General features: G+C 41.8%; 3 protein-coding genes and 1 long non-coding RNA gene across 8 annotated transcripts; 2 read left to right on the top strand and 2 right to left on the bottom strand.

The window, feature by feature from the left end:
- Window positions 1-36,924: 36,924 nt before the first annotated feature.
- PPM1A (protein phosphatase, Mg2+/Mn2+ dependent 1A) lies at window positions 36,925-66,788 on the bottom strand. Of its 3 annotated transcripts, none has more exons than XM_088539372.1 (6): window positions 66,772-66,788; window positions 50,367-51,218; window positions 48,579-48,696; window positions 43,731-43,839; window positions 41,089-41,146; window positions 36,925-38,927 (listed from the first exon to the last, which is right to left on the bottom strand). In XM_088539372.1, exons 2-6 carry the CDS (start codon window positions 51,198-51,200, stop codon window positions 38,898-38,900), a joined length of 1,149 nt encoding a protein of 382 aa, XP_088395498.1. In that variant the 5' UTR covers window positions 51,201-51,218; window positions 66,772-66,788; the 3' UTR covers window positions 36,925-38,897. The 3 variants fall into 3 exon arrangements, with proteins under 3 accessions (XP_088395498.1, XP_088395492.1, XP_088395504.1); XM_088539366.1 differs by lacking the exon at window positions 66,772-66,788 and adding an exon at window positions 65,729-65,838; XM_088539378.1 differs by lacking the exons at window positions 36,925-38,927; window positions 41,089-41,146; window positions 66,772-66,788 and adding an exon at window positions 65,729-65,838 and having other exon boundaries at window positions 43,832-43,884.
- LOC148595907 (uncharacterized) lies at window positions 56,713-56,880 on the top strand. Its single transcript, XR_015914271.1, has 2 exons — window positions 56,713-56,759; window positions 56,798-56,880. It is a non-coding gene; the product is annotated as an uncharacterized LOC148595907 (long non-coding RNA).
- A 14,631-nt stretch (window positions 66,789-81,419) lies between the features above and the next one.
- On the top strand, window positions 81,420-97,820 carry DHRS7 (dehydrogenase/reductase 7). The gene is made up of 7 exons (XM_088539361.1): window positions 81,420-81,546; window positions 86,072-86,224; window positions 90,895-91,001; window positions 91,913-92,152; window positions 95,305-95,427; window positions 96,799-97,014; window positions 97,619-97,820. The coding sequence occupies exons 1-7, from the start codon at window positions 81,420-81,422 to the stop codon at window positions 97,652-97,654; spliced, it is 1,002 nt and encodes a 333-aa protein (XP_088395487.1). The 3' UTR covers window positions 97,655-97,820.
- A 2,073-nt stretch (window positions 97,821-99,893) lies between these two features.
- PCNX4 (pecanex 4) lies at window positions 99,894-111,063 on the bottom strand. 3 transcript variants are annotated; one of them, XM_088539340.1, is made up of 11 exons: window positions 111,008-111,063; window positions 109,574-110,300; window positions 107,786-107,965; window positions 107,180-107,694; window positions 106,278-106,378; window positions 106,000-106,122; window positions 105,383-105,746; window positions 103,404-103,507; window positions 101,911-102,947; window positions 101,158-101,344; window positions 99,894-100,677 (listed from the first exon to the last, which is right to left on the bottom strand). In XM_088539340.1, the coding sequence occupies exons 2-11, from the start codon at window positions 110,260-110,262 to the stop codon at window positions 100,426-100,428; spliced, it is 3,552 nt and encodes a 1,183-aa protein (XP_088395466.1). In that variant the 5' UTR covers window positions 110,263-110,300; window positions 111,008-111,063; the 3' UTR covers window positions 99,894-100,425. The 3 variants fall into 3 exon arrangements, with proteins under 3 accessions (XP_088395466.1, XP_088395472.1, XP_088395479.1); XM_088539346.1 differs by lacking the exon at window positions 111,008-111,063 and having other exon boundaries at window positions 109,574-110,500; XM_088539353.1 differs by lacking the exons at window positions 107,180-107,694; window positions 109,574-110,300; window positions 111,008-111,063 and having other exon boundaries at window positions 107,786-107,888.
- Between the last annotated feature and the right edge of the window lie 26,944 nt (window positions 111,064-138,007).

Below are 138,007 nucleotides of genomic sequence, written 5' to 3'. Positions count from 1 at the left end.
ATGGGTGCGAAATGGAAAATTTAGGTGGAGTTTAAAATAAACAGTAATACTTGAATCGATGAATGAAGAGGCAAGAGTGAACAGAAGGCAAAAGCAAAGATTTTGGTATATTTATCCTACAGAGGGATGCATAGATACAAGCATGGGACAAATAATTCAAAAGGGCTGCCCATTCCCCCAAAATACACCCGTGCAATTTGGTCCCTGAGTTGAATTGTGAATTGATACCATGTAGCCAGCCGGCCAGGTAGGGATTATTGGCTTATGTCGAGGAGTCCTGGGATTCCTCTATCAGGATGTGGTGCTTCTTATCCTGTCAGTCACAGGAAAGTAGTCGCAGAGCATAATGAAATACCAAAGCCCAAAACCAAGCAGGTGAGAAAGGCTTTCCATGGCTTTGTATGGTTACTACAACCAGTGGGTGCAGGTCTTAGCGGAGTAGGGCATATCCTAACAGAGCAAGTCAATGAAGGTGGCAGCTCTGGGATGCTTCTTACTTAACTTTGCAACAGGTCTGACCTCCTCAATTCTTGTCCCTGCCCTGTTTCCCCACTACAGGCTTAAGAAAACTCTTCACTACTCGCATCTCCAGACACTGGGGACAAAACTTTCCTCTGCAGCTTTTATCACATCTCGCAATCTCTTATTCACAGGTGCAGAAGTCACTGTATAATCCACCCCCACGCAGCTCAAAGATCAGTCTTTGACATCTGAGGAAAAGTTAATGTATGAAAAAATGGAAGAATATGCAATTGAGAGTGCTCCAGTGCAGAAAACAGTAGAAAAATCTGCCATCACGTATCATGTATCACGCTAGCAGATACATATTCATTCTGCTTAAATGTATTCTGGTAGTTCCTATGTGTTCCTTGTAGTTCCTAACAATTATCTGTGATCTCTTTGTTAGGGACAGCAAATGTAGACTTAATAAGATGTCAACAGACAAGGAGTATAAAGTAATTGCCCATTACACTATAAATGTGTTATAGTCATTTGCCGGGGGAAAAGAAGTCTAATTGAATGAAAACTCTTGATGGTTTCATTATGCTTCTATTAAGAGGCAGTCAGGCCTCCTGATCCAAATAAAAGGCTTGATGCTTCTTGCATTTACACCCGCAGAAAATCTGGGGCAACTGCGCTGTTAGCAGCGGCTTTGCAGCAGTGTGGAGCTGGACTAGGAGAGTTCGGAATGGGTTCTCAGCACTTCTGAGTCCGGATGAAATGAAGACATTTACCACGCATGTGGCTGAGGAAGAAATATTCAATAGCAATGACAGCAAAACTGAATAAAATGCCAGAGCTCTTTCCAGCCCTGGTGGGAGTCAAGCAGAACCTGCGCTTGGGGAATGTGCAAAGAAAGGGCTAAACCCTGCCTCCCAAACCACCCTGCTAAAAGTTATTACTCCAGAATAATTATTTCCTTATTAATTATTGAATAAAACTTCCTTTTCCCCTGCCTCTCTGCTGCCCGGGCGCTGCACAGCCGCTGAAATCGCTCTCTGGCTTTGCCAAGAGGAGCCCAGGCTTTTTCAATCCCTCCTCCGCGTCTCGTGCAGGCTCCTTGTCCTTGCCTCCGTGCCCCGCATAATTCGAGTTCCTCTCCAGCTCTCCTGCCGCCCCCCTCGCCTTGCCCATGCCCCGGGTACCATCTCGAGCAGCCCGAGCGCCGCCTCCTCCGCAAACCTCTTGGCGCTTCCCTCGCTGCCGCCGCGATGCGCAGCCTCCCCGCGCGCCTCCTCACCCTCACCTGCGCTCAAGACATTCTGAAGGACCTGTTCTCCCATGACCTCAGGCGGATGCAACTCCTGGTGGCTCCATCCGCTTGTGGAGACAGGAATCCACCACCTCCGTGTCAGCCCCGTGGAGTCCGTAGCCTCCGTGCTGGTGTATTTACCCGCGCTTCCCGATGTATCCTGCTAAGCAGGACCATCAAAAGTCCCCAAAACTGTGTGACTGCCCGCTAAGCTGTCCCTCCTTCTTGCCCATCCCCATGGTCTGTAGCCATAGGGAGACATCTAACCTAGGGTGGCTGTTGCACAGACACTCTCATTTTGTGCATGGAGTTATCCCATCTCCTTGTTTGAGTTGGTTTTAAGGCACTCATGCTGTGTCTCCCCAGACTTCTAAGCCCCCTGGGCACCTTCCATCCCAGCTGAGGGATTCCCAGTTTCTCCTGAGTTCCATGAAAACCAATGGCTGAGTAGGGTTGAGACACAGTCCATGGGCTGAATTTAACCAGCAGAGAAATCAGGGGGCAGAGGACATGCGTCCATTGCAACCAGGACTTCACCGCTGTGTCTTGCAGTTCTCCATCACTTCACATCACCATGTGGCTTCCCTTTAATTGGCCAGTACCTTTAAATGAACAAATGGTTGCATAATTCTGTAATCACGAACGTTTAATTTTTTGTCTTTTTTTTTTGTGTTGGGGAAAAGATATCCATTTATCCCATCTCCTTGGAGATGGATATGGCAGTACCTGGTGAAGGGGCTCAGTGCCACCCACCCACGCTTGCAGCATCTTCTCCCTGCAGCACCAGTTTGCCCTCATTGGCACCAATATCCCGAGCTCCTAGTGGGCTGCTGTTAGGCACTTCCAAAATATTTAATGGGAAATAACCCTCTTACCTGCCATGTGCTCGCCTCTGCTTCAATGTTAAACCTATTTCTTGTTCATCGGATTGAGACTCAGAAGAAAACTGCTCCTGGAGCCGTATCAGAAAGCGGAGATGTTTCCCTTGGATAGCGTCTGCTCCAAAGTTACCTGGACCTAATGATTTATTTTCCCTCAGAGCACTGTGGATTAGATGTAATTGCAAAGATCCTCTTTATAAATAGAGGAATCCCCTCTATTTATAGAGCAGCTTTCCCTGAGCAACCAATGGTGTTGGTAATAAGCACCCAGTTCCTTGGGCACAGCGGTGGCATTATGTATTGCTGCTCTTTTACATGAAAAGACAAATATTCTTCTTTCAGGGAAAAAAAAAATCGGTATTAGACATGCCACAAAAATACTGGATTGTATGCAGCTGTACACCTAGTTTTATTTCACATTAAACGTTTGGGATGAAAATAAAATAGACTGGAATGATGAACAAGAACTGGCTTTTATGTAAAAGATAAATGAGGATCACTGAAACCATGTCATTTAAAATTAAATATTGCAGTTAGTTTTAACATTATAAAATCTAGTCAGTTCCAAAATACCAGAAGCATTTTATCACTTTTGGCCTCTAACTAAAATGGAGTACTTTAAACTTTCCTTTTAGTGTAACACAGCTGCATTCAAAGCAAGGCACGTAGAAGTGTTCTCATAAACAGGGATAATTATGCTGAAGTATTTAGTAAAAATTTTCAGACAGATATTTTGGGGACAGGAAGATCTGATCATCACCATCGTCATCATCAAATCCTCATCTTTCCCACTTTCCTGCTTTATCCTGTACTTCAGATATGATTCTTCTATTTTCTTTGAATTTCAGCTATTCTGAGAGGAGATAACCCAACCACACTTAGGAGGCATAGCACAGCATATATTTAGGAGACTGATTTCAGGCACTCAGGTTTGAAGCGATAACCAATGGGATTACGCTGGTATAAACAACAGCAAAGCCCCAAATCTAGGAGAAATATCAAGGCAGAAAGATCTTCTGAAAGGAGGATGGCCCAGCCCCTGCAAAAGCTGCCAGGGATTACTGTAAGGCAATAATTAATGACCATCACTGCTGGGTCTCTAACTGATGCAGAGGGAATATTGATATAATCCTATTAGTGAGTTGCTCTCATTAATGTACTTATGTCAATTAGCCAAGCATTTTAGCAGAAAGGTGAATTTATGAAATGCCTTTTTTTTTTTTTTAATCCAACATGGATTTCCAGTGCAAAAATCAATTCCAAACAACCACCAAAGATCAAGGTCCATTAATGAATCTTATCTGACACTAATGTTGTCTAATTACATTAAAATGTCACAACTAATTTAATGGTATCAGAGCTCCCTGCTCCATAAATAAACACAAGTTTTGGTTACATTTCTAAAGAATTTCATTTTCAAACAGGAAAAGGTGACTGGAAATTCCAGTTTTGATCATTTCTGTCATTCTTTCTATTTTGAAATAAAGCAGAGAAAGCCCCTGGGCTCAGCAGCACATTTGCCAACACCTCGCTAATAAAAATGCTAGAGCTCTTGGAGGAGCATTTCAAAGAATTGAATTATCTTTGCCCTTTTTCTTCATTAAATAGCCCTAGAAAAGTGCTCGGATAAATCCAGGATGGTGTTGGAAAACCTAATTTGTGGCAGTGGGAGGAGAAGAGGCACAGAAAAGGAGAAAAAAAAGGCACTTGCCAGTCCCCACTCTGAATCTTGCTATAACTGGGCAGAAAAGAAGGTTCAGGGATGAAGTGAAGACATAGCCCAAGATTTCGTCACTCCAACCCACCTGGGCCTCAAGGAGAAGCTAAAACTGACTCTGAATCCACAACCTATGATAGTTTGAAGGCACCAGCTCCACTCCACGCTCTTCCTTAGCAGCATTTGTGCCCAGGGAATACTGCTGGCTGACCCAGTGCTGCAAGCATACCAAGGAGAAACTGAAGCCTGTGGAGAAAGAATGCTGTGTAAGGTGGTTTATTTATTTATTTTTAATCCCATCCCCCTCCCTTGTGCTTAATAAATCATTAATTCCTGTTATCTGCAAGCTCAGTTCCATTTTCACACAAATGCGCTTTCAACTCCAATGATATAAGAAAGAGATTTTTTTTTTTGTTGACTCTTTTCCAGTGCGGGCCTGGAGCTATAAGCCAAATTGACTGCTAAATTTAGACATGAATACAGTGTGGCCACGTCATCGTAGAGTCCATAAATGTATTAATAAGAGAGATCGAGACAAGCCAGCAAAGAATCCCTGCGATGCACAACTGCTGCTGCCGAGCCGGAGGATTATTTAGGCTGTGAAACACGTATTGTATCATTCAATTTACACTCCTAAGTCTAGGTTTACACTCTGAACTGCAACTAACCCTGCACTGAGGATAGGTTTATGTTCAGCAACTGGCAGAACAACCCTGAAGATCTTCCCAGGCTGAAGCAGCTTGTTCCACCTCAGTGGGACTTCTCCTGGATGCCAGCTCCTTTCCCTACTTCCCACTTCCAAATTCTCCTTGAACTCCTTCCTAAGAGATGCCCCAAACATGACATGATCGTCCTGTCTAGGGCTTTTTCTTGCTCCCTTGTGTTGGGCATCTCTTTGGGAGCAGAAACGATCCAGGAAAGGAGCACCAAGGATACACGTAGGACCAGTCCTCGGGATCCACTGCAGTGAAAACATGGAAAATAAGAGACATTTAACAAGGATCAATCAGCACTGCATCTGCAGCAGAGATAACTGGCAGTTCGTACGCTGGGACTATTTATGCTTTATTAACACTAACTTGTTCTTATTTTTTTCTTCCAGTATATTCATTTCATCCTCCTTTTCAAGAATCCTAACCCGAATGCTTTCCTGTTTTGACTGCAACCACCAAGCTGCACATCAATTCGCTTGCTGCTGTTCCAGCCACAGGGCTCCCGACTTTGCTGGCGCTTTGTGGGCAACGTTGTTTTATAAGCAGCAGTTTCCATGTGTCCTTCTAGCAAAGCGCTCCCTGGGAGGCTATTCTGAGCCTTCACCGGTACCTGCAGAGAGTCTGCAAAGCAGGTGCTGGTGTTCAGTCATATTCTCCATACAGGAAATCATTTTTTATCATTTATTATTTTATGAAGATGTACAAGTATTTTACAGCCATTTCATGGAGAGGAAATCTAAGCCAGAGCAAAACCTGTCCTCTGTGTTGCACAAGCGAAGAGTGCATCTGAGTGCATGGCAAGGTGAGGAACCAGAGGGATAGGTTTGGAACTGGGAATTGATCTGCTTCCCTGAAGGAATGGAGTGAATCTCACCATCCCGGGGATGGAGAGCAGGCAGGTAACTGTCGCCTCTTAGCAGCTAATGGTTTGGTAAAATGTATTGCCCCTTTTCATGTCCCCATACTTCATGGGCACGGTGAGGGAGAGAGGGAGCTCCTCCAGGTGTTAGACTGGCCTTGAGAGACTTGTCTCCAGCTCCTCATGATCTTCCTGCTCCGTGCAATACATCGCTCCTGCAAGGCATCAGAGGCACAGCTGCTGGAATCACCTCCATAGGTGCAATGCTGGGGAAAACAGCCCTGGCCAGAGCTGAGCCTGTGTTCAGGGGGGCTTGGGCACTGTTGGATGAGGGACTTGGGCCTTTGCTTAGAGTATCCACTATCTGCTGCCTTCTCCTCCTAGTCCATTCTGTCTCCTCCTCTCCCACCAGCTCCTTTACCTTCCTGAATCTGAATCTGGCAAGAGCTGCAACAGGGAGCAGATTGAAACTGAAAAAGCCAAGAAGGAGCTTCCAAAGCAAGGATGTGGGAGAGGAGATGCATCGGAGGAGCAGGGACATGGTGCTTATGACCTTTTCTTTGCAGGAGAGTCTGTTTCCCCAGGGTAATGCATCTCTGCAGGACTTGGTGAGGACACCCACGAATGGTCTGTGTGATGCTGCAGTTGCTTCCTTTGGGGTAAGACCTTCTGCTCAGGAAAATAAGAGCCTCTCTGTTCTTTAGTAGGAAGATCCCACCTTAGCCTGCTGTGGCATGTGTGCCCATCACTCGCACAATCTGAGGAAAGAAGGACAAGAACCTGCTTCTGTGCTTGGAGCACAAGCCTGAGGCCAGGGAGTCTGCTAAGGACTTGCTCATGTCCCTAATAACATGTAATGGTATCATCAAGCTTTCAATATCAGTCAGTGACTATGAAGATCACAAGTCAGGATAACTACTGTAGCTACCTGAATTCACAGCCAATCCATCAAGCGATGCAGAAATCCAACCCACCTTCTCCAGGCAGCTCCAAAGAGACTTCTGCCTCAGTGAAAAGAGCAGATGACGACCCTTAAAAATCACAAAAAAAGGATCTGCATTTATTTTCCTTGACCAAAATTCCTGCAGAACATGTCAGCACAGTGCAGGAGGGTAAACCATGGTGGACAAATTAGGACCTGCTGAACATCACTGTGCAAAGCAATGCCACCACAATGCACCGTATGCAGCATCCTGCCCTTTAGACTATGATGTCTGAGGCCTGCCTTAGATGATAAGGTCTTTACCTCCTTTCTGTGGCTTCCAAGAAGCTAAGATGAACACAAATGGGTTTATGCCACCTTGTTTGGGTCGGAAAGCCTCAGGTTCAAAATATTTGATCAAGGTAGTCATTTATGTGTGTGCATCTCCAACCAGCCCCTGACGGTGATTCCATATCCCACGTTTCCAGACGAGGATGCGTCCATGATCGCATGCTGGTGTCTACTTGTGGCTTGCCCTCTCCTGGCCCTCTCTATTAGTGTGTGTGATGCCAGCAGAGTGTGCAAAATGTCCTGTCCTTCTCCTCCGCTTTGAGGCAGGTTTATAGTCCCTTCACCCACAGTGCCTGGATTCAAACCTGGAAATCCTGGGTTTTGGGAAGACCAAGTCGGCATTTGGCTAGGCCAAGAGAGTAGTCCCCAAGGAGCACCGACTTTGCTGCTTGTTTTTCCAGCAGCATTTCCCAGATTTTCTTGGTTATTCATCTTAAATTGCCATCTAACATTTGATATAAAGACTATCTAAGGTCCACGCTCATCACGTCGGCTGCTTTTTTTACAAGCCTGCAAGAAAAATCCAGGGCTTCCATTGATGTTTTAACACCCCGAGCGTATGAATGCAGGTAACATGCATGGAACAGGTAACTCAAAAAAAAGTTGTTTTAAAGGGTACTCAGTACAAAGACTGACACATACATTTCATGCCATTTGGTGATTAAAACAAACAAACAGACTTATTCTTGCAAATAGGTCATTTGCTAGCTAGTAGGCATTTTGCAACAGTTTTTGGAGTGAAAACTGAAGGTAAAGTAAACACATTTTCCTTTGTGGGGTAAAGCAGAGGTGTAATTCTTAGATGCAGATCCATCTCTGGAACAACACAGTTTCACAAATGCAACCAACAGTTGATTTGTGGATGAAGGAAAAAAGGCATTAACAATACGCCGGGTAAACTGTGTTGTTTAATTGACTTCTGCCCTGGCAAATCTCGGCCAGACGCAGCCCTGGCTTTCCTGTCAGCTAAGAGTGTCATACAAAGAAAAACCTATTTTGCAAAAACCAACACAAGTGAAAGAGCTTGGAAGGTCCCCAAGCCGAAAGGGCAAAAAGTGCCACCAATTCAGTCGCGGAGCTGAAACAAGCGGCTTTAGAAATGCTGGGAAAATTTAGGAATTGCACCGTTTCACGGAGCCGCATGGTGCTCGGAGCCCACGGAGCCCAGATGCTCCAAACTCCGGCTTTCCCCCCAAACCATGGGAAGTACCAAAACGACCCAGTTGTGCCCCGGCTTGACGGCCCAAGCACGGCCGATGGGAGCCTCGTGGCTGTGCCGTGTTAGCAGGGTTAATTAGAGATGCAGATTAAAAGGCAAGACTGGGAAGGGGAAGAAAAGGGAAGAACAACCTCCGGCGCAGAGATAGGGACATGCAGCAGTTGTCAGTCACCTAGCAACAAGTTTCCTATCCCTGCTGTGCTCTTTAATTCAGCAAATCTGCTCAGGATGTTGGGCTGTTCTCCTGACAAAATGCATTATGTAGTAGACTAAAGGATACAAAAATCCACTGTACACAACACTCTGCTCCCTATTGACCACTGATCCTTTCTCTCAACCCACAAAAGAGCCTTGCATAATGCCCTGAAAAGAGAAAAGTCTCCACAGAGAAAACATTTGCTTGTAATTGAGATTGACTACATAATGAAAATGATGTTCTTTTTTAAATTCAGCTTGTTGAGGCCATGCTTTTTTTGTCTCCCGGCTCTCAAAACCCATCCCTGCTGGGAAAAGGGGCAAACATTGTACAAACTCAAACCTGTGGGCTTTGCTTGTCCCCCCCGTGCCTTCCCCGGAGGCGCACACGCATGCATGCACGCACACGCGTTTTGCAACTAAATGGGCAAGGCCAGCTCCTCAAGACTTAAATAAGTTTGGAAAGAAAAGAGAAGGCGAAGAAGAAAATTGCGCTGTGCTTCTGGCTTATGCCAGAAGGAAAGCTGGCGGTGGAGAGGATGGAGTTTATCTTAGAATTTATTTGACCGACTGATGGCTACGTGTGGCTGAGAGTTTTATTGCTGAGACACATGCAGTAAATTATAGGCAAATCCAGGAACGACCTGTGCGTGCATGTGCACACACATATGCCTTCCTCTGCGCCGCAGTGAGGACTGGGCATTCAGGTGTTATTATCTCAGTACAAGGAATATCTCCCTATTATCTTCATACAACGGATGAACGGGGAACTGTGATTAAAAGACCAGTTGACCCGGCCAACTCCTCTGGGTCCCTGGAGGTGGCCTGAGCAAGAACATCTTCAGAGGAACCTGCCACCACTCCTGGGCATCCTGATCTGTGGCTTAACCATTGGCAGGTGTTTTCTTGCCTCTAAAAATTAGTAAGAGGAGGCAAGAAAGAAATCGGGGGTCGCTCTTGCAATGAGCCTAATCCGTAGGTCATTATGGAGCACATCATCACACTGAAAACTGGATGCAGAGAACTGAACCCAACCTGTCCCATCTTCACCATGTGCGTGGCACAGCTTGGGGACAAGTGTCCATAGACCTCACTATGGTCCCCTGCTGATGGGCAACCCTCCCATCTTGGCTTCTGGGCTTCTCGGCCTCATCCAATGGAACAGGGATAATAGCAGAATAGAGCCTCGTTAATGAGCAACGGGAATTGCTGAATTAATTTAGTGAAACATGTTTAACAATTGCTCTTCCATTTCAATGCTTTTGCCAGCCTAGAGTTTATTCTCGGTTTGCATTCTTCCTTTTGGATTGAATAGCAAGTTGGGTGCTCTGTATCCTTTATTTTAAGCACCACGACTCTGGAGATAGAAAGGGTTAGTGCAAGAAGGATTCACTCCAGCGCATGTTAAAAAATAAAGGATAGGGAAAGGCTGCCATGAACATGAGAAGCACAACTAAGAAAAAACTGTGCTTTATTTTTAAAGGTTTTTCTCCTTTGAAGGATTGTTTCTCTGACAATTATCACTTTTTTTTTTCTTACTTTTTTTTCACTTCTTCATTTTAAAACCAGAATCTCTTTTCAAGTAGAAGATAAGAACAGTAAATAATATGAAGATAATTTCAATATGGTAAAAATGAACTTAAGAGGCAGGTTCACAAAGCTGGGGAAAATCAGAGGCTAGGGTGAAACAGAAGAAATGGGTTGAAGAGTGAAGTCCTCAGAGAGATGCTGAAAAGATGAAATGCTAAAATGTTTATAGGAATGTAATGGGGGAAAAAAACTTCAAGACATAAATAATTGCGATACTGGTGAAATACGTATTGGAAGCAGGGTAGGGCTGTCACTTAGAGGGTGCTGTCAGCTTTCATAGGACTTGCAACGAAAAAATCCTAGGAAGGAATCGTATCCATCACAGAGTTTGCAGGAGTCCAGACTGCTGGACCAAAAAAGTAAATCCAAATATTTAACCTGGGGAGGACACATGTGTGGGAGAACACATGAAAGTATTGACAGCCATTGCTGGAGTTTTGCAAGTATCATCAATAGGGTCATTCCTTTTAAATCTCCCTGCAATAACAAACAGTGTAAATCCTGCCCTGCCTTGAATCCATGCAGCTCCATCCCTGCTGAGCCAGTGCACAGCAGCCGAGGAAGCATCTTTGCATTATAAGAGGAGAATTTCTGCTTAGAATGATATTAATTTCCAGCTATAATTTTTGGAGAAGTTTCATCTCAGAAAAGATAAAAATCAAAGCAGGCACCAGAGTTAACACAGAATATTTGGCTCGCATCCCACCTGAAGTAGTAACGGCGAGGGATTCTCCTGTTGCTTTTCCTAAACTTTTGTCCGTGGAAGTTTTAATCAATTAAAATGCATTATCTCCCCTCTTAACTTTCTCAGAGAGGATTATCTGACATTTACTATTCACCAGTTTTGCTGAAAAGGTTAATAGTTCACGGGCTGAAGTTAGAAGTAAACAGAATTGATCATTCCTAGCGCTTTGGCTGAAACGCGGGGCTTTGTGTTGACAGCCTGGGGGATGTAATGAGCCTCTAGTACATTCTTAAGGCTCGTTTCATTTGCTCTCTGAATGGGGAAAGTAAAATTATAGTCTATAGGTGTTTTCCATGGGTCTTTCATAAGCGGGCCTCCTGACACCAATTAAAGAGATTATGTCATCAACTGAAAAGAAAGCTATAACCTTGCATGTTAATGCCGTGATTACTTAAGACAGGGTCACCGGACCCCATAGAGCAGTGAATGACCTTGGTGAAATTAACTTCAGAGCTCAATTCCTAATTAACTGTTTTCAATGAAAGAATGTGTGATTTCAGGCTAGTGGTCAAAATATTCACTTTTTTCTGTACAAGGACTTTGCCATCAGAAGTTAGTCTCCAATGGCATTAAAAAAAAAACCTAAAACAAAACAGGAATAAGATTAGGAAATGGCAAACAGCATGCCCATGGCTTCACGAATATTATGCCCTGGATATTGTGCCCTGGATATTTTGTCTGAAAGGTCCTTACTCTCTGCAGATTTCTTTTCCCACAGTGTAAAAATTACAGTCCCCAGGAGGAAACGCCGTATTTGAGCAGATATCCAAGACAGAACAAATGGGGAAAAAAATGCAGCAAAATACTAATAAGAAACTAAACACATTTTTCACTACTAAATCTTATGAAGTAATCAGCTCTTTTTAATGGGACTGCAGCACAAGCAAAATCCTGTCAGGGAATCTATTTTGCAGCAGCAGAGGAGTCTAAAATGCAGACTGAGATTCCTTTGTATCCATTTTTCCCCATTATGTCTCAAATAGGGTGGTGAGGGGGGCTCCAAAGGGTCCAGGGTTGCCAGCATCCCTGTTTGCTTGGTCTGCCAGGTGCCACAGGCCCAGCCGGTGCCACTCGTGCCCTTGCTCCACTTCCACTCTAATATTCCCTAGATCCACTGCTCTGCTCTCCACCCGCCTGGGGTCTCTGGTTGGCTCTGCTGAAGTCACACTTGCACATGCTTCACTTTAGCAGGGAGAAATACATGTTTGAAAATACATTTCTGACAATAATGAACAACCGATCAGGTCATAAAATGTCAATTTAACTTGTCAGTCTTTCTTCCCCTTTCCTAAATAATTCTTTAGAACGTGGTCCGAGTCCTTGCTGAGCCAATGGTGCAAGCCCAGAGGACATTGTGAAGCCAATACTCCAGCAAATGGCCCTTTAAAATTACCATGAAGTTGATGGCAACTTGCTTGAGTGCAGAAAGAAAACCCAAGCTCTGTTTACGATTGAATTCTACTTTCATAGGGCTGTATTTGCAGGATTAAAAGTTGCATTTAGGGCTTATTGAGGACTTAGATAAATTTAGATAAAGAGACTGCAAAGGGAAGAGACTGATATAACATGGGGTTTCTTTAACATACTTTTTTCCTGCCACATTTCGGGTGATGAGGGGAGACAACTCCTGCTGACCCAGCAAGCCTCTCCTGATGGTGTTTTCTGCCTGGAGTTGTCCCTACGTCCCCTTGTCCCGTCTCTGTTCCGGCCGATGTGCCCTAGCCTAGACAGAATGGAGCCCATCTCGGAGCAGCTGGGCAGGTGTCCATCCCACGGCCCGTCCGAGGTGGTGGCAAACCAGGCCCTGCACCTCTGTAGCGGCCCTGGCCCCTCCGTCTGCCTGCTGTGACGGGGTGACATAAATGAGCACCAAAGCAGCTCAAGCAGAGGAAGCAGGACCCTCTCCCATCTGCCTCCATCTGATCTCCAGAAGAGATTAGCTGAGGTAATGCCCGGAGAAATCCCACAGCAGCCGGTGCTTGGACACAGCGGAGGCATCTACGTGCCATACACAGAAGCCCAAAGGAAGCCCGCGGCGGAGCCGAGGAGCGCGGCGGCTTCCCGAGAACCCGTCTCCGCTCACGCACCGCTGTGGTGCCAACCACGCAGCACCGCTGGTCGGACACCAGGCCAGCTGCTCCGTCCTCACGTGCGAGGAGAGCCAGCCTGGCCCGGGACACAGGTGCTCCCTCGTCATGGGAACGCTGCGGAATGAATGGAGCGCTTTCCCACGGCCACCGGGATGGGAAACAGCAAGTCACAGAGGGGACAACGTGCAGCCCTAGGGGACAGCTGGAGGGGATGCGCTGGAGATTAAACTGCCGCGGTCTGGATAACGGCGCTGATTCCTGTCTGGAGCTAAGGCACGTGGGTGGGAAGGTCTTAGCGTCGAGATCCGGGAGAGCCGCGGGCGCGTAATGCGGGCGGCACAGGATGTGGGTACGTGCAATTCCCCCCGAATTCAGCCAAATACGAGCAGCTGCTTTCTCCAAGAAAAAAACAAGACAGAACAAAAACACAACAAAAATAACACAGCGCTTTGTGACTTTATTTTTATTGCAGATCCAAAATATGTCTTTAAGACTGGACCTGGATGCAATCAAACAAGCCACAGGGCAGGATATGGCCCCCTTTCCCCAAGGCAGGTTCTGCCTTGCAGATACCCACTTCTCACCTGCCGTCCCCTGGCTAGTAAATGGCAGAGGAGCAGTTAGTAAATCCACTGAAAGGTGCAATTAAGAGCAATAGGGACATCCTGCCTGCTGAAAGCAATGTATTCTTTATTGTTTGTTTGTGGAGGATGGAAAAAAAAAAAAGAGATTTCTCCCTGCCCCATGGACCACCCGTGAAACTTTTTGTCTCCTAATTCTGATGCCATAAAGAAAAGAGATACTTGGTGTTTCCAGCAAAGCCTTGGGCTCGCATGTGCATTTCTCCCCATAGAGGGTGGCTTTGGGAAGCTAATTGCCTCAACGTGTTGGCAGAGTGAAAACAGGTGTTGCGGCACCTGCGTTTTCTAAAGCTGAGTTTCATTAGGAGCCTTTGCGTTTTAGGAGGGTCAGGGCACATGGTTTGTACAGCCGTGATATGTGAGCGGCTGCACAGAGCCACCAAGCAGGCAAGGTTAATAACTCGAGCCATGAAACCTCCCGAATTACTGGCTACTGGAGCCCTCGCTAGCGCTGAGACATTTGAGGGATTCAGCAAGGGAGTGATGCCATTTCCAGGGGCAGGTTTTGGTGTACAGAAAAGAGACCTGCATGAGGCTAACTGCCAAATACTGTGGGTGAGAAGTGAAGGAACTCTGAGAGCCTATGGGAGTCCAGTGCAAGGGGGCTTTCTTGCTCACGCAACCCATCCAAGGCTGGGAAATTACCCAGATTCAGAGAGTAAAATATTGCTACGAATCTGAGCTTCTAAGAGGGCCAGTGAGGAGTCCTCATGCGCACCCTGGCTGTGTTTCATGCAGTGCTGCACTGTGAGGATTCCCCGTCCTGTTCCCTCCTTCATCGCCATCATCACCCTGGATAGCACCTGCTTTTTTTTTGTGTGTGTGTGTGAAAATCAAATTCCACCTGTGTTCCCAGCACCACAACAGTGCAAATACATAGTGTGCTTCTCTCTGGTGGATCTCCACGACCACCAGCAGATCTTCAAGCACTTAACAAGCACCGTAGCACTCTCTACTTCTTGCTGTCGGTTTGTCCAGGCATTTCAGAGGCTGAAGAGCCCCTGGTTCCCTGCCCCAGCTCCAGCCATGGGCCCGCATAGACAGGCCTTCTCCTTCATGTTGTGGAGCCAGACCTACATAGGCAGAGCTTCATCAGAGGATGGAGAAACACAGAGGAGCTGCTCGACTGCCGCAGCGCGAGGAACACATCGTGGCAGCTCAATGTGCCAGTGCAAGCTCTGCTCGCATGAGACGGGGTGCTAAGGAGGACTGAGGGGGGCTGCAATTACTGCAGCACTCCGGGCTATGGGTTTTCATTCATTTTGCAGGTACCTGGAGGCTGTGACTGCCCTGGGTTCCTCAGTTCCCACTGCCTGGGAAGGCCAGGCCAGACGAGGCATCTCCTGCCAGCAGGTCCCTGCTGCTCTTTGTCCCTGGGAGCGAACTGCTCCGCTCTGCTCTTTTCATCAGCGGTGACTTTTCCTGCCAAAAGGAACTGGAGCCCTCTTGTGTCGAGTTTTTGCAAAAATCCCTTTAGAAATCTAGCTGCCTGGCAGGGATTGAAGCATCCCGGCTTCACCTGGCTGGTGTTCTGAGCCGCTGGGAGCAGGAACCAGCTCTCCTGGCGCTGCCTTTGCATTAGCGATCAGCATCGATGCTCTGAAAGAGGTTTCAGCTTCCAAAGCCCCACACTTTGCAGAATGAGAAGCAAATAATTCTTACGATAAAAGGTAACCCACTCCAACCTCAGCTACTGAAAACAGTGGAAGTTTTAATTACTGAAGGGTAATTACAGGACAAGCCAGCTATGCACTCCTGTGTCAGAGAGAGAGAGAGAAAAAGAGCAGCAGTGAGCATAGGATTAGCAATTTTACTTGCATTTCAAAGCCCTGCAGAATAAACAAATCCTCCTCACACCTGCCACACGGAGCTGTGCAAAATGACTGCTTTCCTCTTAGGAAAACGTGGTGTTTCAATATTTTGTTTCAATCTTTGGATGTGGTGGAACTGTGCTTCGGTAGAGGTGGTATTTTAACTGCTGCAAATTCCTGAGATTATTTCAAGCTCATATAAATTTAGTGTTGTTTTGCACTATTCCGTTTAAAATCTGTGTTTTTTTCCTGCCCTTTTGGGTGAGGTCACCTTAACAATGAAAGCTGGTGTTGAATTTCCTTCAGATACAAGTGCTGGTGTTTTCTTTGGCTAAATCAAAACATTTATTATGCAGACAAAGTGATTTCACTTTTCCGAATTTGGCATCATATCAAAGAAAATCGCGTCTGTTCTTTTTTGTATGGACAGGGATTCTGTTGTAATCTCTGATAAGCGTTGCTATAAAAACCCATTCAAAGTCATTTAACATTGTTCCTGCTGCTTATTTAAACTCTCCTAAAAAGAAAAACAAACAACCATTGTTATCCACGCTATTAAACCCCATAAATCGGCTTCAGACATCGCTTAGACAGTGATCCTAATTCTGTGTTTTATCTTCTAGGGCCATTTTTTGTAGAGGTTATTAGTATTGTTGCTTCCTGCAAATTGCCGTGGTGTTTTACAGACATGTGAGATGACAAGGTCCTTGCCCTGCCACGCTCCCGGTCTAACGCGGGGAGACACGATCCATTGAATAACACCGCATAGCGCATGGACGCGCTCCTGGAGGAAGCCAGCCCGAAGCATCCCACAAACGAAGGGGATTCGAGGGAGGATTTTGAAGGTGGGAATAAAAGAGGGCATGTTATTAATGTGTGACCCGCTCTGCCAGCTCTTGAGAAAGAAAAAAAATAAAGCAAGCACCTGGCTACTTGAAATTGCTTAGAAATTACTGCCTGTGCTTTGTTTGTGGTGGAGATATTTTCGCTGGAGGTGGGATTCATGTTGGGTCTTGCTCCGTTTTGCTCCCAGGCGCTCGCCCGATGTCAAAGATCACGATTAGGATCTGACACCAACGCTGCTTCAGCAAGCGGAGCGTTTCCTCTGCTTGCGGCCAAATACAGCTCCTGAGGGCAAGATCACACCGCGTGTTTCAGTCGGCGGTCACAACAGTCGGCAGAGACCACGTGTGGGTATTTCGGCTTTTACTGCCCGGATTGCGCACCCGAGATGGGAAAACACGGAGCAGTTGCTGACTTTCAGCGCTGCTGAAATGGAAATAACTGATGCCAAAAGCACCTTTTTCCCAGGTGCCAAAAGCACCTTTTCCAGGATGGGGTTCCTAACACCTGCTGCGAACGGAGAGCCACAGAGCTCTAGTGAGGCAGAGGAGGAAGAGCGTGGCAGATTACAGCAATGTTCTGTAAGGACACTTGCTGATTCGAATAAAGTAGCATGTTAAACACTCCACAGTCTCTTTGCCGTGTGCCATGGCCCTATTTACAATGCTATATTTAAGATACTTGCACTTAATACGGTTTCAGACAAGCCAGCACATCCAGGTTACAGTATTTTTCCATTTATTTTGTTTTAAAAAATGTATAAAGGAGGTTTGTCCCCTGGTGGGAACCTGACAGTGATGCACAAGCTTTGCGGCAGCGTTAGCGTCGTTTACCTCTCGGATGCATCTTTTGAAATGAAACATTTGTCCCAAGCCCAAGGTCAGCATGAAGTCACCTGTCACTTGTAGAAATGTCAGCAGCCTTGGAAAGCAGCTAACGCTTGTTTTTGTAGTCATTAGAGCAATAAATATGCTTTATTACCCATTCATAATTTAAAAAAAAGCAAACATTAATAAACTTACCTCCTAATAGCTGCAGAGCACCATAACCCGTGTTGTGAGCATGGTATTTTGTGCCTCATTCAGATTTTGGTTTAGTACACATGATCCTTTTAGCTGTGTGGAATACAGACTGCAATAAAAATGTATGACTATGCCCATTAAATGATCTTATTCTACTCCTCCTCCTAAACCTCAGCATCTCTGCTCTTCACCCATCATTTGCAAATTGTCCTCTCTTTCTAGATCCATATGAAAACGTGGGTGTCTCCTTGATTCCTGCACGCTCTCCACCAGAGTTTAACTGTCAGACCGAGGGTATCCGGCAGGTTTTCCTGTCAGAAAGTTCTCCTGCTGTGGAGACAGGCAGGGAAGCTCTGGAAAAAGGAAGGAGCAAGGAGCAGAGGGTGGGAGCAAGGTGGGAATCATCCAGCTGGGGCACATCAGCTCTGCTCATCCTCATGAAGGATGCGAATGAAGCTGATGGAGCTGTTCCCACTCATCTCACCGGGCAGCTAAAAGAGACAGGTTAGACCCCAGGGACCCAGCCCTGGTCTCTGAGTTGGGGTTCTGGAAGAAACAGCTCTGACGCTGGCAGCAGAGCCCGTCCTAGAGCGGCTCTGAGGGCTTAAACCTGTTGAGAACATGGTGGCTCCACCAGAATTTGATGGCTGAGGCTTGAGACGATGGCACCAAAACTTACTGACCGTGGCCAGCCAGGAGGAGCAGCTTGTGCAGTTTTGTGAAGGGCTGGATATGAGCCCGAGCAGCCGCCCTCCACCACAGGAAACCAGGACACGCGGCGCAAAGCCGAAGAAAATCTCCCGGTGCGGCATGACTCGTGCGGCCGAGACACGGGACAGGACCCCACGGGATGCTCGGGAAGTCCTCTGCCGCGTTCACCATGGAAAAACGTGTCCACATTGTCTGCCATGGAGTGGAGAAAGGTGGGAAGTGGGAGAGCGCTGTGGCTCTGTGCTGCAGTGTCACGAGCTGCTACTGCTCGTGGGCCTCGGAGATTACATGAGACTTGACAGTGAGGTCAGGGAGATAATATGAAGGAGCTAAAGCAGCTGGAAACCTGGAGAGAAAATGACAAGTTCTTTTGCACTTTTTGAAGCTGAACCTTATTTACTTCTGGGGACAGATGATCTGAAGGAGAGATAGAGACCAAGGGATAAGTTGGAAATTCCAAGGGACTAAGGGAACATTTCCACAGAAACATGTGGGTTATTGAGTATTGGAGGAAAAAGAGGCAAGAGTAATTTTGGCTCTAAAATTAAGGAGGAAAATTCCTAATAGAATTACTCATTTTTATTCAGAAGAATAAGGAGAAAATAAAAACAATCAAAGGGTATTCATGTATGACCAGGTCCAAATTCTCGTTCTTCCAGTGACATCATGTTTACCCTGGTTTTTGTTAGTGTATGTGGGCATGAGGCGGGTGAGAAACGGGCCAGGGGTTCTCCAGGAATGCAGATGTTGCCCATGGGATGGTTCTTCCATCTTTCATACACCTGCCTCGCCTCCCTTCTTGCCGCAGGACACTGACCACCGGGTTTACAGTGACCTGTGAGCAGGACAAGGGCAGGAGAGAGGCACGTGGGCCAGGGCAGGGCCAGGGAAGGGAAAACTTGCTGAGCATCCCAGGTGGAAGGGCCTCGTGCTCCAGTTCTGCACAGGGAGCAGGACAAAGTGGCCTGCAAACTTTTGTGAACTGGACCATGAGTCATGATTAATTTAACAAGCTGCTCTAAATGCATCAACTAAAATAATGGAAATATAAACAAAAGTTATGCAATTTGTCCTTGCCTATGCCTGCGCCCTGGTTGTGAGGGCCGAAATATAAACTGAACTAGAGCGTATAAAAAGATCTCCAAGAAAAAGCCTTTGTTTAATGTTTCCTTTGCATCAGATATTCCACTTGCCTCCCAGATGCATATATTCTAAACCATGTTTCTGCTGTCCACAGAAAATTCCTCTATCTATTTATACTTTCAAATCTATGGTCTTATACATAATAATAAATACTAATGAAGTCCTGAAGTAAATATCAAAGTTACAGATCTGGCTGACATTTATGAATATCCACAGCTTTCATGGTTCAGGACCCTGGCAGAGCTTACAGAGTCTGTTAGACTTTATCATGTAATTGTATTGGTCTCTTCTTTACAAGTAATTTTCATGGTTTTCATGGATTTCTGCTAGGCACCACTCAGTGCGTGTTATGTAGGTTTTTTGGGAAAATATCTTTGCTGACCTACTAAACCCACCAGTTTTCATCTTAACTGACACCAGGCAGTATACAGTGTCTAGACTTTTCTACAAGCTATGAAAACATCACTATTTTGTGATTATTCACTATTCTACGTCATCCGTTTTTATGTCTGTCCATTTATATGCCAGGAGATAATCCAAAAGACTAACAGCCGTTCCACTTCTCGTCCATCTCTTTGTCTATCAATGGGGCTTCAGGACTTGGTTTCCCGTGGTGGAAAGTTTAGCTCAGTGACCTGAGAAATGCCTTCCAGTTGAACACCGTTGGGTTGCCCTGCACAGGGTAAGAGCAAGGACTCTCACAGCACAGCTAGCGAACCAACCTGGACCAGGGATAGCGAGTAATAAAAACAAGTGCAGGAGAAACATCAGCAATTGCTTTGGGTCTGGCTTTTCCCAGGGAAGCTTAAATGACAAAGAGCAAAGGATTTGGGATGGAAATTCTTTGCAGTCTTGACTTCAGGGCAGCAGTGTCACACTGCAAAGATCTCTGAGCCAGGTTCCTGCTGATCCCTTCCCAGCCATGAAATACTGGCTAACACTGTGTAGGAAGAAAGATGCCACAAAGTTTGTGGCAACAATCCCATATTATCTCCTTGTCCTAGAGACATCATAATTGGGATCGCTGCTGCTACGGCTGGTGGTGTGACTTCCAAAAGAAGAACGAAGGCTCCGGAAGGGCTCCAGAGGCACATGCCAGATCTCAGAACCAAACGGGATTTTGTCTGTAGGCTCTAACATGGCAGCTCTGAGCACACAGAGTAACAACAGCTTTTTAAAAGAATTCATGAAGGACCTTTAGACTCTCTTCTCTCCAGATTTCTAGAGATGCATTTATACCAGCCTGAAAGAAATGTAACATAGAAGGAGGGAGAAAAAGGCTTGCTGCATATGCCACAATACAGATCAAGTCAAGTGAAAAAGCCAGTGTTGGTGGCACATGAAAAATTAGCTCCCCGAAGCAAAGTAGGCAAAGACTTATCTATGCTGGCTGGAGAAACTTCACTTGTGCTAAACACTTGTTCTTCGCCTGCCTACAGCTCTTCCCAGGAAAGGCTGCCCAGCCTGGTAGTGCTGTGCACCAGATTTTTTATTTGGTGCAGCGTAGACGCTGGGTAACGTTACCTGTGTGTGAGCTGCTTGGCAGGGAACCACAGGCTTAGACAAGTACCACCATGCCCAGAGATCCTCTTTGTACTAAGGGGAGGAAGAGCGGGGTGCCTAAAAACAAGGCTGCAAGGTCGTGTTCTGATCTGTAGATAGCAGCGTTCAGCTGCAAAATAGCACAGTGGAATCCACTTATATTCAACAGAAAACCGGGGAAAAAAAGGGTATATTTGCCCTTCTGGCCAATCTCAGGGATCCAGGAGAGGTTGCAAAGGGGAGGATGAAGAGCTTGGTCCTTGAGGAGCAGGATGAGAAAAGATTTGAGATTGGGAGTAAGGAAACTAAACTGCTTTCAGTGTATACATTGAATTTGGTTAAAGATCCATGGAGAAGGTAAGAATTTTGCTGTCTCTGCTTTGCCTTCTCCATGGCTGTAGACTGCCCAAGAGCCCACGCGCGTTGCAGCTTCGCATGGGCTCCCCAAGTGAGCGCACGGCAGGTTGCATTGGTGAGCACATCTCGCTGCTAACCACATCATTTCTGCAGCTATTTTCTCCCTAATGTGTATAATTACAGCCAGTTCAGATAGGGCCAAAGGTAACAAAACAACACCCTTTCCACATTTTTTTATTTTGCTTCTGAAAGGATGAGGTCCTTTAAAGGTCATATCTTGTTAGAATTCCTTTTTTTTTTTTCCCCTGTTGTGTTAAAATAGATCAGTATTATTGACCTTGACAACAATGCCTGAAAGGTTTAGTGACAATCTATTCTGTATCAATGAGCACATCAAACTGCTTTTATGGGCTGGGGCGCTCTCGGTGCATTTGATAGCAGGCAGATTGGCTTTTTTGACAAGGCATAGGGTAAGAAGATTTAATGCATCCATCCCAATGTGAATTGGATCGTACCCTCCTGACATGAGATCCCCAGCCCTGGGGAGAGCCACGCTCGGTGCTGTGTCTCTGCATTAGCCACTTGCAATGGCTACATGAAGAAACAGAGCATGACAAGAGCTAAATAATATTGTGAGTGTGGGGCTGCCCAGGTTTCACCAGCCTCGCTGCTCTCCTGGGCTTGTTTGACATGGAAAGCAATAAAATGCTTTTAAAGAAAAAAGCAAGGGGGGGATTTTGTTTGTATTTTGGGAGGCTTCTTTTCAAAGAGCATCTTGCAGATCCAGTGCAATGAATAAGAAACCGGGGGGGTTCTGCTGAGGATCATGCAAGGTCTTTACGTTGCCTCTGTCAAGTGGCTTCAGATTTGGGCTGGAGGAGCAGCTGATGGGCCAATATTTAGCTGTCCAAGTGTTGTGATCTCTGGTTGCATGGGGGCCAGGCTCATCCTACTCTTGCCGGGGCACGATTTCTTCTGTGCTTGCATTTTCCCTTGCTTCCAGATTCCTTTCCCTACCCGTGGCTGCACCAAAATAACTGACAAAAATGCAGTTTTAACTCCGTATTTGGTGAAAAATCCAGTCCAAGAGAAGTCAGTGCAAAGGTGCTGGTAGCGTCAGTGGGGGCAGGATTTCACTTGTTTAGCTAGAAACAGGTTTTGCCAGAATCCTGGCTCTTTCCCCTCGAGTTACGGTGATCACTGGGGGAGAGGGGAAAGGGGGAGGGAGAGGGAAGAACTGTAATAGATGAAGAGACAAATAAAATAACACATGGGGGAAGTATACAATAACTATTGTTCTACTCTTTCATATTAAAACCCGGAAAACAAAGGCAGTGGTTGAAAAGAAGCTGGGATGAAAATTCAGATCTGCGTTTCAAAATTCACATTTCCCTGGTTTACAGCAGTATATATAATCCTGGCTAATGGGCTGAGCTACCTCCCGTCATTAGCATTATCTACGGGAGGCCTGTTCCGGCACGCTGGTCCTTTCAGGGTCAAAAAACCCATCATCAGGAAGAGCAGCAACACACATCGTCCTGCATCGAGTCCAGGCACGGAGCGCTCTTAACCAGCCCCTTGGCCTAGGCCACAGCATGACGTGAAGCCCCTCGGTGCTGGGTTTGTGGCCTCCCCAAGGCCGCTGTGTCTAGGGGATTTGTCCCCTCTAACGTCCTGTTGCACAAGCTTTCCTGAATAAGAGAGGAGAGACGGTGTTTACTTGTCGCTGTGGTCTGCACAGTTTTATTATTTACATCCACGTGTGCTCTGTGGCTGGATAATTTTCCTGGGAGGGAAGGATGGACCCTGATTTGGGCTGGCGAGGGGGCAGTGCTGCAGGTGTCCCCCCCATGTGGTGGCCACAGCTACTGCAAAACCTAGGGCTGATAAGGGGAGAGGAATCAGATTCCCTTTGTCCCCTGCTTCATCCTTACCTGAACTTGCTAGGACATCAACCCCGCCAAAGAACAGGAGCAGCAAACCCGGAGCCATCCCCTTCTGCACTTTCCCCCATTGCTGCCGCCACCGTTTGCTGTTCTGCAGCCATGCTGGGGAAGTCTTTTTTGTGCATCCTGCACTCCCTCCCCTTTTTTGTTCTCATTCCCAGATCAACACCTGGAGGTAGGGCCTGTCATAGGAAAGGAACCCCACTGTGCCTTATTCCAACCAAGATTGTATTTCAAATAACCTGAGCCTTTTTTTTTCCAACTCCCCTTTGATCTCCTTTTAAAGTGCAGTGATTTTGCTTTATCAGCATCTGAGTCGGATTTCTGAGACCCACCGCATTGCGCTGCGCGCGATGGTGGTGGTCCCCGACGCGTGCAGAGATGTGCAACGCAGCTGAGCTCAACGTGATCACAGCTTTTTATCTGGCAGTTCTCTGTGCCTTCCGACACTGCAGGAACCAAATGGGCTCATGAGGGGGAAATATGAAGTAGGGAAACACATCCATTCTTGGGAGAATAACCCAAGACAGAAAGTCAGGCTGCAGCTGTCCAAGGGCCACCAGCTCCCGTATCAGCCCAACAGCAATCAGTATTACTGAAAATAATGTTTGGAGAGGAAAAGATGTGGCTCACTGCAGGATGACCCCATGGACTGGAGATGCAATGAGTGCGGGTACCTCATGCTTCCTATCTGTGTCCGTCACAGTGAGGCTGGAGATGGGAAGCTGGACCACACTGCGGCAGCCGTGCAGTTCAGCAAGAGCTTGGGATGAGTCCATGAGCACCCACAGCATCACTGAGCACCAGGTCTCATGCAGAGGGCCCTGCAAATCCGGTTCCACATTATCTCTAACACAAGTGATTCTCCCATTCCAGCAACGGCACCTATCCTAATGGTGCCTTCTTCTACCTTCTACCGGTCCTGCGGGATAAGATCATTCATAGCATTGAACTTATACTTGTTTTTTGGGGCTTTGTGATGTCCTCCTTTACATCCCTTTCTTCTTCCACTGAGTCCTAATCCTGTCATTCAAACTGTGTAGGTGGACCTTCACCTGTAAGTGTTAAGTTTAGGGTATGGGATACTCCACCATAGACCAGGAGGAGTGCTGGGGCCTTTGCAGGGTGCTCTTGGCATCTGCAGGAGGAGGCGTTAAGTCTGACCTGGTCTTACAGCCATCACTGGAACAGAGCTCCTCAGCAGGGAACGGGAAGGTCTGGGTATGTGTGAGCCAGGGAAATCGGGACGGGAAAGTGCCTGAGGTCATCAAAGAAGTTTTCTTTGAAATATCATTGGATTTAAAAGGACGTGGCTTGCCCAACAGTTAATTTTTTTTTTTTTTAAAAAGAAGCTTCAGTGCCATCCTACTTCTGTATAGTTTTTTTTTTTTTCTTTTGCTTCCTAAACTGCTGCCAAATGTACAAGGCAATTTCAGGGGAGGGCAGCCGTGCACAAGTGGCTTCCTCTGAAAACCCCTCGAGCTGCAGCAGTGCAAGAGGCTGAGGGAGCTGCGCGCTGCTGCCCGCACCGGCACGCGGCTCCGCCAAAACCGGGGCTCCCGCGAACACCGCGGATGCTGCCCGACGTGCCAGGGCTCCAGCACTGCTCCCGCCGAGAGGAACCTGCCCGTCGCCTGCTTGCAAAACCACGAGGGAGGCACCGTCCTGCTCTTCCTGCAGGTGCTGCCGACTCACAAAGATGTGGGCGTCCCGCTTTGGAAGTGCCCTGAAACACGTGCTTTAAAACAAAGTGCATTAATTGAAGCAACATTGGTTGGAGCCCTACCAGGGTGGAAATCAGAGGCAAAGGGAATGTCCTTGGGCTGTTTCTTTCATAGTTTCCTCTGACTTTGCAGGGCGGAGGGGGAAGTGGGCAGATGTTTCAAATGGAGACATTGCATCACTTTGCATTTTAAACTGATTTTCGGGTTCACTGGAAACCATAACTTGGGACCCAGGTATGAAAAGAGCATGTGCTACATCCCACCCTATCTAAGCACCTCTCACTCTTGGACTTGCTTAACCTTCCAGAAGAGGAAATGCTGTTTTAGAGCTGCAGAACGGCATCAGCATCGTACTGCCCTTGCAGTGGCTCCAACACACCTAGATGAAGGTTTTTGCTTAGGAAGAGCCATTGCAGGGCACTGGCATGTGAATACCAGGTTGCAGCAGCCTGATTTTGGAGCTTGCTGCAACTGCATGATGATCAATAACTATCGAATCAATTCCTAAGTCATTACGGGACCATTAGCTCTTGATTTTTTATTAGCTTTTCTGTTTCCTCTGCTATTTTTTCCCCACTCTGCATTATAATTGGTTGACAGGAACTGACAGCTTTGTTTTTTTCCATTTTCTTACATGGGATTGGTTCGTACTGGTTTGGATCTGGCAAGTCTATCCTCTTTCAGAGAGGGAAAGAAAGCAAGAGCAGAAATTTGACCATCAAAGTTTTGTCCAAAGTTTTACCAGCAGCACAGAGAAAGGGCACTGATGGTGATGAGGTATCTGGACCTTGTCTTCATATCATCTTCATTCCTCTGACTCTTCTTTGTACACAGTCAGGACCTGGTCTGAAATTCAAATTAAGTTTCATATTCTGCCTTCAATTCTATTTTGTGCCCCAAAGCAAAATTTCCTGCATAATTGTGCGTATTTAGGTCAGTTCTCCATTGTTCAGCTCTGTAAATAAAATAGCTGATTTGCTAGTGGAGAGAATTGCTAATACAGTCTTCAAAGGCATTTTTTTTGCAATTAAAGAAATAAACTGGAATGCAGGCATGTGTTTGCCTTGGTGCTGTTTTGAGACTTTTCACATGTCTCTTTTTGACAGCAGAGCGACTGCATTTAAACACAGACCATGTTTGACATTTACATGCGAACAAGCTGGTTTGCCAAACTGAGCATTTAAAAAAACAGTCGTCCCCTTTCCATACTTCTCTCAGATGTTCATCAATATTCTGTAGTATGCACGAATATTGATCTCATCAACTAACATTTAATCCAGAAAATTAACACGCCTCATCTTTTCCTGTTCTTTTCACTGCAATTTCCCCCTATTCTTAATTTCTGGGAAATCCCTTTTGTTTCTAAATTGAATTTCCACTGTGATGTGAACTGGTTTAGTATCTTCCATTCAAGTCTGACTGCGAAGCTCCAGCAACATGTATATGGGTCTCTGTAAGTATTTTAACACACTCAGGCACAGAATTAAAACATAATATTCTGATCTGAGTGTGATTAATAAGAAAGCTCTCTTAAGCGCTCAGTTCACTTGCTTAGACCAGAGGTCTAGACAAAGCAGTGTATAGAGCTGTTTATTTTACTACAAAGCAAATAACATTACTCAGAATGCTTATTTATTTACTCTTTAATGCTCAGAAACTCAAGGTCTGGTTTTGTGGCTCCAGAAATATTTCTGTGAAGGCACCATCCGGACAGGTCCAACAATTTGAGACCATCGTGCGAAGGCCCCGTCAGGGCTGCAATTTGGGTCAACGACACCAAGGGTTGGGTGGCAGCAGGACAAAAAAGCAGATTCTATGTGGTGGCTTCTATGAATTAATTAAAAAATAAAACCAAATTGCCACCGTCCCTCCTTCCCCCCCGGCCGCTCGCAAAGGACGACACGGCTGAGCAGATCCACCTCGGGATGTGGGGAGAGGGGAGGCAGGAATCAGGTCAGAGCACAGCACATGCACATCCTTGGGATGCCTCGGGGCGCAGACGGCCGCGGCCTCGGCCTGCCCGGGAAATCGATTACGGAAAGCTCAGCTAACGGAGCCAACGACCCTCTGCGGGGGCACCAACGAGGAAACAGCCCTGTCTTCTCCGAGTTGATAAATATGAGGTTTTCCAGGCCCAAGACCTGCGCTGTGATCTAGTGAGGGCTCGTGAGGCCCTGCAGCGTGAGCCCCTTCCAGCCACTCAGCCTCATGTGCGACTGGGATAAACACTGGGTTTCTTTTGGTAAAGATGTGATTTCCAGCAGATCAGAAGAAATGCTTCCTGTCCTTCCTCCTCCCCTGTGAAAACACCCACCCCAAACTACCACCAGCTGTGCTGGGGGTCACACTATGAGACAGGGAACGCGTGCGATTCCCGAACCGCAGCTGCCTACTGAAATATATGTCAAAGGAGCCGTCTGCCTCGAGGGCCAGGCTGCCCTGCATCTCTGTCTTAAGGTTTTCCTCTAGCTAGAAGCACGGGGGGGTGAAATGGGGCTACCTTCATCTGGTAATAAGATAAAATTGCCCACATGTCATTGCTTTGCACCTCAGCATTTCTAACTACCGTCCAGCTAACTGCTCTCTTCAGAAAGCAAATCCAAAACCCCAAGAGTGTTTTGCTCCCTCCAAACATAGGCTCCTACTGCTGGAGAGAACCTGGGAGTGTGATTTTGAGAGCCAAAGGAACAGCTGGACTTGGATTTATCTGCCATGGGGGCACTTTGCATTCTCCAGGAAGCATGTGTGCATTAAGGGTCATGATGCTCCTGCAGATGTGGAAAGATCAGTTGTCCCCTGCTACAGAAACCGTCTCCAACAGAGATGCCCTCAGCAGAGCAGGACTTGCATTGGGTCCGCTCTCTCCATCAGGGCTTGAAAGCCTGACGAGATATTCACGCTAAGCACCTTCCTACAAACTGTTTTTTAAAGGGAGAGAGGTAAAGGAACTGGCAATAAGGTTTGAGCCTACTACTTAAAAAAAAATTACAAGATCAGGACATAGCTATTACCTGTATTCTTAGAAATGGAGAACATAGCTCAATGGTCTGAACACGTCCCAAACAGGCAGCAATGTCAAACCTTTGGAAATTAAGCAATACCGAAGAGTATTCTGAAAAGGAGCTCCATTAATTTGCTTTGCCTCAGCCAACACAGGCAGTACAATTGCATTTAGATTTGTTTCTTTTTTTTTATAAAGACCAATAGCAACAGCAGAGGAAATGAACTGTGGGCTAAGTGCCACAAAACCATATGAGATGACTTACTTTTAAGCACATGGGAATCTCAGTGGCTTCAGCTGGGACTTAATGCGGGACTTTGCCAGCACAAGACCTACTGAGTGGAAGTGAAGAAAATATCTGCACACTCTCAGATAAGCTGAGACAAAGTATTGACATTTCAGCACAAACTGCCTGCTGGTAAAGCCAATACAAAGACTTCAGCTTTTTTGGCAATATCTCTGTTGAAAATGTGTGTTGTAGCAAGAAAGCATCAATAATTCTTAACATCTAAAAAAGGTAGAAAATGCACATAGAGAATCCAGGCAGGGATACTATAATACTTAGGGAAATTGTAGACTTTTCCAGAATTTCCAGGCTTTTGAGATCTGGAGACTCCAGGTTAGGGAAGAAGAACCAAAGTCATCAGGTGTATGCAGAAGGTGGCAGAAGAAAAGTGCTTTTTACATGCAAAGCAAGAACTGACCACAGAACAAGAATCTACTCTGTTGTTTAACTTAGAAATATAAAAATTAGGCTAAAATTTAGAGTTTATCTAGACACAAGACAATAAATTGAGTACAGTCCCTTATTCAAACTTTAATATGGAAGCTTTATATAAGCTGTTAAATAATAAAGTGTGGCCTGGATCAACTTCTAGCCCTGAAGTCGTAATGGGGGCTTTAAGCGTCCAAAACTGAGGCAAAATTCAGCCCTAATAAGCTGGCCACCTATTAATGCTGTTTTAATGGCAGACTAAAAAATCTTGATAATGAAATCTCGGTAAGTTTTAAGATAATTAAAATCATCACACTAACATACTTCTGTAATTACATATTACACTACTTTGATTCATTCTGTACATTCCATTGCTATTATTGTCGGTAAAAGTCCTCTGAAAAGAGCATCCGGGGCTCTTTCCCTTGAAACTGCTTCTTCAAATCCTGGCAGTCCCCAAGCAACTAGAGGGCGATTAACTCACTTTATTATTCCTGTTGCATTTAGTCACCTAAGTCACCTGAAGGTGAACATTAATATTCCCAAAGTAAACAAAACATAGCAATGACAGCAAAAAAATCTCTGAAGGGCATTCTTAGGGATAATTATAACACAGGGTAAAACCTATTAGGATTAAGACTGATTTAGATTAATTGTGTCATTTTCTATTCTTCAAGTGATCAATTCTCACTACAACCATGTTGGGCATTAGACACTACAAAAACAATTTATTGCTCTTTTAAAAAACTGCTGAAATACTTCTGGCCTTTTAGAAAAAGTAGTTTTGTTAAGTAGGAAATACAGAAGAGAAAAAGAATAAAAAAGCACAGTTGCAAAAGTCATGGAGGTTCGCCATGCCAAAACCCTATTTCTACTTAGGTTAGGGATACCGTAGGTTATTTTAAAAACAGACCAAAAAGAGATTTTGTTTCCTTAAATGCTTTCTGTGCATGCTTGTCACATACCTTATTTTGCTGAAATAAACTGGACACAGTTGTTTCATCCCATCTCTTTGTAGCTTACGGGACAGAATTTAAACGTCAGAGGAAGGTGACTGCTCACACCAAGTTATACTCGGCAGCAAACTCTGTGATACCACTTTGGAGTAAGGAGGAAGAGCCAGGATGCAGCCTCAATCCTTCCTAAAGAGAAGGAGCTCTGCAGGGCACGGACTCTTCTACTACACTAAAGAGTAGAAAAGCAAGAAAACACATAGAGCTACTTATGCTTAATTCATATCCCTGCTGTAAAAGCTCATTGGTTTAAATGTGCATTTGTCAATTTTTTAATGTTAAAAACAAGTAGATCATAGCAAAGGTTTGAGTCCTGTTTAATAGGATTAAAAACTTGGTCATCAAATCTACTCTTAGAGGATGGACATGAGAAAATGCTGCTAATGGGGGAAGAAAATACACCCTTCCCACAACAGATGTGAGTTGCAAGTAAGGCAAGTAGGATCTTGAAAGGTTGGAGATAATTTTATGTTCTATTTCTAGCAAAAATATTGCAAAGTTTGCAAACAAATTGATGATTCAATTACAAATTAATATCAATATATAAATTTGAGTCATACTGATGAGCTTCCAGTACTGCAAGTTCACAGATACAAGTTCACTTCACTCACACTCTTGTGTCAGCAAGAGTGGACTCACTCTCATGCTCTTATCTTCTCATGACTGCAGCAATAATAATCTTAATTATTTGTATCATTAAGAGTAAACAATACTTTTCACTTCTCTGGAAAATTCACTTTCATTCCTTCAGAACTTCATGGCATTAGATTGATCACTTTTATTCTTTAAAATTGCTAAAATCCAGACTTGAAAACAGAGTTACGTGACTTGAGTATCTTGCTGCTTTTAAATTAGCCCACCTAAAGGGCTGTCCAACTGAATCTGGCCACACTGAACATCTTGTCAGCTGAATGCCTCCACCAAAACACCTAGGATGGCATTCAAATTTATTGCTACATGTTAAGCATAAAATATGTATGCATATATATTTTTGAAATGAACTAGCAGTGGTAGCCACCAATGTATTATTCTTCAGATTTGAGGTCAAAACCATTAAAACATACACTTACAGATAAAGGGGATAAAACATTCTTATAAGTCTTGAGCTCTAAAACCAAGGGATAGATTTTGCTTCCTGGGTTTGCTCCACATGAAGTGTGAACCAAGGCCAAGTCATTTGTATATTCCACAGAAATCAGCAATTTAATTACGTCCCCCCTCCCCGCCCAAAAAAGAAAAAAAAAAGGAAAAAAAAAAAAACCACCCTCATTTTGCTACTTAGTATTTTCAGCTTTTAATCCCTAAAAGGATTGGGCTGACAAATTTGCTCCAGGTAACTGGTGGGGACAGATCCTTCTCCCTTTCCCTTGCCTGGGTTGACCTGTACAGCAAGAGTCACAGATCTACCAGCTCTGTCCAGCACCGGGGCTAAAACCAGAGCTAATACCATGTCAACCTTAAATTCCATGAATTATACTATAGAAGTGAGCCCTGTCTTTTAAAGTATTGAATTGGGTATCCTAATAACTAACTCTCTTGAAAGTCCCAGCACAGGCTGTCCCTTGGGAATGGCACGGCTGTAGCCAGGTGGATACTGATTTGTCCCGGAATTTCTGCACATAAGATGAAAAAAAGAGGGGGATTCTGGGGGGATGACCAACATACAATCAAACTCAGCACTAAACATACCACTTTGATAAAGCGAGCTTGAACGGGAAACCTGAATGAGGTCTAATAAAGTGTTTAGTGACACTGAAAGAGAAGATGTGGAAATGGTTTATCGCACACCACTCAAATACACACAATGTGATGCAATGCCTGTTTTATTCAGTGGAATCACTTTTGTAGACTAGAAATATTCCCAATTCCCACTTACTCCAATGCAATCCTCCACCATTAACAGGCATAATGCAGTTTGTTCAACTGAGTCCAAACCAAAAAAAAAAAAAAAAAAAGGAAGAAAGAAAGAAAGAAGGAAAAAAGGAAAGAAAAAAAGAAGGAAAGAAAGAAAGAGGTACAATCTCAAAAGTTAAGTTAGAAACTAAGTTCACACATTTTCTTTGGGACCAGGAATCTGTACATAGTACAAAATATACATTTATTGAATTTTCTGTAAACACACAGTTTGAATTGTGTAAAACTGTAAAGAGTGGGTGAACTACGTGGAGAATAATTTATTATATATTGTTATACATTCTACTTAAGGAAAATAGTTATGCTCTTGTATATTACTCTGTTAAATTTATAAATTCCATAATGAAGCTGTGTATTCTGCAAACATGCTTTTCAAGCTTAAATCTCTCCATTCGTAACACACATTTATACAGGTTGTCAATGAAAAAGTTACACTTTCCACAAAATAGATATAAAGAGGTCAAGAATTTTCTAAAAAGACAGGCACAGCATGTCACTACAAATGAGATTTGTCTGATGATACCATGTGGAGTCAATTTTGTGAGAAGACAGGTGAAAACTCTCTAATTCAGCATGTTCATACACGGTCTCAGTAACAAGACAGATGCTAAAACCCCAAATCTCTGCTTTGAAAGATTTCTAAAGCAGCCAGTTCTGGAAATCACACCCAACTTCACACTTTTCACATACCAGTACTGATTAAGATAATTTTGGCTTTTGTCACTTATTAACCCTTTGTCACTGGTGGTTTAGTTTCTCATCCACTGACCTATCTGACACTACTTGACATAAATATTTGAACAATTTAGTGCTTCCCCTGGAAATGCGATTCCTGGCACCAAAGAGTTAGATCTGGTTAAAAAATGCAACTGAACTCTTGGTATTTGAGGTTATGGTGAATTGCAGTATCAGTGCTAAAATGTATGCTCGGGAATCCCAACTTCCAGCAACAAATGGTTACATGGCATTTGCCAAAAGGAGGTTTGGGATGGGGTATGGCAGCATTCCAGGTACCAGGGACCCTACTGTATAATGCCCAGTTTCCCATTTAAAAGTCTGAAAGCTGCAAAATGCTGCAAACTTGACGGTGTAGCACTAAATACTTAACATGAATAGAGGTTCTCTGAAAGATACAGGTCTTTCCCAGAGGTCCATGACTGGACATGGAAACAATGCTACATAAATTCAGTATATTATTCTTAAGGTTTTAGGGCTGCATTACTTCCCCATCCAGGCAACTTAGCTGGAGTTCCATCTTTGTATTAATTTAAAAGCACCACGTGAGAGAATGAAATTCATAACTGTGTTCAATGTTTTCAAATAAAAATAATGCTGAATTACATATTTAAAGAATTAGGAATTTTTTATTTTTCATTAAGCTAACATTTTGCTTTAGCAATACCACTTTCTACCCCTACAGCCACCCAAAAAGTCTTTTTCAAAGCCAAAACTGAGTAGATCACAAAAATAGCACAGATAAGTCTCCAACTATACGTGTATAAACTGTGTACAAACATATTGCAAGTGAAGCTCCATCAGCTCCAGTAGGATGTGAAGCTAAATATAAACCTGAGTTTCTCAAGATCGTCTTATTTTAGTTTTCTCCTCTGAGCACAAATACTATGATCTGGTCCAAAATCCCAACAGGGAAAATGAAATTGGCTGCTCACACTTCCAATGGTCGAATTGAGGTGGCTTCAGCAATGTAAGGGAAATTAAGGCCTGAAGATCTTACTGACATAAGTAAGATTATGTTTTGTGATTTCCAGGCCCAGTTTTATCCGTTTTCTTTACAAGATGGGGCTTCTCAAAAGAAATAGTGGCAACTCCTTCACTTTGGAGCTCACTCACAGTAAATATCGAGAGTGTTGTGTATTTTAGCTGTAAAAATCAACAAGTTTGAGTGATATGACCAATGGAAGCAAAAATTAGTTTCAGTTTTGGCTCAACGTCATCAAGCAACTTGGGAACTACAGAGGCAGCGCTCTTAAAGGAAAATGCTACTACCTGACATAACATTTGCTCTTGCAAATAAGTTACTGGTTACACAGCAATAAGCACCCTTGGTTTTATTAAAAAAAAAAAAAAAGAGGTGTCTGGTAATATTTTTAAAAGTATTCAGGTAGTAATAAAATTGAGTTAAATGTGAAAATCTGGCTATGCACATAAACCAATACTCTAGATATCAGACCTATCATCCCACCTCTACTCAAGTTCCAACTCTTTCAGGGTAGAACTGTTTCATTAATCCTATAAAAGGCATTTTTAAAATTAAGCCTACTTTCTCTGATTTTCTGATTGCAAAGACTAGGGTTTTTCTATCATATCTAAAGCCAGCCATCCCCTCAAACCCCATTTCCTAGGACACCACCACTCTGTAGTCTTGTAGCTTGGAAGCAGGGACCTTAGCACAGCGTCGACATGAAGGAAAACGTGCTTTATAGCTAGTCAAAAGGAACCTCAAATAAAATAAACCTGGGATTATTCATAAAATCTAGTTCACTGAAGGTCAACAACTTAGACACTATCAGATTATACCATCTGACTTTTTTTCACTTATTAAAACGGTAGAAATATCTAGGTTTCTCTGGAAGTTTTCCAATGGGACAATAAGTAAATTCAACTTTTAGCATTCTACGTGCTCCTTCTCTATTTGCAAGCACCTTGTGGTCCATGAACGTAAAGTTTTAACGGTTTTCCCACAACTTAAGCTCAGGTATTTTGAGCAATATTCTATATGCTAGTCAGTAAAACAGACTTAGCTCAGATTCTACTTTCAAAATTTGCTCAGTTTTTACAGTGGTTTTGTGGTTCACAGCCAAAAGATTATTCGCTTCAGACACTAGAGTATCCTGGAAATTCATATGCATGGAGTCGCTCTTTACCAATTAAATAATTAAATCTCTATCCATCCAGAGACTTCACACTCCTGTACTGGTATGTAAAGGCTCTTGTTATCATCATCTCAGACACCAGCAGCTATATTAGTTACCCAGAAGATGCCATTTGTACACCTAATGAAGCCTGGCACAGAATAACACCATTTTCTGCAGAAAATTGTTGCCAGGTACAGTTCTACACATTTTGCTGTTTCTTAACCTAAGGAATCTCAGTTTTTACTACTGTATTGGATGTATATTTCATCCAATGATGAAAGATAACATCTTACTCAGTGGTTATCCGATTACTGACATGCCAGGTTTAAATATCTAGAAATTTAAATATATCAAGTGTGCACAAAAATTCAAGAAGGTGACAAGTAAAGATTAAATAAACAAATATCTTATATTGAAATCCTGATGTGTGTTGGAAGAGGTAAACCAAAACAGCCATTTCACTAACCTAACCAAGGCAGCCGTGCTGTCGCTGTCTTAGAGCTATCTCCACCAGTAGAGAGCTAACAAAAAGCAAGCTTGTCAGCATGGAAACCCTGTATTAGACATTAAACCCAACAGTTCACAATATCAGTTTTAAGAAACAGAACATTTACCAAAGCAAAAATGTTTGTCTGAGGTCTACTGCGGGAAAGGTCTGGAAGCAAAGGCCTCCATGACTCCCTACACGGCCAATGGATAATCCGAGTTCAGGGTGCGGGTTCCCAGTCTGTGCCCGAAGGAGCAGGTGACCCTTCCCTGGCTCTCCCAGCTCTCTTCTCCCCCTGCATCGTGCCCTGGTGCTGCTCTTGGGTAGCTGGATTATCAGTTTATCCAGCTGAGTGGATGTGTTTTCCTAACTTCATGGCCATACACGCACTATTGCCAGCACGAAAGAGGCAGTAGGAGAAGACTTACAGGAGGAGGTCAGGCTTAATATTAACTCACTAGGAAACAGCATCCTTTGTCCTTTAAGTATTAAAAAATACAATGCAATGGGCAGTCTACCCTATCCCAGGGTAACAAATTAACGAGATTCTTACCAGGGAATTACTTGCAGTGAAAACTGCTTTTGTTAGATTTCCAACTCTCCCATTCTTGAACTGAGTGAAATACTCCAGGTTTAAATCTATGTAGATGGCAGTAAAAACCATCTAAAGGACATTTTGTAAGGGTCAATACTCTAAGTATATTTTTAAAGGGCTAGCATCGGTACCTACACAAACCATCGCAGTAAAGTGCAATAATTCCTCATCTTTTGGTTAATACTCTTCAGGCATCTTGCTGGTATGAGACATCCTAGGATTACCACAATTCAGCACAATTTAATGACAGGCAGATGCAAATTCTCTTTCCATTTCTGACTTTTGCTGGAAGATTAAAAGGAACGAGGGCCAAGCCCCAAGCTCTTTGCAGCAGCATTGCCCGAAGAAGATGGAAAAGCCAAATGAAAGGCCCTGGCTTTGCACAGCTTCTGCCCCACCATGTGCAACAGGACCCTACTGCCACAAAGGACTTGAAGTCTGGCAAATCTCGAACTTAATGTAATTACATTGAGTTAATCCAACATTTTTTAAAATACATTTTAAAAGCCTCTGTCTTGAACACGTCTCAATGCTGAATTAGTGAGAATAGTTTGAACAGTTGTCTATAAAGCAGTACAGGTATTTTCCCAGAATGATCAGCGAAACATTTAATCTGACTATAACAAAACTCACAAAAATTGAAAGCAGCGAAGCTGTAAAATGTAAAAGGAAAACAGAAACTTGCATGGCATATGAACCAAAGGAGCTTTACAAATAGCATTTCCTTTTAAAAAAAACAAGCAAATTGGGACCATCCTATTTGAACATGTATTTAAAAATACATCTTTTAACATCACACATTTTTCATTTTTGTCACACAGGAATCTCTTTCCAAGAGGGAAATAAATAGCACACAACACTTCAAAAAAATTACTGCCTTGCCCCTGAGGTGCTAATGTTTTTAGCATTTAAAAAAAAAGTTTCTGGTGCAAGAAGGAGATGCACAAAGGTGCAAAAGTGCCTTTTTCTTTTCAGAGCAGTGAAAAGTACAGTTTGTCTCTTTTCTAGGATGCTTTATATACTTAATTCATATATTTTGTCATCAAAATCTGTATCTAAAATGGCAGTGTTTATGCATACATAAGAGATTCAGTGCTCTGAACTCATCAAAACACTGAACAGGAGCAGAAGAAAGAACTGAAACAGTCTTTCTCCTCCTACCCTCCAACCTACTCACAGCGCCTGTGGCAATAGCAGAAGAGTTATTTTCTTTATAATCTTTTAAGACCTCATATAAAGAGGCCTCAAACACAGCATTTGTCACTGAGAGTTTAAGTGATTATAGTTTTAAGTATGGCTTTCCACACCAGTTTCACTTTGTGATTTTTAAAGTTTTAACTCAAACGTTCCACAGTCCAGTTCCAGGTTTTGCAGTTTCCAAACCTAAACTTTCATCTACATGAAAAAGAGGACAAAACTTTACCTGCCTAGTCCTAAATTAAGTTTAGCTTTTTTGTACTAATACGCCATGTATTAAATATGCTCGTTAATCAGGTGCCAGTGAAGCTATAACTTAACATTATCATAGTTTTGCACTCTACAACAAAATTAGACATTTTAAGCATTTATTCATAGGTAGGTAAGGAGTTGGTTCTTTTAAGCAAAAATTGCTATAAATTTATAAATACAAATAGTGCTTATGTTTTCTTCATTCATGCTTGAACAGGTTACAAACCAAATACAATGAAGTTACGTTAAGCACCCCACACAGACAAGAGGGATAAAAGAAAAGTTTGCTGGTATGTACTATACTTAGTTCCAAGACACTATAAGTTACTTTTTCACTGTTCAGAGTTCCCTAACTCTGCATTAGTTTTAAGGCTATATATACAAATATGTATATTTCAAAGTTAGGGAAAGACAAATATAGCAAAATGCATCGTACTACATTTTCCTATCCAAAAGTAATTATACACCAAGTTTTGATTCTGTTTAACTGCAGTAAATGTTACAATCTACTTGTTTTACTGATTTTCAATTTGGGGAATCTGCCTACTAAATGAATAAAGTGAACTACATATTAAATACAATATTCTCAACCAAAAAAAAGACAATACAAGGTGCACAAAACAGTAGTTTTGCAAACACGACTGACTTGAAAACTTAATTTTGTATGTTCAGTGGGAGAAAGGTAAGCTTAAATCAAATTAGTTTATTATCTTTAAAAAATTTAAATTAGAATTTTAAACAACGAACAGTTAAATATTGTCAACATGCTCTATTTCAAATCACAAGTACTGTTTAACCACTAGTCTCTCATCCTAAGTTAAGTGGGTCAATTAAAAACACACACCATAAAATGTTAAAGATTGTCAGGCTTGGACAAATGTATTTTTTATCAAACAGTAGGCAAATTCAAACCAATGCACATCTTCAGTGGGGAGGAAAAACAAAAAGCCTGAAAAAGCCCACACATGTGAAAAACAGCATAACAGATCACTCCCACGTCATCCTCTAGCAATGGCTGCGTCTTGGGAAACAATCAAAATTTCTCCCATTTTAAAAATGGGCTACCAATTAATAAAAATATTTTTTCCACATGTAAAATATCATTTACAATGGCACTGACATTTTAAAAAGCAGGAAAAAAAAAAAGGAATTACACATTTATGGATAAATTTCTTGTTTGTTAAATCAAGCTTTATTGATAAAATGGAATTCGGGGCATTTTCCTCGGAACAGCAGCAGACCCAGCCAATCAGGATTGTAAAAATGCTGCGGGTTCCTACCATATGTAGGAAGTTACCTGTTTGTGCTCAGTGATTAGTAATTTCAGGTAAGGGTTAATGAAAAAAAGAGGTGCAGAGAATCAAGACATTCTAATCCCAAGGTTCATATGCGAATGAACGCATGATGCTATTAATAGGGTATGATTCAACTCCCACTGAAGTCAAAATCAGAGCTCCCTTTAGCTCAGTGCGAGAGCAGGAGTGGCCTCAAGAGAGGTATTTGCTGAAGAATGTGCACTACTCTTATTTTTCCCATTGCCAAGCAAATTCACACCCTGTAATTTCTGATAAATTACCCCCAAATTCAACTTTCGTATAAAAGTATTTTTAGTTTTGTGCACCTCTTGAGCTCCTAGCTGGCTAGGCTGCTGCTCCTTGCCATCCAAAACCACAACATGAATTTAAAGGGATATATATTGTTGCATCACACAAGCCAAACATTTCTTCTAACCTTTATAGTGATTTAAAGCAGTTCATAATTAAATATGAGCATTTTGTACAAAGACAATTGCACTTTACAAAAACAAAATCATACAACATAAATTGCTGGAGTCTGATTTACATGAATTATGGTTTGAAATCACGTTTACAGAAGTCTGTTTTACAAAAAAAGGATCAGTTCCTGGGCTAGACGTTGTACTGCTGTAGTTTTCTGCTGTAGTCACTCTCACCAACACATCATATTCCCTTCTTTAATTAAGGTTGAGGATGGATCTTAAGAAGGGTAACTGAGGTTGGGCTGCACTCTCATTTGAAGGATGAAACGTGAACTCCACAGTTAGATGAGCAGTTTTACCACATATCATCAGTTGATGCAGAGTCCTTAAAGAAAAAAGAAGGAACCCTTTAAAGTCTGGATTGTCCATAGTTGCAGCAAATTCTGGATAATCCAGACTGAAAAGGGTAAAGACTTGCATAATTTTAGGAGCCTTTTCAGAAATAACATTTAAGAAGTATACAAGAAAAATGCATATTTTAACTAATGCATGAAGTTTTAAGGACATTTCTAAATCTGACCCGAGTGTTTTAATAGCTCTTAAAATAATAATCTAAGAACAGTGTTCAAAAAGATTTCAAGAACAGTCTGAGGCAATACAGATACACTTATTATACAGGTGTGTGGGAAAACAGATAGCATGAAGCACTGCCTGTTCATCTATACCTTTTATGTTTCCAGCCCTTCCATGCTGCCATTCAACCAACCTGCACCCTGTTATAATTCAGATCTATTTTAAACATTGATAATTAGAAGACTGTAAACTAAACCCTAGTTTTGAACTGCTAGTCATAAAGAGAAAAAAAACATTTACATAAGAAAATCAGATCAGGGACAGAGTGCTTTAAAACACAGTGCCAAGTTCTGGCAAGTGCTTTTTAATGCATTTGCCTCTGTGTCCATTTTCTCCCTCGCTCAGCATGTTTTGCTCATCTGCCTCACCCGCTCTAGACGCCGGGCCTGGACGGTGCCACCACAACCAGGAGGTGACACCGCAGCTCGGGAGCTCGAGCACCAGCCAAGCCGGGGGCACGGACATCAGCACAGACTGTTTTTGCACCAGTCTGCCTCCTTCAGCATCACTACCTGCCACTAAAACCCATGAGGAGCTTTACTCTTGGTCCAGGCTGGTGTTTTCCTGCTGCGCTCCCTTGTTATTACTAAAAATGCAGGGAATAAAAATATTATTCCTCTTGTTTAAAGGCACTGTCTCACCAATTCCTTCGAGAGGAAGAGGCTAATTATGGCTCTAGCAATGCCAGATATGATAATTTCTTAGCATTAAAATTCTGCATCCGCATTTCACACTTGCACAAAGAACAGTTCGCTGCAAGTCAGAAAGTTAGTTAGCATGGAGGCACATATACACACATTTATTTGTAAAGAACACATCATTAAAATCAGCCTTTGCAAGAGTATCATCCTCCAGCTTTTCCCCTGGAGAACAAAGTAGCAAAGTAGAGCAGTTAAAGGAGTGTTTGTTTCAAGAGCAAGGATGAGGAATAAAAACAGTAGTGAATCAAAAACGCCAAAGCTGCATGCCAACCATTCAGTATGCAATTTCCTGTATCCAAGCTGCCAACATCAGCACAAAACGCAGAAGTTTGTGTACTGTGTATTTGCAGAAGAGTAACATACCATAGTGGGTATTCTTGAATGCAAAGCATCCTTTCTCAGGCAGTCGCTAGGAATTGTTATGCTCAAGGTATCGTAAATGAATAGCACCAAACTGTAGCATTCAGTTGTAAAGCCAATGTACAACTCATGCCTGGATGTATTTCACTTCTGTGTCACAGCTAAGAATGCAAATCATTTTTGCTGATAGTAAAGGATCATTTTAACTACTTAATGAAGTCCTGCACTTTCAATAATTGAACATTTGCTCATAGTGATTGAATTGCAACTAGAATTAATGTTCATGTTTTAGAATTGCTTTTTTTTTTCCCCTGCTGATATGCAAGTTAACCAGTGGATGTACTTAACAGTTTAATCATTGACATATCAAAAAAACCTAAACTGCATGCATGCTATAAGGTGGACCATGATTAGTAGTGAGAAAATATTTATGTGTCGGTTGAAAAATGAATATACCATATAAAATGATAGTCACAAATTTGTTTAATCCACAAATATTGTACTTTCCTTTTTGATAACTGGGGGAAAGAAGTCTCCCCAACAAGAAAAATACATATGACACTTGGCACCATGGGGCAGAAGAGCGTATGGAAACCTAGAGAGGATTCAAGTTATGAAATTGCAGAAGACGGGGAAAAAAAACACCCTACTGGGGTTTTGAGGCTGCAACCAGCAGAAGGCATCAGGAAATAGTCACAAGGTATAATCTAAAGAATACAGCTTTGACATTACTTTTCTTTGGGGGTGAGGGGTAGGGATTAGAGGAAGGGATTTTTAAGCCAAGGATCAGCAATACATTTCTGCATAAAAATTACTGGGGCAGGGTGAGAATGTGAGAGAAAAGATACTTACAGTATCATCGTTCCTGTAGGGATTCAGTCTGTTATAAACAGCTTCAATCACACTCCGTCTAGACCAAAAAAACATAAGATTTTAAGGCTATGTTTTTTTCTCTTCTCCCCACCCAAGTCAAATTCTTGAAGTATAATTGTTATTTAGGCTGCAAATTTAAAGAGTTTCTAATTCAAGAACCAAGTTTACTGCAAGTACTAAGTCTCATTAAGCACAGACACATAGCAACCTCATTCTTTATAATCTTTAGATTCAAGAAAAGCAAGGCTGAAGAGCGGTCAGAGTTCAGCAAGAACAGCAGAACCCAACATTCGGATCAGGCTGCAGTGTTTTCTCCTGGTGATGTGTCTCAGCCTTTGAAAGGGGCATTAGGGAAAAGAAGCATTTTGAATGTTCTGCTCATTTGTGTGCCTGAGAAATACCGCAGCAGTACTTAATGCAGCAGGACACTCTCAGAGAGGGGAATCAGCTTTGTGTTTTCTGGATGCATTAAAAGTGCATTCTAAAGTACTGCTTTGTTCTTATTAAATTCTGAAATATACTTTCAATTAAAGATTAAAGTCCTGGTAAAGTTATTTATGAAGTCATAAATAACTTTTACTAAATAACTACATAATAGTTTTTTTAAGCAATACTATTTTCCAGTAACCAGTTGGGCAATAATGCCCATTATTCTCCTATAACTTTTCTCTTGAAGAAATTAAAACTGGAAATGGCAGATTTATATACATTTTATCTTCATTCTGAGAAGCAGGTCTCTTTTTAGGAAAAAGGATTCCCTGAATCTCACTAAAAAAACATTTAGCATATTTAAAATCATGTGTGATCAATACTTCCATCTTTTGGAAGTACTGGCTTAGCTAGGGAAAAAAAATCCCTGGCTTATCTAGGGAAAAAATATTAATAGTGGAAATACCAGATAAACAGGCAATATGAACTGTTTCTATAAAGTTTTTTTAAAAAAAAATATTTAAAAAGTGGGAGAGTAGAGGAAAAGGAAGCCTTTGCCTTACCTAGCACATGAGAAATAAACTTTGGAGTAGAAACAGGAAGGAAAGAAGGGAGTAGGAGACAGGATGTATAGATTTGGCTTTAAAAATAACTTTCTTCCAGATCCCCTCTTTGCAGAACCAAATATGACAAAGTAACAGACTACAACTGCAATACAAAACAAGCTTTAAAGAACAACATTTTAGCTGCTCATAAATACATGCAGGGGAGTCGCAATGGAGGGCAGCAGCAAAGCAGATGAGAGACTATATAATCATCCAGTAAATACACACTGAAGAGTCAGATACTACCATGCAGCAGTATAAATATCACAGCTCTAGCGAATGATTCCATGGCACAGAAAACCAGGCGGAATTTAAAGTAGTAAAACCAAGCAATCACACACAAAGGATGTTGCATGTACAAACTTAAGAGTTTCTCTGATCTTTCAGCAAGGAATCTTTGATACTAAACAAAGGCAAATTTCCTCAGAAGTGTTGTCCCTCCAAACTGGCAGTGCTGCTTTGCTCCGAGCTACACTAACACCCAATTAAACCCATACTTCTGTCAATCCCTCTTGGAGCTGGCATCACTTAAGCACGTAATCCTGCTGAAGCCAGTCACTTCAGGGGCCTCAGCACTTTCCCACAGCCTTCAAGCTACTGCTAGCCAAAGGAGATTACAACAAGCAATCTGTGTGCACGTGCCGTGTTTTATGAGCAACTGATGCATTGGTATTTCAGGATGACAGAAACATATCCTAAATAGATACTAGTATTGCATATAAAACTGCCATCCCCTTTTTCCAACTCAAATAGTTCTTATGCAAGTCATCTGTAAGGTTCACTCGCTACTTACTCCATTAGACACCTAGACTCTTCATGTTTCAGTGTAGTGATATGAAAACTGTGCTCTGAAGCATTAAATATATAGCCCACAGCACGTATTTCAATTCATTTTAAAATAGTATAGATTCATGAAGAATCTTTTAGTCCAAAATGAACTTTGATTGTTGTGCAAAAAGCACATGCTGCTTCCTCAGAGGTTGAGCATCAATTTAGAGTCTGGAGAGCACCACTATCGAACTCTTCCTCAGAGGGAGTCAGCCTATACAGAGTTATAAATATTATATCTCACTTATCTTTTTTGATAGACTTCTATCCATTTTTCAGATTTGTCACAAGCACAGAGAGGAAAAAAAAAAAAAAAGCAAACTTTTTAGGAATTGCAACATTGACCTTAGCTACAGATAGGAAAAGAAAGTTGCCAAGCAAAACATGAGATGTACATCACTTCTTGACCGAAGAATAGAACTATTTATCAAATTACTACTAAAGTCACAGTATTATTTTTGCATCTTCAAACATAAACCTCCCACATAGAAAACCCAGTTACGTACAAAAAACAGACACTTAGGCCACCCTTAAAAAACCCTCGGCCTTTCCACAACTGTAGTTTGACAGTTTTAGCAGTGACCCATCATTCACTTTGTTCTTGTGCTTCTCCTTTTCAGAGAGAAAAAGTCAAGAATGAAAATTGCAGAACAAATTACTTGGTCCTGAACCCTCCCTCCCTCCCCTTGCTTTTAAGGGTGGCCTTACATTAAGTTTTAATTTAAATCAAAAACCACATTGACACTAATATGAACTCACTTGCTTGCCAATTCACCCCCCGGCGGGAGGTTTGGGATGCTCTCAGTTGCTAACGTACGCATCACGTGGACTAAGTCTGGTACTCCTTCACCCTGCTTCTTTATGATCTCTGGGAATCAGAAGTACTTTTTTTGTAAGTGCAGTCCAAATTTAACTTAAAAAGATTGAAACACTCAGTTTTATAAAAAGGCAACTTAACTTTAATACAAAAAAAAAAAAAAAAAAAAGATTACAGACCATATTCAACTTGGTACAACGTCAACTAACTTTGGTACCATAGAAACGTGCAATGGATAAGGTACCCTGCAAACTGTTAACACGCACAACAATTTCAGAATACATAACAACTTAATAAAAGTAGGAATTATTTCTTCAATGACTTTGGTGATATATCATTATTGTGTCTTCCCAGTAAAACACACTGAGCAGGAGATAGATATTAACACCAGCCTTAACACTGCAATAGCAGTTTGAAAGTTTTTTCCATGATAGAAAACATTATATTCAGAAGCAACAAAAGGTTAAACATATTAAAGATAGTTCCCACAGCTGCATGTACAAATACTTGCATCTCACTGCATGAGAGTAACATGTAAACCTTAAAAATGAATGTACAAATTAAATGCCATGAACAGAGTTAAGTGACAGCTCCATCCTTAACTCATTTGGGGGATATGTGATCATTGGGTAATTACTGAAAACTGATCCATCCCAACTTCTGATTAATGAGAATTTGTACTGTAGCCCCATTCAGGTCTGCTACAAAACTACTCCTTTAACTTTATTCTTAGGCCTGGCTTTCTGAAGTAGTAAACAAACACAAAAGAGCTTTTAGATCTTACCACCCTTGAAGAGTCACTCCAAGTTTTATGAGATCCCTATTTAAAGAACAAGTGCTTTTTAATGCATCTCAATTTCTATATGAACTGCAAGATCAGGATTATAAAAGATATGAATTAAAACTTGGAGGTATTGATTTTCAAGTGAAAACTGCGGCACATGTACAAAAATGTGTACATAGACACACTCACACTATCCTTCATGCAGTAAAGCACTTATGCAAGTTCAAGAATAGCTGGAATTCAACAGAACCCACTTTTGAAAAAAGGTATCTTGGCATTCAGTTTTTACTCAAAGTGATAAAAACAAAACAGTGTACCAAGTTTCTGCTTCATATTTTAATAAGTGAGATAAGGCTCATTAAAAGCTTCTAATGCCAAAGTATGCCCAGTCCTTTTAAATTAAAAAAAGGAAAACCTATGAATTAATTTTTGTGCATACGATAGTTTTTCAGGGCTGCACTTGTTTATGAGAAGAATCAACTCAATTTTGCAAGTCAGCTTAAGTTACTTGCAGTACATGAGACCACACACCTTAGATACCTCAGAAACTTGCCATTTCCTCAGTCTGTGGCCAAAATTCACTAGCATTCACCATCTAGCATTTAGTAAGCAATCTAACACTCTTAAATCTGAATAAGAAGCAAAGATCTCAGATTTGGTTTGCCAAATTCCTTTATTGTGCAATTTTGAACATCTAGTATATTCTACATTGTGCTAGAGCTAGAGTTCTGCTGTACAAAAATAAGGAATTTATAGTTTACCTATGCTACACAGTTTCACAACCTGTAACTGTAGTACATATAACATACAGTCTCCACTAAATTAATACATTTATATCTTGATAGAACTATAGATACAGACTGAATGAACACTGGATGACAACAAATGGAGTCGATCTGTTAGCTCTTTTTAATTTATTTGACTTGTCTTTTGTCAATACATCTTGTTAACCTCCTTTTAATTTACTTTTAAACCTTCTACACAATTTCATGGCATCAAGAAATGGAAAAACATACTTACAACCCTAAAATAAAGGATTCAAAACATATCTATTGATTTCATACTCTAAGTGGGAATTCCATACAATGTTTAAGTGAAAGCCCAAGTTTTAAATTTTGTGAAAATATGGGAAGGAACATATATTAGCTAACTTAAAATTATTTATCTCCTTATAGATATAAATATTGCAAGGATAATCTACTAACTGAGTGTTTATAGGTTAAAAAATGAGAACAGAACAAGACACTTAGTCAAGTTTAAGAGTCCACACATTGGTAACTCACAGTGCAAATAGCAGCAATATATTCTGGAATGACTGATTACTTCTATCTGAAAGTTCACAAGACATTTTAAGAGAAACACTTATTTATTGCAAGTAAATGGCACAAAGATGCTCCTCCACACTTCCTTTGTCTATCATTATCTACTATAGTTATGAATCTGGACCACAAATGGATCAAGATCAATAAAAGTCCTGGGTAACCTAGTAAGTAGAAAACTTTCTATGCTTTTATTTTTCTTCTTATCTGAACTCCCTTTCATTGTTCAGATGACCATTAGTACTAAGCCCTTTTCAATCTTAATTTCAGTATTTGTTAACAGTATAAGGATATATCCTGGGCTGAGGGAAAAGTACTCATATTAACTAGAAATGCACATTAGTAAGCATCAAATATAATTATCTGTTGGACTAGACTAAGTACTGAAGTGCACAACATATATATAATATGCACTTTCATCAAGATTCAATTTTAATGGATTTTAGCTTTAACTTGATATTAGAGATAGTCTAAAAGTAATCTTTACATTTTCTAGCTCTTTTAGCTAAAAATTAGGCTTTTAAAATTTAGCCCTGCCATTCCTCAAGCATCTTAAGGTAATATTAAGATTATTCACTGTAGTGTTAAAATTTCAGATATTGTGACAGTTCTACCTTACTAGCTGCTACTGCATAATCCATTTACAGCATGGAACAAATTAATTGCATAAGAATGATTAAGTTAGATATAAAAGTCAAATCAACACTTGCACTTGCAATTTTGCTTTAGTTCAGCCTTTCAGCTTTCCTCATCAGTAAGAGCTACAAGATCAAGAATGATCTTTCTGCATACAGCTTTTATAAATCAGTCAGGTTTACTACACACTCATAAATTTAAATAGCTTTGTGCAACATTAGGCAAAAAATTGAGGACAACTAAAAAAAGTATTGACCTTTCAGAGGAAGTACAACATTTTCAGTAATTGTTTGGGCATCGCCCCATTAAATTAGTATTAAAGTGCTTTTAACTATATATAGGATCCTTCTGCTGCTGTACAATTATGACATTTCATTCATTCCTGAAATTTTGCCAATATGTTGTATTCCTGAAATGCAACATATTGGCAACCAAGTCCACTACTATATGTACCATAATGACACGCAGCTCTAATGTTTTATTTACTGAAGTGTCTGCACAAAACAGTTCTCTTTCCTTACTGTAACGTATCTAGGCCAGTGGGGCCGGCTGAAGACACAATCTTAACTCGAACACATCCTCATATTCCATGTCACAGGTTTGTCTGAATTAAGCTAAAATAAGATGTGAAGGTAACACTTGTCATCACAGAACTGGCTGGTATAAATTAAGATGGAAACTTAGAGCATACTTGTTTACCACCAGCTTTGTGAGTGGGCACATATAGTGAGCTCTTTAAGTGTCTGAGTGCAAAGCTGCTCACTGCTTTGAAATGGAGAAAGGCACCTACACTTAACTCACACAGTGTCACCACACGCGTGGAGGCCCTTGCTACGTAGTGTCAAAACAATTCGCTATAGCTTAGTGTGCATCAACTTTCCCACCTGGGCAAGTGATAAGTGAAAATACTTAAACGCTCTGTCTAGACATTTATTCAAGAGCAAAACTACTGTGGTTCACTGAAACCTTGGGAATATTGCTTTTGAAAATGTGGTGCTTTCTGAAGAAGCATCTACACAGGTCTTAAGTGCTTCATAATGCACATTTGTTTGAAGTCACAGTTCTCACATAGGCAAGCTCTTTGCAAATTCTTTGAAGTTGCACTTTGTTTTATCTTCACGCAAGTTACAGAGGAAAAAAGTGCACGATATATTCCTGTAACTCACTAATGACTGGAATGAAGCTTGCTAAGAACTCTGCATGTCATGCCCTGCATGCTACTAAGGATACTTGGGAGTGTACACACGTGACTAGACTTGTAATATATAGGTTTGGAGGAGTTCACTTCAAAAATAGACTTAACCTATGCAAACAACACATACAATGTCTTAGGTTTCAGAACAAACTCCAAACTGTGTTCATTTTTAAACACCTAAAGGCACTATAATCCAGTGTTAATGAAAAAAATCAAACTGATTTGAAATATCATTTTGTTAGAAGATTGAAAAATGCCTAAGATTTGAAGGTTATGTTGAACGTTTAAGAACTACAGCAATACAGATTTAACCAAATTTTCGAGTTAGATTAAGATGTGCTCTCAGTTTGTGTTCACCATGTACGCCAAAAGGTGAGCTTTGACAAATTTCTGTTAAGCAAGTATATATGTTAGCAGTTGCCCTTAAGATGACTGTAAATCAAGCTGCAACTCTTAAATAATCACATTAATATTACAGCATATTACTATATTGCCATCTTCATAGACACGTTGCCAGATATTCTAGTATTTCATTTAACTCCGTATGACGGAACCAGGCTTTACTGGTCTTAAGTTAGTGCTGTCAATGAATAACACAGCACTTTTTTTTCCCCTCTGCCATCCTGAACAATCTTCAGGGCTAAAAGCTTCTGCGCTTTCCTAGCGGAATTTATGAGGCATAGAGCAGGGGTGCACGTGTGCCTTTTTCAGAGATGTAGGCTAGATGGCCAATGGCACTTGAAGGTTTATTAGGAAGCCTGTGTGGGTTAAGAGTTTAGTTGTTTCAAGGGGGATAAGGGATCTGTTTAGAAACAAAGTTACTTCAAAGTTACTTATTTTTTTTTAAATGATCCACCTTCTACTCTGCTTTCCAGGTACTTGTCCAACTCTGCCTCTCTTTTCACCGCCTCTGGTGATACCTTTGGTGCATTCGGAAAACAGATCAGTATCACGCTCATGTTGTCTCGACTTCCCTGGTGGAAAAGAAAAGATGATTTTGAGAATACACATACATCAGATTAAAACCATATCAATGCATGTTTACATACAAAAATTATCAGTCACATGACATCAATTTACACTTTTTGTTCCTACAGGTTAACATTAATACAGCTCACTTTTTAAAAAATGACATTATCAATAAGTGATATGCCATAAAGATTGTGTTCAATTTTAAGTACTACCCAATCACACTGGGGGAACAGCTAAAACATTAAATTAATACTAAACAAAACTTCCCTAAAAGCAATAATTAATAGTTGCTTAACTCAGACACTGCTTCCATCTTAAAATATATAAAAAAAATCTACTGTTGACTAGCAGGGTTTTGTTTGCTTGTTTGTAAAGAAAAGAAACAAGAGTTTGATGAAAGACCTGTTCAAAGTGGCTCTGGTTTGTAATTGTATCATTTAGGCATTAAAACAAACAAACAAACAGAAAAAAACAGGGTTTTTTGAAATGCAAGGTTTAGGAATTCAAGCTAAACACAACCCTAACACCTAAATATATTAAAATGCAACTACATTCTGCATATGAAAAATAAGGGTCTATGGCACTTAATACAGTGAAAATAAACTAATCTGCATTCACCATATACTTTTTACCATTCATCAAATCCACTGAAGCCAACAGAACAGAGAACAAATAAGTTATTAGAACAGGTATGTATGGAGAGATGCTATTGCGAGGCTTTAACATCAGCAACACAGTGTTCATTCCCTGTTACTCATTTTCAACATGAACTAGTAAAATTATAAACAAAAATAAGTGTATTTTCAACTTCTTGAGTATTGGAAAATATTTTTTCTTCTCCAAAAGGGAAGCAATGACCTTGTTAGCCATGTGTCAAGAGCTGTGATGCTGTCTTGTCTCTTTAGTATCAAAAATACTGGCTTTCTTGAAACATTATGACTCAGCGCGCCTTTGGAAAATTAAATGACAAGCTATGAAAATAGGTATTTCAAGTCTCTTCTATAATTGCATGATTCTACAATTTATTAAAATTAATGGAAGCTATTGCACATAAAGCCAGATTTTATATACAAAACAGTCCTATCTTCTTCTACTTGAATTTGTTTCAGAGCCATATCACAGACCATTGAACAAGAAACACAGTAATTGAAAAAAACTAACTTACGAAGTCAGATCTTCATACAGTCAATAATTTTAAACTGCAAAATACGATATTATGGTTCAGTCATTCTGCACCAGCAATTACACCATTTATTTTGGTGTGACTAAGACAGGAATGTCCTATGTGCACAGGAGAGGAAAAAAGTGGGTGGGGGAGGGGGGGAAAGGAAGGGAAAGACCATTAAGACCATTCTCTAGTCTAAGACTTGAGAGTTTAAGGTTTTGTAAGATATGCTGAAGCAGTTATGGTCCTCAGTGTGGCTCCAGGTTTCCATCAGCTTCCTGGTGATCACAACATACCTGTACATCATTTTAAACTCCTAATCAATGAAAGAGACCTAGAAAGCAACACCGTTTATGTTGGGTGTTCCCCAACACCACTTTTATGGAAACCTTTCCCCCAAATTAAAACATATGATACTTATAGACTGGATCCAAAACTTATTCTTAACTGATTCATCAAATTCTAATAGTGAAAACATATTAAGCTTCTCCTCTCAGTTCTGGCTACCTTGTACAAGCAGGTGTCAACTATCTCATTGCAAACTTTCTCAAGGTCATCAGTGACTTCAAGCCTGGATCTTACAAAGTCACACAGTTCTTCGTTCCCCATAACATCCCAGATACCATCGCAAGCCAGTATGATGAACTGATCGTCTTCTTCCGATCTCTCAATTTCATAAACTTCAGGCTCGGGTGAAACTAGCTGCTCTGTAGGACCTTTCCCATGGACACATTTGTAATCAAAGTCCCCAAGTGCCCTTGACACAGCAAGAGAACCATTCACACGCTGAATCATTACAGAGCCCCCTGCATTCTGTATGCGCTCTTTCTCCAGTGGATTACTTGGTTTGTGATCCTGGGTGAAGAAGTGAACCTTCCTGTTTCTACAAAGTAAACCTCTCGAGTCTCCACAGTTGATGAAGTATGTATGTTGGGGAGAAATCATGACGCCCACAGCCGTTGAGCCGCTTCTGTCTGCGCCATGCTTCTTCTCGGAGATGACTCTCATGTGTTCGTCGATTTGCAGAAAACCTGTTCTGATGCCGCTCTTTACACTCTCCACAGATGGTGGGCCATCTGGTCCTTTAAAATCCTGGTTGCTTGTGATGTGATCTAATAAATGCTCACAGCAGTACTTGGCAACCTGGGATCCGGCATGCCCATCATATACAGCAAAAAATGACCATCCGTCAAGTCCGCTTGGCAAACCAATCACAGCCGTATGCGCGTCCTCCATTTCAACTCGCCAGCCTTGCATGCTGCTCAGACCGTAACGAAGCCCATTCCCCTGCCCTTGGGCATTATGCTTCTCCATCTTTGGCTTGTCTAAAAATGCTCCCATGATGACTTCCCTTCAGTTCTGAAAAAGAAAAGAGTATTAAGGTTATTTGCTGAACATAGGTTGATGTTTGAATACATTATCATAGGGTTAAGATGACAAAAAACCAACAAAAATACACAGATATAAAAGGAGACTCAGTTGTTTCTAGAGGTTCCATCTCAAATTTGCTCTGCTTTCTTTTAAACAAGGACATTGCTAATAACTGAACTGCACTCCATATTTTAAATATCTTTACTGGTTGTTACACTTCAAAAATTTGTATTCCACTAGCATTCATGGTTCTGACAAAAATCTCTTCTATCAACATACATAAGCGTTCTTTCAGATTACTTGAACAAGCACACATCTGAAAAGCAATGTTCTCTGGGCTTACTAGGCCAAGGAGCTCAATGTTTCCAGGACAGCAGCAATCTCCCTGGAGTCCTGCCTCCCAGCCACTAAGTCCTGCTTACCTCCTGCTTTCTTCATGGTGGTGGGGAAGTGAAGGGGAACTGACTAGTTTTTTCTTATTGTGGAAAGCACATTTTTTTCTTATTAAGAGATAAAATGATCTGAAGGGTCATGATGAATGCTAGAGCCTGCATAAAGAAAATGGTAAGACTGGATAACCAGGAGCAAGACACAGAAGCAACAGAGCAGCTGTCCCTTTAGGCAGCAGCAAGCCATTAGTTTGACTCAGCCATCTTGTGAAAGCTCATCCTTAGATTTTCAGTTAAATTACACAGCAAGCTTCTCAGATGTCTGTGCTGCAGATTTACTTAAAACCTTAATGTATTTACGCTTCACTGAAAAACAACTGCCCCTGACAAGTGAAGGAAAGCTGGAACCAAAATTACAAGCACTGCAAATTCATGCTTTTTTATTCAAGCTAGACCAATATACTGCCCACCCTACCCTCCTCTTCCTTCTCCCATCATTGGGATGTGATGTAGCAGATACTTATGCTCAAGAGATGAAAAAATTATTTGCAGGCAGCATAAAATGACTGGTTTATCTTGACAGCTCTCACACCCTCACCATTCAACCCACCCTTCTAATCCACATCAGTTTATTTGTGCATTCATTAAAAAACAAAAACAAAACCAAAAAGCACCACACACCCACACAAAATAGGTCACACATTTTACATACTTGCAAATTCTGCCCCAGGAAGGACCACATCATGTGCAAATCCCTGTTATACAATATAGTGTAATGGAACAAGGCTACAAGCTTTTCTATTTCAAGATAGCTGACAAAAAACTATATTGTGAGAGACTAAGAAACACATTTTATCTAAAGACCCAATTAAGCTGCTTTATTAGCAAAAAAAAAATCTTAACTTACTAAATGTTTTAGAAGGTTTTTAACTTTTATGCACTGAATCAATTTGCTGAGCAATAACCCTATGACTTTTTGATAACATGTTTTTATCCTGACATGCCTCCAGTTATAAATGAATGGAATCTGTGTACATACATTTATACAGCCACTAAAGTTTTTCAGATTAGGTCTTCTCCAGCCAGCTATGACCCTTTCGTGAAATATTTTTATATGTTAGGATAAACCACCGAAGAATGTTTGCATCTGATCTCACCACGACAGTGATTCAAATGTGATATGTGGGGACTGAGCATACATTCCTTTGCTCATGTGCTTTGCTAGCAAAACCAGAATCCACTCACACACTCGAGTCATCTGGCATGAGGCCGGCAGCAGAACCCTCTGCTTCCCCTCACACCAACTCCTGTTCTTAAGTTCTGTCTCTTCTCAAGTGAGCACAAAATGATGCCCACACACCGTAACTAGACAACAAAACACAGTGTATGCTCATCTCTGTCTCTTAAGCATATGCATGAGGTTCACGTTACGGCAGTTGCTAGGAAAAAAATATATATATATAATTTAGGCCTTTTTATATTCACATACAACTCTAATGAAGTCAGAGTGATCAAAATGATTACAGACTGTTGCCATAAATCAAATGGGGAATTATTGGACAGAAGCGACTTTATTCATTCCACTACAGCAGCAGCATTTAAGCTAAATCCTACTCCTTTCTCATTGTTGAAGATATAATAAAATAACATGTGGTCATTCTACAATCTCACCTTAATTCAGAACTCAAAAGGCAAAAACTACTCTGGCAAATATATTTTACAGTGTATTTTACATTCTTCACTATTGTAGCAAAACAAAAACAACCAACAAAAAACAGAAAATAAAAAACCACCACTACACAAGAGCTTTCCTTCTAGTCTCTGAATATTATTAGGTATCCACTACTGAGAAACAACGGTGCTTTGCAAATTATACTTCTTCCTTAGCAGTTTGTCAGCTGTACCACAATTAGAAATGCATACGGACAGGTCAGACACCATTCTAGCAAATCATACATAACTATCAGGATACTTCAAAAATTGACAAGTCTACTCTCCATTTAAAATCAAGTCACCTCAACCCTTCGCAGGAGGTGAAAGCTGTTGTTATTCTAAATCAAGCACTATAAGCACATAATTCTTTAAGGGTGTGAACAGAGGTGAAGGCAATCAGAGAGAAGGGTAATCACGATGTAGTTGGAAAACTTCTATTTAGAAAATTCAGAGCCCATAGCATGAAGTATTCAGTCTAAAAGCTGCAGTAATAGACTGTGGCTACCTTACTTGTAACCCTCTAGCTAAGAATACTTCTGTTTTGATGCCAATCTACACCTGCAGGCTAATAGGTTAGTTCTTCAAAATCCTCAATAAATCAAAAGGGAAAACATAATTTATTTGTAGGCAGGAGAAATATGCCAAGTCTACAGGTTGGAGAAGTGTGTTGTTGTTGTTAAAAAAAAAAAAAAAAAAGTCAAGAGTTTAATCACAGTTCTCAAGAGTTAGAAAGTGATCTGCTAAAGTCTCCCCCTATTAGACGTGGCTTAAAAACAAAATTCAAGACTCAAAGTAACAAAGTTATTCAGCTTTAAATTACAGTACAAAATCCTTAAAAAAAGGGCTGACAGAAACAATCTGTACTCCTCTCCCTACCAGAGAAAATACCCTTTACACATGTTCTTGTCCCCATATCTACAGAACAATGCTTCACACCTCAGTGCCCACCTAATAAATCACTCCTCATTCTTTCGTGAGGTGGTTTGTGCACTGTACAGATTAGGCTGGAATGACACGTTCAGTTAAGCACATACAACTTAGGCAAGTCAGACCTAACATATAGGACTGCAGTTGTCCAAATTAAGAGAATGACTTTGTTGTGTAACAACATGATCAGGACAGATACAAACCCTAAACAGTCTGCATCCACAGCTTACAATAAAGCTTTATATATTAAATACCGTTAAGTAGCCCTCTTATCATTTCTTCTGTCATCTTCCTAGAAAGGACTCGCATTCTAAGACTCTTATTTTCCATATAATTTTAGCATCCTTCTCCCTTGCCCTGCTTAACCCAGACCAACCACTCAGCAACAGTGTTGGAAAACACAGTTGGAGATGGGAAGAGAACCAGTCCTCTCTTCTGCCCTGACTTCTCAAGATGCTTGAACCACATATTGATCTACCAGACAGACATTCCTCCTATTTCTATAAAAGCTGAAAAAGAGAAAATTCTCTCTGCATATGAAGTTTAGTAGCAGAAATGTTATCTATCTCTGCAACATAATGTAGCAGCAAACTGCCTCAATGACCACTCGACCAAGTCCCAAATTTAACCAAAGCAGACTCCTTGCTCCTTTGTATGGCTTTCATTAGTTCCTTCTACAAGGAGGGAGTTATCTTGCAGGCAAAGTTCCTGGTTTTTGGCTTTTAAAAATAATTAGAGGTTTCTGAATAATAATAATAATAAATGAGAATGAGTCTATGTGCACAAATATGAACATGCAGGAGATACACCCAGGAGTGCACCTGAACCTGACTTAAAAATATTGGCTTTATGGAGTCCAATTGAAGGACAGACCATACAGAAAGTGTCCCGCAAAAAAACTGAGTTGCAGCTTGCAGACAAAAAGCAAGAGCACTTTATACAGCCTATGGGGAAGAAGGGGGTGGGGGGGAATCCACACACAAGTAAGATCTAGGGTAAAACACCAGAGTGCCAGAATTCAAAAGGCTGCAGCACTAGGAATAAAACTGAAATAATGATGGAGCATGCCAAAGAGTAAGTAGCTAAAAACCTTGAAACTAGATGCAACTGGAGAACAGAGTGGCAAAGAAAAGAGGGGTAATTAGTATACCAGATCACGGACAACCATGGACAACCACAGATACATCACTGGAATGCATGAAATTTCTTTGCCCCTTCATTTGTCCCTCGAATTGTGCTATCCAGAGAACATAACTATATTGCTTTCTGACACATGTGAACATTTCTGATACAATGTGATACATTACTTTCTGATACATTTTTATCTTCTGCTAATTAATTTGACTGAAAGTTCAAATAAAGGTAAGTTTTAAATTGTTCACAAAGGACAATCAATGTGATTCCATGCATCCCTGTTAAAGATCTAATTTCCCAAAGAATTCAGGAGGATTTGAGCACCAAAACAAACAAACAAAACCCCCCAAAACCATCCCTCACGTAAAACTTGTTGTTTAAAAAGGATTATTGAATTCTATATTGTTAAAATACATTTGAGTCATATTTTTTCCACTAAAAATAACTACTCGTATGAGCCACATTGAAGTAATGGGTACTTATCCAAACTAAGCTTAGAAAAGTCTCTATATTTCAATTTCCTGGAACGATTCTCCAAGTAACATTATTGTCCCTATGCTGTAACAAGCATGCATATGCAAGATTACAATCTCTACTTCAGCTATAGGACAAGTCACCAATCACACAGGCTACTACAGAGCAGAAAAAGGACATACTAAAACCCCTCAACTCCAATCTGACCTGTAGTTCTTGCTTTTCCCTTTAAATAAGTCGGATGCAGTAACCAGTCAGCATTTAATTGAATAAAGATGGAAAAGGTTTTCAAATATTAGCTCCTGCTGAATGAAAACCGACAACATACACTGTATTTCCCAAATCAATTAACATTAACAAACAACATGTCAGAGATCAACCCAGAGATCAGGAGAATGACTAAAATAAGACAGACACACACAGATAAAGGGACATAATACACCACAGTCATGGGTTAAATGAAGTCATTAAAAAGCTTCTTGCCAATGGAACTATTTAGAAACTACTGGAGGTTATATGATTGAGCTCTGGCATTTGTGGCTCAACACCATCAATAACGTATTGAAACGCAGCATTGATGTTTCTGAACACGTACTGTTGGATTCAGGAATACATTGCCCATTTAGAGGAAGGTGAATTGGCTCTAAAAAAATAGGATAAGAAATAACACAGAAATGGGATTGTTTTAATAAACATGTATTAACACAGTTTCCTCTCAGAATACTTGCTTATAGGTGATTAACTGTAGCATGTGTTTTATTTGGTAAAACAATTGCAAATAGAAGAACATAGAAATAAAATAAACAAACAAAAAGTGATGAGATATTACTACAAACATGTGGATGTTTTAAGGCAGATTTGGAGCCATGGCATGTGGTAGAAAAAATGAAATGTAGACAGCTGGAAAGCTAAGCCCAAAGAAACTAAGAGACAAACAGCAAAGCTCTAGGAAATGGGCCTTGTGACAGGCAAGAACATCTCCACACAGACAGCAAGTAAAGGACAGAGTTAGGAGGGAGGAGGGAAAAAAAAAAACATCCACAAAGGTAAGCTAAGGCCTGTGTGAAGAAAGGAAATTATGAGCTGTTTCCACCTTTTCCTGCTTACTCTTTCTTCCCTGTAATTAACGGGAAATAGCGACTAAAACTTCAAACCATTGCAGAGAACACTAGATCACTACTTCTCTGATGCAGAGGCACCTATGAGCTCTGACCTCTTAACAGCTAGTCTACAGGTAACACCATCTTACCAAGCGCTTGATTTAAGATAGTTTCCATTTTGCTTAAAACTCCTTCTCCTTGCTAGGGGTTAGCAACCTATCTGAATGCCTCCCCATACGAAGCAGCAAAATATTTTCCCCCATTTGTTTTCATATATCAGTATATTTTTACCACTTATTTGAAGGGTTGGGGTAACAGGGGCAGAAGGAGGGTGCACAAGGTTTTGGAGGGTTACTAGAACCTCCAAAAGATTTCTGGAATAGACAGAAACATTTCTAAGTGAACACCCTCCAAACACATTTCAGCTTTTTCCTCTAAGAGACCTTACTCTGCTAATATCTACCTTTCCAGCAAACACGTAAGGCTCAGGTTCAAACTGACTCAAAACATGCATACACGCATACATGTCTACTTACACATATACATATAAAAATAAACTGACTTTATAAAAACAAAGCCCTGGACGTGCAAAAGATAATTCATTAAGACAGTGATGCAGTTTCAGGATTCCTTTATGGAGTTATTTAAAATTTGCTATATGGTCTGTTAAAGAAAAAAGTAACTTCTTTCCAGAATCACCAGGACGACCGCCAGGAGGGGAAAACAAAACAAACAAATGATCACTAAATTTTGAGGGGATATCCAATTTGCATCCAAACTTTCAGTCACTGATCAGGATCCTATCATGAGTGGCACCCTCAGAAGAGGGCAAAGTAACTCTCCCTTCGCCTAAAGGATTCTTGTTTCCTTCTAAATACTTGTATTAGAAGGCAGAGGCAGCAGAGCAAAAGAATAAAAATAGACAACAGTATCAAAGTACGAGTGGTCCAATCACTATGAAAAAATACATTGACAACTAAAACGGCATTAACAAATAGCATGGAAATCTGTGAGGCAGCTCTGCATAAATTCATATGATGCTCTGTCTGAATAGCAGAATGAAAAACCAAGATCCTCGCTTGAAAAACTTAATAAGCAGAAAACATGCCCATGCTGGCACCTAGTTTCAGCACCTTTCTCTTTATAGTTCATTTTCCAAAGATTTCTGACTTATGAGTGTTGGAATATAAAATACATCCATTTTGGGCAAAAAGATTAGAGAACACCATTATCAACAGCACACAAACTCCTGCAGACTGCAGCAATAAATAAATAATCAAAGCCCCATTGGGGCAAGTGCTGTAGAACTGGATGATCCACAGAAGGTACGGTTCATACAGACAGAAGTTGGGAAAAATAAATCCCTCATTTCTTTTAATGTATCTGTAAATGAGATCCAGCAGGATTCAAAACTTTTGACAGAGAAAGGCAAGCAAGCACATGTTAAGAATTCTAAGCAAACTGCTAATGTCAGGAACAGTGCACAGTGTTATACTGTTACTCCAACAAAGCTATGCACAGCATTAGTAATTCCCCAGGAAGAGAATGCAAGTGTGGGGGAGGCATGGGGGAAAGGGAAGAGATAGAGAGAAAGACAACATGCAGAAGAGAATGGAGTTACAGTAACTCATGGTTGAGCTGCAATTTTTCTGGCATTAGTAACACCTATACAGAGAATGTTTTGCTGTTGTCACCTATCATTGTAACAGAACATTACCTCACTCTAAAGCATTGTGGGCCTAATCTGCAATTCTTGCTCGAGTATGAAGTACGCCACTTGCAGTCCAGAATCAAACAGATCTGAACGCATCGAAAGCCTCAAGTCACAGCTAAATACAGCTAGTCTTTAAGCTTTATTATTTTTTTTTTCAATCTCTCATTCACAGCTTTGAGTCCTGGCATCTTCATTCACTGCTCAGTGCTACGAACAAACCAGTATCTTTAACTTATAAAAATTAGGCTGAAGATGCACAAAGTAATGTTTTATTTGGTGAAAGAGCTTCACTATTCAACTGCTACTTCAGAGTGATTCTGAGGGGAGAAAAAATAAAAAAAAAAGCTTTTTATCACATTAAGCTTTCTATCTAAAGCTATTAATAACCAGATAGAATGAGTCCCACCCCTCCCTCCAGCTCCCAAGAGAAAAGTGAAGTTATTTGTGCAGTAAGAACTTGAAATAGAGCGAGTCAGAACAACGGTTCACCTAGCCCCGTAGTTTGCTTCTGACAGCAGCCACAAATGAACGTAGAGCTAAAAACAAGGCAAATTTTTCTATAACATGAAGCCCTCAACCATTTGCAGCTTTAGGATGTCATGAGTTTCTACCTGTTCAATAAACCCGAACTAGAGAAGAAGGTGATATATTATTTACTGACTTCTACAATACATCTGATTACACCAGACTTCATTCTTCTTTAGTGCACAAAATCGGAAATACTGGTTAAGAATTCTAGAGAGGGGTCCACATTCTATGACCCACTTTATTCTAGAAGTGGTTTATCAGAACGACTAGAGTTGTTCAGGTTGTTCAAAGGGCACAGAAGCCACTGCTGGTCTAAACATCTTTCACAATGTTTTAGTGTATTTTAAACTTCAGCTAAGAAAATGCTCCATGGAAAAAGGTCGTGATGGGATTATTAACTGAGAGTCCAAAAACAAAGAAAGGCTTGAATAATAATTTAGAAGCCACACTAAGTACACTAATTGAACTTCCCCTGAAATACAGCAAAATATTATAGTTTCTTTTTCATTTAGTCATGTCCATGAAACTACCACTCTTTTTACTCTTAGCATAATTCTGTATCGTTGCCTGTGACAATACTCATGTAAATTCAGGCAGATCCTTTAAAAAACCACCATCCTTCTCTGCAGAACCTTGTACTGTTCAGCACCCTCACCAAAAAAAGAACGTCAAACATTAATATAGGCCAAGTTAATACATACTCCAATGAAAAATGAACAGAAGAAAAGGTACAGCATCTCCTACTGAGATTTTAGTTTCTATTTTCTAAACTACTCAGGTCACTGAGTTTCTTATATTTCAAGTTTTCAGAAACTCCAAATCTTCCTGATACCACTAAAAACCAACAGGCATCTTGTTCTGATTTGTGTTATGAGCGAATTACTTATCCATATGGAAGCACAAAATTTTAGCATTTGGGAATAGATGAAAATAAAGTACTTGAGCAAAACACAACCAGTACATTCCCAATGATTAGAAGGGTAAGTTAGCACATTACAGAGCCCCAAAACTTTCTGCTTAGACAACTACTCGATATTAGGAAATAATTCAAAATATGATGCATAGAAATTTCCCAGACTCTGTTCCATATGAACCTACTTGTGAGGTTCTAATTACAGCAATATTATCACTGTTCTAGTAAGTGATCTAGAAAAAGCAAGTGCTTACAAGACACTTAAGCCATGCTAATGACACCTGGGAATAAAATTGTAATAAAATAGGAAATGTTCTAAAGGGCACAGTGGTAATATGGCTTTGTTTGCAAGGAAATGACATTGAAACTATACTAGAAGAATATTAAGATCCCGAAGTCAAACCTTCAAAACTAATGAAAACCTAGAGTTGGTTCCTCTGTACACTCACAGACAGCTTTTATTTACAAAGCCATTTTGGTTTCATATCCCCAGTATTCCTTATTCCTTACGACTGTTAGGATAATGCAGGTATTTTTTTTCCCCAGGACTATGAAAGAACAAAACAAAAACAAACAAAAAACCCCACCACCACTACTGTCATAGTCCTGCTACACAGACAATAAGTTCCACAAAAAAAAGTTTTTTTTTTTTCCTCTCAGGGACAAACTCAATACGAATTGTTGCTGTCGCTGACTATGATAGTGTGACTATCACTGCAGTTGCACAGTTGACAGATTTGCCTATGATGAACAAGGCAGTGAGGTGGTCCCTTCTCAAGATCAAATCTGAGTTCATTGCAATTCTAAATAATCTGGCCACTAAATCAGTCTTTCATGGCAATCATCCCTTCCACCAAACTATAAGAAGCCTTAATGCCAGCATTTCTTAAGCTTAGTGTGCCTCACTTTGCTGTCTCAGACTGGTTCTTTAAAAATGAAACAAAGACCGATTTGTAAGAAGGATCTAGCCCAAACATTTGATTAGAGGAACCAAAGTATTATTTACTAATAGAAACTGATTTTTTTCTTCATGAAATGACCCCACAATTTAATACTAACACGAACTACTAATACTTGCCCCAACTTCTCTGCCTTCTGCCCCTTTCCAAAAGCTGGGTTTTACTTCAACTTGTGAAACCACTGGAGATTTCCTCAAAAACATCTCCAAATACACAATGCTCAGGCACAGTTTCTAGTGATTATTGCCTCCTTAAGATATTTCACAACTTAAAAATACAGGTGAATTTTATGCATAAACAAGCAGTTATGATATACGGTTAGTAAGAACACAGGCCTGCCACTCCAGTCCAGCTCCTAAGCGCAGTCGGCAGTAAGAAGGAACAGTATGTATAGATACAGAAACCTTCGTTAAGGTTACATGAAACTCAAACCTGGAAGCACACTTCACCCTCGAGGCCCCAGTCCAGCAAGGCATTTATGCCCTGTATGTTTGAGCAGGTTCACATAATTCAGTAGCACGCTCCATAGCGGTATACGCATGTCGAAGTGCTCTGCTTGATTTAATCTATCAGCTATGAGAATACAAAACATTTCGTACTTAAGTTTCTCAGTCTTACGAGCCATTGTTTTAGCAGATTTTAATTTACATAGACACTAAAAAGTTATTCTTACCCTGAGAACTAAAATAGTCATAATAAAGATGCTAATTTATTTTCCTCTGTGTGTAAACTTCAACATATCTCAAAATTTCAATCCTGAAGGCTGATTAGCCGACTTTGTTTTTCTTTTATGTCACTTTCAGATGTTTGCTAGAACACTGCTTCAAAGTTCATACTCAAAGCAATAAAAGCGTACTTGATTCGAATTATCTGCAGTTGAAGGAAATGTTTCTATTGCTTTGGTCATATTACAAACACCTTTCAAAAGGGCTCTTAACAAAAATTTGAGCAACTGCTGATATATTTGTAAGCAATCTCTCTTCTACAGACTTCAGTAGCAGGCTGAAATATCCCTTAGTCAATTACACTGGTATGTGAAAACAAACAAACAAAAAAGTAAAATCAACCCCGGTAGAACAAAGGCCTGAAAGAGAAACAAAAAGGAAAGAGATAGGAACTTCATAGGCATTTGGCACCTTAGTATGCATTTTAATAAGCACAGTTCAGCACAACAGAAATATAGAAGAGCAGACTTTACAGCATTCATTTAACACCTGTAACATTGATCAGGGTATTATCTCCACCTCGTAACAAAAGTCAGTCTACTCCCTCAGGTAGCAAGGTATCCCACTTTCTCTCTTCCCCTGTCCTGATTATAATTTATTTGGTCTAGTAATTGTTGCTAGTCTTAAGATTTAACTGATTTCACCTAGCAATATGAATTTTACATTGTTCCTTCACAGACAGATGGAATCAAGAACAACATGAAGAAGAGACAAGCTAATTCCACTGAGATCCACAGCACAGGGAATCCTTCTTAAACTATATTTTACATGTCAGCTCTTAAACTACATTTTAGATGCATCCTTTGGATCTTTCAAACATCATAGTATCAGACATTACAGATCATTTATGTGGACTTTGCAATTTGGTATTCTTTCAACGAAGAGCACTGTACTTAAGCCCTACAGTACCGTACTTGGGTATTTACCAAAGTTTATTTCTGGTCCAAGACTAAGTGTATGACTTAAAATAAGGGAACAGGAGCAAGGCTATAGCTACCAATAAGCATTTAGCAATGAGGCAATACTCAAAGTTAGCTGAATTTTCATGAAATTGTATGCTGCCTCACTGTAAAAACATAGTTACAGATGACACAAATAGTGCAATGCTTTGTAAGATTTGGGAAAATGGAGGAAGAATTTCAGAAAAGACAGAATCACATGCAATAGCAAGAATTATTGCTGCATGGCTCAGGTGTAGTCCTGCTAAGACACTATTATCTTGAGTCAAATGCTGTTATTATTTAAGTCTTTAAAATGAGTTGCAGGTCTACAGAGACAGAATGAACACAATTTTACAGAAGCTCCCATTCCAGAACATGCTTATTTAATAACACCACCTCCATCACTCAATTGCTTAATTCCAATGCTATTCTGCATAGCCAATTATGTAAAAGATTTAAGTTTCAATAGACTCAAACATATAAAATTATGTCTACATTAATGACAGTATTTTAATAAGAAATGTTATTGTTAAATGACTTATATTTAGGTCATTGTGTGAAAGCAGCTGCTTTATATTCCTAGTTCCACTAAAATGGAAAAGGGCAATAAGATCTTTTATTGACAGCTGCATTCAAAAACATACCAGTTACATAAGTTTGCAAATTATACTGTGCCAAAGTTAAATATCTAAGCATTTAAACGATAGTTCTTAAAATGCTATCTCAGCAAGAATGACTCAACTTAACTGTGTAAGCTGCACTCTAGATAAGAGGCAAGCAGCTTGGTTTTATAGAAAAAGCTTTTTTTGTATTCTGCTTTAATTCAAATTGCACCAAGTGAGTTCTGCTTGTTTAGACCTGCAAGCTTCACCAGTCCTTTGGCATCTCCATCTCTCCTCCTTAGTTTCAGCAAAGGATCTCAAGCTTACCTATAGACAGCTAAGTAAATACTTGGAAAACAGGTATATTATACCTCAAGGGGAAAGATTTACTAGACCAACCAGAGGACTAAAATCTATTAACCATACATAAGCCTTGCCTAGATAGTAGAAAAACATGGCTATGCCAGAAGAACAGGAGAGCATATAAATCAGCTCTCTCCAGTATAAGCTATATTTACCAGAGAGTTTTATCAGATATCTATGTCTGTGAGGAAAACATTAATGATTGGCATGATGTATCTGTGCGTTCTTTACTTTTAGTCCAGTCTCATACACAAGATGTAGGGCCCACAAAGACAGGCCCAAAAGGCAAAGCTTTAGGAGCAGTCGTGTCACTACTGCAGTGAAAAATACTGATATAACTACCAAAATCGCTTTTCCTCAGTAATTTGATTACTGCTTACACAGATGCTGACTAGGGAAGAAGTAAAACTTCCTCAGCATGCATCTTTTCCCCCCTTCTATCTCTGATATTATTGACAGAAAAACTGAGTAGCATCAGAAGAAAAGCTTTCAGGGAAGAAATGTGGGTAAAACTTGCACAATTCTTTATAATTTGGCAATTCACACAGGGTCCTGAGTTACAACAGTCATCTGTAATCTCACTAGTGCTTCACAAATCCTTGGTCAGCCACCTAACAACTTAAAAAAAGTATGCAAAGACGTAAAGTACGTACAGGGGAAAAATGCTGCACTAGCTCATTTTTGGAAAGTCATCTTGAATCAAAGGAGTTAGAGCTTGTATTTTTTTGAAAGATTCTACTTATTCTACTGTTAAATACCACAACCTAAGGAAACATATTATCCACCACTGAAGGAGGAGACCTTCAAACGTACTGCTCTCAGTATCTGTTTAAGACAGCTGTCTGCTAAAAAGATAAAATAATAAAAAAGCCTTTTGAATGACATGCATAGCCTTAAAACTTATGGCACAGGTCATTTGATCAACCCACACTTTTTCTCATTTGAAAAAAAAAAAAAAGGTACGGATCGAAAGTAAATTAGTTTCTTACATATACTACAGTAAACTTAAACATTAGTTTTGTAACCACAAAATTTTGCCACACGTATCAAGGCACTGCAATGCTTTAGCCGCACAAAATAAATACAAACACACATTGAAACGATGTCTATGAAATCAAATTCTTTCAAAACAGTTAACCTGCTGCCAGTCTTGGGGCTGCATCATATCTACTGTAACACAGATTAAGGGGACAAAAAAGCTATAAACTCAGAACCCATGACTTTTAACACACGGGCCCAGTTACCCACCACATCATGGGGCAAGTTTTTAATTCAAGGAGGCATTTTGCTTGAAGCCCCTTCTAACGTGCTCACCACGACGGAGCACAGAGCAGCAGCATAACCTTTGCTCGCGAGGTTGTTTTCAAAGGCACCGGAATCTCGCCCAAACTTTAAAGGCCTCCCTGGTGCTGGCAAGTGAACAGGCCGCCTGCTGCATAATAATGTCACTATTTGGGGAGCGCTTGGTGCTCCGACCCTCGCTGGGGTGGGGTGCTTTATAAACAGATGCGTTTTTTTTTTTTTTTTTTTCCTTTTCTTATCCCCCTCCCTGCGCCGTGCCCGGGGCGTTTGGGTGGCGATGGCAGAGGAGGCTGTTTATAGCCATTATTAAATGAACTCCGCATGGGCAAGGCGGGAGGAGCAGAGGAGCGCGCTGCTACCTGAGCCAGGCGCCAACCCCCCGCTCATGCCCAGTCCCGAGGGGCTCCCGCCGCCCCCCGGCTCTCCCGCAGGGCGCCCGCAATGCGGGGGCGGCAGCGGACACGGCGGGGGAGGGGGGCTCCACGCAGCATCATCCCAAAGCACCATCCCCACCCCCCCACCCCGCCGTTTTCCCTCCCTCCCCCCTTCTATCTCCCTCCCTCTTTCCGCCCCGAGCCGGTACCGGGGATGGCGCCGCCCTGCCCCGGCTCTGCCGGGCGCTGCCCCCGCCGCTTGTTTACAGGCCCCCGCGCCCGGCCCTGCCGTCCCCTCCCCGGCCCGGCGGAGCTCCCCGCACTCCGCAGCGCCACTTACCCCCCGGGGGCGGCGGACGGCGCCGGCTGAGGCGGGCAGGGCCGCGCTGCCGGCAGAGGGTGGGGGGAAAGGGGGAACCGGGGGCAGGCGGGGACGTCCGCGGTGGGGCCGGCGGCGGCGGGGAGGGGGGGAGAAGGGAAAGGAGGGGGGGAAGGAGGAGAGGGGCGGCCCGGCCGGCGGCCTCGCCTCAGTTCATTCGCAGGCGGCGGCTGCCGAGGGCGGCCCGGTGCGCAGCGGCAGCGCAGCGCTCATCTCGCCTCCTCTCCCGCCGCCGCGGATCGCCCGTCCCGCACCCCCCTCCCTCCCTCCGCCTCACACACACCCCGCGCCGCCTCCTCTGCGCAGGCGCGCCGGGCGCCGCCGCCGCCCCTCCCCCTCGCGCCGCGCCTGCCGCGCGTGCGCGCAGGGCCCCCCCTCGGGGGGAGTGTTGGGGGGGAGGGGGCAGCGCCGCCGCCGCCAACGGGCGCTCCCGGCGCAGGGTCCCGCGGGGTGCCCGGATGTGGCGGCTGCGAGCGCGGCGGTTACATCACCCTGTGCCCGCGCGCGCCCGCTCCGCGCATGCGCGTGGGAGCAGCGCGCGCGCGCCCGCCGGAGCTGCGGCCGGGGTGGGGGGGGTGCGTCATGCGCGCCCGCCCTGAGGCGGGGGGGGCGTTAACGGTCGCTCCGCGGCGCCGCCATGGCCGTGGGGGCACCACGGCTCCCGCCCGCCGCCCGCCTGAGGGAGCCGGGCCGAATAACTCCTCCCGGGGAGGTGGCGGCAAAGCGGGAGCTGCCCTCGGTGCTTCTGGGGTGGGGGAGAGACCGCGCTGCTCGTGTGCCTCCCCCCCCGCCAAAGCCCGGGGCTGAGGTGGGCAAGGCGAGATGCTGTTGGCCAAACGGGTGGTTTGCCAGGGATGAAGATGCAATGGGTTCAATCACGCCACGGTTTGAGCCCCCATGGAGGCTCACTGGCCCGAGGGAGGCCAGTGATCCCCCACAGGCCTGGGGACACACATGCAGCGCGGGAGTTATAAAACGAACCTCGTCTTCCCCCCAGCCCGTACCTTATCTGGGGATGCTGCTTGCCAGCCTCTGGCCATCTTGCGTGGGTGCCCACCTTGCAGGAGCAGCTCTGTCGTCCCTCGCGGCAGCGTGCGGCTAGCGAGCCATGCCGAAGCGAAGCGGCTCCCTCCCGGCTGCCACGGGAAGGGGGGGAGGAGGAGGTGGCCGTGGCAGGGCTGTGGGGGAGGATTTGCGAGGAGGCTGCTGCAAGGAACAGGGCCTGGCTGGGGAGGCGATGACTCTGGAGGGGATGGCGTGTGCTGCTGCTTCCAGCAAGGCAACCCTTCAAATCATGGGTTGAGAGCGTGTGTGAAGAAAAGAGGGGTGATTTTAAGGAAAGGATGTGTAGGAGTTGGGGCGTGTGGGAGAAGGGACTGTTTGCAGAGTGCTTGGGAAGGGTGAGGTGGGTCCTTAACTAATGCATCAGCAAGATTGTCTGCTGGACATCGTTTCCATCCTGACTAATCAGAGCGGGCAGCTCTGATAAAGGTTTCGCTAAAAATGCTTGGAAAGCCCTCAGATTGCTGCCTAGGCTCCTCTAGTCATGGTAGATACAATCGGCGCAGCTTCCAGCCTCTTGCACAGGTAAGACCTGTACAAACAGCATGGCCCTACCTGGAGCCAATCAGGAACACAAGTACAGAGAAAACTCATCACTGTAGGGCTTTCCAGTAACAGAAACTCACTGGTTTAAGAATCATTGCAAAACCTCCAGTTCCCATTGCTGACTGTGACTGAATGGTATGTTTGGACCTGATCTCGCTGTTTTCAGTCCAATCATGTTTGTTAGTGTGACACTGAGCACCGCACAGTTGTGCGCAGTGTTAACTGTTTCAGACCTTGAAGTTGTAGTTAAGTGCAACCAAATTTGTTAGCGAAAACAAACCTATAGGGAAATTTAAACACATGTTATTTTGCAAAACTATTGGGGTAGGGGGAGCAGTGCAGTGCATTCCACAACAGAAGAGATTTTGGGAGGTCTTGGCAAAATTCTTACAATCTCCATCAATAAGATTTTGAATTTCCTCTTGGTAGCCAAAGAAAATCAGTTACAATCACAGAAACACAGAATGGTTGAGGTTGGAAGGAACCTCTAGAGATCTAGCCCATTTCAATGCAGTTCAGATTTTCAATTTTTTTTTCTTTTTTCAAAATTTATAGACCATACAAACAACAGAGAGGTTGCACAGAATGGTTCCTGCCTGTGTGTGCCTCGTACACATGCACAGCCACACTCTAACCTTAAACATAATTTTAGGTTTTCACTCTCATTTTCCCTTTCTGTAACACACTAAATGCTCTAATAAATCTAGTACTTGGAACTACATACAATTGCACAGTGTGTTTAGATTTTACTTGGCATTATGGGTGGGGGGGTTGTATTTTATAAAATACAAGCGAGCAAGACCATGGTCTCACTTTCTCATGATGCCCTAGATTTAAGCTGCAGGAATGTAATGACAGCAGAGAGTTTGCTGCTGTCATTTTCTATTTATATGTTTTTCTTGGGAAATCGGATGGAGTCAAATTACCAGCACATTTTCTTAAAGTGTAACTTTTATCCTCTCATTTTGCCTGGCCTATTGTACTGGCGATGGTGATTTATGATTTACCAGAAATTCAAGCATCGCCTTGCATTTAATTAGTGTAAAACAGAGCTGTATGGAACACATGGCTCTCTAATTTGCACTACATATCCCAGCATGCAAGTCTTGCTTTCCCTGCTTCGTGTAGATGAAGGCTGGATTCAGGGGACTGGGATATGTAGTCAGTAGGGACCAGAGCTCCTCAGTAATGGGCAGTCACAGGAATCATTGTGAAACTCAGCACTACATTGTAAACCAAGTCTGAATCATTGAGAAGAATAACTTTGCTTTATCTGGAACAAAGGATTGTTATTTACATAAGAATTCATATTTAAAATGCATGCTGTTTCACTGTATATTTTTTAGAGAAAATTATTTTCTATCCAAAGCCTTTCCATTCCAAATTCTGCTTCCTGCTACAATCAAGTAATGGATAGTATGTATCTATGTGTCAGATAAGTAGGTATTTATCACCTATCCACACTTTTTTTTCCCCCCAGGGAGGAATATTCTGTCCAATGTACTCCTTAAAACTCTCTCTCTCTCTCTCTTTCTCTCTCAAAAAAAAGAGCTAGAACTGTTCCCGATTACAACATTTTCATAAAAAAAAAAAAAAAAAAAAGTAGGGACTGCGGTTACTACTGGGATCCCATGGCAGTTTAGCTGCATTTTGGAACCACTTTCCAATGGCCATTTCATTCTGTAGGAGTCAGCTGTTATTTCTGAGCGTTGATATTATCTACTCCGTGCATTGATATTATCTACTGTTCCTTTTAATGCTTTCAGATTTAATAAAACTGGCGCTCTGGTTAAACTCCTTATACAAGTGGAGCCTGAGGTATCAAAATTTTGTGTGTTCGTTCTTGAAGAGGAACATCCAGTACAAATACAACTATATTGTTGTATGATTTATGTTTCTTGATCCATAAGTGAACAAGCTGTACTTCTTTCAGTGTTTCACAAGTAGTCTACTCAAAAGGTCTGTAAAAGCAGGGCCTTTTTTGTTCAGGTTTCCTTAGTTATCTTCCCTGTTTCCCTGACAGTCTTCTACTAATACTCGACATAGGTAGAAAATAATATGTTTGAAGTTACTCTGTTTTACCCTGTAAAAAGCTGGCGGACTGGCTGTTCTTGATCCTATTATAAGGCAAAAAGCATCTTGGGTCCTGTAAGACCCATCCATCTAGCGAGAAATATTTATTTACAGTTTAAGGCAAGAAAGTGGTTAGCAGTGAAGGATGTGCCTTCTTTCACGTAGGCTTGAAATAGCCTTTCTCAATCTCAGGGGGAAGGGCCGTATCTTCAAATTATATAGAAATATTTGTGTGGTTCCCGAACGGCCGCACCTAGAGACACAGGCCCAAGTGTGTCCCTGTCAGTGTTTCAGTTTCCCAAGGCTGTCGTTTTTCCGTGGCACTCAGAGTTGTATCCTTGGACAATGCTTTGGAGAATCCCTGTTTCGGTGCATCAAGTTGCAGGCTGAGTAGTTCTGGAAATTGAGCCAGCTTCCGTCATATGGACTTGGATACAGTCTCTGCTTGTGTACTGTCCCTGGAAACCATTTCAGTCAGCCTCTGTGCATGGGATTTGTAGCACTTAGCAATGCTCTTCTAAATGTTAGACATAGCGTCAAGCTAATTGTCCAGTGGAGAGAGACAGGCGTCTTCAGATGATCGTTATTCACTTTGTGATTAGTATCTAAAGCAGGTTGGGTGAGTTAACCTCCTGGAGATGTTTTGTTTCCTATAGATTCTCTGGCTACAGAAGGTGAACGACAGCTTGGACTAGACACTTATCTTTTAGATGGCTAAAATTAAATAAGATGAATCCTATCGGTGGTGCATAGAGCGTATCAAATATAAAGCTTTGAGTTAATGATATGTGTGGCCTGTAATATGATTAATTTGACCTTGCTAGAACTTTATGCTTGGCTTATGAACTCCCCATGTCCTATGCCACCTCGTCACCAGCAGGAACCTTCTGGGGAACCTAAGAACCAGCTGGGTGACTTGCCGGCTCTCAGGCTTCTTGGTGCTATTGCAGCAACACCCGTTGCGATGACATCTGCGGGTGTCTGCTCAGACAGCAGTGCTACTGGGAACTCCATAAAGTGCCAGTGATTAATAGTCACACGATGCTTAAATCATCGAAAGTGCACACCTAGGGTGTATCCCAGATCCAAATTTACTTGGAATTTACCTAAAAGACTTCACAAAGACTTCCGAGTTTTGAATAATGTCACGCATAAAGGTCCTGCATTCTTGAAATTCACCAGTGCAAGCCACACTTATTTCTGTTGACAATAAGAAAGTTATTTGTGATAGAGCTTTGTATATGAAATATGGAAAAAGCCATGACACCCTCCTGTTTCTCCAAACTTCCAAAGCTTAAGAAAAGACACAAAGGCAAGATGACAAATTCAGGCAGCTCAGGAGGATAAATGCAGCTTATCAAGAAGGTTTTCACAGCTCATGCATATCTCCTTTGTTTCATATGGTTCCTTCTATCTGTAGCAAAATGCCAGTGAAGACTGATGGTCAGCAATATTAGTGTTTCACTGGAAACAGAGGAATTAGATAAGAATGTCAATACAAGCATTGATTAAATTAATCTTTTAAATACTGATCTCTTTTTTTTTTTTTCTCTTTTTACAATCTGAGCTTCCTCGATGGTTGAGATGGAAAAGTCTGCTAGAAAACCTAGAAGTTATATATAAAAAAAGAACAAAATAGAGGAGGTTTTGGTATGACACTTCGTGTCAGCCACTGCGCTATCAACCAGGTACGTGTTGGTATGATGTAAATGGACTCACTGGGGTCATCTGCATCACCCTTCAACACAGAAACCGGAAAACACCTTATAGCAACAGACTGGGACTAATCTGGGCTGGGTTGAATTCATGCAGGGCAGGACACAAGCACAGATACCTTCCTACAATTCTTTCTGATTTGAAGGGGATGCATTTTCTTGACCCTTCATCTGTCGATGGTGAATGTTTTCAGTCTTGTGTATTTAATTGCTGCAAGTTTCATTTTTTTCAGGTTTTTTTTTTTCTACAAAACAATGAAGCACAGAATACTTCATCAACTAAGCTTTAGAGTTTATTCTGGATTTATTTCATTCATGGGATAGTTCTTCTGTTCTAAAAATGCGTGTGTGTATGTGAGTTGCTGTTTTCATTTGCTGTTTGCTATTAGTAGTCTGTGCATGGAGGCCTCTGTCCTCACTGAAGCCAGGGACAAAGCTCCCATTGACCTCAGTGTTGCAGGATCAAACCCTTAGTCATTAGCATGTTGTAAAAACGTCTGTTGTCCCAGCCAATTTTAATAAGCCTGCCTACAATTGGCATTTGTTTAGCCTAAAAATTAACTTAGCAATCACAGCTAAAATTACATGTCAGACTATTGATGCATAAGAATACTTCATACTGAGTCATCAAAGGTCTTATGATGCTCTTAGACTTTTGTAACTATTAACTTTTAAGCAAGAGGTTCTGAAATTTGATAAAGAGTAAATTTTTCAGATATGAACATTAGTTCTGGTGAAAAGGTAAGACTTGTATTTGTTAAACTCCATTCTTGTGTTACTATTCCTTTTCTTCTTTGAATAGCTGAATGTAGTTGACTTCTTCGTACAACCATTTATTTCATGCATTTATTCTCATAAATTGTTCCAATGGCTGTCTCTTTTAACAAGCCTGTTAGCTGGAACGTAGCTAAGGTGATCATTTTTTTGTTGTTAAAATAAACCAGGTATAACCTGAAATCAAAATGTCATGATTTAAATATCTCAAGGTTGTAAGAATTGAGAAATCAGAAGGATTTTGAATAGCCCACCCAGGATTTAAAGGATATTCCTGTTCTGGAAGTGGATTTTGCCACTAATGTCCTTTTTAAGCGACATTACTGAAGTTTATTTTTAAGTTTTGATGTGGTATGACTGATGTAAGAAATAAAGGCATTGCTCATGATTTTTGGCATAAGGAACAAAATAAATAAAAATGGTTTTGAGATCAAATCTATATGCGGTTGTTTTCTTACGGAAGCGAAACAGCTTCCAGTAATTTGGATCTTTAGCGTTTTTATGACAACTCCCTCCTGTGCACCCTCCCCCCAGCAGTGTCATGTTTCTTTTGGGATGCAGTGAAGAACATTAGCAGAGCAATGTGGGCTATTATTGAAAAAAAAAAAAAAAAAAAAAGCTTGGTGTGCAGTTCAAGCTCAAAGTATCACAGGGAGGAACCTCTCAAAGAAGGAAAATCTCATATTCCAGGACATATCGGTGTATATTTTTTTTGTAAAATTCTTAACATGTCTACTGCAGGTAATGTGCTGCAGCTTCATATCCTATTATTACTCAAAATATGGATACTTCGGAGATAATCTGAATCTCCAGCTGAAACAAAGTGGTTCTTCCTTCGCAGGAAAGTTCAGTTATTCCAATGCATCTGCATCCTGAGGAATATGGGACTATGATGTCTTTTAAGGATTTGAAGCTTGATTTCTTGCTTGATTGCATTCATTGCAGTATATCCATCTATTTTTAAAATACTTACATTATATTTTTATAAGCACATATTTATTTTTTTTCCTTTATAGGAGTATGCAAAATAATTGGCTACTACCTGACATTTATAGTATTATATTCTATTTGCTCCCTTGTATCAGTTTACTCTGCTTTATGTTCAAAATAAGTAATATAGTCCTTTGCAAAAGATAAGATTAAAAAAGAGAAAAAAGCTGGTGTTACAAAGGTGAGATAAATGAGGTAAAAAGGCAAAGCTTTGTTCACAGCAGTCTGCTGAAACCTGGTTTGGAATCATTAGCTCACTTCTACCGAGGTCACAAGATTGACAATCTATGACATAAATTTCAATTAATAGAGACAGTGTCTCAGCATTGAAGTAGTGCTTGACCTGGACTGAATCCAAGTTAGATGAAAAGCTCATTACCAATAACAGCAAATAGGGATTTTCCTGCCAGTGCAAGTTGAAGTGCAAAGTAACATTCCTTCAGAGCACCGAGCAAACACTTCAGCCTGCTGCCAATTCTCTGTGCTGAATTTGTGAATATTTAAAACTAATGGTTGTGAAATGCTTCCATCTTGTCTAGCTGCAGAGGCAACCTACTGAGAAACCCAGTTAAAATACTAAAGAACTTGGTGTAATTTATAACTTTGTCTACAGAAATAAAATTTCAGGATCCTTTTCTGAAAGTGAATCCTATAGGAGTTGGCCTTATGCCTTCTCCTGTGAAACTAAGCAGTCCCACTGACTTTGGTGAGCTTGCATTTCTTAAACTTGCTTGAGCAAAGCATTAGTGCTGTTAAGGTGAGTTTCATCAGTTTAAACTGGATTAATGGTACAGCAGTCATCTATCATAAAATAATTTTGGTTGGAAGGGACCTCTGGAGATCTTCTAGTGCAACCCCGTGCTCAACACCGCTCCAGCTACATGGGTGCCTCCACTCTTTGTCCACCCGAGTTTTGAATTCCTCCAAGGATGGGGACTCCACAACCCCAGTGGTACCTGCACCAGTGTTTGAACATCCTCCTCATGATCCTTCCTTTTCTCAATTCAGAATTTGCTAATCAGAATTTCCTGTGTTGCAACTGTGTGTGTTGTCTCTTGCCTTACTACTGTGAACCTCGGAGAAGTGTCTGGCTCTGTCATCTCTATATCCTCTCATTAGGTAGCTGAAGCTAGCAATACTCTCCCTTTGGAAACTATTGTATAATATTAAAAAAATGTGTATATATATATATATATTTTAGATTTTGGTACTTGTTAAAGCAAACTTAAATCTTGTTTTCAATTTCCAGAAGCAGGCTGCTGCAGAACACCACCAGCATGTCCAGTCCTCCGGCTGGCGAAGGAGGCGCCCTGCTCCGATTCACCTCTCTGACACCCAGGGATTTTCTGAGACGAATAGTGAGATCAGCTCCTCGTTTGCTGTACTGTGGGAATGGAAGTGAGTATCTAGCTACTGTATTGCCTTACTTCTTTATCTTCTTAAAATACACACTATCTAGCAGGACTACCACCAATGAAACATTGCTTTAGTAAATTTACATAGAGAAAAAAGTCACAGTATGATATGCTTCTAGAGCTTCTTACATAATATATTCATTAAAATGCCAGTCACGGGGCTCTGCTAAGAACCAGCTCAGGCCATGATCAGCTTTTTAGGCCACGTTCACTTTTTGACTTTTTGCCTGAGAAATTCCACACGTTCACATGCTTGATTATGCAATTATTTTCTTGAGTTCGTTAAAAAACACCTCTCATGATCAGTGTATGGCACTAAAGCTGATTTTCCTCATAATTTATGTTTCGGTAGTGAAACATCACCGGAAAAATCTTTATTTTTTTCCTCTTAAAAACCGTTGTTTGTACGAAGACTGCCTGATACTTTGTGTTTTGCTGTAGGAAGACCAGCAGAGGGTGCTGAGTTAGTGAACAAGCCCCCTTCCTTGATTTGTATTGGAATATAGTGATAATACAAGTGTAAAAAGGAAGTAAACAGGAAGGTTAATTAATTTAGTGCTCTGTGAAAAACAGAGGGGAACACAGGCATGAAAATTAAGGGGAAACTAACTGTCTAGGAAAGATGCACCATTAAAAAGGTGTCAGAAGAACATTACCAATAATGAAGAAAAACTAGAATAATTTGGAGACTGTGTAAGATTTCAGGTACCTGATTCTGTCCTAGGCCAGCAGCTTCTAAAGGACTGGATCCTTGGCAAGGTGATGGAGGGAGAAAAAATCCTTGATGTTCCCTGCTCACCTCCACAGTGGAGTTTGTTTCTGTTGTCAATAACGGGCCACTCAGGTTGCCAAACCTCCTCTCAATCAACTCTTTTTTTTTTTTTTTTTAATTTTTGGATACCACCTTCTTGTCCTACACTTGTTCTTCTCTTAATATTAAATGTTGCTGAATATTGTTAGACATTTTATGGATGTGGAAATGGCTGCAGAGATCTTTCCATTGACCTGGATGATCTTGAAATCCAGGCCAGGAGTTTTTTTTTTAAGTGAAAGATTATATGATTTTTTTTTTCTCTCAGATATGATATATTCATATGACATGTATATTCATATATGACCTAGCCTTTACCTATAGTTAGTTCTCTGAGGAAAAGTCTTTCATATATTTGTATCTTGTCTCCTACTAGTATTTCATATGAACAATCATAAAGAAATACACAGCAGTGCTCTCACATAAGCAAGATTGTGCTGTCAGATGAAATTTTCTTCAATACATTTGGCAGGTTCCCTACTTTTGGTATTTATATAAACACAGGTGGTTTAGTCATACCCTTAATGTAAACAAAATATAATATATTATCAAACAAAATGGATAATATGACTTAAAGACTCTGGGTTCTGTCACACCATAGTAAACAATCTTATCTTCATATAAATTGCCCATCTCTTGCAAAAAACAACCAAACAAACAATAAAAAAAAAGAAAAGAAAACATGTGGAACACTTAAGACTTACTTAAATATCCCATTAGGGCTTCAAGGGAGATCTGATGTGCAGGAGCTTTCTGACTGGAGGTGAATATTGTCCTCTAAAAAGCAACAGGAGTTGCTTTTAGTGTAGGTGTTAGCAGGAGTTAGTGTAGGTGTTGCTAAAAAGCATTGAAAGCACTTGCAAGCCAAAGCAAAACCAAGCAGTCTATAATATAACTGAAGTTGTGGATATTGTGGGAAGTCATGGGTGCAGAACTTGGGAGAAGAGCAGGGTCAAGTGGAGCTGCAAGTGGATGGGACTGCAGTTTTACAGCCTGAAACACCTCCGTCACACTGGGCAGACAGCAGGAAAGTGATGGAGCTTTTTATCTTTAGAAAATCCATCCCAAGGGAGGCTATAAAAGTCCATGTCCAAGAGCCAAGAGTCATCTCCCTTTGTGTTTGTAGATGCTTCCTATATTTGTTCTGGCTGGCTATCTAGCAACTGTCTTACCATTGTGTATTTTTATATTACTATTCTGTATTTCTCTGTGATGCTCTGTTGTTAGGGGTTTTGTTTGCCTCTTTTTAGCCCTCCTAGCTATGTCTCTGCTAGTAAATAGGACACTCTGTGGGCTTTTCCTGGCCGTGAGGCCAACTGGACTGTGCTGGCTTGCATCTGTAGCCAACGTCTTGGGAGAGTGTGCGCTGGCATGGACCTAAACCAGACTGTGAACCAGGGTAAGAGTTTCAAAGTAAGGGCGACCACAGGCCAGCAAAAGAGTCCATGCCTTGGCCCTGCTTGACTTACTAGTCTAGATGTAGCTTAATTTGGAATAAAAGTAACTTTATTTACCTTTTATCGCTCAGAAACAGGTTATATGAAGCTGGCCAGGAAGGCAGTATCATCACATCAGAACAGATTAATTCACTGCTTTCAAAACAGATAGAAGACATAAATGGAGTTCAGTTTACCCTATTTAGAACTGCCTTACATTTACAAATCCAAGTTTTAAATCCAAGTTTAAAATCCAAGTTTAGTGAGATGTGAGTACTCACTGAAAAAGTTAATGAATAGATTGAAATGAAATGGATGCAAGGAGAAGGTGATATTAAGGAGAGATTTGAATGAAGCAGGATGGGCAGACTTCCTTCAAGCCTCTCTCTAAATGGTCCAAGGAAGGAGGCAGGGAAACAGCACTAACTGTAAAAACGAAAGAACATGAAGATTGAGCAATATGCTGAAAGCAGAAATAAGAAGAGATTAGGGTAGCAGGAATGCAGAGATTTAAGTGGATAAATACGCAGAGAATCTAACAAGAAGCTAATTCTGATGCAGAAAGCAGACAGCTCCTGCTCTTTATAGTAGGAAAAAAATCATGGATGTAGTGAGGACAGAATTGCACCACGTCTAAACAAAATGATCCTTCTGCATTGAAAAGGTCTCAAATGGATATCCATTACTTAGAGTGAATTTTTCATTTTCCAATAAATTTTATTATGGAAGAGAGAACATTTTCTTAAACAAAATTTTGCAGTTAAAACAGATATAAAATAAGAACTACAGGAAGTAAATACCCACTATCTAAGCAGACAGGTTTATATAAGGCAAATTTTGGGCACTCAGTTACATTATGTGGGGCTGTCTTTGCATGTTTGCTTGTCTCCTCTTCCAGCAACACATATGGCACAGGTACCATTTTGAAGCCAGTAGCACAGAGTCAAAATTGGCCTTACTTCATTTGCACTCATTTTCTGATAGAGTCACTCTAAAATTTCATTTTCCTAATCTAAGCAAAGAGCTTTTCTCCTTAGAAGCTATTCTGTTATGCTCACACTGCAAGAAGAAATACAGGAAAGGGGGATACAGAGTTGCTCTGCTTACCAGCTATTTATTTTGATGTTCCTGTATCTCCATAAATAATTTAGTGACAGAAGATAGTTTTTCAAATTTATGTTTTACACAGACACTGAAATAATCTCAGCAAATTGCACCAGATTTTTATTTACTGTAGTGTGGATCAAAGAAATTGCATCACAGACCCGTGGAAAATATTCACACTAATGCCTTCAGAGCGTTATCCCGAGGGCTGGCATCAAGTCATCTGGGCCCCCTTGTGAACATTCGAAGAAGAAGCTCTTCACCCATAAATTCACAAAAACTTTACTTATTTTATACCGCAGTTCTCCTTATAGTGTTGGGTAATCAGACCTGCCAGAATCTGGCTGATGCAGGCTCAGCGAAAAGAAAAAATATATATATTTAAAAGTGCTTTTGTAACAGCACAGAAATGAATACAGAAGAGGTTGGAAAAATGGCACATTGGCAAAGGTGGAGCCAAGTGAAGGTGATGAAGCCCTTGGCTGCATGAAGCAGGACGCTCAAGGTCACTGGTCCCTAAGCCCTGCGTGTCTGCATGGGTGTCACTGACACACCTCATCCTTAAACATCCAGCCTTTATTTCAGTGTTTACAGTTCACTGTATGCAACCACTATCTGGTGGTGACTGGCTCTGCCCTGGTTTTTCCATTCCTAAGTTTCCAGCTATAATGGAACAGAGAGAAACACAGTTAAACTGGTAGAGGGTTTGCTAAAGTTATTTGAATGGAACAGAATATAGATGCTTCAGTCTTCAGAATTTGAGACCATTTTTTATTTAGGTAGCTGCATCATGGACTGAAGCACCCAATCTGGAAAGGTATTTAAAAATTCTGGCTCTTTGTTTAATAAGGCAAGGATTGCTCTTGCTCTGTCATGATAGTAGCTAATATGGAGATATTCAAATGCTAAAACAATTAGCAAACTCTGGAAGTTCATTCTGTACAGTGGACCTACAAGAACTTGCAAAACATCACACTTATTAATAATTTTGTAGAAGGCTAAAATTATTTCTTTGTTTCAGGACTATAACCAACTTCTTGCTTTCTTGTTAACATTTGTAAAACTTTGTCAAATCACATGAAACTAAGGAACATGTGTGTATAACCTACTGCTGCAAAACTAATTCTTAAAAATAACAGTTTAAAAAATAGTATTACAGGCCTACCTTCAAAAAAATATTCAGCATGCAGCTTACAGAACACATTCTGTTGTAACCAATGAGATGTGAGCACATGCATATTGTTCAAAACACACACAAATGTTTTGCTGTGTATGGATAGATTAAAACAGACATTTAAATGCCTTGCTAAATTAGGGATTAGATAATATCTATCCACATCTCCCTGTAATGTGATGTGCTGTTTGCAGTATGTACATTGGTACAATAGAGTTATTGCAGAATACAGCTGCAATGCAAAAATAAAATTCTTCACGTGCCTTAAAAGTGTTAGTTTTGTGAGCAGATAAACCTCTCTTGCATCTTTTTTATTGTTGAATACATTATTCTGAATTGTTCTCCTACACATTTTCACTGTAAACACCATCACATAGAAAAAGATGCTTAGATGCTAACAAAAGCAATACCAAAACAAATCTAATGGGGATCAGGAAGCTAGAGAGAACTGCTAGAGTTCCACTTTTACACTCTACTGCCACATTTTTCTTGTAATAAAAATATTCATTCATCATTCATTAATAGAGCACACTTGAGAGTTTCTATCATTGCACTTGTGCACGACTGAGGTCTTCATATGGCACAATGGCAGAATCAAAATAAACATAGAGGGACAGCAATCTAATCAAATATTTATTTCTGCTTCATTTCTTTGGAGACAGAAGGTACCTTATCTTTCTTTTATTTACATTATTTTAAGTGTGTCAACATAATTTGTGTAACTGTAGGAATAATGCATCCTGTTACGTTCTGAGTTTAATTGATCTGTTATTTGCTGCCACCGAGTCAACAAGGGAACCTCAGCTGGGTTCACAGCAGGGCTGTGACCTCCCGTTGTAGTTACCAGCTCTCATTTTATTTTCAGAGCTCTGTGCATGAGCTTCCCATTGGCCCTGGTACTTCACTACCACAGTTATGCACTTTGCATAGATATCAGACTGTGTTTACTGAGTCCTCTGCGTAAATCACTGCACAAACTGCAACAGAGCTGTCGTTTGCTCTGCTCATGTTCAGGCTGACTTAGGCTGATTGAGTCTTAAATCCTCAATCACATTTTTTTTTTTTAACTGTTAGTAGTGATGCTTGTTCAGAGAGTGAAAGTTTAGTAATAACAGCCTGTTCAGAAAATGGAATTAGTTTCCCCCGTGCAAAGTAAGCTCAAGCATTACAAAGAGAAATATTTTTTAATTTAGGTATTGGTCAAATCCAAAGGTTTCATTATGATGTGATCCTTCAAAGGATGTTTCAGTTTGCTTTGGCACTTTGTGATACAGCTCTTCTCTAAGTAGCTACCAGCTCTGAAGCAAGAAAAAGAGTGTGTGTCGCTGTCCATGCTCAGAACTGAACTTCGAGCAAGCAAAGCCAGACCAGGGCTGACCACCATGATGAGACCAAAAGCTACGACCCTGTATGTCCATCTTTTTTTTTTCCAGTTGCTTTAGGATTGAGAAGACAACAATCCCTAGCACCATTAAGATCTTTATGGCAACCATATGTAGAAGCTTCCCTCAAACGCCCTCAAAGGCCTGTTTCTATTCTCAAACACCATGAGCAATTAGCTGGTAATGACTGGGATGGAGGCAAGGAGAGCGGAAGTGCCGTTAACAGAAACCGAGCATGTTGGTTGCGCATTTGGCTTCCCTGCCATTTCCCCTTGGTTTTGGGGTCGAGTTTTCACTGATAAGGGACAGCTGGAAAGGCCATTGTTTATGTCAGCAGCTTCCTGCTCCTCTCCCACTGCCCAGACTGATAGAAATCTCTGCTAGAAACAACGCAGTGTCCGGAGCAGGGCTTTAAGGTCAGGCCATCACTGCGTTTTGCCTCAGGAAAACACTGTTTTGCCTCAGCAGGTGTAAATTTTGTGGTGGTTTCAGAGTTGGTCCATCAGTATCTGTGGTCATCCATGGAGCTGGCAGTGACCCAGCACAGCAACCCCACGCTATCCCTGACGGATCCCGTGGAGAGGGGACAGGAATCACTATGGATCTCCCTTTCTGGCACCTGTACCTCCAGGCACAGGAGGCTTTAAAACATTGGTACAGTGAGTGTGGTGTCTGCAAGCCGCACATGGCAGCACCCACGAGTCTCTACCTATGTCATCTAGAAACCCAGAGCAAAAAGCTGAGCATGAAGGATCCCATTTCCAGCAGTCTCAGGTCTCCTGGCACTGCCAGAACTTAATTAAACCTCAGGGCAATGTGAGGGCCACCCGCTTGGCCTTGGCCAGCGCCGCGTGCACAAGAGGAGCAGTTTGGATGCTTGGTGGGGACTCAAAATGTCCTCTGGTCCTGGCCAGGCACCCCCGACCAAGGAGGAGATCGCTGGGCACTTCATGGAGCTTGAGGGAGCTCCCCTGGGCACGGAGGGGATCCTGGGGCCACCAAAGCGCCCTTCGCTGGCGGCGCCGCCTTGAACCCTCCTCGCTGAGGCCGGGGCGCCCTGGGGGCCGCCTCGACGGCCGGAGGCGGCGATGGAGGGCGGGGAAGGGGCCGGGCGGCGGCGCCTCCCGCGCCTCATATAGGGGCGCCGCGCGGCGGGCGGCGGCGGCCGCCATGGCGGGGGTGTGCGAGGTGCTGGCGCTCGCGGCGCTGGTGGCGCTCGTGGCGCTGCTGCTGCGCTGGCGGCGGGCGGACGGCGACCTCACGGTGCTGTGGGCCGAGTGGCGGGGCAGGAGGCCAGGTAAAGGCGGCGCCGCCCGCGGGGGCTCCCGCCGCGCCGTGGGGCTGCCCCGCGCGGGGGTGCTGGGGGCGGCCGTGGGGGAACCGCGCGGCCTCAGCCGCGGCTCTTCTGGGGAAAAACTGCTAAAAATCCGCTCACACGTACCGCGAGACACCGATCTGCGCCCTTGTGTCCTGTCAGCACGCTGTGTGGTGCGTGGTGCTGCAGGGTGTTGCTCCTAAAAGTGGTGCTGGCACTTGTTGAATCAGGAAAGATTAAGAAAAGACTGTGGGAAACACCCTTCTGACTTGTGCAGCGCCAAAACGGGCTGCGTGTCCTGCTCCCAGGAGCCGAGAACAGTGAGACCCCGTGATGGTGACAGATGAGGAAGAGGCAGACGGGTGGGAGAGACAGGAGGGCGCTTGCGTGGCCCTGAGCCGACGTCTCCGTCCGCCCTTTGGATGCGCTGCCTGCTTCTCTGTGGGTGCCAGCCGGGCTTGGAGCTGCTTCCCGTGTGTTTTCCTCTGCAAACCCCTTCCCCAAAGTGCCGGAGCACTGGCAGCAGCGTCTCGGCCGCATGCTCGGAGCGGCCTCCTCTTGAGCACTTCCTGGGGAAGAAGGGAGGCGTCACGGTTTGTTTAACTTTGTTTTGCTGGGCCTCATACCTCTGAGCCCGTCGCTGTTCCGCAGCCGTGCGGACAGTGTTACTGCGCCATAAACGGGACTGTTAATGTCAGGGTAAATGGGTTTCTGCTTCCGAGAATTGTTCCCTAAAGGGCACAAGGGAGCAGCACTGTGCCAAAGTGCTGCCTACACTTGTTTTCCCAACAATGCCTTGTTTTGCATGCCTGTTGTCACCAAGGTTCTGCAAAATTACTTTGGATAGTGACTTTCACTCTTGCGTGTGTCAACCTTTATAATTAGGCTGTGCTTCTGCCCACTTCCAGACTAAGGAAGGTCTTCAAGAGCGGTAGTTTCTATTGACTTAATAGAGCCTTTTGATCCAAAAGTTTCTACATACATGCAAATGGATATATACTCTGAGATGGCATATGCAGAAACTTACACTCTCTCTCTCTCTCTATATATATATATATTTAGAATATGTGCCATAAGTTTATGCATATCCCACCTTTGAGCAGGGTTTACTAGGTGGCACATGCAGCGCTGGGCATGGATGTTTAAGCTGAAAGTTGTACAAAGTGCTAGTCTGTGAACTGGAGAACACAAAAGTGTGCACAAGGAGTGAAAGTCCATTTCACCTCAATAGTCCATTTCACCTCAATAGTCCATTTCACCTCAAATAGCCCATTTAAATCTCTGTGGCACCCTCTGTGTACAGATTTCAAACTGCATAGCAACTCCCACAGGGAAGCGCACGTGTGTACGTGGACTTTGACAAGATCATTAACGTGTCAAGGTAGAGGAAACAAGATAAACCTTGATTAACAAACCCGAATTTAAGCTTTGCCCTTTTGAGTGATCCCTGTTCACAGGGAGCTTGAGCAACTCTCAGACAGACAGAACTTTATTTGAATGTAACCTTCACCCTGGAAGCCTGGAAACCTTTTACCTGCTCTCCAAAAATTCTTGCATAACAATAAAGATTTCTTTCTAATGGCACTCTTCCAAATGAGGTATATGGAGTGAGCCAGAAATTTGCCCTTCCGCAATTCTCTGAGAAGGGTGAGGAGTTTTCTGGCTAAAAGCCCCCCAACCTCAATGCTTGCAAGCAACTGAAACGTAGCAAAAGCTGTAGTAGATAGGTGGCATTTTGCTGATCATGCTGCTGTGTACACGAGACAGTTTCAATCCCTCTAGAGATTGTAACTGTTAGCAACACAGAAGGGACAAATGCTAAAAAAAAAAAAAAAAGTTTCTTCAAATAAGTTTGTCCTCGTCTTCCTCCCCGTACTGGTAGTGTATATAATGTGGTATACATACAGGTATCTCTAGGTAAGTAATGCATGGATCACATGGAGAAAAACTTAGTTTAAAGCTAACATTGATCATTTTGCTGTGCAATAGCTTCTACAACCTTAGCATGGATTTCTCTTGACGTTTTTGCAGAGAAACTTATTTATCAGAAAACACTGATCTCGTGTTTGCTCCCCTGTTCTGTAAGCTATACTTACAGTACATGACCCTAGTACTTGGGGATTATGGCTTAATAGCCATAATATAGGTAAGACTGGCTCCATACTGGTGGTTCACACCTATAGTGAGGGTTGTGGCATTTGTCCATGGCAGATGCTGAATTGTTTTCCCATGTTTTAAATACTGATATGGTTAGGGAGCAAAAGTTACTGGATGCTGGGTGATTTCACTATATATTGTGTTTCACTTGAGCTGAGCAGCAGCCCTTCAGGCAGTAGCAGCATTGACCTAAGGAGGATGTTTTTACTTAGGTACCTGTGTGAAGGCTCTTTAAACTGGGAGCGATGGTATGATTCCCTGGGGGGAGCAGCAGATGCTCTGCCCTAAACTTCCTCACCCCAAACTTCTCTCTTTTTTTTTTTTTTTCTTTTCTTTTCTTGTTAATGGAATGAAATAGCCATCTTATGCTACAGGAACTATATAATCACAGATAAAAAATCTTAAATGAAGCTGGACTGGAGAAGCATTTTTTGGATTACCTGCATTATTAGTCTGTTCATCCTCCCATTAGTTACGCCTTGTAACGCAAAAGTTAATGGTTAGTAAAAGTGTTTTCCATTTTTATTTCTTTTAAGTTTAAAAATTAACTATGCCATGTTATTTCCAGTAGCAGCAGGACATTTATTCTAGAACAAGCTAGTCTGAGACCAGTTCTACAATGGTATTTGAGCTAGACTTTGCATTATGTTAACTACCAGTAGCTCCGTGTTTGGTGGCTATCAGCACCGAGGAACTGGTGGGAAACTTCCCTTATCTCAGTTAATTGTTCTATCCACAGAACAAGATCTGGACTAACTGCAGTGAGATAGTCCAAGGCAGGTTTGAAAGGAGAAACAGTGGTGGAAGGAGGTGGATTTACTCTGAGTACTGAGAGAAGTGTGGTAAGCAGGGATGAAGGTATGCCCATGGTTGAAGGACAGTGTTCCTCTGTCCGTGCAGTGTTTGCAAACACAAGATTTCTGACCCCAGATCTAATCTGAGAGATGAACCCCCATATTCCTTGACTGAGGATGAATATCCTCTAAGGACAGCAGTCTTTTGGTGTAACTATTAATAAAACAGCTATTTCTACTCCTTCAGTAACACTGACTCTTCCCACTTCCATGCTATCTTCAAAATGCACCTCTCTTTTGGAAATGGGCTTTTTATGAGAAAGGAAAGTGGTTGTTTTTCTTAGTTTTAGGAGGGATTTCTCTTTGGCTAAAACTGAACTTACGAAAGAAAAATAATAGTGACTGCCAGTGCTACAGGCACAGCTTAAGCATTTAGTTGTACCCATTGGCTTTAGTGAAAAGGCAAGTTTGCTAAACTAAATGAACAGAGAGATACAGTGAGCTGGAAAAAAAATTGCTATTATGGCCTTTTTCAGGATAGACTGGCTTGAAGCCTGAATTTGGCCTTGTTGCTTCAGTTACAACAAGACATCAGTCCTGTGTGGCTAGAAATTGTTGGAATCTTTATCTGTGCAAACTTGATAACCAAGAGCTCCTCTCAGCAGCACTGTGAGGCTTGGCTCAGGCTTCCACTAAGGCTGGTCTTGGAGAACACGTGAGTGTTAGTGATGTGTTCTTGATAGTGCTCTCATATTAGCTGATCCTGAAATCGTGTTCTAGAGTGAACGATTATCATCTATCTATTTTATTTGTTGATTTTTGAAAATAATTCTGCCGGGAAAGCTAGACCTTTTCCCAGTATGCAGGTGTGTTGTGGGCAGTCGGGAAAACTGCAGGGAAGGGAGAATGGGCATATGAACAAAGGAATAAGAGGAATAAGATAACATATTTACTAGGGTTAAAAGAACACACCTGAGTAGGTGATAGGGGCATACAGCAGATGCACTTGAGGGCTTACACATTTGGAACTCTGTTTACTATACTTAGAAAAGTGCAGGGTTTGATTTGCAGTAGGTTCGAAACAAAGTGGGTGAACATTCCTTTGTTCAGGGAATTTTCTTCAGTCTGCAGTTACTTAGTGGCATTTTAGGGGTTAGAGCAGTTATTGAGAAGTGTTTGCTTAGGTTTTTGTTTGGATTGTCTATATAGCAGCTGTTTTCTGTAACTTCTCAAAGTTCTCTTCTTCTCTTAAGCTCTCTCTGAGGTCAGTGAAAATGCTGTGTGTGGATGCCCTGCAGAAATGCAGTCAAACTTCTTCCATCATGTAGAGATAATGAGTGTTTATTCAGATTAGCCATGGACCAAAGTTCAAGTGACAACAGAACAGCACTGGACAATTTCACAACTGCATGTGACTAAAAATAAAGAAATGGGGATTTTGTAGTAAAAAGTTGAGTACATTTGCTACAAACGCTATCAAGTCGTACACCTGCAATGATTGATTGCAAATCCTGGCACTGGTGATGTGTGAACTGTGGTCTTGATTCTTTTGGCAGAAAATGAACTGCCTGGCAAAGTTGTCTGGGTGACAGGAGCTTCGAGTGGAATCGGAGAGGAATTGGCTTACCAGCTAGCCCGGATAGGAGCCTTGCTCGCCATCTCAGCGAGGAGAGAGGACGAGCTGCAGAGAGTGAAAAAGAAGTGCCTTGGTAAGTATAAATTACTTCATGCAAACACTCTTGCTGTGAGAGAGCTGCCAGAGGAATCCAACCCACACATCACAGTAATAAACTTCACAAGAGAAGTAAACTATGTGCAGCTTCACTGTAGCTTTGAAGCAAGTGGTTTCTTCTCTGGAGCAAGAAGGTTTGGGAAGACTGGCACTCCGAGCTCATTAACATACCAGTAATCTAAAAATCTCATTATACAATGTCAAGTGGTTTCAAAAGTCACTAGATTTTTTTTTTTAAAAAAAGGAAGCAAATCTGCGGGATAACATCTTTTTTTAGAAACAAACCATGTAAGTGCATGCTACGGATGAAAAACATCTTCCTTCGTGTTTGTGCGTGTCACAGTCTGACCAACTGCCAAGAACTCTCCTTTTTGGAAAAGGAATGAGTAAAACGTTCAGAAAAAAGAGTTGTTCTGATCGATTATGAAGTGGTGATCTCCTGCAGATCAAGAAGAATGAAGATGAGGCAGGATATTAACTATTCCAGTTATCTTTCATATGCCTGCTGAATCTGTCTCTGTCTCTTCCTCCTGCTTCCCTGCCTTCCTTCCCCCTTTCCCTGCCACCATTTTCTGGCTTGACAGGGAGAGGGAGGCAATTTTTGCATGTTATAGATAGGAGGCTGTTCTGAACATATTTTTAGAAACCTAAAAAGTATAGCTGGGTATTCAAAAAAATCTCACAAGGAGCTTTCAAGAAATGCACAATTCCTTATTTCCATTTTCCTATGCTTCTGAAAAGCTTAGATACATATTTTTTTTTTTTCAAAGGAGATAGATGGACTTAAGTTGACAGCATGGTTAAGGGGTAAAAAATGGCAAAATTCCGAGGCTGCCTGATGCAATGTTTAGTGGTCAGTGAATATGTGCAGCAGGTTGGTGTCTGTGGCCATTCGTTGTTATTACAAAACTTTGGCCAAATAAAGCAGGAGCCGTAATCCTGGATGTCCCCTCTCGGGCCCTGTTTGAGTACAATGTTCTAAGGAATATCCAGAAAGATTATCACAACTGATATGAAGCAAGAGGATGAATTTACCTAAGATAAATTTATCTGCTTTTGCCAATTTGAAGCCCTCCCTGCCAAATGTTTTATCTGTGTTATATATTAGCTCTAAAGTCCTATGAAGCAATGCTTTCTGCAAAACTGTGCTCTGGCTGGCTTTTTTTTAGCTGTTAGTCAGATTAGTTGGAATATTGGAAGCTCTTCAGTAACATAGTTTTCTTTGATCTGGATGTATGACCTAGCCAGTACTGCTGTGATTCCAGCACATCTTGAGCTGTCACAAACTAGTGCAGCTCCTGAAAACCACACTTTCTTTTCTTGTCCTGTTGAGAGCTCCAACTGCCTCTTTAGTTATCTATTGTAGTGTTTACTAGCCCACATTAGATGTAAGGGGAAAAAATAGTCATATTTGGAATGTCCCCTGCTGCAATTTGTGCCCCTTGTCTTCTTGCTGTGAACTTCAGAAGAGGCTGGCTCATTTTTTCCACATCTCGTTGTTAAGAAGGGAAAGGCAGCAATTAGCCCCACTTCCCCTCCTCTCAAGGCTACCTGAGGTCATCCCCCCAGGCTTCTCATTGCTCCTCGTGCGTCCTGGCCCCCAGCCATCCTGGCAGTCTTGCACTGCTCTCTCCCACCTATCAGCATCTGTCTCGTGCTCGAGGGCCCCACATGTGACATGGGACTGCAGCTGCGCCTGCCTGGCAGAGACACCTCAACAGGTTTCTCAGTCTGCTGGCTAATGCAGGCCCACAGCCTCGCTAAGCAATAGCTTAGGGCCAAAAGTTGACTTAGGTTCGACTTTTTGTTGTCCTTCCACCAGGACCTCAGTTCCTCTTTTGCAGAGCTGATGTTGGTCTCACTTCACACTATCATCTGGGTCATTAAGGAAGATTTCAAAAGATTTTGACCTTAGAGGGACACCACGTATAGCACCCACAAGTTAAACTCTGAAGACTATTAGTCCTTCGGATGCAGTTTTCTGTCCATCTTTATTCACTCATCTAGACCGTATTTCCCCCATGTAGCTACAAGAGTGCTACATAGAAATCTACGGAGCAAGTGAACAACACCCACAGGCTCATGATGAGGTTGGTCGGGGGGAGTTTGCCTTTGGGTAAATGTATCCTGGCTGTTGAGTCACCTCCTTGTCCTTCATATGCCAGGAAATGGCTTTCAGAATGATTTGCCACATCATTTTCTCTAAGACCAAGGTTAGGCTGGGTGACAGTTGCCTCTTTGCAGTTGCTGGGACGTTTCAAAAGTGGCATTGTAGTGACTCCTCTCTCAGAACTTATGGATTCTGGAATCTTGTCCTTTTTATATGTCTGGTTTGTCCCCAACTTGATTTTTCAGTGACATTGGTAGTATTTCTTTCTCCAGGAGACTGTCCTCAGAAATGTGGGTGACCTGAGGGTGGCTATTGCTAACAAAGACCAAAGCCACCTTCCAGCACCATCCCTACACAGCCGTAGGCTCCCTCTATATTTGGTTTTCCTCTTGCTGCCACTCTTCCTATAGAAGCCCTTCCTGTTGCTCTTCACGTTCCTCACCAGTCCCAACTCCATGTGGGCTTTGACCTTCCTAATTCCACCCTTGCATGCTTGGCCAGTGCTTCTGTGGGCTTCCTGGGTAGCTTGTCCCTGTCACCTACTCTGTGTTCATTTGTGTTCGAATCATCTGTAAGGCTGGAGTCAGATAGGCTGGATTACGTTTATTGAATTGCAATACCTGACACAAACATGAATTTGGTCGAATTAGATGGCATAATCAGACCTGACAGGTTCTAACATGCCTGCTGTATTTGCTATACACTTAACAATGACTTATATTTACATATTAACATGAGAAGCAAAGTGCACTTTTTGAAAACAGACATATCATTTTAGGATTTGCATTAACACATTTTTCTTCACTACTAAAATGCCAAAGGAGAAAGAAGCAAAGCACTGTTAAAGAACTGTGTTAATGCCTGTTGAGTCACACCCACCAGTTCAACAGACTTCATGAACCTAGGTAGGAGGGAGAGAAAACAACTTGTAAAACTTTCTCATCTGATTTTTAAATGGCTTTTTTATTTTTCCTTAGGCCTTCTTTGCGATACGAGTTAAATTTAATCAGTAATGTTGTCACTTTTGTCTTAGCAACTTCTAAAAGAAAAAAATTAGGTGGGATGGCTTCTCAGTCTGACCGAGCTCAAGTGTGGTTTAAATACAGATAGACACTGCCAAATGACTGACAGACATTCTGTAAGTCAGGGAATTGTACAATACCTGAGGTTGGAAGTCACCTCAGAAGCTCACGCAGAGCAGCCTCTATTGAAGGCTCATGTTTTGTGGAAGGGTATTGCACAAAATAGAAATGAAAAATAGGAGATGCTAAAGATAATCTTAGGGGTTATCAGGAAATGGAGTGGAGAGCGTAATTGTGACCATAACAGAGAGCAGTGTGCCTGCACCTTGAGTGCTGGGCACTGCTCTGGGCAGCTGCCTAGAGAAAAAGAAAGACGAGGGCTGGTTTTAGTGGAGAAACAGGGTGGGGTGGGGAAGGAATGCGTATTTGGAAGGGAGAGGAAGAGGTATAAATGGAAATAGGGGTAGCTTAAACCAAACGAATGGGTTCCATCCATCCAGTTGTGTAAGTACTAGTGACCTTTGAACAGAGGCAGTTTATGGATTTAAACAATTTACGTGTTGATACATCACGGTGAAGACAGAGTTCAGCCTTACCTGTATGTACAGATGTGGTAATTAAGGAATTGGAGCCTGGTGGTAATTAAAGAATTGGAGCCTCAGGCTCTCTGTCCAAAGAGCACAGCTGGTTGCTGGGGAGGAAGAATACTTAATTGTTGCTAGCAATCAGCTTACAATAAAAAATAACACTGGGAACAGATACATTGCAAATCATGCTATATCTCACTCAGGGGGGAAAAAACTTTAACATCGAGAATTTTGTTTTTGTGAGTCATCTTCCCCAAAGCTCCAGGGTAGCAAATCACTTTTCAAGAAATACTTTTAATGGAAAAAGGCAGTTGTTCCAAAGAGACAGAGGTGGAAAAACGCAGCACTAAGACTGGACCTTGATGACAGCTGACTTTTGTTTCAGGGGATGGATAAGTTTAAAAACTTTGAATTAAACAAAAGCCTTTACTCTGTACAATAATCTAGCTTCTCCTGTGTGTCTTTTTGGGGATGAACAGTGCTCTTCCTATTGCCAGGAATAACCAGGGTTGAACAGTTTGTCTACAAACAAAATGTCAAGGCTGCCAATACACTGCTGCATCTGAATAGCTTGCTAAAAATTTTGGTATCAAATAATCCTGTTGCATGTTACTTCTAACTACTGCAAGGTTTTTTTTTGTATTATGATGCACAATCCTTTTCATTTAATAAAGTCAGATTTTTAAAAGTGAAAAACATAGGGTGTGGGAAGGGGGGCTTTAGTAGGAACAGGCTAAAAATGGATTCTGTGGAGGGATTGTAATGAAAACAATGTTTAAACTCGAATGTTTATCTTCCAGCTTAATGATACAGTCCCTTGGTGCCTTTTTCCTTAGCGAAAATGTGGGGTTTAAAACCACACTGAATTTCTTGCTGTTGTCACACTGGTGATTTTGCTTTTTCCCATTCCTTTTATGGTTGTTTTTAGAGATCAGCAACTTGGGTGATAAAGATATCCTTGTCTTGCCACTTGACTTGACTCAAAGAAGCTCTCACGAGGCTGCAACCAACAGTGTCCTTAAGCATTTTGGCAAGGTAAGGTGCCCTTCTGAGGCTGAACTTCACGTCCATCCATATGACCTATCCCTGCATATATCCTTCTTTTGCTTTTATTCTGCCCATAAATTCAGCAGTTTCTGCACCTTATTCAAGTTTCAGAATTCAACATACAGGAAAGGACCTGAATTCTCATCCCTTCTGTTTCTGGGCCTCAATAGCTTTTACGTAGAAGCCACAATGAACAAATAATCCTTGACCATTGCCAAGAAATGAAAAATCAGTTGTTTGATGTCACTGGATTTCTGGCCCAACCGTATATTTGGACTTATGAATCTATGGAAGCCAGAACATTTATTTTGTCATTTCAGTAATGCATGTAGTTTGAGATTAGAGCTACTTGGGTCAAAATTGGCCATTTTTGGCACAAATGTTTCCCTTCTTTGGTGCATAGTCTTCCAGCTGGGTAGTCCAGAGCAGATCCGAGGTGCTTGCAGTCAAATCTAACTAATTTAACTGCAGTGTGTGAAGCTTTGAGCTGGTCCTTTAGTCCACTGATATCCTGGTCTCATAGCAAAAATAGTAGCACTAGATTCGTTTCTTCCATTATGTACTGCACTTAGATCCTGTATTTGCCCAAAACCTGTTTATAGAGGCCGCCTTGCAGGACCTGGACATCAAATGGTGCTTGCTGCAATGCAGTAGAGTTAAAAAATGGCAGGTAGAGAATGATTTTGGCTGTCAGTTCTTCTGTGTGAGGAAATTCCTCCCCCTTTGCTCAGCTCCCAAGTTGGCCATCCTCAGCCCAAGGGGGAGAGGTATGGGGAGAAAGTAGCTACCAAAATATTTTCAGTAGTTCTTACCTTAATGGCAGAGGCAGGACTAGAGGGAGTGCAGGTGCTAAAGGAAACGTGTGGTATTAATTTAATTATCCCTCTCTCTTTCCCAAGATTGATATTTTGATCAACAATGGTGGACGCTCCCAGCGCTCTCTGTTTGTGGATACAAACCTGGATGTTTTCAGTGCCATCATAGAACTTAACTACCTGGGTACAATCTCTCTAACCAAATATGTCCTGAATCACATGATCCAAAGGCGAAAAGGGAAGATTGTCACCGTGAGCAGCGTGATGGGTATCATGGGAGCCCCTCTTGCCTCTGGGTACTGCGCCAGCAAACATGCTCTGCAGGTGAGTTACATTGCTGGCAATTAATTATATCTTGTTATGTAATTAACCAGCTTGTTTTAGTGCTGTAGCAGCTGTTCCTTATGGGGGACTTAGGCCCTGTACAATTTCAGGTGAGACTGCCATTCTCTGCACAGAATAAATATAACTTAGCTGCTGAAGGTTCTTTAATTTGCTCTGAAACTTGTGATTCTGGCTGAAAGACTTAGGAGAGGTTGTATTTCTTTTTTTTCCCTCTGGCTTCTACTGTTGCCACCTCTATATTGCCCTTGAGTTGGACTTCAGGCCCTTCAGCTAAGAGTAGCACTAGAAATTCCTCACTAATTATTTTTTCTTCTCAAAACACAAGTTGGGCCTAAGGGGCCTGTAAACTGGAGAGCTGGATGTCCTGGTGTGATGCTGCTATAGGAAAGAGATAAAATAGAGAATAGATTATTTTTTTTCTAGAGGACAAAAGCCCTTTATAGACAGTGTTTATATACATGAAATCCTATTGAATAAAACGGGTTACAGAGAAATATTCTGCTCTTAAATATACCTATGTTTTTAATAGTATATCATTTGGTAAATGGGAGAACTTCCACTCCTGACATGGCTGCAGCACTTGCCCAGAGCTTAGATTCCCTTGTGCTATTTCACATCACATCCATGCTGTGAAAACATTTATACTGTGATTATAACTTGTGGGGAAATGTATCGAGCACTGGGAATTGTAAGAAGCATTGCTTGAGTGCTGTGCTGAGAGAGCTCAGGTTCCAGTGTAGGTTTATGGCATTGAACAAATTGCAATCTTAATTAGGCCTAATCACGATATACTGAAGCTCCCAATGTGAAACGACCACTTTGCCTCTGGCCTTGTCTTTTCACCACTGTTTGAATTCCACATTGGCTGCGTTTTGAGTTCAGTAAGCTAAGAGGTAGCTGTAGTTGGTGATTATAATAAAGGCACCTTCTTACTCCCTGCTGGATTTAAGGACATAAACAAAGTATGTAACTCTGCTTCCTTTTTTGAGCCATTATCTCTTTGAGGATTTAACTAACAACAGTAACAAGTAGCTGGTTCAGCAGTTATTTCGCAGCCAAGGCTGGAAAGCCTGGACATATAAAAGACTAAAGGTGTGGAGGACAGTGACAGGTCTCTGCTACCACATTCTTTTGTTAGTAATGGGCAGAGAAGTCCAGTTATTCTTCCTTTAGCTGGAGGTCATGCCCTTTAGAGGCTGGCATTTGATTTAGGTCTGGGGTTTAGATTAGAAAATCACAAAGCAGCAGCACGGACTCACCTCTGCTCCTGTATTTATTAAGCCTTCTTTCAATGGAATTACCCTTAGGTGTGGTGCAATTGGTCTAAACATCCAAGGAATCCACAGGTTGCTGTATAATTCTCTGCAGGGAACTAAAGTGTGTTAACACTGAGAATGTGGAAGAGGAAGCTCGAAAGAAACAGGATATTAAAATTGCTGTGTTATGTAAGAATGAGCTAAAAACCAGATGTCAGCAATTCGCTTGGTTACAGTGCCTGTAACCCCTGTGTTACGGGACCTTCTTGAACTGCAGATCACATTTTGGCCGTCAGCTATTACATATGTGTCTATCTGATGTAAATTCATTTAATAGATTTTTATCATTGTTGATTTCAAGTTATGTCTTGGAGTCTACTGTGGCATTTAATGCCATAATCTTAAATATGCCTTGTTTGAAAACGTGCCATCTTTTGTCTTTTTTCCTTTAATTTTCTTTTAAATGGCATTAGGGGATGAGGAGGGAAGGAAGCACTTCTATTACAAATTAAAATTGGTCCTTGAAACAAGCACATGTTGATTTGTCCAAATTGGAATTCTTTGCAACATTTTACTGATGAAATAGCCCTTTACTTCAGATCTGGAAGGCCCGTAAGAGCGTGGTGCAAGTCCAGGAAAGTCCAAGTCTGATGCTGTTTCTTTCCTGGTGTAATGACACTTGTGGGGATCATGTGCTGTTCATCTAGTTCCCAGTTCATATAATTAGTGGCGTGTCCAGTCTTTAGGAAATGGTGACCTTCAAAAAGCTCCCTCATCAGGACTTGGTCTAATAAGCACATTGATTGCCCCAGACAGTAACTGCTACTGTCCTTAAGTCCCTGATTATTGGGAGAATTTCAGAGTGTCTCTGCCTTGCTAGAGGGCAGTTCAGCCTGGTCTTCAGCACCTGCTGGGACTTGCTTGCTTGGACCTTGAAGAGCTCCAGAGGCTGAAGTGGTTCCTCTTCAGGTCTCTTCCTTGCTGCCTCCCAGGGGTTGGGAAAGCTCTTCCTTAGTCTGCTTTGAACCGTTCACTGTTGATGGAATAACTAATGCCCCCCTTAGCACCGGGGGGTTTTTTCCTTGCCCTGTGTTCAACGCAGTGTTGTCAGCTGGACTGAGCACAGACTTGTCTGATGACAAGTGAAGCTGTGAGACTCGTTGGTTCCCTTTCTGAAGCCTCTAGGAAGGAGCGATCGAAGGGTAAATTTGTGCTAGGGTGGGAGAAGTCCATCAGCCTGTGCCATGTCCCTGCTGTGGGACGCTTCCATGGAAAGCAGGTTCCGGTGTTCCCCCGGCACTGCCGCCTGCTCAATGCCACGGAGGTTCGCAGAACTTGGACCCTGTTAGCTTAAAGACAAATATTTGCAGCTTTTGTAACTAAAGCCTAACTTGGGTGCTTTGGTAGCGTGTTTATATCTGATGTGGTCACAATTTTCAAAAATCGCAGTGATTTCAGTGGTGCAGAATTGAACCCCCTAAAATATGAGAGTGCATCTTGACTTGATTTGAATTTGACTCCTCTTTTGAGTAAATCTATTTATTCCACAGAAACAGTCTAAAACCTTTAATCTCACCACAAAGCACCATCCACCTGCAAGGAAAAGACTTCCATGATATGGAAGCTCTTAGTCTGGCAGCACTTCCACCATTCGTTTTGTGTATTTGAGAGGTCCAGGACAGATTGCTTGGTGATGTGTATATATATAATCTTATACTATCAACGTATGTAATTGCTGTTAAAAATTTAAAGTAGTTGTTGAATGTGAAAAGCCAAACAAAATGGTAGGAATTGCGTTCAGTGGAAACCTATGTTACAATGTGCTGGTTAAGGTGCCTTCCCAGGAGGATCTTTTTATGAAGTCTTTTCTTCTAGGGCTTTTTCAATTCTCTCCGGACTGAGCTCACTGACTACCCTGAGATAAGTATTATAAACATCTGCCCAGGACCTGTCCAGTCTAAGATTATACAAAACGTCTTTACGGAGAATCTTGGAAAGGTAAGAAAAATCTTTCCCCCTTTTCTGGGGGGAAAAAGCAGTATTTACCCCCTGAAATGCCACTGTGATAAATCCAACTTTTGTAGCAGGCACAACGAACCTTTTGTGGTTTCCGTTTTCTCCTAGCAAACATTAAGCCCATCTTCTTATCAAGAAGCACTCTGGCATAGAATTTATGCTATAAAGCTGCACTGTGATGCTATAGGCAGGTCATTCTTGGAGTTTCAAGTCCCTAGTGGATGAAAGCACCGCCTGGGAGCTGTCCCGCCTCGGCTCTTCCCGTGTATAATTCCTGTGTACCAGGGCTGTCCCGGGAGAAGGGCCGGGGGCGGCGGCACCGTTTCTTGGCCCCATTCTGCTCCCCCCTGTTCTGCAGGCAGCTGAGCCAGGGCACGGCTGTGGGGGCTGCTGGGGGCAAAAAGCAAGACCTGCCGGCTGCCCAATTGCTTTTAATAAAGGCTGTCTGGCAAAATTGCTAGCAAAAAAACTTTACTAGGCCACACTCTGGTAGTATGTCCTAAATTCAGTGCACTTGAAGCTTAAATCTGTGTGAGTGTCTGTGTGGAGGATCCTCCCTCCGTTCAAATTCTGAAGGGATTTTTGGCTGGCACAGCTACATACTTGCTTGAAATCAAAACTGTTCTTTCTGAGCAACTGGGAAATCTTGCAAAACAAATTCCTCAGACTCCTGCATGGCAAAAGACCTGGGAGAAGACAAAATCCATCCTAGAATTTCTTTTGCTCCACAAAATGGAACAGATTGAGCCCTGAGCTGTTGCTAGAATAAAACGTACATAAATTCACAGGGCTGTGGCTGACGTTTGCTCAGCGATAGTGTGAGAGGAGGCATCGTTGCCACTGAACTGGCTTGATGCTCTTCCCTGGTTTGAGATGACTCCCCTAGAGCAGAGCCGGCAGGATTCCAGGTGAATGGGGGTTGTCTTCTCCTGAATTAGTGACAGGGACCTGTGCTACAGCATCAAGAGGTGGCCGGGGACAGGAAAGCCTCCCCGTTCCACAGCCCTCACCTGCAGAAAGGCTAACCGGGTTCCAAGAGGGTGAAACAGGCGTCTCCCAGGCCCAGCTGCAGCAGCCCCTTGGCCGTGATGTGCTCATGTGAAAGCTGCTTCCTATCAGGTGGGCACGGAAGGCAGGTGCCTGGTAGGTTTTTCCCCAAGATCCCAGAGCGTTAGCACAGCCGGGGACAGGCTCCCAGCCCCATCTCTTCTGCTGGCCTGGCTAATTCTGCCTTTGCGCAGTGGAGAAACTGGGAGGAAAATTTGGATGCGTAGAGTATCAAAACTCTGCATCTCCCTCCTCCGCTCCCCAAAAGAAAGCAGTTTGGATCCCGCTCTTCTCTGTCTCCCCCAGTCCCTGGAGAGCAGCGGGGACCAGTCGCACAAGATGAGGACCGACCGCTGCGTGCGGCTCACGCTGGTGAGCACGGCCAACGACATCAAGGAGGCCTGGATCAGCGACAACCCCTACCTGGCCGTGTGCTACCTGTGGCAGTACGCGCCCACCTGGGCCTGGTGGCTCATGAACAAGATGGGCAAGAGGAGGATCCAGAACTTCAAGAGCGGCGTGGTGAGTTTGTGCCCCGCTCCTCCTTTGATGTTCTGCTGACAGCCTCGTTAGCCAGGGAATGTCGGGACTGGAGTTGGGCTCTGTTCCTCTTCCTGCCCGTGCGGCGCTGGCTGCGGAGTCTCGGATTACGGTGGGAGCAGGAGCAGCGCCCGGCGCCCTGCCCGGCCTCGAGGCACCGGTAAATCATCCAGCGTGGCTTGACCCCAAGGCTGTTGACAGGCGGAGTCCGGCCTGGGCCTCGTCGTGTATCATGGGCCCTGTCATGCGAGCGCTTCCCAACAACCAGCGAGCAGCACTGCTGCCTGCCGCTGCTCCGCGCTCCCATTCCCACGTGCAGAGGGGCATTCCAGCAGGGCTGCTTCGCACAGGGTGTTTTTCGTACTGTGTTTCTATTGAAAACCTATTTATAGAAAAACATACTGATGTGCTCCAAAAGCAGGAAATGGAGAAATTCAGGTGGCTCATGCTACCTCAATCTTCCTTATTCCACAGTAGCCCCATCACAAATTCTTTATAGGCAAAACAGCACTGTGGGTAAAGGTCCTAAAACTGAATACAGTAGAAACTATGGAGGAGAAAGTGATTTTATGTATTTTCATTCCAGGACGCTGATGCTTCTTACTCGAGAAAGAGTAAGTGAGAACAAACCTCACAAAAGGCTGGTGCTGAGAGCAACTTTTTTGAATTGCGTGACTGCAAACAAAAACTGTGTACTCTACAATCTGTTCTGCTTTTGTCATCATGTAACTTGACAAATATATCAAGCTGTATACACACAACTGAATAAAAATCTGTTTATAAACATATCTGTTTTATGTCCTTGCCCTGATTCTCCTGAAGGGGATCTTTAAGCTTACGAGAATTGAGACAGAGCAACAGGGAGGCTTCTTTTTTTCTGCTGCTTTGACTTTCTAACTATTTGGTGAGCAGGCTCCAAATTAGACACCAGCAGGATCCTAATTCCCTCACCTTCTTTCCTAATGAATCTCAAACAAAAAGCTCTGTAAGGTGGGAGAAGCTTGCAGCATAAAGGTCAGGGTGAATAATCTGTTTGTGGAATGTTCCTTTTGGGGGAAGAAAAGCTCCTGTGTGTGAGGTCAAACCTCTGAGCTGTGTCGCAGCGTTCAGGTCACTTCACCTCCGTCCCTGCCGAGTGCAGAGGTCTCCGTGTTCATGTTGAGCCAGAGCTTCACAGGGCACAGGGTGTAGAGAAGCAGGGGAAAGGGGAGAGGGAAGAGCTTGAAGTCCCCCGTGACCAGCACTTCTGTCTCAAACGCTGGTGCAACTGCAGCCCCTCTCCTGCCCTGCAACAAACCTCTAAAACAGCAAAGAGGAGCCAGGAAAACGCTCCTGTGCTGCAGGAGCCTGTGGCTAGAGAGGGGACTCGAGGTGGGCACAGAATGAGGGAAAAGTCCAGGTAACAGCAGCCTGCTTAGAACCCAGACAACAGGTCCAGTTTGAGAGCTGAGGCAGGGCAGACATTGCATCGTAGGTGACTTCAGTGTCAAATAACTTTGGACTTCACCTGCATGCGGAACAGAAGTAAATCCTGACACCACAGAATCATCGTGCTTGGAAAAGCCCTTCAAGGTCCTCGGGCCCCGGTGGTGTGGCGCGAGCTCCACTCTGCAAGGATTTATTCATTACTCTCTGTAATTGCATTACATTGTGCTTGGGAGACTGCAGGCAAGACCAGACTCGGAGGTGCCTCCCCCACAAACTCCCAAAATTCCCAAACGGAAGAAGAGCGAAGACCAGCAGCGAACTACAGGAGGGACTCGTGTATTGAAAGGGTTTTTTTCCAAAGAGTCTCCATATGGAAAGTTTTGAGTAAGGTTAAACAACACCCAGGGATAAACAAGGGCCAGTTCAGTTGGAAGGGATTCTGCCTGGTGACAGGGAGCTGAACGACGTGCTCTCGAGAAGCCCCTGTTTCCACGATTCTAGTTCCACACATGGCTCTCAGCTGAGCAAGGCAGTTCTAGGGTATGAGCACTTTATCTGCACACCAAAGAATCACTTCCTAAGAGCTGCTGCCATGAATGTCCTCGGTGTGTTCCAGACTGCAAATGCTGGAGGCTCCTACCAGGGCTTTCAAGAGCCCTTTCCTTACCCATTTGGAATACAATTGCAAACTTTACATATTTCTTTAAAATCATTTATGGTAACTGATCAAAAGCAGCAGTTATTAGCCAGGTCTATAGTGCATGGTCACGTAACAAGTCTTTAAGATGAGTAATAAAGTGATCAACATCCTCCAAATTACACAACAGTGGGTGTTCTTGCTGAAGACACATGAGCAGCACCAATGCAGTGAGGAGCAGACCTGATTTAAACTGATTTTATGGGGTGAAAGAATTATTGACACCCTGCTCAACCCTGCCAGTAATAACTACCCTGTAATAACTGATGTTCAGAGAAAACCCTCATGCAGTGCTAGGAGGGGTGGGGAGGCCACGTGCCACGAGAACAGGACAAATGGGTCACTGGAGAGATGAGCTAAGGGATCTGTAACATGGCCAAATTCTATTCCAACCATAGCCTGGGTTAAAAAAGAGGCAAAAAAAGATTTTTTTTTTTTTTTTAATCAGGAAGTTATCACTGTGGAAGACTGGATAGTGATGGGAGCACAGGGTGGCAACACTGACAATACAAACACATGTGCATTGTGGAAGAAGGAAACAAAACAAAGCCAGTTCAGTTCCCTCTCTGCCCTGACTACCCGTGTTCACTTTCAGCCGTAGGTCACACACATTATTCATGTGTCAGAACACTCTCTGTTTCACACAAACACTTCTTGCCCCTCAAAAACAAGTACTTGGTAAAAATCTTTAACACTTTCTTTGCTAACACATAACTGATAACTTACTATAACTAAGGAAGATTAAAAGCCAAATGTTATAACAAATGCTAAAACTGAGCTCAATACAATATAAAATGTCTAGAATCAAAAAAAATCATATAAATAGTCACATGTACACTTTGGATACCCACTCTTGTGGTTGACAGTCCTACAGTGAGCTGTAACCTGACTATCAGTGCAAGTCACCTGTCCAGCTATTACAAATCAGAATGCACCAAAAATAGTTTGTGATCAGAATGATGCTGCTCTTCTCCGAGCTGCAGGAGAGAGCTCCGCGTTCTCTCAGTTTGTCAGCCACACCGGGAATGGTGTCTCCAACGTCCCAGCACCAAGAAAACCCAGCTCAAAGCTTCCTGCCTGCTCGAGGTTCGGGCTAGCACCAGTTCTGTGCAAATTCCTTAGGCTGGTTTGGCACTGCCACCCAACGCCGTTCTGCGAGTCAAGTCTTATTTGTCGCATACAAACGTGGCATGAGCATTTGCTCAACATGCAAATGACAATTACAAAAAAAGGGAAAACAAACAAAGAAAGAAAGAGCTACCGAGGGTCTAGAGCAGAGGCACGTGCAGGAGCTCGGATGAGTACACGGGGTAGCCGAGCGGCGGCTCGGCCGCCTGCACCGTGAGGTTGCGGAGCAGCACGGGGTGCGCCTGGATGCTGTAGCGCTCCTCGTCGTCGTTGGTAGCGTACAGCAGCTCCCAGGACAGGTTTGCCCACTGGCCTCGCACCGCCTCGTCATTGAGCTTTCCCACTTGGACGAGCAAGTCCTGAAGCGTGAGCACTCGCCCAGTATAAATCCCCTTCGGAAACAAAGACATCAAAATGTTCAGGACGTTCTCCAAAAAGATCAACAGGCCTCTCAGCTACAAAGCACCAAGTGGAGCTTTGGGACCCGGCATTTTAAGAAAATTGGCCCTATAAACACTCAGCAGCAATAAAGGAAGCTGACTGCAGACTAAAGAGCAAACACACAGTCCTCAGTTAAGACCACATGTGCTGAGCAGACACCCCCAGTCTGTGCTGTTTGCGTACATTTATGAACAGCAAAGTGTTCAACAAGTCTTCTTGGATCAATACTTGCATCAAAGAAACAATCAGCAAATATGGCCACATCTCAAACAGATGCCTTATGATTTCCAGCAACAGCGATGTGAGCTCCAGTCCAGCACAAACATGACCTTTGGCTGCACAGTCAGGTTTTGGGAGACAGCACAATAAAATTCAAGCAGCAGAAAAGAAAAACAAACTCTGTTCTTACTTACTGGCAATTCTTTCCTTACCATGTTTGGATCATGTCCCAAAGAAAAAAGGTATGGCTTCTCCTGGAGAACTGCCTGCTGCCACTCGCGATCCGACACCAGCCCGATGTACCAGTCGTTCTCATACTCTTCCAGACAGTTCACTAGCTCTTTGAAGTCCTCCACTGGCCCCAGACTTGCTTTGTCAACCATAAGTTTGAAAGTGTATCTGAAAGGCACAGAAATCCACACTGTAAGCACTGCTGCAAGATATACAAGAAAGAAACCCTGAGTTACAGAAGTCAGAAATACACCATCAAATGTTATAAAACAGTAGCAAATTTTAAGTTGCTCCCTATCAGTTTAGTCACCAGAAGCTACCATGAACATGCTTTTAGCTCACTGAAATGTGCTATAAAAACATATTTGCTTAAACATCTTTCATTCAACTCAAACATGGGTACAACTGTCTGGTAATGGTAAAAGCAAAACAAAATCCCATCGCCATTATTCTTACATGTTTTGAACAATGATCAATGGATCATTTTTCCCTACTTAGAGGGAATTTCCAGCGGAGAAGGGAAGGAGGAAAGGGTCTCCTTCCTATCACAACCTTCACTACCTGAGGCTATAGACAATATTATTTATGCAGAAAGAAGCAGCAGAAAGAAAATCTAGGTGTCTTTAAATTGCACGGTTTGAAAATGAACATCACTTTGTGAAGTGATACTACTTTCAGAACAACCACCACCCTCTATGTCATTTTTATAATCTCAGGGAACTTTCTTCCTCCACCTGAACGCTTTCAATGCGAGCTGGAATAGCTCTGGTTTGCTGGTTAGCCAGTCCAGCCCCACAGACCAGGGGATCCCACCGGTGTAGGCTCTGAACACGTGGCTAGGGGCAGGCACCGTGTTCTCCAGTCCAAAGAGACCAAAGCAACATGACAAGACACCGTGGATGTATAAATCTTTCAAGGCTTTATCCTTCATAAGGTCTTCAAGTAAATTGGAAGGCTTCTCTTTCAGATGAAAGAAGTCCAGCTGACTCAAAATGAAGCAGTACCAGTCATCAGGAAACCGCTGCCTCATCTCGTGCACTTTGGAAACGGGGACCGGGGCTGTTCTCCACTCTGCCGGGATGCTCAGCAGCTCCGAGTAGGAGCAACTAAACTCGACCAGAGGTGGAACCTCTCGCTGTTTTCCTTTGTCTGCGGCAGGTAGTCCAAGCACAACTGCCCTGTATAACTTATCTTCTGGAGACATTTCCTGTAGGACATCCTGATTCTGGGTTTCTACAGACCCTGGAATAGACAAATGTGTTTTTGGTGTCATTACCACTTGCCCGGTTTCTTTTCTGTCTCTCCCTCTGCCACTGGGTTCAAGACCAAAAATGTCACTGTCATCAGTCCAATCCTCAATCGTATCAACACTAAAGCTATCGTCGTCCCTCAGAGGCCTCGATCTTTCCACTGCACTGCTACATGGATTTTCTGGAAATGATCCTTTTTGGTTCTTGTCTGCAATCTCCAGGCTTTCCCACTGCTTTGATTTTTTATAGCAGTATTGAACAAGCATCCATACAAGCACTTTAATGAAGTCATCTTTCAGATGCTTTAAATTTTCATGAGAGTCAATTATTCCAGACAACACGCTTCTGGCATCTGAATACAGTCTCACAGGTAGAACCGTACAAGGAGTCAAAATGTTTCCAAAATGGTGATTAAGGGAGACAATCTTTGTGTGCTCCTGATGTTCGAAGGCCATTTCAAAAATCTCATCCACTCTGTGAGCTTCAGCAGCATGACAGGAAGTTTCCTGCAATTCCAGCCCCTAAAGTATAAATGAAAACAATTTGGTTTCAGTCTTAACCAGTACATACCCTTATGAGCTATTTTCTTGCAACAAGATTTTTCTCAGCAAATAAAGATACGCTCCCTTGTTGGTATTTCCAGAACTAAGTTATCTACAAGTTTAACCAGAGATCAGCATCACTTGCAAGGTATTTACTACAGTATTCAGCATAGATTGGTAACTGTCTTAAAAACAGTCAAATAAGTTACTTCATAGAGATTTGGCTTAGCCAGCTTATTGAAGTGTTATGTCACAAGTTAGACAATAAAATAATAAAAAGAATTCACATCCTCTACTCATCTTGACTCGTTTGTGACTTTTTAGATTTCCTAAATAATCTGTGTGGTTTACATGGTTTTAAAACAACATGAAAGAGCAGTTCAGCTGCAAGACTAAGTAGTATCAGGTAATAATGAGTCCTTGGCATGCGGTTACCTTAATATTAACACAACAGTAAGTGAAGCCCCTTTCTAGCACCAATATCCACATGAGTCTGTCCTGAAAACGGCACAGGTAGTGTGATCCGGGCAGAGACACACCTAGGCATGGGACAAAAAAAGTTTATAGCCTGGTTATACTTCGGTATTATTTTATCTTTCCTACATGCCCACTGAGGAATTCACATAAATAAAACATTTTTTTTCATTGACATCCAAGTTAATGGAATAAAATGGCTAAAAACCTGGTAAAAATGTCTCGCTAGTACCTAGATTCTTACACAACGTGGCTGCAAACTGGCTCTTGAAAATATAAATCTGTCTCTGGAAAAGCTGACACATGACATTTTTTCCTCTTGATTTCCATAAAAAGAACAATGTCAAATTCTTGCAATTGCTCTTCTTACTGTCATTCTTTTAAGTTATTGCCTGTTTTCATCTCCTCCAATAACAGGCCACTACCCCTGAGCACGGACAGGGACGTTTGCTGCCAGTACAGACTTGCTCCTAATCTCACTCATGTCCAGTGATCACTCAAGTGCACAAAGAATTTCAATTTTAAAGCCCTGTAAGATGAAATCAATGAAACCAACCATTAGGCTATAGTTAAAATTTAAGCAACCTTTTCTATCCCACTGAGCTAATGAAGTGCATTTTCTTGCTAACATTTTACAAGATTTTAATTTTTTTCCTTCTATCAAAGCTATTAAAACACGTTTACAGAGAAATGGGTATGATTTTAAATTAAAATAGAGACACTCAAAGTGCTACTTTTTCACCTTTAACTCATCTGAAAACATACATTTACTTCTTGCTTGAAGACATTCACTCATAGATTTTTCCATTAAAAAGACGAGCATTTTTTTCCAAGATTAGTGCTTTGGATCATTTAATCTGAGGCATAAATGCCACAACATGATCAAAACAGTAACTGGGAAAACATACAAATGCATACGTATACCTAGACACACACCCCTACACACATTTTTGACTGATGAAGGAGGCTAAGTGAAGTTTCTTTCTCCCTTAATGGAAAGAAGCTTCCTAGTTTTCCATTTTTAATACTTCTCCCCCTGTACCAAAACTGCAGAAAATGTTCCCTAATAAAGTGTTTGAATTTCTTCTTCAAAAAAGACTGATTACAGTTAATTTCCACTGTCTTTAAATAGTCGTACGCTATTTTGTTCAAGGCTTATGTAAATATTTGTCTCTTGTCAAAAAGCAATGTCATCTTGATTATTTAGGTTATGCAAAGGCTACATTTTCTTGTTTCTACAGAACACGAGTGCAATTTGCACAGTTACTGTGTCACCAGCTAGGAAAAGGACTCAGTATTCTATCATTTCTGTTTATATAATTTAATAAAATACTCATGATGATGCCTTCTGCAGGTTTAAGACCAAAACGTGCTACTACAACTCTAACCTACCTGCTGCCAAAGATGTGCCATGAAGCCTCATCAACTCGTTCTGGTCTCAACTGTTTACTGCTGCTTAGGCTACAACCATCATTTCAGATTCATTCTCCCTAATTAACACACCCAGATCAGTAAAAATCACCTGCTGGTCCCTGAAGAGGGGCACTGCAGCGTGAATCAGATACATTCACACTCAGAGAGCAGTCTGACATCCCCTCCTTCTCCTCAGTGGCTCCTCACTATCAAGAGGCAGCCAGGATGCTTGTGTGCTGAAGGCACCTCAGTTTATTGCCTAGAATCAGGTGGGATGAATCCATATCACATGGACTTGTTCAGTAGGGATTTTGTTTTTCCTTATTTTTAAAGGAAAAAACAATACAGACCATAACATAGTGAAAGATGATGACTTTTTCCTCAAGGGAGTGATCTCTGAATATTATATTTAACCTATGTGTGAAACTTCATTTAAATCCAATGATACGATTTTCCTACTTTACAGTAAAACGCCATTTCTTAAAGCACTTAACTGCATTCCCCTATGGAATTGTTAGTGTACCCACCCAGGCTGCCAGCTGCTAACGCCGACTGCAGAGCAACAGCCAGGCTTGGGACCAGCTGCTGGTAGTAGACGGTGTCAGCGCAAACACACGCGGTGGCCCCCACGGGTCCCGGCCAGCTCCGGACAGGCCTCGGGAAGCCTATCAGGAAGACCGGGAGCGTGAAGAGCGGCAGCAGAGGAGAGGAGAGCAGCGCAGAGACAGCCACGAAGGTCACCAGGATGGGGAAGAAAACCACGTTGAGGGTGATCAAGGTGGCAGTGGATTTGCGGCGCTGTTTTTTCTCTGTCCATGATGTCAGAAGAATGGCTACGGCAAACTGCAGTTTTGAGACAAACTGGAGCAGTCGATCCCGTAGGATACCGACCTGCAAGACAAAACGAGCACGTATTTATTTGGAATCTGTGCCTAATCACATCCAGCACTACTAAAGCTGACTATCTGGACAAGTTTTGAAGATATGCAGTAAGACTATCATCAACTGATATTAAAATAATGTCTCAATTACAATTTTAGCCTTGACTTACTAGGCCCCAGATCCTAATTGTGTATTGAGACACATGTAAGAAACTGAAATTTAAAGGACAACTATCTGCTTAAATCTGCATGATGACAATTACCAGCAATAGTCTGATTCCTGTATTGAGGCTCCTGTTCCACCACGTGTCCTGATTAAACACCAATATTTGTGTTACTGACACAACCACTATGTCCAGTAAAGCATTCTCTGTATTCTGCCAGACCTAAAAGAAGGATAAGTCAGACATATATTTAAAAACATTTATATATTTTCTTAGCTTTTTTGACCTGGAGTATTTCTTCCAAGCCACTTTAATGCTTAAATCATGCACAAGCAAAAACATCTTAGGCTGAGTAGCAAATTTAAAATTCAAATTACCATTCTAAATATTCTTGTGAATCCAATGCAAACAGACACAGAATGAAGATTTTGTAGGGAGCAGTCAAGTGACAGGAACGCTAGCATAGCAAATGGACACACTGTAATTGAAATAAAATATTCATCAATTTCTTTAAAAAAAATAATTAAAGTCTACAGAGGTAAGCAGTGCAGAATGGAAATCTGAACATAAAAAGAGCACTCTTCCAATCAAGTAATTACTGCAAATTCCTCTTCCTACTACACCTCTGGAATATAAAAATTAAATAGCACATTTGCACTAATGACAAAAGACTCAAACTTTTATGTCCATGTTTAACTGTTGGAATTTTTTTAAGTTTCCCTGAAGATAATAGAAATACTCAAATAAGCAAAACTAAACACAGGAAAACCATTCATCAATCCGCTTCCCAAAACTGCCAAACCTTTATGATATTAAATGAATTTAGATCAAGCTTTGGTTCCCCCACAGTAAACAAATCTGTCACTAACTTTACCAGAAACGAGACCGGGCCCTTTCCTAGGAAGCTAAAAGAACCTAGTAATTAATGAACTTGAAGACTCTAACATTTGTTACTATCTTTTTTTTAAAAAAATCTACAACAGCAGTTTCTCAAAAGTGAATATTGATGTTATAACGAAAGTTATTATGAAGGCCTTGATTTCTAAGATGGATTTTTTAAAGCTTGACCTTTTAGGCTGGCCCTATCACTGATCATTTTCAAATATTCTGAGGCAGTAATTTTGACCTCAATGTGATTCAGCCCAACATCAATAAATATTTCTAACTATTTACTATGTCTTAGCTCATTCACAGAATCTTGCACATAGAGCAATTCTAGTTTGCTGTCCATTTTCCTATAATCATCATCTAACAAACAACAGATAGTGCGTATTCCTACCTAGTGTTAGTAAAATCCTCCTGACAACACCAACTTTCATTAGCCTTCTTTGCTTCTCCATGAACACAGTCACAGTTCTGATATCCTTTGGATAAAAGGGGTTTCGGAAGACTCCACACAAGTACACTCTCTGAATCTCTCTAAGAATCCACATAATTATGAGTAATAGCATCAGAATGTAACTTGCTATAGCCTGAGGACTGCCTTTGGAAAAAGATGAAAACCCAGCAAAGTGATGCAGCAGGCTGGCTTCTAGGAGAGCGAATGTCAGCACAGTCAAATAAAAAATGAATTCCCGCCACCCAAACTGTGTTCTAAGACCTCTGTGCATATTTTTAGACTTGCTGGAGGCTAAGTGGCCGATCAGGGTGTGTTTGAAGGCAAAAGCAATCTCGCTTAGGTTAAGACTCAGTATGAACCCACATCCAGTCATGAAGAGGATCACACCGAGAGTGCTGGGAATGAAATACGATGCTATTGCTGTTCCAGCAGAAATGAGAAACATTACTAATAACCTGTGAAGGAGAAAATAAAAAAGATTTGCTTGAAAAGAAAAAGGTTATCAATGTTATTGATATATTTTATCATTATGTAAACAAAATTTACTTTGTGTTACTTGACAGAGGGGAACCTCCTAGTCCAAACTCCAACAGTTGTTCCATTCCCCATAGAAAAAGTGCATCAAGTGGGGGCAGAATTCCCATTGCCCATAAGACTGGCAGAAAAAGAAACACAATGTGCAAAATCTGGTTCGTCTGTTCTAGAACAGGCGTGTTGACAGCAAACCTAGATAAGAGAAGAAATGTATTTGACTTCTTTAAAGGAAAAGATAGCTGACACATAGAAAGAGTATTTGTTTAACTAATACAGTAAATCCAGAAGCATAAACATTACATAAACTCAGCAGCTCTTTCATTAAAGGAAAATAAGTACCAATGTTTTTCAGTTTATGCTTGGGGCAGGAATACAATAATTAGAACACCAGAACACAAGCTGATTTTTCATTCAAAAGATTCAAAGTCTTTAAATTACCTAGATGAGCCAAATGAATTCAGTGTCCTAATTATTTTGATACTATTGCTACAATACACTGAAGAAACACTGAGTGAAGAAAGTGTTGGGCCCAGAGGCTCAAGACCTCAATCTGATTAACAGAAGAGTGCTAAGGTGTTATTTTAGTGCTACAATAACATAATATCTGTGTAAAGCCAAGAAACAAGTTATAAGAATTAATTCTGAACTGTCATGTTGCCTGTACATCAGAACATAAACTCTCTTTAGGGATATAAATGCATTTTTGTGCATAAAAGTATTTATCTTTCTGTAAAAATGCAAAGATCAGTATTACACATCTGCATAAATTGCAAGCCATATACTATTTATGGAGAAGATAATTAACTTAAAAGATGGACTACTAAGATATCTGGCTTTACTTTTTACTATACAAGTAAGTAATTTTCCAAATAATTTTGTCTGGAATTTTAAGAATGTCTGAAGTTTCTCCTCACAAATTGAAGTATAAGAATTTGGGATCCAAGACCACATGTGTAATTCTCATTTCATAACTGAAGGGATATCTGAGGTAAACCATTAATAAAGGTATTTCCAGGTGCATAACTAGTAAAATCAAACATTTTTTTTGTTTTTTTAAAGTGCATTTAAGCATCCCAAGCATAAAATATGTACGTGTGAAAATAAGTATCAACCAACAAGGCGAAACAACATGTGAAGTAATGCCAAAAAACACTGTGCCTTAAAAAATTCTGCAAATGTTTTGGCTAAAACATTCAGCTGAAAAATGGGAAGATAAAATCATCCCCCACTCATAAATGGATAAAGTTCTAGTGTATTGCATATTTAAAAACACAAGTTCAAAATCCATATAACAAGGCCCACATTTGTCTACCCACTCACTAAATTCATGTTTTGTTTTGTTTTTGCCTGGTGTTTCATTCTACAGAGATAAAATTAAAAAATAATCAAGGATAAGATTTAGGAGCACTGGTTCTAAATCCAAAGTCTGCAGTGTTCAGATCTATGCTTCCCAGGCAGAAAAACTTTTCTTGAGAACATACCTTCAAAAAGGATGATAATGCAAATGCTCTTGTAGAATAACACACTGCAGAAGATAATTTTAACCGTATGTAACTTAGAACCGCTGAGGATCTTCCTAACTTATGTGGAATGCTATAAAACTCAAATAACTTTTTTATATACAAAATAGAGCTTCAACTTCTATTGCATAATCTTGTAGACTTTTTTTTTTTTGGACTTCGACAGCTGAATAGAATTTCAAATTATCTTTTCCTCAGGAAAAAAAAAACATTTTATCTTTATACCAAAATATACAGAACAACCATTGTTTTCATTAGCTAAATGCTGTATTAAGTTTACCTGTGTGCAAGATCCACTGCAATAAAAACAAAAATATAGAAAGGTCTCATGAGCGCAGTAATTTCATACGTATCCAGTGCTTGGAAAGTAGCTGTTTCGGCAGCTGTATTTACAGTTAATGAATACTCTCCTATACATATGGTCACCCATCCAAATACAAAGATGACAACAGTTCCTCCAATGTTACTATAGAGCAAGGTTAATCTGTTGGGCAGCAAATACCAAGTTCCCAGACCACACAATACCCCTGCCAGAAGGGGATGAAACACAGTGTTGATTATATACTTCTTGCCAGGAATAATGAATTTTACAGTCTCTGAACCTACACAGCTGGAAAACTCAAACTCATCTTCATCTGTTAGGGTATTCTGAATTTGCATTCTTTCTACTGTCACTGTCTTCTGTTTTGCATACAGATTTGTCATTTGGAGAGTAAGTGCAGTAACAAACATGAGTCCTCCTGAAAGTGCTGCAGTATAATAGTCTTTCATAATGTCCAGTTGGTACAAAAGTGTTCCTACTCCTCCCAAAACCCATGGTGTCAAGAAAATAATAATCTGATTCACATATATGTAAGGAGGGGCACAATAGCCTAATTTAAAGCGGGGACCTCCCAGCACAGTCTGCGGAAAGCGCTTCAAGAAGAACTCCTGTTTGTAATCATTCAGCAGGGGTACATCTGGACCCATTCTTGTCACTCAGGAATGCTGGATGAGTATCATTTTTCCTGTAAGAGAACAGAAAGAAAAACAAGGCAATATTACAAGATCTAGCATTCAAAACTCAAGCAGACAATTCTTTTGTCCTATTTTCACTTACCAAGTCACAGTGGAATTCTGACATGTTAGTTGACAATAGCCTAAAGCATCTATATACCTCCCTAGAACACAACTACTAAACAAACATCTCAAATGAAGGAAAAAGAAAAACAAAAAAAAAGACAATATATTTTAAAATAAAGAATGTATTGATGATCTAAAGCTTTCTGCAACAAATAAAGCACATGAACTATTCTTGGAAAATGACAATCAATTCATTTCCACAGAAGAAAATCTTCCTAAAACGGGAATGCTTTTCATCCAGCCTGATTCCAATCACATCTTGCCAAGAACCTCCAATTCCAATTAATCCTGTTAAAGATCTCCATATATAAGTAGCTGAATAGAAGAGCAGCCATTAATTTCAGTGACTATCCATGTAAAATCAAGGAATACAGCTACACTTGGGTCTCTAGAAAAAAATCAAATTACAAACTATCCTACTTACAAAAAATTACTTTAAGTATTAAAAATTGCATTTGTACATCAACATTTTTACCATCTTCCCCATACAGCCTAGTCACAGAATAGGATCTTATTGTATCGCACAAGATCAGCTTCTGACTCCAAAACTGGTTACTTAAATATAAAATACATATATAAAAACAAAACTTACAAGTTGTAGCAAAATCAGCATATATTCTATTCTATATTCAGTCATCGAAGAAAACTGGAGAAAAAAAAAAGGACACCCGTAAACCTTCAAAATCAGCAGTGTTTTGACAGAGATCAGATTTAATGTACACTCAGATGATGAAGCAATGTAGGAATAATGGTTGCAGGAAGGTAATTAGACAGTCAAACACAATCTTATACTACCAGTCACAAAACCAAGCACCTATGGATGACAGGCAAAAATATTCTAGACATAGGGTGAAAACAACAGCATAATGAATATAATGTGAAAGCACTCATTCATAATAAAAAAGGTGTTGGCATGCGTTAGAAGAGGTGCAAGGATTGCAATTCTGTGTTCCTTCTAACAGACATGTATAATCTGACAAACTCCTATTAGCCAGCACTGCTGCTACAGTAAGAATGGAACACACGACTGCGATGGAGCTTCCAAACTCCGGCGATCCCTTCCTTCCTTCTGTAACGCTGAAGGCTGCAAGGTGCTTTGAAGCATAATTTTCTCCTTACATTTAAACAGACATCAATCACTGACTCTAGGTAAATACTGGTCACCCTGGAATTTAGCTAGAAACAGTGCAAAGGAGAGATATTAGCAGTCATTCATACAGATTGTCATGCTGGGAAAGTTGCTTTTTGGGTCTACTAAGTCAATATAGTCCATAATGAAAAGCGAGACCTTACAAACTCTTTTACTACTAGCCATAGACACTTTTTTGGGGGGACTTGTAGAAAAGTGGAATTGAAATCATAAAGATCTCTTGGTCATTCCATTCCAAGCTAGTGAATGTTTTTTTTTTAAGCAAAGGCAGAGGCAACAGTTGCTCATAAGGAAAACACCGCTCTCCGTGCGCTGACACTGAAGAGTGGAATTTGTTGCACTTGGCTCAAGAACTTGAGAATGTAACAAGGACACACCCATCCAAAAATGATTCTCAAATATAATCTAAAAAATTTCACAATCTGGCCAAACTTTGTTTATAAAAAGAAACACTGTTTAAAGGACTGTGCACATATGAAACTAAGTTACTAAGTTATATGCTGTGGAAGTTTTGTATGTATGTAAAGGCAGTTGAGTTTTAAAGGGTACGTAACATCCAAACGTGCACCATTCTCCATTATAAACAGCTTTCTGGCAGCTGCGACTTTCTCCCCTCTTTAAAAAGAGCTATTTTCGACTCAAGTTCTTCTTCGCCTTCCTGCTTGTTGTTTTTTACTACTAGCAGCACGTTCATAAAACTTTCGTATAACAGTTTGTGCATAAACAGCAGATCGATGCACTTAAGCAACGTAGCTCCACTTGGCTACACCCCTGCACCTAAAAACAGACCATACAGAGAAATGGATTTATTTATAAAAGCAGAAGCCCAAGCTCAATGAACGTGGAAACGACACCGTCCTGGCTGCCTGCGCGCAGCCGGGCAGCGCCTGCCAGCACTTCAAAGGGGCCCGGCTCGTTATTTCTGTGCGAAGTCCTAGCAACGCGGGACGTGTCTGCAGGCCCTGGCTTCGCTGCACATTCTTGACGCCCGGGCCGGGCCCGGCTTGGGCATCGCGCCCGGCTACCCGAGCAGCAGCGGGGGGCTGAGACATTGGGAAGGGCTTCCCACTGTGGGGCCACGTAGGTTTCGCCCCGCAACCAACACTGGGGCTTCTGCACTGTAACAGGGCAAACACTGCTCGTGTCCAGGCAAAAATCTGCAGGGAGGGCACCAAGTTTTGCCCAAATGAACATCCTCCTCTGTAGGCACCAACGATGTCTCAGTTTAAGGGCAGTTTTATTACAAGGGGACCCATGTGGAAACCTTGGCTGTTGAAGCCACGTTCATTTTAGAAATACTTACCTGGTGGTCCTCCCCCATGACGCTAAGTAACGGTTATGAACCAACCGCCACAGCGTGCGGCCGGGGGGCAGCCCAGGGCGGGCACCTTCCTGCGAACCTCCGGCTCAGGTGCCGTCTCCATCAGCAGCGCTCTGTCCCCGCTGCCACCTCCTTCCCGAGGAAACCTCTGCACCTGACCAGCAGCACGGTCATCCCATTTAAAAATGAATAAATAAATATTAAAAAAAGAACTTTAAAAAAAATATTATTAACCCAGCAACTCTGCCCAAATCTTTTACACACGAAAAGCAACCAAGAAGAATTAGAGGCGTCGTGCCCGTGTTTTCACTCCGGAGGGGAAGGGAAGGCCAGGGCGCGCTGCTCGGGCCGCGGGCGCTCCCTGCCCGCCCCGAGCGCCGCTGCCCGCCGCGGGGAGCCCCCGGCTCCACGGAGAAGCCCCGCGGCCGCCGCCGGTGCCCGCGAAGAGCCGCGGCGAGGCGGGAACCTACCTCACAGCGGGCCGGGGGGAGGGTGCAGGACGGAGCCTGCGGCCCGCGGCGGGAGGAGGGAAGATGGCGGAGCGCCCCCTCCTCCCCGCGCCCCGAGCACTCTCCTCCCCGCCGCGGGGTCCTCCGCCCCGGCTGAGGAGGAGGAAGGCGGCGGAGCGGGAGGAGCGCGGGGATGGCGCCGAGCGGAGCTGACGGAGAGCGGCGGCGGCCGCGGCGCCCCCTCCCTTTCCCGCCTCCTTCTCCCCCCGCCTCCCGCCCGCGGCCGCCGCCATTTTCCCCGCCGGAGGGAGCGCGGCCTGGCGGGGCGCGGGGCGGCCGGGGGGAAATGGCCCCGGTCCGGCGGGAGGAACGCGCAGCCGCCTTCCCCCTCGGAAACACTTCATTAGCGTTATTTATCCATTTATTTATGTATTAAACTTGCTTCTGCCTCTTGCAGAATTTCACGTTCTGCCTTTGGGCCCCCTGAGTTGGGGAATCGCCTGCTCTGGTGGCTTTGTCTTTTTCCAAGCCCCTTATTTATCCCCTTCATTAGTCGCTGTGAAAATTTCATCACTTTTTTGTTGCTGTTTCCACAATGTTACATTAGCTGAAGTGTGATACTAACCAAATTAGATAGTCCCCTTATTTCTTACAGTATTTTAACACTGATACTTAACATTCTGGTATATTTAAAAATTTAACATTAATGTGCCAAACATTGTGGTGTTACAACAGAATAAAACCTCTTTATAGGTTTCCTTAGCCTTGAATGTTAATGGTCATTCTTTATTTATAGCTTAATGCAAGAATATTGGTTCTTGCCTCAAGCATAGGAAAACACAACCTTGGTATTTTTTAGTAATAACCTTTTTAAATGAAGGTCAATGGTACAAATTATACCAGAGTCTAGCCAACTAGAAGACAAATACAAGTATCTTAGATAAACTGTCTGGTTTCTCCAAGATCTTTGACTAAGGTTTGTTTGCTCTCTCCTTGAAATGTGTCTTTTGCAAACCTATTAAAATTATTTATTTGCCTTGCAGATATTCCAAGGAAATAGCTTGTCTATGCAATACACTGAAGGTCTGCAGCACTTATTTGCTTTTTGTTTGATGAGTTTCATCCTGTCTCAGTTTACCAATTCAGTTATAATTTTGTGAAGATGGCAGTTCTGTTCTGGAATATGTAAATCCTAAATAACAGTGCAGAGGGTTAGGAGACATAAGCTTTACTTCTTTGCAAGCTCTGCAGCTTGTGTTTCAAAAGTGAGAGAAGGCTCCTTGCCTGTGCTCATTTCCTATGATTTCTGTCTTTCTCAGAAAAAGACAAAAGATCACGATTTCAGGCAATGCAACTCCCAAACTAGTTACTAGAACAGGGAACATACTAATTAATTTAAGAGTTCTAAGAGATGTTTTGGTTGTATAAAATATAAGCCTAACAAAATCAAGTATTTTTGGTAAATTCAGCCAGCCTTCAGCAGGCTTTTGCAGATTATCACACAACGTGTAACTGTTGGCATGTGAACAGTACTATAGAAATTAATAGCATTGTTCATTTGTCTAAAATAAAGATTCATACAAGGTATTTGCAGAGTTGGGACTTTGTTTTTGGCTTGCTTCTTTTTAGTTTCTGAAAGGGCAGCTAGTCCTCAATTCCCAAATAACCATCTTCTGCATTTCCGTATTTTCAGTATTTACATTCTTTAGAACGATGTGTGCAGTAGCAAGTATTTTTCTTACTGTGATTTCTCCTCTTAAATATAATTTTAAGCAATTTTTGTCTTGGAATGCATCTTTATACACAGAGACATACAGAGTAGTAAAAATAAGGATGCTTAATGGCATTTATTGATAAGGAAGACAGACTTTGTAGGAAACTGTTCTTTTAAAGACACTTAGTGCTCGGCAAAAAAAGAAAAAAAATACTACTTTCAAATCAGATCATGGAATTTATCCATTCTTTTTTCCTAATGCCTTTTTTCCCCCCATTTTGTGATGTGTTGGCATTCTGCAAGAGAAGATACTACAGTGAAATCCAACTCTTCCTTTTACTCAATCTTTTTGTTCTGCATCCCATACGTAACCCATCTTTTGTTTATCTGTGTGGCTTTCTGCAAAGCTACGCACAATTGGGTGTGTGTTATCCAGGAGTTTTCTGTGGCTCCCTTGGAAGTAATTCCGTTAGACAATATGGCCTTAGGCTGGCAGAGAAACACAGCATACTAGGAAGCTTGCGTCTTTCTGGATGACTGTCCCTTTAAAATAAACCCTTCTACTTTGAAAAAAAAAAAAAAAGTGAAAAAAAAGAGAAATATTAGCCTATTCCTATGTGTGAAACATGCATATATTTTCCTGTGGGCAAAGACTTTTAATGACGTTCCTGAACTACCATTAAAAGTTCTATGGTTTTAAGCATAACTCATCCCTATAATGAGTTTTATCAGCTCTCAGGCAGCTTCTGTTCCTGTATGATAGCTAAACATATACTTCAGGCAACTTCATAGCTGCTATCTGACTATTATAGCACTAAAACATTAAAGAACTATTTCTTATCCATTTAGCTTTTTATATTACGTGGTTTGGATTTTATGAGAAGAATGTTCTTCTCTGTATTCTTCTTCTGGTATTGCTGCCAGTGAAGGGTGAAAATGGTTTGTGAGTTTGAAGATATCTTTGTCCTTTCTTAGTGTGTGTAGGACATCCTTAAAGTCAAGAGCTGGGAGCCAAATTGTTTTGTTGTTTAACAAAGCTAGATTTAATTTTCTTCTTCTTCTTCTTGCAGTTAATGTCCAAATCCTCAGGATTATGGAAACAATATATTTAAATATTTTATGTTTTGGGAAAGACTTGCTTGGAAGTTTCTTTCAATTGCTGTGTTCTGAGAATCCATCACTGATCTGAGGAGAAGGGGACAAAGAATTACAGATTGCAGATTTGTGTGCTGCTGGAATCCTAAGTGACAGCCCGGGATTGACTACGGGATATTCCGTATCCTTATTCTGACAGGGTGTAACACTGCGTGGCCATGCAGACTTCACAGTTGTTGTTTATTCCACATTGCATGGCCAAAGCAGACTTTGTGCTTATGAGTGGAGACAGATAGTGTGCAAGATACACTCTGTTACAGAAGCACAACCTCTTACTGCTAAAGCTTAGGGAAAATAATGTTAGACTTTATGCTGTCTGCATGCAAGCTACTATATCCCCTGGCCTTCAACATTTCACCCAATTGAGAGCAGATATATTCTCACACACGAGTTATTAGGGGCTTGGTTCACATTACTGCCTTGTGGCATCCAACTTTGCCACTTGAAAATATGCTTGGCCCAAAGATTTAATTCAAAGACCTAAGTGAGACACTTGGGCTTCCTGTGAGCTTGGGAACAGAAGTCCACGTCTCCAGAAGATGTTTCAGTACTCACTAAATGGTGAGTTGCCAATGATCGAGAAACATCATCCACAAAACAGGAGCTGCTGTTTTGTGGTTTGTTTCACAGTTGTATCACTGGCTGGCCATCAAAAAACTAACCATGAGGATATGGGCAAGGCTGTGGAGAAGCCATTTTCTGCTCTTGTGTGGAAACTGGACTAGAAAGGGAGCCTGATCTTATCACCCAGGGAGAAGGGAACATCCCTTGAGTGCCTGACTTAGGGTATCAGTTAGTGTTTACTTGCTGCTTCTAATTATGTCTTCAGGAAAGGAGACCAGCGAGGGAAGAGCTCAGCGTGAGGATTATCAGGAGAAATTCCCACAACCCTGAGGAGCTCAGCTACGGTGTCTAACACCCCAGTCACCCCTTCTCCTGCCGTGTTACAGACCACGAGACCTGCTAACGGATCTCCCACTTTATATAAACAAATACAGTTTTCGGATAACAGCTAAAGGCCTGGAACATCCAACCACATGCAACCTGGCTGTGAGTAATGTCTAGTATCTTGGTTTAGTATCTGCTAAAATCACAAGAGTTAGTTAAAACTCTAAAATCACAAGAGTTAGTTAAAACTCTAAAATCACAAGCATTAGTTAGGGGAAGACGACAGAGATTCGCTGCTCGGGACCAAGAGCCGGGCACCAAAACACTTCCCAGGGGCAAAACTCGCCCTCGTGAGCTCTGGTAGGTGGCAACAGTGAATTGTTTTGGGTGAACTGGCTGCTCTTGAGAAGACCTGGTGTGTGGCCTATGTTCATGCCTGTCTCAGCCTGCCTTAAGCAGTAAAACAATATATAGAGACATAAGTGGTAGGGTACACGTTGGTTCTGTGCTAGTGCTCGACGTACTGCAGTGCTGTTAACTGAGCTTTGCTCGTTTGATGTCCAGTTTTTCTGACATGGGTTTTAATCTACTCCTTCAGAGTTCTAAAACTCTGCCTTTTTTTTTTTCTTGTAATGTGCAAGTAAATCTAAAAAGGATTTTCATAATTTCTCTGTGTCCAACTTCTCTAATGAGGTTGGACAGATTCTCACAGTTTCTATTGCTAATATGATTCCTAGCAAATAGAGCAGAAGGTTCAGGAGAACAAAAGAAATGATCTAATTTTAGTAATGGTGCAGACAGAGTCTGTCATTTTTCTCCCTCTTTTATCCTGCTACCCTTTCTGCATGTCAGAACCTCTCCCAGCACTGCCTCTTTTCAGTTTGAATTGAATTCTTGTTCTTTGTCAAGAGCTGGGCATGATGAGTTTTTAGATATTCCTCGGAACAGAAGCTGTAGTATTTGAGATGCTTATCAGAAAATTCTGACTTTTCCTGAGTGATTTAGTTAGAAGGAACCACTTCCAGCGGAACCATATATCTGAAATTTCACTTAATATGGATGTCATATATCATCCATTTTAAATCTTAAATTGAAGTGTAGAGTCTAAGGAGGGCACTACAGTATGAAATGATAGGAGAATTAATTGAATTCCTGAAAGACAAAGAGGGCGGCTGTCATCTAGAAGGTCTGCTCAGTTTGCCAGCTGGTCAGACCTCCATCCAAAGGAGTACTTTGGCCTGTGCATAATTTAAGTATGAGAATTTCCATAGAAGCCTCGACATAAAACATATTCTTTTAAAGCCAATGGAAGAACTCACATGTTTAAACTTAAATACATGCTTACAAGCTTTGCTGGATTTGGATCTTGGGGAACTATTCCAGTGAGTAACAATTATGTTTGTCTTAGGCAACCTTTATTCTTGTGCTCCTGTCTCGGATGTGAGAAATAAACAGGTCGTATTTGCAGTCTAGAGGGTAGCAATTATAGACATCTGATGTGCAAAACTGGGCAAGAAAGCAAAGATTTAAGAATAACGTGGTTTGAAGTGAAAATTGCTTTAGCACTAACAAAATGCAGGGGATCTCCTTTCCCATCTGTTAATTTACTAAGCGAACAACACAAACACAAATATGCTCAGAAATACAGTCTAGCTCAACACTTAGAGACAGAAAAGAAATTACAAGATGAAAAATGATGTCAATCTAAAGATTAATTTTGTTCCTGAATATGTCTATTTGAATTACCATGTCTACTTTGATTAAAAATGTGTCATTTTGGGGCTAAATCTTTCCTAAGTGTCTAGTTGTATTTTTGTTTTTGTTTCTGATTTCATGTCACATACATAGAAAGGAGCAGATAGGCATTGCAATTAAACCCTAAGCCCAGAAAAAAGGTCAGTGTTCTGTTTTATGTATTCATGTTAGAATGATTAATGTAACAACCCACTATAACAACCCCACTCTAAAACTGGGCTTTGGAAAACACTAGATGTGCTTTAGAATAGTGTCTCCAACCACAAATGCCCAATAAATAATAAATAGTCAGGAATCCTCCTTGAGTTTGTGTGGCTGATTTAAAAATGATGCGGTACAATTTTGAGATTTAAGGATTACCCCTTCTGCATTTTGAGCCTTTTGGAGTTATATTGCTTTTAATGGAATGATTAGGTCTGAAAAAATAGGGAGTGCAAATGTGTTCTGTGAATGGGACTCTTTTGGGTGCACTGTGAGGGTCACTGAATGGTAGAGGTTGGAAGGAACCTCTGGAGATTGTCTAGTCCCCATCATCTTCATGGCCTTTTCTGGGCTTGCCGCAGTATGCTATGAGAAATCTGAAATGAGGACAAGAGCAATCCATTAAATTATTAACTTTGTAAGTTAATAATTACTTACAGAGAGAGAGAAGAACTGCAGGTACTTAATTCTCTGTATTTAATTGTGTGTATTGCAGTGTGAGTCCTCAAATTTTATCTTGCCAGCATTTCTGTTTTAGTGACAGGAATTCTGCCTAAAAGAAATTGTGTAAATGGAAGCCGTTTGGTGATAAATGAATCATTTATTTTCTGGGTACTTATATAGCTTACAGTCATAATTTCCCCTGTATTTTATATCTTCTCTGCAAGGTTGTTTTTCCTAACCAGCAGAGCTCCCTTAGGCTCCCTTGGCTCACCGTGGTGGGGAAGGAGAATATCCATGTTGCTTCTTCAGTATGCAAAATCTAGGGAAAAGCCAGTTGTGAAATGCCACAGGTTGGTAACTCCATCAGATTGCCAGATGTCCTGAATCTGCCCAGTTTTGTCACTGCCACTACCATTTTCCTGTTATTTTGAGGATAAGTCACTTAAGGATTTAAGAGCCTCTTGGAGCAGACTGGTGGGCTCTTGGTCTCCTCTCTTCCCTTTGCTGTTCACATTGGGTGGTCACTGATTTAAAACCAACCGGGAAGATTTGCTGTTTGGGGCCATACCTTGATCCACATTTTCCGGTCTATAATGGATGGCTCAGACAGTGCATTAAGGACATTGGGAGCATAATCCTGGCTTCTGGGGATTCAGTAATGGATATTCCTTTCTGCTGGAAGCAGCCCGTTTTCTTCTCATTTGGAGGTCAGAAGTCCTCAAGCCGCTTTTCTCACCAACACTGAGAAATTTAAACTCTAACCTCCTTACTTTATGCAAACTGAGTATTTTTTAACAGAGGAACTGTAAGTAAGTAAACTGTAAGTAAAAAAGTAAGTGTGCTTACTTCTTAAATTTACTTTGTTGTTGTTGTTTGAATTTTCTTCGGTTTCCTAGAGTTTCTGTGTTGCAGATTTGTCAGTAACATCAAAAATTGGATTTGTCAACAAGGAGTACAACAGAGTAACGCTGTTACAACATGGATGTAGCCAAGAGAGCACGGAGGAATGCTGCTAAAGCCAACTTGGGCTAATTGCAATTAAAGCGTCCGTTCTTACCTTCACTGGTGGCACGGGCTGGGGCAGGGGCTCTTCACAGCGAGGTGGGAGAAGGCCCGAGGTGGGGATTGTGGATGTGCAGCTCCCAGCTCAGCTCCCTGTGGAGCCGAGTGTGTCCCAGCGCATCGGCCCTGCGCGTCCCTGCGGCGAGGAAAGCTCCGCTCTGGCCGGCGGTTCTGCTAAAATAAAACAGCAACAAAAATTGTTTTAGTTAAACAGATTGATGTGATGCGACCTTTGCTGAATCTGTTAACTGCAGCTTTTTCCCTGCAAAGTGGGCAGTGCCGGTCTGTTTGCTGGATGCCGGGTGGTAGGAGAGAAAGCGTTAATTGCTGAACAAACCCCACCACATCGAGCTTCGTGCAGGCGGCTCCTGCCTTGCAACTAGGTCAGACTTGTTACGGAAAACGGTGGTAGTGACACTCAGGACAGGATTTCGCTTGCTTAACAAGCCCTGGTAGCATTTAAGGTTTTCTTCCCCTTCCTAAAGTTTCCATTTGGAAAAGCGGGCAGCGCAGTTGTGCTTTGGAGACGAACACGCTGACCAGGAGTCTCAGCCGAGGTCCTAGGATGCCTGAATGGAGAATCCAGCTCCTCTGGTCCCTGTGGGGATGCGCGTGACCTGGCCGGGGGTTCAGGAGGAAGCGGAGGTTTTAATGCGTCAGACCCTTTGGAGGGAAGGTAAAGGAAACTCCTGGTGCTCATGCGATTATTGCCAATTACTGTAATTACACATCCTCATGGCAGGAATATTTGGTGCCTGAGGTAAAGCTCATCTGCTTCCATTCATGGTATTTTTTTTTTAACTGTCTCGTGGTGCCCTCTCGAGGCAGAAGAGCCCCAGCTTCCTTTGCAATTACGGCCGCTGAAGCACTAATTAGAAACACAGCTCTGTGCCAAGAGGTGGAGAAATTGCAGCTTGCTTTGAAGAAAGATTAAATTTGGTATAACTGTGTGCAGAGTTGGTGTGGTTTGGATTCCGGTTTATACACGTGCACTGCCCCTTTCACCACCAGCTTTTGCACAGTATAAAACACTCTTTCAAAGTGACTGTTTGCTGCCTGTTCTGGGAACATCTGCTGGGGAATAGCAGTTGCCTTAGGGGGTGACTATCGGCAATACTGGGGGTCCTCACAGGTTACTGAACTCAAGCGTTAACTGAGACCTCGTAACACTCGGGTTGGGAGGCCGCGGCACCGGGCCGAGGAGACGCTCTCGGCACAGCGTGAGCGGCGGATGCTGCCGCTTCCTCGGAAATCTCCCTTCCTGCCCGCAGGGATATATTTAATCTCGGCTCTCTAAATCTCACCTCCTCACAGGGTCTTCAGGACTCAGCCCAGACCATCTCCGTCCGATCCCATTCAGGGCTGGTGCTGAGGACATGGGACACTGGAGGCGATTGCTGGTGTATTTTGTTAAAGTTTGTGTCCTTTCTGACCCCCTGCCACTTCTGCGTGCCCTGAAGTAACATTCAAGCAGTTTGTTATGCCCTTTTGACAAAAACTGGGTTTCTTCCTTTCGGAAGTGCCCTGCATTGGGCTACCAGGGACATGCGGCGTCTCTGAGCACGCAGGGCCCACGAACGCGGCTCTGTGTGATGACACCTTTTCCTTTCCTCCTGATAACAGGGCAGCCGTGATTTTCTGAAATACCGGAGGCACCGGGGGAGCAAGATTTTCTCAATGAAGGTTTTATTTGCTCTAGTTTTCCACTGCTGCTGTAATAGCATGAAGACTTCGTGAACTACATCCCCCTCCTTTGATGCTGCAGCTCAGTTTGGGGGTTTGCAAGGATTTTCATGTATTGATTTTGTGCCCACATTGGATACATTTAAAAATATGTGTTTTTTTTTTTCCCCCATAAATCTATCTTTCTCACAGATAGATGAAGACAGTTGGAAATAAATGCAGGCAAATGCTGAGCATCGTTCTGAGTCTGAGGACATAAATCCCCTCCACAGAGCTGTAAATTGAAGACTCAAAACTCCTGTTGTGTTGAAAAGAGGGACTCTTGGGCCCAACGAGGGGTAAGATCTTAATAAACCCTTTGTTCGCTGCTACAATAGGGAACAGCTAAGTGTGGTTTGGGGTTTCTGCCAAGTTAACCCTGACTTATTCCCACCGTCGCAAGGACTGCTAAAGCCCCCTTTAAAGTGTTATTAAAGACAGAGAATGAAAAACAGTACTTTTCATTTTGAATGCTGTACTTAAAGCAAAAGCTTTCATTTTAAAATCATCTTTTATTCCCTTTCCCTCTCACTACACCGGGGGCTTTAGAGAAAAAAAAAAACAGGTTTTGTATAGCATTAACTTCCCTTTTGTGGGGAAAAATAAAGTGACTTTAATGGTCAAAAAACGCCACTGACTTGAATGGAGTCTCATTTTTGGGGGGTGAAAGTGCAGGTGTTGTGAGCTCCTGCAAACCTCACCTGTCTTTCCTGAGCATTTCCTTCCTCCCAAACCTCCTTTCCTTTGCCTCCGTGGCTAGGGAACAGTCAACACTCAACCCATGGGTTTGGAAGCCCTTTGGGGTGAGGATGAGGCTGCCTAAGGCTTTGCTTTAGCTGCATCTGGGGTTATCTTGGCACCTAAGGAAGAAGGGGAAGACTGAGGTGTTCCTGGGTGCTCTCGGGTTCGGTGAGGATGACTTGGGATCTGCTTCCAGCAGCTCTTCCAGCCTCGCGTCCTCTGGGCCTCCCGCTCGCCTGAGCAAAGGTGGTGTCTTTATTCTGGTAGAATTAACTAATCCAAACACACTTTTGGCGATTTCAATTATAAATGCTTCCTCCCATTCTTAAAACGTTTCCACTTGTTTTCTTGGCAGGACCGTAAAGATCTCTCCTGAGAGTTCTTTTCACTTAGATATGCACAAAATGAATAGTTTATCTCTAACTCCTGCTGACTTTCATGAATAATTTGATGTAAAAAGCTAAGTGGGACTTCTGCTATCTTGGTTAGCTTAGGAGCACCAGCTTCTAATACTGCATTCAGAGAGCAAAATAGCTGTCTTGTTTTAGAGGCCAGAGGACCTTTCTGGCCTCCACTCACCTGCAACCTTTTTGGGAAATTTCCAATCTTCCAATTTTTGGGAAATGACCTGATTTTTCCTCCTTTAGATATTTGGCTGCTTCAGGCTCCAAGGCACAGAGCTTCGAAGGAGTCCTGAGGGCTCCTACCCGGGAGGACTTCTCTTTTGAATGAAAGCTGTTGACTTTAACAGAGAAGATACGGTGAGACGCATGATGATTTTTACTGTTTCTTGTTCGCCTTCCCAAGTGAAGTCAGAAAACACTCTGGTCGCTTCTGAAGCTGGACAAGTTTTTTCTGGGGTTTACCCCTGTGACTGGTCCCACTGAAGGCGAGCAGAATTGCTCATCTGAGTCATGCCACACATGTGCCTAAATGATTGCAAGGGACTGAAAGGAGCTGCGAGTAAAAATAATAGCCCTACTTCACATCTCACAGAGCAGTGCCAACAAAATAATGCAGCCACGTGAATACAGAGCCAACGTAATAATCAAGCTGTAAACATTTCTGGAAAATTAGCACTTCTTCCATAACAGCAACAACTGCTGGAAAAATGGCACAAAATATTAACTGTCAGGTTAAGCACAACTTAATCAACATGTGCTGAGTCCCACTGATGTGCCCTCCAACTGTTACTTATGTACTTGTTAGAGCCAATTAAATAAACAAAAATTTAAAGCCTAATAGCATAAACCACATAAATAACATAAAAGAGCTGTAACAGTTGAATGGGCTGGTGTTTAGCCCGTCTTGATTTAAAACAGTGAAGTGAAAAATGTTGGAGCCCTTGAAGGTGATTTTGAAGATGAGGAAGTGACTGTGCTACACAAACAGCAATCAGAGACAATTAAGAGAACTGGGACAAGTGCCTCATTCTCTCCACAGACTGCATGGGAAATTGCACTTTACATTTCAGTCTTGTTGCATTTAAAATAAGGCCCCCCAGCTATGTCATTTTTCAAGTCCAACTCAAATCAAAAGATATTGCTTAGATTCTTCCCATTACTCTAGAAGTGAAAGGCATGATTGCCTATGCTGATGAGCCCAGAAGATTGTCTTGGAAAGAATTTGTCAGTTTTTTGTCCACCAGTCCCATTATAATGTTATTACTGCCCCCGAAGAAGACTGACAGAGCCTGAATACCAGCGTAAGCAGTGGGGAGGTTTAGGAAGCTGTGTGCTACGCTGTGCATGTGTTTTCTTTTAAAGCTTAATCTGATGAAGATTCTTGGCTGTGTAGTAACAGAAAAGCAGAAAATATAAGCAAGCTAAAAAAAAAGAACCCATAAAAATGGAAAGGATGAAAACAGCCATAACGGAGCAGTCAGGGTAGGGGCCTTGTGGGATGACTCCTGCCCTGGGACAAGGACAGCACTTACTAGACAGGACCAACTTGGACTATTGACTTGTTAAAAACTGGAAAAGCAAAACCCAAAGGTGAAACTCTGGTGCAAATGCATTTTGTTTATGAAGCAAACAGTTTAAAAGAACTTTGCTAAAATTAATTATTTAGCTTCAAACAGTTATTTGTCTAGCACACAAAATACTAGGCAGTTAAAAGCAGAGATCCTATGCAGACATTTGAATGATTGGTACTCACACACATCAGCATCCCTCTTGTAGTCTACTTAAAATATTTCACCCTTCTAGTTGCAGAACGCACATGGGATTCTCAGGCCAATATATATTATATTCTTGTATTATATTCTGTCTTCTAACAATCAACACAAGCTGCATTTAAACTCCACTTTGTCACCATTTTTTTTTTTCTTTTGTATTTCGTTATCTCTTTCAAAATAATGAATTGCAGCACGTACTTTTCTAGTGTTGACGCATACTGGATAGTCAGCTTTGGAGTCATCCCAGGTTACTCATTTGCATTTGAAGCCAGCTTAAATTTAACCCTGGAATAACAGTGATAAAAGGTCAGCACACAGACACACGCAAGAAAGGAAAGAGACGGGCCTGCATTCAGTGCACTCAATATCCTGTCCAGTCACAACTGGTTAGAAAGGAGCAGGATGAGTGAAGGATGGATAAAGAGCACAGACCTCTCATTTTGGGATCTGCTTCAGATTGGCTAAATCAGAGAGCTGCTACCAGCCCAGAGCACGTATTTATTGCCGGCCAATCTGCCCGGGTGCAGCGAGGGCTGGCAGCAGAGACGCCGCTGGCAGCCGGCCCTGCGCTCCTGGGCTCGCGGAGGGGCCGAGCGCGGCTCCCTTGGGCTGGAACTTGGTTATCACACTTGCACATCATCAGATTAATGTCCAGGGAACTGAGCGGCAGCCGCAAAGCAACATGCCAGGAGTCTATTATGGTGCCAAAGAACAACTGCAAAGCAGTCGCTTTAATGAATACCGGTGTGTTTTATCTCTCTCTCTATATACATACACGTATAGGTATTTTTAATACATGGACATGGAGCAAACAATACCTTTCCATTAATGCATGTGGCTGATAATTTTGCACTGAGATGGGCATGCAGCTGCCATTGGGGGTTTACGTAGATGATGCTTACAAGGTTAATACAAATGATATATGGCTACTTTACAAAAACAAAAAACAAAAAAGAAAGAGAGAAGGAGAGAAAGGAGGGAGGGAGGGAGGGAGGGAAGGGAGGGAGGAGGGAGGGAGGGAGGAAGGAAGGAAGGAAGGAAGGAAAGGAGGGAGGGAGGGAGGAAGGAAGGAAGGAAGGAAGGAAAAGAGAGAGAGAGAAAGAAAGGAAGGAAGGAAGAAAGAGAAAGAAAGGAAGAAAGAAAGGAAGGAAGAAAGGAAGAAAGGAAGGAAGGAAGAAAGAAAAAGAAAGGAAGGAAGGAAGGAAGAAAGGAAGGAAGGAAGGAAGGAAGGAAGGAAGGAAGGAAGGAAGGAAGGAAAGAAAGAGAAAGAAAGAAAGAGAAAGAAAGAAAGAAAGAAAGAGAAAGAGAAAGAAAGAAAGAAAGAAAGAAAGAAAGAAAGAAAGAAAGAAAGAAAGAGAAAGAAAGAAAGAAAGAAAGAAAGAGAAGAAAGAAAGAAAGAAAGAAAGAGAAGAGAAAGAAAGAAAGAAAGAAAGAAAGAAAGAAAGAAAGAAAGAAAGAAAGAAAGAAAGAAAGAAAGAAAGAAAGAAAGAAAGAAAAGAGAGAGAGAGAGAAGAAAAAGAAAGAAAGAAAGAAAGAAAGAAAGAAAGAAAGAAAGAAAGAAAGAAAGAAGAAAGAAAGAAAGAAAGAAAGAAAGAAAGAAAGAAAGAAAGAAAGAAAGAAAGAAGAAAGAAAGAAAGAAAGAAAGAAAGAAAGAAAGAAAGAAAGAAAGAGAAGAAAGAAAGAAAGGAAGGAAGGAAGGAAGGAAGGAAGGAAGGAAGGAAGGAAGGAAGGAAGGAAGGAAGAAGGCAGGAAGGCAGGAAGGCATTGAAAGAAAGGCATTGAAAGAAAGGCATTGAAAGGACATTGAGGGTATGAAGCAGTCCCGAAAGAGCAACTGAACGTATACTTGATGGTTTAGGATGATCTCTTCTGCTGAGGAATGCAATGACCTGTCTGAACTCGTGGACCCGGTACCGCTTCTAACGCCACCGCAGGACAAGGCTGTGGTACCTCCCCTTCTCCCACGGCCTCCACCATTCCGGCAGGCAGGAGACCTGCACCAAGGCCAAGTGGATTCCTTCCATGCAGGAAGTCTCCTGCTCGGATGGGCCACAGGACCCAGACCACAGCTGTCAGGACAGCCACCATCGCTTGGCCCTCACGTGGAAAGATCAAGCAGAGAACAAACCCTGTGCACCACAGGCAGGGAAAAGAAAAGAGCACCCTGTAACACTGAGCCAGTGTTACCAGGAGGTGAAGATGGATTTAAGCCTTTCTTGGCTTTTTTAAGGGTCACTAATTCTCTCCAAGGAAACAAAACAACGCACGTACTTGTGTGCAAATGCAAGGAATAATTAAAAGAATTAACACGGGACTTAGTGCGCCTTGCAAACCAAGATTCCCGCTAAGTGGAAATTTGCCATATGCTCTCCAACACGAGACACAAAGACGACGCAGGTTACACACTATCTTAAACCTTGAATTTTGCTGTGGGATTGGGGTGCACGTTGCTGCCTATTCGCTGATCTAATCTAAAGCATAAATGTTTATTTTGGTGACTCTGTATCAAGGCTACTTGGAAGAAGTTTGTTTTGAAACTCGCTTCCTCTCAGATGGCTGGAGCTTTTATTTGAGGAGAAATTAATGCAAATAATAAAATGCTGGAGGTGCCAGTAGGCTTAATGTAAAGAAGACTTGGAGGTTTATATGCTTTTTTTTTTTTTTTTTAAACTGTCCAATATGTACCACATAGGAGCAACTGGGCTAACAACAGCCATATGATGGAGTAGCGTAATCCGGTTGTGGGTCTAGCTCCATGAGCCAGACTCCAAGTAGATGAGTTTTAAATCTCCTTAGAATTAAGAAGGGTTTGGCAACCAAATTAATTGTTTTGAAAAATCCTCCTTTATGGATCATGAAGAGGATAAAAAGGGAAAAAACATGTCATGTGTAGTGGTTAGTCAGATGTTCTTTTGGAGTTACAACGATTTCCTCTCTAATTCCTCTTCTTGTTGACATTCCCGTTAAAAGAATAATGAGTAGGATGTTCGTTGCCTTAGTGCTGCTCAGCCTGTGTACATCACGAAATCTTTGCATTAGGCTACCCAAATGGATTGAATCGTATTGGAAGGCAGACATTAAAAACAACTGCACTCGCCTGCAAGCACGCAGAAAAGCCAAGTATAAACCATACACTACAAGACATGGGATAATAATTCCTGGTACACTGTACAGTCATTTGTTTCAAATAGGCGACTGGACCCAGACAACTGGGAGTGTGTGTGAGTCTGGTTTGGCAGGGCTGAATTATTTTAGTCTTTGGATTTTTAATATTTACATACTTACCCTTTTACCAGGGAGGTTGAGATGCTTTGCAAAAATACATTATATGTATTATTAATGCCATGTTTAAATAATGGGAGCCAATTAAACAATCACTGGGTAATAGTTTTCCCAGGTGTATTGCTATTTATATATTTTTGTAGCTATATAATGTATTCCCACAGAGGCCACGTTACTTAATTACCCAAGGCTTTTAAAGTATTTTGATAAAAATAGGTGTGCTAAAAAGGTATTATTATTTCAGAGGTGGCATAAAAGCAGCTTCATTAAAGAGGCTGGTACTAATAGTCCTTTAATACAGAAAGCCAGGAGACAGTTCTTCACATGGTGAATTAAACAGCGAAACATGCCAATTTTGACTTGATTTCTGTCCTACTAAACTACCCTACATTCATTTGCTTCAGCTTTAAGCCCTTCATTCTGACGTTCAGCAGCCCCAGTTACAGAATTGCTGCTTGCTTTTCACCTATCTTCCAACAGTTTAACATAGATGTCTTGGTCCAGCCCATTGTTCCAATTGTATATAGTTTAAAAAGCTCTGCAGTATTTTACTCTTTCCATTATATCTTGGCTTCCCTGAGCGCTCTGCTCGCTGCATTTTGCTTGTACTGGCTCTGTTTTCTAAACCCATTTATGCCTTTTTCTCTGTACACACTTGTTCATTGGGGAGCTTAAATTGACTTCTCTCCATTCTGTTTCCTTAACTAAAAACGCACCATTAAGGTTGATTGAAGTCTTTTGAAAACACTTCATAAAAAATGAAAGGCCATAAGAAATTAGGCTACCAGTGTTTGCAAATACCTGTTTTCAGCCAAATTGACAGGAAGGAATAAGAACTGAAATTTAAAAATGCTACTGATATATATATATGTTTGCTCCTTATTTTTTGTGGAATTGGAAAAGCATTTTGGGGAATAAAATATCAAAATGTTAATAAAATAAGCCATGCAGTAGCTTTTGTCACAGAAAACCTTTTCTCCAAAAAATATCAGGCACAGTTCTGAAGAAAGAAAATGGCAGAAGGAACAGAAATATCTGGACCATGGTTATTACTTTCATAGCTTTGGTTTAAAGAAAAGTATTTCTCATATTTATATATAAAATATATATTTAATAATTCTAAAATATGCCTCTTCAGAGACCCCAGATAGCTATCTCTTTTTAAAAATGAATATTTATACTATAGAACACCATATTTTATCAGGAATAGAAAAAGTGCTTAAGAAATTGCTTTATAAATGGGAGAAAAAAAAGAAAGGTTAATTAAATCAGTGAAACTTTAAGTCTCCTTCAGCAAAGAACATCTGGGCAATGGTTAACGATATTAGGTATGTTCTACATTATGTTCATGTACATGTACACTTAATAAACACAGAAACCTCATTTCACAAATTGCCCAACAGGAGTAAGGAAAGTCGTTCCTTACTGAATTGTCAGGGAAACTTTTACAGACATATGGAAATACATCTTACCTTAAAAAGAGAAATATCAAGGGGGATTTGTGCAAAGTTAAAAGCAAAGCAAGTGCTTTAGAATCAAAAGTGATTACATTGAAAATGGCAGCTTGCTTGTCAGGGCAGCTGAGACAGCTCCCTCACCAAACAAATACTAATCGTTCCAGCTGTTTCCTGACTCTCCAAATATTGCTGTTATCATTAAAATATACACTTCAGAATTTTGTAATGCTCTAGAAGAATTATTGGATTTTAATTTATTCTAGGATTATTTTTCAGACAACTGTCAAGCATGTTTTATTTACAAGATATATTACTTGTGTGCGTTTTTTTTTCTCTTTTCAGAAATGGATATATTCATTTTGACAGTCATCTCACCAAATGGAGGCATCTAAAATGCAGCAGACTTTCGGTACATCACTTCTGTTACAGAACACGACCAAAATTAATTTGCATGCTCTGAGTATTACAATTGCAGTTGAGTCTTTCCAAGCAAAAAGTCTTAATAAGGAGAAAAAGCAAGCAAACAAACAAAAAGCAAGTCCCAAGATGGAACTCAGGTTTAAATTCAACACCAAACACACTTGTAAATGAAAGCTACTCCAAGACTTTGATAGCACAATCCAGCAGTATTTTATGGAGTACGTGGGCACAAATTGCAGCATACTGTATCACTGCCTTGAAGAATCCTCCCGTTAATGGAGGGAAAGAGCAGCGAGATCAACAGGAAAAGCAGCTAAGTACAAGGAGGTCATTCAGAAGCTATGAGTTCTATAGCAGCGGTACAAGAAAACCCTGTCACTTTCCATCCCATTAAACAAGCTATGAGCTACGTGTTAGACTCGCTGGGATTACCAGCAAACCCCTACCAAGATGTGTGCTAGCTCTTGCTCACATCCTCTATCAATTATTTAGGTCCTTTTATGCAAATAATGTTTTGTGGAGGCAATGGAGAAACCCATAATGGGAAGAAGAGCAAAATCCATTTAGAAGAATTAAATGGTTGATGAAAAGAGTGACACTTTACAGACAAGAGCTACCGAAATGGCACAGTACCTCTTAAATGCCTGTGCGCATACACAGATGGGGAGGATTCCAAGTTTTGTTTTTTTTTTTTACCATCAACTTTATACAAAATTATACAACAAGGCAACAGACAGACTCCTGCGTTCACAGTTGTGCCCAGGGGACAGTCACGGAAGTGAGGCCTCCGCAGCAGATCCTTCTCTGTTCTTCAGGCCCTAAGCTTTCATTTTGTATTTTACACGGACTGTACGTAACAAGCCTGGCTGCAAAACGTGTTTATTCTAAAGAGAGGCTTCACTATTCTTTAGACTTAAAAGCCAGAATAAAACTAAGGGCTACTTCTGCATTCTTTTTTTTTTTCCAGGCAAAATGTCCCACTGATTTTAATGCATATATAGCATCAAAACTATTCTCTGCTGTGGCACCACTAAAGTTCCCTGGGCCCAACTCCCTTGTGCTGTATGCAGAGGCAAGTCTGCTCCCTTCAGAGGACGTTGAATGAGATTCAACAAAGATGCTCGGAAGAGGCTTCTAGTGAGATCCTTCCCACAGAAGAGACTGATCAGTAAACGCAGACAATCCTGGCTGCATCCAGCCAAAGCACTGAGCGTGTCTCTGCCGCTCGCCTTTAAATCCTCGTCTGAGATTTTCCTGGAAGGTTTATCCCTTTTCTTGCCAGGAACCTAATTAAAGTTTTCCTGCTGAGCTGTCTGTGGAGCGTTTGACCACTTAGGCCTGGGCTGGCCGTGGTCTGATGGGCACGTAATGCCCCGCACCGCAGCGGCCGCGGCACAGGGGCTTGTCACAAACACACTCGGTTCAGCTGGGGTGAGAAGAGTCTCCACCACCCTTCCTATGCCAACACATATCCCCATGGTCGGGGATAACAATCCCCAAATTTTACCCCAGAGAATCGCGTAGAAGACAACAACCTCAAGGCCTTTCTGCTGCAGCCCCTTCTGCCAGGCTTTCATCACGTTCACAGCGGCATACAAGGAGCATGGATTAAAAGCAACCAAAATATATCAAGTTAATTTTGGGAGATGACAGGTAAATTTTAGGAAATTCCCTGAATTTTAATTTTCTGGCATTGATATACATATTAAATCTTCAGCATTGTACCAATGTGTCCTAGACATGAAGAGAGCTATTCTAAAAGCTAGGTAATGTGTGTGTCCTGTATATTTATGGTGCTTCTCCATTTAACTATCTTTAATTATACTGTTACTCATAATGGATTTTTTTTTTGCTAAAACCAGAGATGTTGAAAGTGTGTTTTAATGGAGTGCAGTTATCTCCAAGAACAGAATTATGCTTCCATTACCAAATTTAACACTCAAAAAAGTCCTGGCAGTAGGCAAAGACAGAATTTAAAATCCCTGAAAGACATGGAAATAATAATAATATATTTTTAAAAGTATGCGCAAGCACAGATAAGTCTAGGGAAGGAAAGCTAGAGGGGGTACACCCATATTTCTGATGTGGCATTCACTGAGTTGTGCATCAGAGTCTATAGGAGGAGCAGCTTCTCTCTCCCGTGGGCTCCCTGCAGAGGTCAAGCTGCTCTCCTGAACACAACTGCCACATCCTTTTGGGGTCCCTCCACCTGGGCGGCCATGAGCAACCCTCTCTGCTAGCAGGTAACAGCCTTTAGACGCAATGAAATCCATTTTTTTTCTGTGCAAAAAATAAAACCAGGCACACTCAGACCTATTTCCCAAGATGTCAGGGCATAACATTCATTTAAAATCAAAGATAGTCTGATCAAAGACGTGTGACAGGCTGTGCTGTCTTCACAGACCTTTGCTGAGCTCTGAAGCACTTCGCTGGTCCTTCCTGGTCTTGCAAAAAGCAAAAGGGGACCTCAACTTTTACACTCTTACACTGGTAAAAATGTACTCTAGGCTGGAGGAAGCCAGAGGAGTTTCTGTTCTTTTATACACTGCTGAGATGCCTTGATAGCCCTGGCCTAGGAGATCTACAGTGCAACAAAGACACCTCGTGGCTGTGCTGCGAAGCGCACACGAGACAAAGAAAGGCCGGGGCGAGACGGGTCTCACCAGAGCCGCCGTCGCCGCAGGCCGCGCACAGGCCTTGCACTTACTGCCTGCCACCTCCTTGCAAACAACCTCACACGGGTTTCTCCTTCAGCTCCAAAATAAGGACATAATTATTTCCTACACATTTAATTCCCAGAAAATGATGTTTGTTTCCAAATTAAGCATACGAGCTCAAATTACGACATTTAAAAATCACAATAACTTCAGTAGCCATTTAATTTGACCTGATATGTGAAGTGAATGTGATGAAAAATATATTAAGCCTCTGAAGTAAGCTCTTACATTAGAGATAGCACTCTAAAATCTTTTAAGCACTCTAATTTAAAGAATAACATGGTAACTTACTAACATTTACTTTTAAAATATTTAAACATCAAAATACTTACAGTTTTACCAACAATAAGCAGTTAGAATAACGCTGACAGTTTGGTCATCTATATCAGTGAAACCCTGTGATATATAAAAACACAATTTAAAAACTGTTATTTTTTAAATGAATGCAATATCGAGGTCCATAATCTACAAGATGTACTTTTGTGTTCATATTTGTTCACACATGCACACACAGAAATATATATGCATATACATATATACTTATGAAGTCCCCATGGATATAGCAAATAAATGTATTATAATCAAGTGGCAATTTTTGTTATTGCCTATAACTACATTTCTGAACAGCTAAACAAAATTCGCATTGTAAATTTACTAGCATAAAACCTTGATTCAATACACACTGATAACTTTCTTCTTTAACTTCATGAGAAAATTCATTATACCATGATCCATGATATCTTCCCAGTGTATGAAAACTGAAATTAATTCAGATCATGAAGCTGTTGAGGGAAAAATACAGTAAAGGTGAAAAGATCAAACTCTGCCTTCCATTTCAGGAGTGGAAATCTGAAGAAATCACAGTGGCTGCAGACTACTTGTCAACTAAATTCAGGAATTTGTTTACTAAAATATAATAAGGTGAGTGAAAACAGAACGAGCCAAAGGAATCTCTTCATGTCCTTTCAGATTCAGGTATTTTACATGCATAGACACTTGCTTTACCGAATTCAAGAATTTTATTAATTCATGTTTCATTCATTCATAATTAATTTTTGTACTGTGATTGGGAATGCAAGTACAAAGGGCCAAATTCTCTCTCCTGTAACAGCACTTAAATTTACGGAGCAATCCTCAGGAAGAATTTTTCCCAGAGTTTCTCTCATTTTCAAAGATGTTATTGACTCTTATGGTCAATTCAGTTTGGAGAGGCTAGTGGCTTTCTTCCTGTAAAAAACAAAAGAGAAACAATTCAAAGTCAAACCATAGAGACTTTGCTTAGAAAAATATATATATATGCATTAGTTTAGGGACATTAAGACATTAACAGCCTGTTAAGGCAGGTGCTATGGTAGCTTTATTATGTTCAATTCATGGATAAAATGAGGACTTTGCTGAGGGAATTCTGTCACTAATACACACAGGCTTAGATTTTAATGTATATTTTACTACACACATGTGCTTTTCAAGCATTTTAATAACTTCTTTTTTTTTTTTAATGAAGAGGTCATTCATAAAGAAGATCAGGATCAGATACTGAAGCCCCTTAGGGCTGGATTTGTAAACACACATAGTTTTTGCTTTGCTGGCTCTGCAAGACCCAAATAAATCACTAGTTTCAATCCCACTGAGAATCAGGTATCATATTCCCCACGTGAGCATGTGCTTCACAAATGACAAGCAGAGTACTACGCCTTTAGAAGTTAATAACCATCCTGTTGCATCGTTAACTCCCTCCAGTTTAACTTGCTGATTTCTCTGGACACTTGGAAAGCTTTTAAAGCTGCTCCAGTTGCATAATCACAGCATGAAGCCTGTACAGACCCAACGTGAGGGAGCCTGTGTCCCAGAACGTGACCTGAAAGAACCCCATAAGATAATAATGCATTATCTCATTATCACTCTCATCTACAACTGGGTGATGGATGTGGTGATCCCCTATTGCTTTGTGCCACTGCTGGGTAAAAAGCCAGCACTCTCAAACACACGTGTTTCCATTCCAGTTCAAATACCTCTTTTTGATCACCTCTTTTTGGTGGGGTTTGCTGTCTACTGAACATGATTTACAACTACAATAATTAAAATGGGCATGCTGAAGGCTGAAGTATCTTAATATTCAAAAAAACCAACAAAGAAAAAGAAGTTCTGTTACAAGCGGGGACTGTCATGGGGACTCCACTGACAAAAGCAAAGTTCAGTTTCGCATGGTAGGTAGGGATTGAAGCTACTTTTCCTGTGCCTTCTCCAAACATAAATGAGCTTTGTAAAAGAGTGAGTAAACAAAGAATCACAGAATGGTCGAGGTTGGAAGGGACCTCTAGGGATCATCTAGTCCAACCCCTGCTCCAGCAGGGACACCCAGAGCACGGGGCACAGGGTGGCATCCAGGTGGGTTTGGAAGATCTCCAGAGAAGGAGCCTCCACAGCCTCTCTGGGCAGCCTGTGCCAGGGCTCTAAGAAATCTCTAAGAAATCTAAGAAAATTCAAGCAATCCCTTTTGTTACTTTTGGAAAGAAAATGAGACGAAACTGTATCTTTCAAGAGCTTTGCCTTCCTGTATAGGTTGTTTCTCCTTCTGATCAAAAAGAGGAGAAACACATTCATTTTAAGCTTTCAAAAGAAATACATACATTATATGTAGACTACGGAAATATATTAGTTGGCAGTAAATCTAACATTAATAAAAAGCATATTTTGATTAAATAGGTCATGAATAGACTTAGGGCAAGATTCTGCTGACTCCAAAGGCTAAGTGCCTTAATACTGGTGCATCACCCCATCACCTCGTGGCATCCACAGCTGTTACTCACTAATATTCACACAACAGTTCCAGGACTCCCTAGCACAAGAGCCTGGAAGCAGTGAATTGAAATCCACACTGGTAAATGAACTGTAGCTCTCTTAAAACATCTCCTGGCTGCATGGTACCTTGAATATCAGTGGAACAAATGCAGCAGGACTTTGGCATTGAAAAAGCATTTTCAGAAGATGTGAAGAAACCTTAAAAATGAAACCTTATGGTCTTGGCTCTTCCTCCCTCCATAGATCCATGGTCCATGTTGAATTTATGTTAAAATACAAACTAGCTCAGTCATTTTAAATTAAGGAAGAGATGCATGAGTTAGTATCTTTGCACTTTCTGGTGATGCAAAGTAAGTGTCAGCACAGCTGAAATGGTTACTGTTGTCTTTTTCCTTTGATACAGCAGTGAATCTTCCCTGAAGTTAAAAAAAGAAAAAGTGAGACTAAAGACAGATCCCATGCACCTGAAATAATGAAAATTGAATAACAGTATTCTTGCTTGGTCTCTTATTTAGGGTTGTATGAGTTTCTCATTATTAAAAAAAAAAAAGTTCAATTAAAATAGAAATTCCTGTGCAAATATCAGTAATAAATGTAAAAACACTAAGAGATGGTAAACCTATCCTCAAGCTGAGTGTTCTAAACTCATTAAACTCAAGGAAGATAATACTTCAAAGAAGACTATAGTAAGGTAGGAGACATACAGTTAGGATACATGAATAGCTTAAACTGCCTGAAGTGATGCCATGAGGGAGAAGGTTAAAGAAAGCCCTGATTTGTTCTAAAATGCCAGTTCATCTAATCTGGGATGACATCGCTAGGATTGCTTAATCACAGGCAAAAACTTTTTAAGACTATCTGGATGCCTTTGTGGTGTTCTTCTAATTTTTGCGTGTTGGATTTTATAAAAAGGAAAATTAAATTCGAATCTTACAGACTCTTTATGTAGAGTTTTGTAATATTACAACATGCTGGGAGAAATGGGAAGAGATGAAAGAACATATGTGGCATGTGAAGAAAGGCAAACATACCTACTAAAAGAATTCTTGCTACACCTTCTCACCTACCTTATTTAAAAATAGAGGGTGTCCGTGTGATTTTTTTTTGTGTGCACAATCCACAACATAGGGAAGGAGTCATACACCCTGCTTTAAGTTAGAAAACCCCGCTTTATGAGTGAAACCTCACCCAGTGCCCATAAAAGTATCCTGGACAGTATGCAGTTAAGGTAGAATTCAGTCCGGTAACGACAGTCGAGCCTAAATCTATGCTTAGGGGGATTTTTCCCTGTGGAAAACAGCCTGATGAGTAATGCCACTTCCTCTGATGGGTGCTGTCTTAACAGTAACAAGTGTATCAGCATGGTACTACCTTGTAGAGTAACGTTCACTCAAAGTGTTTTACCCTTTCAGAGGGTTCCTATCACCTTTGTGCACATGGGAATACCAATGGTAGGTGGATGTGTGAGAAACATCACTGGGGACAGGCCCTTAAACAGCTGTCTCTTTTTCATTGGAAAAATAGAACTCACAGTTATTTAACATATTTTTCAAGCAAGGAAAAGGCTCATACCATGTTTTACAGGTGTAATGCCTAAGAAAAATGTCCATTTGGGACTGAATCCTTCAAGAAAAGCAACTATATATACTGATTCCACAAGGAATCATCTCACTGATCTACACAACTGATTTTGAAGGAATGTTTTCAGGCAGTAGATTTTAATCAAGATGGAAATGTAAAAAACATACCATCAAACCTGTCTGTTCATTTCCCCATTGTGGAGAAATATTTGCCACAATAAGAAAAACCGGTGTAATACTTTATCAAACACTGGCTTATTCCAGTTATTGGCACTCAGTAATAGCAACATATTGTTATCAGTTTCACAATTTTCAGAGATATTTAGTCACAGTAACAGCTTCATCTTGCATTCCTGCTCCCGTACTTAACATTTTTGATTACTTAACAAAACAAGACTGCAAGCAACTGAAAACAAAGAATAAACCCCATAGCCTTAAGCTATCAATGGAATAGGATTAACAGGGATTTGGGTGATACAAGCTTATTTCTGTTAAACAGCTGACCCAATTTAGAGTCATTGTTCTAGTGGCAAAACTATAAGTTGTTTTCTCCTCT

This window comes from Tinamus guttatus, unplaced genomic scaffold (genome assembly GCF_059628265.1).
Source record: "Tinamus guttatus ecotype Peru unplaced genomic scaffold, ASM5962826v1 Tinamus_guttatus_pri_ptg000048l, whole genome shotgun sequence".
Taxonomy (NCBI): domain Eukaryota; kingdom Metazoa; phylum Chordata; class Aves; order Tinamiformes; family Tinamidae; genus Tinamus; species Tinamus guttatus.
The sequence above is the reverse complement of the archived record's forward strand: the minus strand, read 5'-3'. Positions and strand labels throughout refer to the sequence as shown.

Bases quoted from the DNA above. Each gene is read 5' to 3' on its own strand.
- PPM1A (XM_088539372.1), bottom strand. From the start codon at position 51,200: ATGGGAGCATTTTTAGACAAGCCAAAGATGGAGAAGCATAATGCCCAA. The intron at 48,697-50,366 runs GTAGCCAGAACT...CTTTTCCACCAG, and splicing joins TTGACACCTGCTTGTACAAG to GGAAGTCGAGACAACATGAG. The intron at 41,147-43,730 runs GTGAGTTCATAT...TTTTTGGTCTAG, and splicing joins GGGGGTGAATTGGCAAGCAA to ACGGAGTGTGATTGAAGCTG.
- DHRS7 (XM_088539361.1), top strand. From the start codon at position 81,420: ATGGCGGGGGTGTGCGAGGTGCTGGCGCTCGCGGCGCTGGTGGCGCTC. The intron at 86,225-90,894 runs GTAAGTATAAAT...GGTTGTTTTTAG, and splicing joins AGTGAAAAAGAAGTGCCTTG to AGATCAGCAACTTGGGTGAT. The intron at 97,015-97,618 runs GTGAGTTTGTGC...TTTTCATTCCAG, and splicing joins AGAACTTCAAGAGCGGCGTG to GACGCTGATGCTTCTTACTC.
- PCNX4 (XM_088539340.1), bottom strand. From the start codon at position 110,262: ATGGGTCCAGATGTACCCCTGCTGAATGATTACAAACAGGAGTTCTTC. The intron at 106,379-107,179 runs GTAGGAATACGC...TTTCAATTACAG, and splicing joins GAGGATTTTACTAACACTAG to TGTGTCCATTTGCTATGCTA. The intron at 100,678-101,157 runs GTAAGGAAAGAA...TTGTTTCCGAAG, and splicing joins TGGGACATGATCCAAACATG to GGGATTTATACTGGGCGAGT.